Source organism: Botryllus schlosseri, chromosome 3, assembly GCF_051294905.1.
Source record: "Botryllus schlosseri isolate E-star chromosome 3, Bs_hap1, whole genome shotgun sequence".
Lineage (NCBI taxonomy): Eukaryota > Metazoa > Chordata > Ascidiacea > Stolidobranchia > Styelidae > Botryllus > Botryllus schlosseri.
This window is the reverse complement of record NC_137238.1, coordinates 5,612,043-5,756,221: the sequence shown is the minus strand read 5'-3', so window position 1 is coordinate 5,756,221 and position 144,179 is coordinate 5,612,043. Positions and strand designations below refer to the sequence as shown.

Genomic DNA, 144,179 nt, shown 5'->3' with positions numbered 1-144,179 from the left:
GACATACGTCGCCGCAGCAGTCGTGAGTTGTACATATCATGTTCTTTCCGAATAATTTCAATTAAGTGAGCCCAGCAGGTAACTCAATCATATCTATGGCCATGGAAAAGTGAGTGGTGTTCAAACGTACCGACTCCGGCTCCTGAGTTATTAAACCTACCGACTCCGACTCCGACCCCGACTCGAACAGCATTACCAATTTACTTCGGAAATTATATGCCAAAGTGACGGTTAAATAATGACTATCATAGAACCAATAAACATATGCAAACATATGATTAACGATGGCAAGCAAAATTGTTTAATTGCGGCACAACTCGAATTCACAATGCATGAAAGATTGCCTTTATAAATATCCTTTCTTTTTTCATGTTTCATCAGTTTTTACAACATGGACTCTCTAATAACCTAATACGTATGAATCATTCAAACACCTGTATAATTAAAAAAAAAATAAAACAATCGAATTGTTGCTCTTGTGTATGAGTTAGCAACTAATACAGATATGCATCTTACTAATTTTCTCATTACACACTGTACTGATTAAAGGCACACACAAACTCTCACTACTAATAGACATTGGTCATAAACGAAATTTAGGAAGTAGTCAAATAACATATGTCTAATCTACATGCACTGAGCCAAGTATTCAAGGACTAGGACTTGCAGTCTTTCTGAATCATTTGTTCGATCCAAGCAGCTAAGCTACACTATAAATATTTTGTCAAGTGAGAAGGAGCATTTGGTTATATTTACATCAATTTTACAACCAGACGATATTTTTGCTCTGTCATGCATGGTATAATTTCAAAAATTGAATCAATTTGTGACAGCATCGCGAAGATGCATATTGCTTCTTTCTTCACGTAGGCAACTGAAAAAATTTGCAAATAATGTCCAATTTTATCTATGTGAAGCGTGGCCAACCTTTTCGGTCAAAGGGCCACATGAGATTTACGAACCATTGCGCGGGCAACTTGAATGTTGATACCTTTTTTTGGTCGTCCGATAGGAACGAACCGAATTAGGTATAACATTGAAAACAAGACCTATATGACAACGCATTAAAATTGATAAGAATTATGTCATGAAAACTCCGTGTGCAACTGTACAGTGTGCACTGTGCATGTGCAGTCATGCCCTGGTCGCGCGAAGCACGAAATTTATTCAAAGGTAATAAAAGAATTCGATCAATAAATACATTAATTGCATATATTAGGGTAGCCTCTGTATAGCAATGGGCTCATTTGGCAAGGGCAGAATTATTCGGCGTTTTAGACATAACAATATCGACGGTATCGGTCAACATGCCTCTGTCATTTTGTGCAAATGTTTAATCGCCTATGATCTCACTTCGAGCGCTCAAGCGAAGTCGCTTGTCGGACGACAATTTATATCCTAATTGCGAGTATATAGTTGTACTCAATTCTATAAATTACGCGTATTTTTAATTTACAGGAGGGGTTACAATACTAAATGCAAGAAATGTGACAATAGATCATGCGAAGTGCTAAGAAAACTTTCCAATCAAATAAATCTGCTACGGAATATTTTACTTTAGGGTCATGTACGAAGATCTGCGATGAATGTGGCTGGCCCCTGGTTACGTCAAGGCGTCGAAGCTGATGTTTTAGTCATCATCAAATATCGCGGCCAGGCTAATCAAATATTGGTTGGCCTTGCAATTTTACCTGATGTTATATCTAATTTCGAGAATTACCTCGCAGGCCATGCAAAACCTTCTGGCGGGCCACATTTGACCTGAGGCGCACGGTTTGACCGCCCCTGATCTGTATCGTTACTAATACCAACAGTAGGGTTGTTCAGAATTGATCGACTTTCAAAATGTTGTGGTTTTCAGTCCGATTCCCATGCCTTATACCATAAAAACATATTCTAGGTACTTTTTTTCGTAATTCATCCCTTGCATCCGTGTGCACATTGAGCTGGAAGAATATCGGCTAAAAATAGGGGATTCCCCTAAAATTTGAGTGTCGCTATTAGGACTAGGCTAGTAAAACGTCATATATAAGCTGGTTTTATGTAGCTATTGCGGTTGGAGTGCTACATAACCTCACTATAGAAAGTATTGTCAGTTCAGGACACCATTTTCATGTCCCACACTGCCTTAGAACTCCTCAAAACTGCCTAAGACTGATAGTCATTTTGTTGGATCACCTATCCTACACTTCTCAACCCTACCCGAGATTGTTCATCAATTGCCGGGATCACCACGTGCAAGAATACAACTGTAAATGTATCATTCACTCACAGCCACATTATAAACATCACATTGTTCAAAGGAAACGAAACAAAAAGGCAAAGAAACAGATCAACTTGGCAAATACTATTTAAATCAGGTCCGGATGAAATGGTTGCTTTAGAGAAATCGGCATATCTGTTGCCGTTATCTTCCACGGCTTGTAAGAGGCTCGCTCACTGTTCTTTGTCATCTGTTTTGAAAGCATCAAAGTCGGTATTCAATTTCACCAAACGCTCTGCTGCGCCGTTAACTATTTCAACGCTACTCACAAATTCTTGAGCAGTCACGAAATGCGAATCAGTATGCCATTCCGAGACTGGAAGACTAAACCAATCATGTTCGACATGTATAGCATTGAATAGAAACCATGATTCCGGTTCAATTAAAGCAACCATACTCATTGACTCAGAGACAGAGTCAGAGATTAGACTCAGAGGTATAGCCTACCTCTGCGAAATTGTTCAAGGATTGGCATTTACAGCAATTTAGCAGCCATCGCTTCCTTCACTTTGTCAGGAATCTTTGGTTTAGCCGAGAACATTGTTGATACCACCGTTTCCTCGGTGAGATGCCAATGATGTTCTCGCATCTTTTTATATGCCACATCAGCAACTGTGAAATCGCACAATGAAAAGTCTGTCATGCCATGAAGGAATTTGAGATCAATATACTGTGCGTCACATGCATTACCAGTTTTCAACCAAGCTGGGACATAAAACAGGACAACTTTCTGATGAACTCTTCAGAATAGCCCATTTGCTCTCTCCACATGAACATTTTTTACAGTACAGCACTTGACTCATCCATCCAGTGCTATTAGTAGCACCAGGCTTGCGAAAACGATTATCAATATATTGGGCAGCTACAATCGCCAAGGTGCCTGTTGCACATTCTCTGTAGTCATTTATTATCAAGACTTCTTTCTGCTTTCCATTATATGGCTTCATCAGTGGAATTATTTCTTGCTTAGCTTCATCAGCTTTGATCGCCAACCAGCTGCATTCATCAAACTGAAGTGTTTTAGAGCTTCTTAATTGATCAATATCTTTCCACTTCTTGGAAGGTATTAAAATCTGAGTTTTCAGGGCCTGTGGTCGCAGATCTAAACACACTTCACTTCCACACCTCCCCGGATGACTAGTTCATAAATTATGATGGCGACAAGCAGAAGTAGAAAGTAGAAAACTTTCCTGTTTATCAATTCTTCAAGTAACAGAACCGCACCTTTATTTTTTCCATCGTTTGATAGTGTTGTGTCAAACACAAGAGCTCTGACATTATTTGTTAAATTATTAAGTTCCAGGAGTTCAAATGACAGATCAGCCTGTGCTTTTCCTGTAGCACTCTCCAGAGTTCGATTGCCAAGAAGTTTGCCTTTCTCAAATGCGTTGGAATACGCAGACTATGCCAGCACTGCCAAGGCCTCAAATTTCCCTCCGAAACGACTTCTAGTGAGCTTTGCATCCCAGTGCAATGCAATGTGCCAAGTTGATCTGTTTCTTTGCCTTTTTGTTTCGTTTCCTTTGAGCAATGTGATGTTTATAATGTGGCTGTGAGTGAATGATGCATTTACAGTTGTATTCTTGCACGTGGTGATCCCGGCAATTGATGAACAATCTCGGGTAGGGTTGAGAAGTGTAGGATAGGTGATCCAACAAAATGACTATCAGTCTTAGGCAGTTTTGAGGAGTTCTAAGGCAGTGTGGGACATGAAAATGGTGTCCTGAACTGACAATACTTTCTATAGTGAGGTTATGTAGCACTCCAACCGCAATAGCTACATAAAACCAGCTTATATATGACGTTTTACTAGCCTAGTCCTAATAGCGACACTCAAATTTTAGGGGAATCCCCTATTTTTAGCCGATATTCTTCCAGCTCAATGTGCACACGGATGCAAGGGATGAATTACGAAAAAAAGTACCTAGAATATGTTTTTATGGTATAAGGCATGGGAATCGGACTGAAAACCACGACATTTTGAAAGTCGATCAATTCTGAACAACCCTTAACAGTGATTGATGGTACATAAAAATCCTATTATAGTTGTAATTAGTAATTCAAAGATACCTTTGAAAGCAATTGTCGAACTTGAACCCGCAACCCATTGGTGTTGCAGCAGTGGATTATACCGCTACGATATCTCGCCACAATTGGAAACGTATGACGTACCAGTTTGAAGAACAGACCTTGTCATTCCTTATGTAATAATCAATGGCAACAAACAAGATTTGAACTTGAATATGGAAATGGAGACTTGCAACTTGAATCGTTACGGCTATAGGCACCGAGTTACAGGGTAGCGGTGTGACGCAGCCCCAATAAATTGTAATCCGTGATTATTGGTAATCAGATAATCGAAGCAACCTCGTTTACGGCGTCGATTTCGACACGCTGGCGCTGAGAAACACAATCTTCTCTCTCGACCAGACAAGCGAATTATTCAGGTTCTCCTTCCCCTAATTAAATTGTATTTGAGCCCATATTCGTTCACAAAATAATTCTTGAGTTAAGTCCGTGATGGTCTCCTTAATTTGGAGGCTTGGAGCGCGAAATGGGACAGTGTGTTTGTGTATGTCTGCGAATTGAAAGTCTTTCCTGTGCAAACTGAACATATTCATTACTCTGACAAGACTTTGCCAAGTTTTATCTGGAAATGCAACAATGCAGCTTAAACGTCGTTATAATGAGCAAACAATTTTCTTGATGTCAGACTTGGAACCCCATTGTGCTGTACGCAGGTGGATGAATTACTGATTAGATGCGTGCTTTCTCGTTTGCTATCATCTGTATAGGCTACTAATTCCTGTCTGCTTTATACACTCGTATTCCGTCGGTGTCACTTGTCAGTGTCTGATTTGTTATTAATACTGCGCATTGTGCAGTGCACGGCGTTGAATTACGTTGTCAAATATTGATGCAACACGAGGTTCTCGGTGGCGGAACTTCTAAATTTATTCGAGTAGTTTGAACGGGAACCTTCTATGCTCCATTAAAGTTCATTGCTGAACGAACTCTATTGAGCACAATTATACCGCGGATCGAATTTCAAACCTTTGGGATGTGTATTTCTATTGATAAGGTTGCGGCATGCACCCATACTGCACTTGCTGCAATAACACGTGGATAATTAAAAGCGCACCATTCTACCGCATATACCTCAGTGACGTGAGGTCCAATGGTGCAGGTGAGGCAGAGCCTCACCTGTCGTATGGGTGGGAAAGTGAAAATCGTGAAAACCCTCCATGAGTCGATGATTATTATTATTGTACATCGATGTTCCTAAATAACTAAATTTGAACATTTTTTCACCCAACATCATCAATTTGCATAATTATGGTTCAAAAATACAGCGCGAAAGGAAAGGTGAGGCACAGGGCGGGTCGTGCCTCACCTGCGACAATGCAATTCATCGTAAATAGCTCGGAATTCATAATAACTGGCATCAATCAATTGCTATCGTCAGGCTGATTCCGAAAATCCAAATATTAACAGTGCCAGAGCACCAGAACCCCCCCAAATCGCCAATGAAGCTGGCATTCGGCTTAATTACAGACAATGCCATCGCAGAGAAACAATAGCCAGGTGAGGCACAAACGAATCCGCCTAATGCACTATTCGCTAACAAATGGACAATCGAAGCGCAGTGAAACACGCTATCGATTTCGGAATTCAACAGTCTTGTAGGAATTATATAGTAGCGACGGCCAATACGCAATGCGGAGCCAATACATTCCCTTACTTATGTAGCTCTTATGTATTTTCCATCCATAGCTACGTTAAATTGTGGTATGTGATAGCTACTTGCATAGGCTGCATTGTCGTTGTTTATGTCCTTTATGCTGTGTTCGACTGCAATAACTAGAACCCTTAATTGTGGTATTTGATAGCTATACTTACATATAGGCTGCGTTGTCGTTGTTTGTGGTCAGTGGTGACACTCCTACATGTTTTTACACTAGATCTAGTGTATTTTGACTTGACCTGGTCAGACATGGGGTAATCACGATTAGTAATCGTAATCGATTACGACGATTACAGCATTTTCAAGTAATCGTAATCGCAATCGATTACATTCGAAAACATTCCGAAGTAATCGTAATCGTAATCGACTACTTCCCATATCTAATCGATTTTTTTGTGAAAGAACGACTACTTTTTATTTGTACAAGGACTATGAAATGAACTGAATATTCGTGAACAAGGAAGAGATGTTATACCAGTTACGGGATAGCACAAACGTCTTATTTTCAAATGCAATTGCTCATTATTACGTCAGAAGTAGCCTATTAGCTTTGCTAGTCATTGCGTAACAATTAATCACAGTAAATAGATATCCGATGTAGTACATTAGTGTGATTGTAAGAACACCCGCCGTGCTGTTTATCAGCTTATCAACACGTTCCACACGCCATATAGTACACAGCAGCAGGATAATTAATCACCACTTGCCTAGTTTAAAATAGTAACTTGTGTATTGATGTTTGGTTATGCTTAGTTAGACGCAGTCTGACCGTTACTGATTGGCGAGCAGTAGGCCCATGTAGTACGCATGTACGTTAGGGTTGTTCAGAATTGACCGACTTTCAAAAAGTCCAGGTTTCCAGTCCGATTCCCATGCCTTATACCTTAAAAACATATTCTGGCTACTTTTTTTGTAACTCGTCCCCTGCGTCCGTGTGCACATTGAGCTGGAAGAATAGCAGCTGAAAATAGGGGATTCCCCTAAAATATGAGTGTCACGATTTTTCCTAGCCTAGTTAAATTGACATATAACATGGATTTATGCAGCTGTTGCGGTTTGGAGTGCTACAAAACCCCACTATATAAGGCATTCCTAGTTCAGGATATCATTTCCATGTCCCACACTGCCTTAGAACTGCTCAAAACTACCTAAAACTGATAGTCATTTTGTTGGATCACATATCCTACACCCCTCAAACCTACCCGGCACTGTTCATCAATTTCCTGGATCCCCATGTGCAAGAATACAACTGTAAATGTAACATCCACTCACAGCCACATAATAAACATCACAGGAAACGAAAAAATAAGGCAAAGAAAGAGATCAACTTGGCAAAATATTACATAAATCAGGTGGATGAAATGGTTGCTTTCGAGAAATTTGCATATCTGTTCCGGTGATCTTCCACAGCTTGTAGGAGGCTCGCTCGCTGCTTTTTGTCATCCGTTATGAACGCAGCATAGTCGGTATTCAATTTTACCATACGCTCTGCTGCATCATTAACTACTTCAACAGTATTCACAAATTCTTGAGCAGTCACGAAATCCGGATCAGTATGCCATTCCGAAACTGGAAGACTCAACCAATCATGTTCCACATGTATAGCATCAAATAGAAACCACGATTCTGGCCCAATCAAATCGACCATACTCATTGACTCAGAGACAGAGATCAGACTGAGAGGCATACCTCAGCGAAATTTTTCAGGGATTGGCATTTTCATCAATTTAGCAGCCATCGCTTCCTTCAGTTTGTCAGTAATCTTTGAATTAGCCGAGAACATGGTAAATACCACCATTTCCTCAGTTAGATACCAATGATGTTTTCGCAATTTCTTGTATGCCACATCAGCAACAGTGAGATCGCATAATGAAAAGTTTTTCATGTCATGAAGGAATTTGAGATCATTCCAAGGTGCGTCACATGCAATACCAGTTTTCAACCAAGCTGGAACATAAAACAAAGCAATGAATGTATTGATTCGTTCCAACTTTTCAATGAACTCTTCAGAATAGTCCATTTGCTCACTCCACATGAACATTTCTTGACAGTACAGGACTTGACTCATCCATCTAGCGCTATGAGTAGCACCAGGCTTGCGAAAACGATGATCAACATATTTGTCATCCAAAATCGCCAAGGTGCCTGTTGCACATTCTCTGTAGTCATCTCTTATCAAGACTTCTTTCTGCTTTCCATCAGTGGAATTATTTCTTGCTTTGCTTCATCAGCTTTCGTCGCCAACCAGCTGCCTTCAATAAACTTCAGCGTTTTATAGCTTCTTGATTTATCAATATGTTTTCACTTCTTCTTGAAGGTATTAAAATCCGTGTTTTCAGGGCCTGTGGTTGTCGATCCAAACAAACACTTCCAAACCTCTCGAATGACAAGTTCATAAATATGATGGCGACAGGCATTGTAGAAAACTTTCCTGTTAATCAATTCTTCAAGTAACGGAACCGCACCTTTGTTTTTACCAGTGTTTGAGGATGTTGTGTCAAACACAAGAGCTCTAACAGATTTTGTTAAATTCCAAAGTTCCAGCAGTTCAAATGATTCATCAGCCTGTGCTTTTCCTGTAGCACTTTCCAGAGTTTGAATGCCAAGAAGTTTCCCTTTCTTAAATGCGCCGGAATACGCAGACGATGCGAGCACTGCCAAGGCCTCAAATTGATATCCTAGACGACTCATAGTGAGCTTTCCATCCCAGTGCAATGCAATGTGCTCTGGTGGATTGGTGGATATTTTTTCAAAGATAGATTCGGAAATTTTCAAACGATTTGCAATGCGTCGTCGATAGGTCCCAGATCTTGAAAGATGGAAGTCATTAGGGTTGCCATCGCAAGCTTTAATCAGTGCTGCAGTTATCATGGTAGCGACATTATCACTGACTTTCAAGCGATCAAAAACCTGGCATAGGTCTTCGTCGCTGAATAGGTTTACAGGAGCTTTTAGAGTCACAAATTTAGCGGAATGACCAGATGTCGACTGTGCAAGTTCAAAATCAGTGCTGTGAGAAGTGTCAGCTACCTGTGAAGATATAGATGAGCTCTCTGTAAATTCACCTTCGCTACTTGATGCTGGTGCAGACTCTCTTGCACTCATGGTCCGTCTCTTTTGTTGCATGATTTTCGCTTTCAACACTTTATCTTTGCCACCGATCGTTGCTAATCTCGGACCCCTTTGATCCTGATAAAATGCAATGTCTTCACGTTTTTTATCGTCAGAAAGAAGTCTACTTGCTTCAATTGTCGCTATCGCGTCAGGGGCTCCTATATCTTATAGCTTACTCAGTTTGGCTTCAAAGTCGCTTTGTTTTTTTGATACATGTTGCCGGCCTGCAGTTTTCCTTAGTGACAGCCATTGTTTCCATACTGTTTCCAATCTTTTAGTGGCATTGACTTTTGTGATAGTCTTTATGCCAGCAAGTAACCAAAAACCGACCACTTCATCTACTGCGATCTGGATGTGTGACTTGACTGGTTCATTTTTTAAAAATGAATGCTCTCTCAGGTAGCACATATTGCATAACTTGCCTCAGAGTGGGCAACTTCGATCCCGTAATGGCTTCCTCAGATGGCCCAACTAAGAAATGCTGTGTCTGCGATCGTGTTCTTCTAGTTTTCTTCGGTAGGCTACTGCTGCACTAGATGACGATTCTCTTTTTTTTCAGACATTTCGCACTACAGCTAATCCTAGAAAAACAGATATACATAAACTCAGTCAAGCAACAAAGAATAGTGGAAAACATTTCAGTTCTTTTAGAGTTTTAGGTCGAACACATACTACATAACTTGCACAGGAGTAGCCAGATTAGATACAGTTATAGATTATCGAATATAGTTATTCCTAAATTGGAAAAACTCATACCAGTATATTGATATCTTGGGATATAACAAATAATTTAGAGCAACCGACTGGCGGTTTTCCCCAGTCACTGGTATAGACATTTGCAAGCTTTGTTTCTATCCCAGTAGAAAGGAAAAGAGTATCAGGTCTATTACATCAAATAGTTGTATACTGCTCTAATACTATGTTCATTAATCACGCGCTAAACTCGCTAATAGCATGAGTCAAAACGCCGCCTGATAAGTCCTGCACCTAAATCGTAAACACAGTCCATCAACAACAAAGCAGCAAGGCACCTGACTAATCAATGATCCCCGTTTCACAGCCGTGCTCACCGCTAGAACATACGCGTCACGTCAATGAGAACACACGCCATTCCTGTCGAGTCACTGACTACGGGGGAATCCCCTAATTCCGAAGAAATTTTTGGGTGCATGAGAAAACGGCAATGTGCACACGGATGCAGGGGATGAATTACAAAAAAAAGTTGCCAGAATTTGTTTTTAAGGTTTAAGGCATGGAAAACGGACTGAAAACCTAGACTTTTTGAAAGTCGGTCAATTCTGAACAACCCTAATGTACGTACACCGGACAAAGATTTGAAATTTTGTACTCGTCAAATAATACGAAGCAGTAAACATCAACAGCTACTGTTTAATATCATAACCGAGCCGTTTTTGCCGTTTTTCGTAACGGCCGCTTGTAGTACATTATCTGTATTAAGTTGAAAGCAGAGTTTTATGTTCTCTTCATCTTATTCTCATATGACTCTACTTGAAACGGGCGCCAATCGTTATTTTACTATCCTTTACTCAACATAGGGACCTGCCGTCATAGCGATGGGCTTATATATCATGTTAGCGTGGGATATAGCTAGAATCAGAACCAAAACAGCAATTCGTCTCCCAGTCCAAACGTTGGTCTTTGGCCCCATAGGGTGATATTTTCAAGTTGAAGACTGAATGCCGTCAATAACATTGGTAATTGCATTATATTATTATTAATTTTTAATCCTCTCTCTGCACCCGATGGTCAGATTTACGTCTGGTATCTTGTTATAATTAATTTGGTGTATGTTGTTGATTCATGGCATTCGGTATGCTATATAATCAAAAGATATTGTTGTATCCAAAACGTAGCAGACTAAAAGCAGACTTTCGTTAGACGCACACACAAATTGTCATGTCTTTAATGCTCTGTGGGTGCCCAGGAGTGGCATTTGCATTGTGGGCTCAGATTGGAAGGACCAAACTATTAGTCACGCCCACCCAGCGCGGCGATTGACAATGGGCACATACCCTAGGTTTGGGCCAAGGTCTTTCTTTAGTAGCACACTTCGTGAAGTCGCGTGTTGGTTGAAACTGCATATGTCTTTGGTGTGTCGTGTCACGTTATTGATTGGAACCTAAATCCCTATTACTATAAATTAGGGCTGCTTTTAAAACAAAAATCAATTTAAAGCAAACATGTTTAAAAGACGGCCATTGTTTAAAACATGTTTTTTATTGTTTCTTTTTTAGGCAATGACGTCACGAATGTGAATTGACATTGACAATTGAAAATATTGGGTAAATATAGCTTCTTTGACGAAATATCTTTAATATAAGTGTTGAACCGACTATTTTGAGGGGTTCCAACCCACCTATATCGATGTATGTCGGCTAAATCGAGCGGCAATTGTCCGTAGGCTCATACAACATGTTTTTTCGAAAGCATTACACAAATATGGCATAATTTTACAACTTGAAAAAACACAATTTTCAAGTTAATTAAATATCTCGAAAATACTCTATAATTTATGTTGGTTTACGAAATACTTTTCAGTCCCTTTCAAGCTCGCTTCCCACCCTATTGGGAAATATGGGGTACCATAGTCATTGACCTGGCAAGAATGCAAATCGCTGGGTGCGATTAATCGTCCATTATAAAAATGGGCAATATGTACATTATGACGTAACAAGCAAATGACGCATCTTTTTCAAGGAAGTTTGTCATCTCATTAGGCCTTTTCAGCGCAATCCATATATTGTCTTCCAATGTAATCTCTAAGATGCAAAATAAATGTAATCGTGAGTAATCGTGATTACTTTTCCAATGTAATCGTAATCGTAATCGACTACTTGCTGATTTTGCTGTAATCGTAATCGTAGTCGTAATCGCGTCATTCGGAAGTAATCGTAATCGCAATCGATTACATTCATGAAGTAATCACCCCATGTCTGGACCTGGTGTCCTAGTGCATTTTCTTTCGAAATTCGGCAAAACTAGTGTTTTTTACTGAAAAAATTAGTAACAGGACGCTCTTTTCATGTGCTTCGAGTAATTTATACCTGTACTTGAAGAGAAGGTAATTACTATCCATCTAAACTTGCCCATTTAGCACAATAGCGACCAGTCCTACATGTATTGTAGAATATGGAATTGCAACGGCTATCAGTGTGCAAAGAGAGGGTCTCTATACCCGTTGCTATTGTTACGTGCGTGCGTGTTTGTGTGTGTGTTTATGTGGGGGGGGGGCGTGCCTCACCAGCCATGAACCTCACCGCACGTCACTAATATACCTAACTATGTTTTACTTTATTTTGAATATGGAATACGTATACGACGTATGTATAGGTTCTGTACGTTCGTCACAGGCTTAAAAGTACACGCATTTCAGGTTCAGTTTTTAGTTAGGGTTCGGGTTTTTGCCCACTCATTATAACCATTCGAAATTAAATTTAATGTTCAAAATTCCAAGGAGCTTATTACAGGCCGCTCTGAATCCCGTCGCGGACCGTATTTAGCCCTGGTCTGTTCTATATTGAGCATTGATTGACTCCTTAAAACTAGTAGGCCTACGTGAATCAATAGGTTCATGCATTCAAGTCAAAAAATTTCCGTCACCTCTTCGACAACATTTCGCATCCACATCTTATTGTATTATACCGATATTTACTGATACCGATTTTACCGATATTACCGATATTTGAAAACCGGTTTGTTACCGGTACATTGTATGGCACCAGTTATGGCATTTGAATCGATTTGAGTTAAATAGGCTTTCAACCCTTTCAGGCCAAACCTGCAGTCGAAGCTACGTCAATGGACGATGGATCTCTACTGGAAATTGCGAGGTGAATGAAAGATGGTACATGATTCATAAGATACCCATGTCAGTGGTTAATCAAGATTTCCTTAACCGGCAAAAAATGTACCTCTTGGGGTTCGAATCGTTAAACCACGGGTTATGACATGTAGTGTGAAATTATACGCTATTTAGGCTTAACCTATATATGATGAATACGCAGCAAGTAAATTTAGTATTAGTATTGAAAGATGTGGTGATGCGAGATTGTGTAATGGTTATGCGTCCGGCTTCTCGAGCGGTAGGTCGTGGGTTCGATCCCCGGCCGGGTCATACCAAAGACTCGAAAATTGGTATTCGCAGCTATCCTGCTAGGCGCTCAGCAATCACTGATAGCACGGAGGAGAAAAAAACGGGGGGCAGACTAGATGACCTCATGGGGCCGTATCGCAACTCCGTCGTCAGAGCATGTCGATGGTGCAGGCGAAAAAGAATATCATATCTCTCTCGCTCTCTTATATGATCAGAGACGGTCAATGTTGTCAGTGTGACGACTAAGGTAGACTAGATAGCGTAGAAGTACCTATATATATCGAAACTTCTTGAAATAGAAGAAGATAACATAAATGTGACAATTACTCAAGAAAGATTTAACGTAGATTTGTCAATGGATAGCATACTTTGATCCAGTGGTTCTCAACCAGTTCGCTGCAATAAGGCACTGCGCAAGACCGAAACGAAACCCGTCAGGCCCCCAAATTGTGGTCCTGCACGCCTATAACCTTTTACGGCTTAAGAGCCATGTTAGCCCTATATTTTTCATTTGAACTCCCAAAAAGACATACATATCAGTCAATTGCTGTGTCACAATTGAAAATTCGTGACGTCGTGGTAGTACTAATTCGATCTCATTACATGGGATTCGTCGTGGGCACCGTATTTTCTCTGTAAAAACTCGAATCAATATTTTCATAATTTTAAAACACCACAAAACTGCGATACGATATAAAGATAGAAAGGTGTCGAAACGGCTTGGAGTAGTCCTTGAAATCGTATGCTACTAATCATCCTGTGGTAGCGCAATTCATCGTAAATAGCTCAAAATTTATAATAACTGATATAAATCTAATATAAATATAGGAGTGATTCCCAACATAAATACTGATCGACTTCTCAATTCCACGGTAACATAAACGTTGCACGGCACGCGTACATTTTAAAGGCATGCAGTACTAGAAAGCAACTTATCAAATCAATTTGGACGTGGATAGCGATGCGTTGTTTGTAATTTGGATTTGGAATGGGAATGTCACTTCCAAGGCAGTTCATTTCTCGGCGTGTCTGCTCAACCAACGTATGGTGCAACCCAAGACTACGCAGCGCGCGATGCCGGGTACATCGAATTCGCGAGGGATGTTGGTCGCTGGCGCTACAACAATTTAAACTTATTAATAAATTATTCTGGCCGCTAAGAAAATTTACCAACAGATTGCTGCAATATCGATAAGAGTAAATACAAATTAAAATATATGCCAAAGAGCCATATCCCATACCCAAAAGAGTCATGTATGGCTTGCGAGCCATAGGTTTCCGACCATTGGCCTATAAGATGCCCAACACCATTTTAAGCGTTAACCCCCATACCCCATATATCTTACAGGCCAGTGCCCAGTTCGTCACGAATCTTTACACATTCGATTCAGCGAACACCTTCTATCGGCGTATTACACATTTATTTGTGTTCGACTCACGGCCTCTCTGTGAATACGACGACTTTTAAAAGTCATTGAACGATTTGGTCAATAAAATTTAGACGTGTATGCAATAATATTAATTTTGTATCCCTTTTGTCAGCTCACGTGACCATATTTACCGGTGAAACCGATGACTTCAATTATTTAGGGCCCGTGATTGTACACCTTAAGCCATTTTCAAGCCACACGCTCAAAACCAGCCTACTCATACGCTGAAATGCCAATGCATTATAGTCCTGCACTGGGAGGGTTGCTTCAGAATGCACACCCCAATTCCAAACGATCTCAGCGAGATGATGCGAATGTGAGGAATATGCCATTCTCTTGCAATGCAAATTTATGTTGATTTACAAAATAATGTTCGCCCCCACTACCTGCGGGGTTTAGGTGCGAAAGTTACGATCCTAACACTATGATTACCCTGAATGCGATATTTCGGAGGGTCATGACTAAAAAGGCTACTGGAATCTGGTGCAAAATAGTGATTTGACATAGTTCGAAGACTCTTAAAAAAAACAATGACCTTATCTCGCGGCACTTCTGCTCCGTCAAAACGGCACACCACACACCAAACCGAAGGGTGGATCTTCGTGACTGACGCAAAATGACCATGCATAGACACAATCAATAGGTGTAATTACCGAAAATACATCCTGCTACTGCTATACACGGGCTCTTTCATCGAGATGCTTTGACAATTTCACTCATGCAAGTAATGGAAGCATGTTCCAAAACTAGTTTCCGCTTTGCACAATCCTAAAGGTGAAACGCGGCTATCTCAGCTTAAAAACGGTTAAGCGGACGTAGAAGTGGCTCAAACACATTGCCTGAGCGAGTAGTAGTTGGGTACTCGTGAAAGCAGAAGGCATGAAACCGTAACAACACTTCGTCAGGCTCCCCACTAAAAACTTTGGTCTTGAGCCCCCCGTGGGGGATAAACCGAACTTTGGGAGTGGGGTTGGGGGTAGGGGGGCTTTGTCCACCTGACGCCCCGCAGCTTACACGTTTTTGGACGCTACTTGGCAGCTACATGTCATGTACTGCTTAGTGAGTCACCTTACTCCACCTATAAGCTCGAAGCGTGAAAAATTTGTATAGTTCATGATTGAATCCGTCAATATGATCTGGAATTGCATATATACTAGCATCAATTTTTATCCTCTCTCTGCTCACGTTATCAGATTTACCGCAAGAGCTGAGTGAGGTGTGTTGGAAAAGGTAGGACCCCTAAATATTAATTAAACATCATCTAGCGGATGCGTTGGCATTATGATTTTGTTACATGATGCTATTTCGTGAACTCCGCCCGAATTACAGTTATACTTTCACATTATCGGTTCGTTGACTAAAAAAAGGTCCGCTGACCGGCTCAGCTCCACATTTAGCCGCCGGAGCGTTACTTCAGTGCTGATTTAGTATATCACGGACGAGTTTTGCCAATTTTGAACCAAAATTCTCAAAAAAGAGGACATTCGGGCGCACTGGCGTAGCAGCATGTGCTGCCGCCCCTGGCTCTCGCTGAAAATGCCGCCCCCCATAAGTAGACCGCAGCAAATTTCGACATAGATTCATGTTCAAGCAATCTTATCAATAAAAATAATTACAAACAATATGCCGCGTCTCAGCCTCACCGTCTCAACGTTAATAAGGCCAAGAATAATAAAGACAAGAAATAGCGAACGAATGTATTGTGCAAATAGAAAATCAATAGCCGCGCAAAATCAGCGATAATATCCTCAAATTCAAGTTTTTGAACGTGGTCTTTTTCTATAGACAGAATGGATAGAGCTGATAGCCGATCATCATTCATGGTAGAACGTAAATAAGACTTAAGCAGTTTGAGCTTTGAGAAGCTCCTCAAACAGCTCGTAATTGAAACACCAATGGTAAGATAAATTTTCAGACACGAGCATAAATATGGTGTCGAGTCAAGTAGCTTTGCATTAACTAACCACTGTAAAACATCAAACGCTGTTGCACTATACGATCAAACGTGGTTTCACTGCTCGGCATCAGTCTCTTAACCCTTTTAAAATCTCAAGTTGAACAACTTTGCATGATCATATCTTAATTTGTGTTCGTCCTAGAGGCCTCATATTGGTTTGTACGAAAAGCTAGCAATCTTCTGATTTATATGGTCCCTAATTCGAAGGTATATAAGGCATGACAATTTTCGCAGCCAACTCTAAAAAGTCCATCTCGACGTCATAAGTGCTTCTATAAAATCGCAGGTGAATAAATTGTGACTTTCACTTTGCTGTAGCGCGTGGGAATTCAAAAATCAAAACATATCATTTAAGTGGAGCATGTCGGTAAACCTAGTTTCAGCTGCAAGTTTAAATCTGTCCAAAGCTTGAAACATGCATCGTCTAACTTCTTCAACAACACTGAGGCCAGGATCTTCTGATTGTTTGCCAGGCATTCTCCATTTTCTGCGAACTCTCCGAACAATCGGCCTTGACGGCTATTTCGGAGTGGTTCCATCGCTATGTTATCATATTAATTCGTGTTTCAGGAATCAGCGCGACACTAGCTTTCGATTGAGACCTGTTTGATTAAATTTTAGCTCACGGGACGCCAGCTATATGACTACCAATTACGCTTTTCTTATCCGGCTGTGTACACTGTGCCGGACGAGATAGTGTAATGGTGATGCGTCCGGCTTCTTGATGGGTAGGTCGTGGGTTCGATCCCTGGCCGGGTCAGACCAAAGACTCGAAAACTGGTATCCGCGGTTATTCCGCTAGGCGCTCAGACATCACTGAGGAGATAAAAAGGGGGGTGCAGACTAGATGACCTTACTATAAATTCCGTATCGCATCACCGTCGTCAAAGCATCTCCGTGGTGTAGGCGAAAAAGAATACCATAGCTCTCTCTCACTGTGCTGCCTCATTTTGCCGCCCCCTTGGAGCCTGCCGCCCCTGGCGCAGAGCCAGAACCGCCAAGTGGCTGCTACGCCACTGTTTGGGCGTCCCCCGAGGATATTTTCAAAAAAGTAAAAACAGAGGACGAATCCCCTTGAAAGAGGACGCGCGGTAACCCTACTATATCTGCTATGTCAAAAGATATTGAAATCGCCAAAGCGTACTGAAATGAAGGACGCACACTATTTCACAATGGTATTTCTTTACTTGCAAATAATCATTCCCTGCGGGATGGCATTTGTCCTGTGGGGTTCAGATCGCCAGGACGGGAACAATTGGCGTCAGTCATTTAGGCGCCTATGGACATTGGGCAATCAAACATATATGTCAGCACAAGAGCCTTCCTGTTCGGCTAAGGTCTTCTCGCTGCTGATCGTTCGGGCACACTTATCCGAGTCGCATGTTACATGGCCTATAACTGCATTATGTGCTGATCCGTCATGGTGCAGTAATGGCCGACGACGAAGTGCCCATTTCTATAAATTATGCGTATTCTTGTTGGGGAAGGGTACCCAATAATAAATATATTTGGCAATATTAATTCGCGCGCGGCGCGAATTTTTTCTTAATGTTGCATAAATTTCCAAAATATTACTCTATGTTTATTCATGAAATAATTTTGGGCCTACTTCGATCTCGGGCCCCCATTGGGGGTTTGGGGTGCGATAGTTACGGACCTGCATGAAAGTATTGACAACCTCTAACTATGATATCATAGTGCAGCGTATTGATGGATGCGGAAGCTACTAGACATCGATCGCCAAACCTCATATCAACACGATCATGATAAGGGACAAGAAGCAGCTCAAAGTCATAGTAAATTGACTGACGAACTCATTGTTCATATGTTATAGATATTGTTGCAATTACATGACTTTTTCAATGTTTCGCATTCATCGAGTAACTTATCAACACACATATAACTCTATATATTGTTTAAGGACAGCTAAATGGGGTACGGGTTAAGAAACACTGCTCTGATCCTTATTATTCAAGGAATCATATGCGTATAATGAACCTGTACAGTGTACATTCGTGTCCTTTTTGAAATTATTCGACTGTAGCAATTATAGCTGATCTTCCCGTTCCAACTTACGAAAATAGAGTCATCGATTATATCAGTGGGCTACAATGAAAAACTTCCGGTCTCAATTTTGTCAATATTACTTCTATTTATTTTGTCGTATGATGGCCTAGTGCATGGTCTTTGTTCTGAATAGGCTTACCGATAAAATTTTCTAAAGATATGGCCAATTCGGAAAAGCGGATGCTATCGTCGGATTCAGTGACTTACCTCACCTAGAAATTGTTGAAATATCTTTGCAACATGATAAAAACACTCCAATATTATCCGTTCGACTAGTTTAATCTTCCATGTGACCATCACACCGATGTGCTCCAATCTTGTGTCGTACGGTTTTTACGTTCCAAGCGTACTGATAGGCTTCAATAAGGTTCAAATAATTTCTAATGGTATTGAAATGAAGATCCATTGAACTCATACGATAGGACAATGTCCTAGTCGAATATTCGAGACGCGAAGGCAACATGCACCCCTTTTCGTGGATAAGGTGATCTGGAACAATGTGGTCTATCTTTTCAAGGACGAATCATCTCTTGAAAGTATCATGAATGACTTGAAAAAACGTGTGGAACACGAAAATGCTGAAGCAGCGCAGTCAGGTAAATACTAAAAGTCGAACTATTATTATCAATCTGGCCGATTATCGAGTTCAAACTATGGAACTTTTCCGATCATCGATATCGGCCTACGAAGGCTAGTATCGTGGGCGATATCTTAAATCAGGAAAATTTCAAAACAAAATTGAAATTCAATGCTCCGTGTTCTCAATCTCAAGAAATCGATGACGCAAAGGACGATACGTGACATCGGCACTTCTCATTCGTTTTTTTTTCGCAGTAGCCAATCAGTCAACGTCTGATCCAATGAACTGGTCGTGCTTACGATTCACACCACACAGTGACATCCCTGACATCACGCAGGGCAATAGGGATATTGATGACGGAATACACATATACCTCACAGAACCGTTAATAAATAGGCAAAAAAGATGACGCACTTGCACTGTGGAAGAGCAATAGTTCAAAATACAATATGATAGCCAAAGTAGAAAGGAAGTATTTAACCCCGTCAGCCTCATCTGCCCTCAGTGAAATTGCACAGATTTACACTTGCAGGATGACAAGTTCAGTTGGTGAGCATGCAGAGAAAATATGTGGTTCCCGCATTGTAATCTACCCCTACTTGACTGATTTGCAATTCTTTACCACGTTTTGCATTTTGAACAGCCTAAATTTCAACGATTTTTCACAATTCAGCAGGAATTCTATCTGATTTCAGTTTGCTTGTTTGTTCGGCCCGTTTAAGTGTTTCAATGATCGGTGTCGGTATCGGCCTGCAATAATCACTGTCCGTCGACATCTAGTTTCTGATCAACAACGCTAAAAAGCTCCCTAATACCCTGAAGCTGACCTTACTTGGTAACGGCAATTGCTATTGGTCATCATGTCACCCCAGTCTTTGAGCAACTAATACCTACGCAACGGAATCTAGGCTTAAGACGTCGATCAGAGAGCAGCTATAGAAGTGACTACACGTGCTTTATATTGCAAATGGGTAGAATTTCGGATCCATTGAGCCTCCTCTAAACATTAATGAATATCAATAATATTTCACAAAGGGTGTTTTTTATCCCAAAGGAACATTTTGGCAGGCTCAGAGCAACAACTTTCCAAAATTCGTTTTATAAGGACCACCCTAATAAGGGCTTCCGGAAAAGTCCGCAAATAGTCGAAAACGAGATTATGTTCGTATCTTAAAAAAGCTATTTTCGTTATTCCGAAGATCGCGGCAAAATCAGTAACCTTGTTTCATTCATGACTATTAGGGTTGTTCAAAAAAAATTTTTTTTCCAAATCTCACTCGGCTGATGACAAAATCGTCAGGTTGTCCAAGAAAACAATGCACATCAAATTTGACTCAATTCCAACCAGTAAAGGCTGTGCAATCTTGAATTGAAATTTTTAATTTAATAATAAAAATTAAAAAAAAAAATTCTCAAATTTTCCTGTCAACCCCATGGAATTGTTGAGCTGTCTTCAAAGACGATGCAAAACATATTTGAGTCAATTCCGACTAGTAGAAGCGGAACTATTTGAGTTTTTCGTTGATAATCCCCGGATCAAGGATAATCCGACAATTATCAACGAAAAACGTGAATAACTCCGCTTCTACAAGTCGGAATTGACTCAAATTTGTTTTGCATCGTCTTTTAAGACAGCTCAACAATTTCATGGGGTTGACAGAAAAATTTGAGAATTTTTTTTAATTATTATTAATAAATTAAAAATTTCAATTCAAGATTGCACGGCCTTGACTGGTTGGAATTGACTCAAATTTGGTGTGCATCGTTTTCTTGGACAACCTGACGATTTAGTCACTAGGCGAGTGAGATTTGGTAAAAAGGTTTTTTGAACAGCCCTAATGACTATACTTCACATTGATTTGATTTATTGGAGATTGATTTAATGTATCGATATCCTAAGGACTCACAGTTGCCCCATGACGGAAATTGACATTCCAGAGTTATCGACGGTCTACAGTAGCGATTCCAGCTCAATTCATTCAACGGAATTGACGACCTCGACATCCGATGGTAAGTCTAATCATGATTTGTAGGCCTCATACGATAGAGATGGGGATTCGCGTCCTTGTTCGATATGCGAGCAATTCAGAAGTTCGCTTTCTAAGATCGAATTCACTAGGTGATCAATATGATAACATTTGCTGCATCATGGTGTCGTAAACTAAACGAAACGAAACGAAAATTAGCTTGCGACGTCAGAAATGACTTCCAAGCCAGAAACCACCTAACAACTTTCGTCGCGGGCTGGTTTCAAACCTTCAGATCACTCGCGGACCGGTCCAAAATGTTATCTCGAAATCGATGTCCTCGTTTTTCATTGAATACATTATAATCAAACCTATATTAGCATATTGCATTGTATTAAGAACCATAGAGGTTTATTTCTAGCAACAGCTTTATTTGCTAACAGCCGAATTGGCTAAAGATATACGGTGACTGGCTATTTGAGTACCGTTATATACTATTAAATCAAGATTCGGGATTCTCTGGAGGCCGGGGACCTTTTGAGTCAGAAATGATACAGCAGTGCGACCGCATATATTTGATTTGTACTTCTAAGGACATATTATATTCCCTATGTATCCTGCATATACCGGTTTCGCATTGGCGTTTTCGCGTCTATGGTTATCTAGTTTTCAGTCCATTTGTCAATAACAATTTTAACTCAATGGGTGCACGTTTATGCCTTCTCAGAATTGGGTGTCAATGTCATCGACTTGTTCCTAATAGCGCTGTAGAGGGTTGTAATGTGGCCTATGAACAATGAACAAACTTGATAAACTGTCTTGAGGATTTATTCGAAGTATTTTTTACTAAAAATCTAAGCATTTGTTAGAAATATGCTGAGTAGATTCAAAAATGCTTATAGTATTCAGCAAGTGTCTAACAAATGCTTAGATTTTTAGAAAAAATTCTTTCTTCAAATAATCCCTCATTTTTTAATCTACTGAGAATTGTCTCGCTGGCGGGATGAAATCGTCTGGCGGGCTGGCCTGATAAATTGTAAAAATGCGTAAAACCCATTTTCGACAGGATTGTTGTTTTCCATAGTCAATACCAGCGCTGGATTACTCAGTAAATTACAGAACATTATGTATAGCCACGACATCACCAAAGAGTTACGTAAATCAGAACGATGTTAGCGGATTCGATGGATCTTAATTCCGTTAATAGACTTGGTGGCTGAAGAATAAATATTGCTCTACATCTGTATTATGCAGATTTGAAAGGTACAATGTGGTCATGTTCATCCGAGAGATATGAACCTTCTCGGAAGTGACAATTTCATTATATAAATTACTAACATTGCCATTAAAATTCCCAATGCTTGGTTATACTACCGCCGAAAGACTTGATGATTGAGTAGCAAAGTAAATGATATCAGTTTAAAATGTTTTCCGTGTCGGGAGTTATTTGGAGGAACTGATTATACCGTGCGAATTTACTAACTGTCCCTTAGGCCAGCACACAGCAAAATAGCATACTAGGATGAGCACTCCTGACCCACGTGGTCGCAAACTGTAATAAAGCAGTACCCATTCCCATGATTTTCAAATCATCTATGAGTAATTTCCTCTCTTGCATTTCAGTATGTAAATCAACGCATTTCAATTTCCCAAGTACGCAACACACTGATTACGTTCAATACAGTGGTAACGTTCCGGAATTGCAGAATTTCACGGTATGCGTCTGGTTGCGACCAGAAGAAATGGACAATTCAGAAATACGAGCCGTTGTCAGCTACTGTACACGAGAATCAAATGATTGCGAAACTCTTCAAATAGATCTCCGTCAGTACCAAATACATGTTCTCATCACAGAAGAAACAACATCTTCAATGTATTCGTCCACTCCACTCAGAATTCGACAATGGACCTATGTATGCATTGTTATGTCAGGAGAAGCATTGCAGTACTTCATCAACGGCTCGTTAAGCTCTACAGGGACGAGGCAGATCACCAAACCTATTGCAGGCGATGGAACATTGATTTTAGGGAATTTGCAAGAACCTAAAATAAGTGGATCTGCTATTATTGGCGATCATGTATTCGTCGGCGAAATGAAAGATTTTCAACTTTGGAACAAAGCACTTAATGAACAAGAAACTGATGATTTATTTAAATCAGGCGGGTGCAGTTACGAGAGCGATTCTATTATTAATTTTATTGCGCGAAATTCGTTGATCAAAGGAAGTGTGTCAGCTCTTTGGAATATCACATGTCCCACATCGATCAAATGAATCGCAGCACATGTTGAATTTACGGTAAAAACGTTAAGTCCTATTTATGACAACTTAGGACTTTTATTTATATATGTAATACGGCCTGAAGTTGTGTTGAGTAATTTTGTTCTGCTGTTAACGGGAGAAGAAGGGACTCAAAATGGTATGTGATCAGCATTTGTTTCAGCTACGAAGCCTAACTTTCTATAGCTTACGAAATGTTTGTGAAAGCCCAGTTATATTATAATTGGCGTAGCGGATCTCCATGAATCTCGACTTCTATTATGTCAGGGGTAGGGAACCTTCATCAAAAGAGCCATACGAGGATATCCGTTAACTGTTGCGTTACAATGAAAGAGTCGTGACGTCATGGGGCACGAAATCGAAGACAATACACGAGATTCGTCGCGTGTAACATATTTTCTGTGTATACAATAAAGTCATGCAATACCACCTCACCTCAAGCCCGTTGTCCTATGTTTGTGCATGCGGCGCAATGAAAAGCGACGGTTGAGCATGGGACAATTTTGCTAAGCTACCAATGCTAACGATTCAAAAGGGTTTCTGACACATTTGGATCGCAGCCTTCATTACCCAACCAATTGTAACAAATCATGTGTAACTTTAATAACATTAATAATAATCAATATTTATAATATGAAAAATTATCCACCCGGCAAGGAAAAACTAGGAAAGGATTGAACGTATATATGTGTGTATGGTACGTATAGATTTGGAGGCCTTTTGCACCATGTCTGTTCATTGATAAAACTATGTCCCTACTGCAAAACCAGGCACCATCAATAAGTTATTTAACAATGAACATGCACACAGTTTTCAATTGCCAGTTAAATGGGAATGGAATTCAGCAAAATGCACATTGAGGTAAATGCAGTCAGGGCCGCGCCTGGCGGCTACATGATGTAATAAAATGCATGAGCATTGACCACAGCAAAATACTTAATAATCGCGGCTTAAAATCTGCGCCAGCTAGCACCGATTCCAAACATCCTGATTACTACTTTGGCGTGCAGCTATTATCTACTTCCTAATCGCTGGATATCATCTATTTCCTAATTGTTGGATTGCTCAATCCACAGATTGGTCGTCAATCCAGATTTATTCACTAGACTTCTTGGCCTTTTCATTTACCTTCCGTGGACCCCTTTGATAGAATTCTACTTCACACACGTGTTTTGTCGCTTTATACAAATTCCTGCAAATTCTTATTAACATTTTTCTTAAAATCTTTCATAAATATCCATATTTTCAAATGCCCTATTTTATCATTTTTTTTCATTTTTAGCGGTTTTGGCATTTGGCTCCCGAAATGTGGAAAAATAGCGCGGGCTGAAGAATAGGAAAGCCTAGAATTACCCACATCACATAATCGTTGCCAATTCATACACACAAAATTAGAAAATGGGCCGGTCCTATCTATATAATATTATCATGGATAGGATAAGTCATGGATATATATATTATATAACGTAATGTACTTTGATTGCATCTAGGGCAGGGGATCACCAACACGCGGCCCGCGATCTGATTTTAGTTTTAAAATATTGTTGTTGTTCAAAAAGCTATTGCCTTGTGCCGAACATCATTGAACCTCACAGGCTGAAACGGCTTCGGCGATGGCAACAGCATTCCATCGAGAAAGAATCATCTGATATGAATACGCTTATGGCCTTGAAGTGCAATGGCCCAGATACTGCCAAGACCGAAAAACTTTTAAAGCGACTTTGGGCTTCTTCACAAGATTGCATTGCGAGATAGTCTTGCAGCTAGAGCCCTGTCTTGCTAGCCTCGATGACGATTCCTTAATCACGGAAAAGCGTTGTCAGATATCGTATAGGTGGCACACAATTAGGAATAAAATTGATGATCATGTTACTTTTTGTTGTATTTGTATTTCTTTAGTATAATATTATTCCCTTTGCGGTAACTACTAACTATGCCCGTCGCCCAGGTTGAAAAGCACAACGATATTCTAACGTTAAGTTTTAATAACGCGATTGTTGAACGGTGTGGCATATTTAATCTCGATTTTGCATTCTTGCGGCCCGCGGCCTCCGCGAAACTTGAAAAGTTACCCGCGTGCCGTTTTGAGTTGGCGACCCCTGATATGGAATTAGGTCTGTGGGTGAAAACTACGAACTTGAGCCGGATTATTGTTGAAAATTGTATTATTGAAAACGTTCATAAATTTACGCTGATGGGTGTTCGTAAATAGTCACGTGACGATGCCAGTTGCGGGTCGCCCATCGTGCACTTCTGAGCTATTGCAACCACCCGTGTCTACTAAAATCGACTTCGTAAATCAACGTTGTTGTTTGTGGCATTCATGCCTGATGCATTTCAACTACTATGTTCATTTACACCAGGCCGATATATTATTGATCTTGATTCCGGAACAGCCGACTTGTAGCAAGGCCCACTTCTAGGATGTTTCAAAACCTCGCTTACGCAGATCAAATTACTAGGGAAGTCTATATAAACTTCCAATATACTTGAGACGGGATTCAGAAGTTGACATCGGCCGGTCTCCAACCACTAAACTATTGGTGTTGTAGATCGTAGCATCGTACTGCTATACGCTATCTCACTACTTGTGAAGTAGATAAATAATGATTTACATATTGAACGACTAAAATATTCTTACTCATTTCACTAGCTCCTAAGGTTAACCATTGTGCGCAGAATAAATAGATTATTCTGGGATTTACCAACACGGAAGAGGAAGAAATTAACTTTCACATCATAATGCGGCATTTTATAAGCTTGACGAGTTTGTAATGCCAGCATGCTATTTACAACTACCGGTGTAGGGGTACTTTAATATGGCGTACAGAATGAACAGATTCTTCTGGGTTTACCAATACGGAAGAGGAACAAATTAACGTTAACATTATAATGCGGCATTTCATAATGTCAATGAGGCTTGTTTGCAATACACAGCATGCTACTTCCAACTACTGGTGTAAGGGGATACGTCAGTCAGCAAACCCTTCGCTGTGTTGACTCAACGATCAACTTCCTTGATTCCCAGTATTTCGCCGAAAATGAGTTGTAACGAAACAGTAGTGTTGAGCGTACGAGATCATCAGGATGGCCCTGTACCCGCTGCTCTTCGCAACAGTAACAGCGACAGTGATAGTGAATGCCCGTATCATGACTATATCCGGCTCATCTAGTAAGTAGAGCACTGTAAGTATTTCTGTTTTCGTGTCTTTATAATGTTATTCGGAGTCGCCTCGCCACAAAAAGTGGCGCTACAGCATTTACTTGAAGTTGAACTGTGTTCTTTTTACATCATATCGCCTTGATTAAGATTGGAGATGGTGCCAACATGAGGTTGCAGAATGTATTATCTGCAGATATTATCATAAATTAACAGTTAATGAACTCGAAGTTCCACTCACGAACAATCAATTCGCATAATAGACATTGCGTAAATGACATCCTCTGTATACATTACATACACGGCTAGTGGTTGGAGGTGTTCGCAGAAATCATCGCTAATTCATGAGCACAAATAACATTAATTAATTGCTATCTACTCATCAATCAAAAGGTAGGTAAAGTAGCGATCATTAAGACGAGTCAAAACGACTGGAAGTACGCCTATTGAAATGAAAGGTTATCGGTACCGCATTTCAAGAATCCAACATCCCTCATAGCGTCTAACGTAGAGTTGATCCCATAGTTGCAACTAATTAGAGCAATTCTTGAAACGATATTTTCATATATAGAGTATGGGTTTCATTGCCAGGTTAGTATATATGACATTTACACTTGTAGAAATGATGTAATTGTAATCAAGAACTATTTGAAAATAATTTACAATCTGAAAATGTGAATGTAAGCCGTTCGGTTGCGAAAACCGTCGTAGTAGTATTGGGTTGGCTTTTCTAATATATAACCATTTGAATAGAGACGCAGAAGTATTTCGCTGATGATCTATAAGTCTATCCATATGGGTGCCTTTCCTGAAATCGACCATGTGTGATCCATAACCCAAATTATGACACGATAAGTTATATAAGACAAATTATCCGACAGGGTTATCAAACTCGAATATCTTCGAGGAAAAATTATCTAGCATTTTATGACGTCGCAGACCGCAGCATAATGGGATGTTTAATGTATTTCCAAGTCGGCGAGAAAATCTTATTTGACACGAACTTACAGAATGACATTCCACACTCATGGTGTAAATGCGATTTACTATGCAGCAATTGAGGCCCGGCACGAAAAAAACACATTTGTAAATATTTAAATAAAATTGTTGCCGTACTTGCTTTCGAGGCTGGCCGCATAAAATGTCCTCGACCCGCTTGTTTAGGTATCCTGGTCCAAGCGGTATGGATAGAAAAGTCGACTAGCGTGACACGTAGCGAACCAAGTCAGCGAAGCAGTGAACGAATCTGGGTTGCTCCAGATGTTATTTAGGGCTTGTTTTGTGGAAGATGTACGTGTTCCCTGTTCAGAGATCGGCCTGCATATAATTGCATATTGTAGTCGAATCAATGTGCAGTTACTTATCGTGTTATCCAAATTATATACTACAACCTATCACTTCGTTCGAGATTTGACTCGAGCGCGAATGTTGAAAATGTTATTCATATTATTAGAGACGCTATACTTCTTGTACGTTCAGACGGATACTGCAGTCGGAGCTACGTCAATGGCCGTTGGATTACGCTTGGAAAATGCGAGGTGTGTATGGGGGACATGAAGGGATTTGTTAGGAATTCATAGGCATGAAGGAAAACATTACAGATACAAGTATAGCGTTCCTTAAATTAGGGCACTCACGCTTACTCAGTTCAAGTTTACGTATCACACCTCTTTCGATTCGCTGCGTTCCCGACAAACATTGACTATTTTAATCTTAACAGAATGTATTGCCGTTCTAAAATAGTGTCACCGGTAATAGGCGGAAGTAATGACGTTCCCTTGGTATTTATAATTATTGATTTCAAAGTTACAGTCCGGTAGATCTCTTGAAAGCGTTGTGACAAGCTTGCAGAAACTTGTGGAGCGAAAAAGTGGTGAAGCTAAGATATCAGGTAATGTTACACAGAATCACCTACTCTACTGGGTATATTTTCCTACAAAAAACAATTATGCATTATACCTCAGAGAACGGACAACGTTTCACTGCCGCATCAACAATTATTAGCCCATAACCGACGAGTAATGAGGATAGCCATTATGACCACATGGCCAAGGACCACATGTAAAATCGATATATGCGTACCTCACAGTGTCCGAAATATACCATATGATTGCAGACAGCAGACCTCACTATATTCCTTCGCTTACACGCGTGTCGTCTTTTAATTACGGGGCGCCGAACGGTCTATCTTTGCCAAGCATGTTTACCTCAATTTGAATGGCAGGCCAGACTCGTATGTTTTTTATGAAAAACGTAGGCTACATATCTGGTCAAATGTTGGCAAAAGTCGCAGTCAAGTCAATATATTTGATTTTCGCTAGAAAGCTGCATTATGAAGCCTATACACCAGTGGTTCCCAACCTTTTTGTCTTTTTGTTTCAAGGATTGATATATTAGAAATTTGGTCATTGACTTGCTTCTTTTGTCCATTATTATCTTCTTTATCTCTTTTGTGAGCACGCGTACTTCAATCCAACTCAGATGTCTTCGGGGTTAGGTGATTTAATTCGGCCTCATTTTACTCATTCGCATATCGAAGTTTGCTAATTAATTTATCATGAACCAATTTCAGAAATACGGACTTTCATTATATTGCAAAGTAATGCTGCCCTTGTTTTGCTTCATTTATTGATGTTATGTAGGGTTACCATAGTTTGGAATCGGGAAATTTTCAAACTTAGAATACCGGAGGAAAATCCTGAAAAATGGTAAATTTTTTTCACTTCGTGGTCAACTTTCCGGCTCAACTCCATAATTACAGTTTTTCTTGCACACTTTACGGTCGTCACTTTCGTTCGAACCACGAATTTCCAATTTGGCGTCATTTATGTCCATTTTCACTCGAATCTATCCACTATCTTAGCTCTAAAAGCTGTAAAGGAGGACGAATTGCCAAAAAGGAGGACATGTAGGCGTCATCGGAGAACATTTTCAAAAACCTGAAAAAGGAGGACAAATCCTCATAAAAGAGGACGTATGGTAACCCTAATGTTATGGCCTTGTGGTTGAATTGATATGCGCTCAGAAATACATATACAATACACATACCGCATAGGTGATCGGGAAACTATTACAATCGCGAATATGCGCGGAATCCCATTCAAAAGTATTGACGGGTAACAATAAGTGAACTGCGTGTTGAATACACACAATGCAAATTAAGCCCCTTTGTGTAAACATTGTTGTGAGCATGATGGAAGGTGACAGGAAGTGGATGCAGAGTAAAGCTTTTTTTCTAATGGGCTCATATCTCATACATGCAAAATAAAGGTATGCAAACTCAGTTTCGTTACTTTCCATTCAGTGAACAAATCAGCATCAAGGGACGAGATTATTCGTGTTTCGAGATTCCATTTTAACGTTGTATATCGCACAACGGATATAAGTACCAGGTGTCCCACTCCACTGTCGCAATTTGTGTCTCTTGTATATATAGCAGGGCTGTGGAGTCGGTAAATTTTACCACCGACTCCGGCTCCGACTCCGACTCCACACATTTTCAATATACCGACTCCGACTCCGACTCCTGAGTCTTTAAACGTACCGACTCCGACTCCGACTCCGACTCCTGGGTCTTTAAACGTACCGACTCCGACTCCGACTCCCGACTCCGACTCCAGCATTATTACCGATTTACTTCGAAAATTATATGCCACATTGTCGGTTGAATGACTATCATACAACCATTAAACATATGCAAACATATGATTAACGGTGGCATGCTAAATTGTTTCATTGTGGAACAGCTCGAATTATCCACTATGCAATTAACATGAAAGAAAGATTTGCTAAATATCCTTCCTTTTTCAAGTTTTTATAACATGGACTCTCTAATATCCTGAAATATATGAATCATTCAAATATGGCAGATATCCAATCCTGTATAATAAAAATGTAGATAAAAAATCCAAGTGTAGCTCTTGTGTATGAGTCAGCAACTAATAAAGAGATTGAACTTACTAATTTTGTCATTGCACACTATCCTGATTACAAGCACACACACTCTTACTACTAATATACATTGGTCATGAATGGAATTTAGTTAAGTAGTCAAAGACCACAGCCTATGTCTAGTCTACATGTACTTAATCAAGTATTCAAGGATTGGGACTTGCAGTCTTTCTTAATCATTTGTTCGACCCAAACAGCTAAGCTACACTACAAATATTTTAATTTTGTCGAGTGGGAAGCATCGTTTGGTCATATTTACATCAATTTTACAATTTTACAAAACCAGCCGATGCATTTGCTCTGTCACAGTATCATGGTATAATTCCAAAAATTGCATAAATTTTGACCGCATCGCGAAAACGCATCTTGCGATTTTCTTTCCCTCTGCAACTGAGTTGTAATTTGCAAGTAATGTCTAATTTTATCTATATCAGGGGTGGGCAACTTTTTCGGCGAAAGCGACACCTGAGATTTACGAACAATTACGCGGGCAACTGGAATGTTGATAACCTTATTTTAGTCGTCGATAGGAGCGAACCTAATTAGGGAACATTGCAAACAAGACTTATATTAATACGCTCTAAAATTGCTAACAATATGTCATGCAACTGTGCAGTGCGCAATCAGGCCCTGGTCGCGCGAAGCGCGAAATTTTTTTGCAAGATAACGACTGAATAAGGCTATATCAATAAATATGTCGCTAACATACATTGGGGGTCGCATCTGTATACCACTGGGCTCATTTGGCAAGGACAGGATTATTCGACATTTAGACATAGCAAAATCGACGGTATCAGTGAACAATGAACAATGAACATGCCTCTATCATTTTGTGCAAATGTCTTGTCAACGATCTCGCTGCGAGTGCACAAGCGAAGCCGCATGTTGGACGACACGTTATCTCCTAATTGCGAATATAGTTAGACTCAACTCTGTGAATAATATGTATTTAAAATTTTCAGAAGTGGGCTCAGATACTGAATGCAAGAAATCTAGTGACAATGAATCATGCGAAGTACCGAGAAAAATTTCAAGTCAAATAAATCTGCTATGAAATATTCTACTTTATGGTCATATACAAAGATCTGGGATAAATGTGGCTGGCCCCTGGATACGTCAATGCGTCAGAACTGTTGTTTTAGTCATCATCAAATTTCGCGGTCATGCTAATCAAATTTTGGTTGGCCTTGCAATTGTACCTGATGTCAAATATAATTTCGAGAATTACCTCGCAGGCCAAACATAACCTTCTCCTGTGCCAAATTTGGCCTGCGTGCCACGGGCTGGCCGCACCTGATCTGTATGGTTAATTGGTTATTAATACAGTGATTGGTGGTACATAAAAATTCTATGGAAAATTCTTTGATAGCAAATGTTTTCATGATAGAGAAGTTGGAGTCGGAGTCGGAGTCGAAGTCAGGGTCATTCTCACAAACTCCGACTCCGACTCCAGTCAGTATTTTCCCACCGACTCCGACTCCGACTCCGACTCCAGCTATTATAGTTTTCACGACTCCGACTCCGACTCCGACTCCATCAAGCGAAAATTACCCCGACTCCGACTCCACCGACTCCGACTCCGACTCCACAGCCCTGATATATAGGCCCACTTTTACACCATTTTCGTATCATCTCGAACCTATTGTTTATTGTATTTTCAATATCCATGCAATTGAGCTTGCATAGTTTGCAAATATCACGTCGAAGGAAATTAATAAATCAATATGTATGTAACAAATTGGTAAATGCCGATATATCCCAAACTTTTTATCAACAGTAACGTATATTCAAGATTAACATTTCAGATTTATCGACAGAATCATATAGTGATTCCACCACAATTGATTCGATTGACGTTACCACATCTACCAGTGCTGGGGAACCGGATGCTGGTAAGTAGAACACGTAGAATACATTGCATAGTAAAATTGAATATTGTGGCCAACGCAAAATTGGCAATATCTCGCGAGTTTAGTATACTGAACTCGCGAGATTAATGATCAGCAAAGTATTTATTCATTATACAGATTATAAACATATATATTAAATTTAATGCATGATTTACAAGATAGGAATTCTCTTAGTCTTGATACGAATAAAACAACCAAATTGATTTTCAGAGATATCGACGGTAACGCCTAGCGATTCCACCACGTCTGATTCGATAGAAGCTACCACATTCACCACTGCTGGTGAGCTTGATATTCGTAAAGAGCTTGCGTAGACGTTTCTTTCGTTTTCTAAGTTCATCGTAAAAATAAAACCATAATTCATAGTAACCTATTGCTAGAACTGACCATTGCCAACATGCAACCCTACACGCTTACAACCTTGACCACTATGATCCCTGTTCAAATTGATATATATCTTGGACAATTCTAAAATCGAGCTGTAGGCAAAACTTTCATTTTAGCAACTATTACCATTAAATTGATATACAGGTTCTTCCACGGTACTCCATGGGGATACCCTCTCAACCGACTCGGTACAAGTTACGACATTGACAGCTACAGCGGAACCAGATACTGGTAAGTCGATATTGCAGGACTTTACACCAGAGTTGGATCAATTGTAATTTGTAATTGAATGTAATTAATTACATTTTTCAATGTAATTGTAATGTAATTGTAATTGAAGCATTTTTATTTTGTGTAATTGTAATTGTAATTGTAATTTGACAAAAATTTTGATCAATTACAATTTCAATTACATTAAATTGCTATTGAAACCTGATAAGCACAACATAAAATAATTGACTTATAATGCATTCTCTTTAAATGTCGACAAGGAATTTGGTGGATTCATTCGCGGAAGCCCTTGACTGTGCCCTTGCGGGCGAATTTTTTTTAATTTTCACCGCTATGCTGGCCTCGGCTGCCATTGTATACAATTTTTAGATTACTAACCAACGGATGGATTCGCAACACGTGACTCATGATTGAATACGCCGAGAAGCGAACTGCTGAGCCGGCTAAAAGCAGCAGAATTGATAGTCCCATAGCTGGCGATCCAAGCGTCGAAATTTGATATGTATGGTCCTAATCGAAAGCTAGTGTCGCACTGATTCCGCAATAAAAGTATATTTCCAGGCAATGGTGCCATCCCAAAATAGTCGTGAAAGTCTGGGAATCGGCATTGTTCTGAACAATCGCTGGGCGTAATTGGTATTGTTGTGGTCATGCTGCTGCAGCGCTCTCACTTTTCAGAACAGTCGGCCTTAAACGGCTATTTTGGAGCAGTTACATTGCCCTGACGAGATTTTATTTTGTATTTTCGGAATTAGTACATCAATAGCTTACGATTAAGACCAGATGCATCAAATTTGGACGCATGGATCGCCAGCTCTAGGACTACAAAGTTTGCTGCTTTTAGCCGGCTCTGCAGTACGTTTGTCGGTGCATTCATCCGTGACTCACATCTTGCGCATCTATCCGTGGGTTGGCAATCTACAATACGATTTCAGATCACGATGCTGCATCGTTACTTCGTCAGGCTAACTAACCAGACCACTGGATATTATATAACGTCTTATCTGACAGAGCACGGTTTTGTTTTTACTCCTCATCCTAATTCCTACGTCCCTCGATAAAAATAATATTATTTCTTTAATTATATACTATACGCAAATCCAACACGTGCATATATTATAATACTTTTTCAACGACATACTGCACCCTATCCTTAATCCTAACCCATAGGAAATTAGGTAAATAACATTTTACTTTTCCAATTACGTGAGCCATAATTACCGAGCATACAAAACACGCTTATATTACGTCACAATGACATCTTACATATCATACTATGTACGCACATAAACGCATTTATTACTACACAATCTGAACTAGACTTGAATTGTTGTTAAATACGACGCTACGGTTGTCAAGGAGCACGGTTGAATTTATGATTATTCAATTACATGTTCAACAGCAGCAATTGTAATTTGATATTTTTAGCATGGAGTAATTGTAATTGTAATGTAATTGTAACATGCATGAAAGTAATTGTAATTGTAATTGTAATTGAACTGAAATAATGTAATTGATCCAACTCTGCTTTACACACGCATCAAAATTCACTATAGAAGTCAAGACATAATTGACACTACGCCTAAGACGCATTCAACAAAGCACAAGGAGTTTTATATCACTGACTTAATTCTACCTCGTGGACTCCATCATTAGGGTTATATCTCAGGATCGCGTAAACTTGGAGCTCACGCTCGTGTTCTGTGTGTGAAACTCAAACATGTAATGCAGTGGTTCTCAAACTTTTATAGACACGTCCCCCTTCACGAAAGTGAAAAATTTCGCGCCCAACTTATCGTCATATCACAAAATGCAACCAGAATGCTAGCAATCCCGACTGGTAATTTCATGGTATGGAAGCTATTGATAGGTTATGAGATAATTCTAAAATACGAAATCCGGACTATAGACGGAGTAATAACAAATGGACGTAAATCGCGAGAAGCGGGAGAAAAGCTTTCTGTTGACCGCAGCTTCGCACCCCCCCCCCCTTCAGAGGAATGCGAGTCGAGTCAATATGTGTATTGTCCAAGTTATATGAGTCGAGACTAGGTATATCAAGACAGGCAATTCATTATAATTTCGAATAATATTGAAGTTATCACACTGTTTGGCACGCCAGTTCGTAATATTTTGACATACATATATATATTTTAACATGCTTCATACAAACGGCTCCTGATCCATGTAATAAATTATATTAATACTGTCACATTCATTACATAGATTATAGTTAAGTATAATCAACTCAATGAATCATATTCTAACATGGTATATACTCATAGCGTTGATATGAATATAAAAACTAAACTGGCATGCGTGATATCAACTAAATCGAATTCAATAGGCGTAATCACAGTCACCACAGTTGATGAAGATGATCTTCGTAAATATATTACGTACACATTTCCTTCCGCTACAAAAATCACCATACAAGTAAATGCATACTTCGTACAATTTTCAGAACTTACTATGTGTCTAACAAGCCTTACAGTGCCTAACCGTATCTACCATGGTCCCTGTCCATATAGTTCTATATCGTTAATCATTCTGACATTAGGTGCAGAAATAGTTTGGTACTAGCAATCATAGCAATTTAATAATGTTCAGCGCCATCAAAAGGAATCGACAGTGATGCCTCCACAATCGATTCGGTACAAGTTATGACATTGACAAATGCTGCCAAATCTTATATTGGTAAGTAGACCTCAAAGTATTTAGTCCTTGCGACAGTATATACGCCGTAGAATTAGACGCGAAATGGATATTATCGTGAAAATTTACTATATCAAACGCGGAGAACTCATAATTATTACAATTGACCTCAATTATGTGGGCAAATATACGAAGTGGAATGGGTAATTTTGGCATGATGTGTGCGACGCTGATATCCACATATGAAAAATTGTATCAATTCAAGTTCATTAATATTTTACTACCACCAAGGGCCGTTGACGTTATCATACACTGAATCCAGTACAGCTGAGTTTATGAACGTTACGTCTTCGGTCACTGCTGCTCAACATATCATTGGTGAGTATAGGCCTACAGCATAATTTAACATTTGTCTATAGTAGAATTTCCTAAAATTGCTATTTATTTTCTATTTGCCATTACAAATGCGTGTTATGTCCAAGTAAACACCATGCTTCCGAATTACAGTGCCTCTTAGTGATTCTACCAAGTACAGAGATTCGGAATAGGCCTCCTTATTCAAAGTTGCGTATATCATATTATTCAATCATTGGTACACGCATGTAGTAATTCATCTCGTCTCCAGTATCCTGTACAAATATGTCGTTCCAATTCACATGTTTTAAAATATTCATGAGCTCAGATTCGAACTCTCCTGATTTTATCGGCAGTCGTGTCTAATGTCTGGTACTTACTTATTTCATCATATGATATCCGAAATACAGAAAATATGAACTAAACTATAATAAACTATAGGCGTTCAAAACTGCTGCTATCGCTGAAGCTTGTTATACCAAACACGCAAAACTATAGTGTCCAATACAATATTAAACCTTGCGTGCTGTGCAATATATATATATTACCAAATAATTTAGTCATAATTTTGACATGCTATGTAACAACAAAGTTTGATATCAAGAATGATTACAATTAACGTGACTATCAACTTAACGCATTTAATAGAAGCTACAGTGTCAACAGCTACCAGCCATAACAACGATTGTAAGTATTCTATAAAATGATATCTCTCCGGATCAATCTTCAGTCTTCACACTGGACTGGAAACATGGCCATCTAGCACAGTGCTTCCCAGCTTTTTCCCCTTCCGTATTTTCGAATTTAAAAAAGAGGAAATTAATCGAGAAGTTTATTCATCTAACTCTAATCCCTGGAGAATTTACAAAAAAAGTACATTTTCCGAGGTAGTAGGTGCTCAGAAAACCGTTTTCTGCGTCAACTTTACGTCGAGTTAACCTTTTTTCACGTCATATGCAGAACAAGCCGTCTTCATGTACATTTTTTGACCGTGTTCATTACTAATATCTAAAATTTTCTAGGATGTTTGCCCCCTATCACTCCCCAGTCATCTATATCGGTATTTGCGCCCACTTGTTTCCCAAAATCGGCCGCTGGGGGGGCGATATCGACCACGCTTAAACCACTAATATAGCATAATCGCGCAAATCGTGCCAAAAAGTTGCAAACTTAGTAGTTAGGTCATTAAACGATTGTTGGAGAAGATATAGGATAAATTTTGATATTTGGTAATGTTTAACAACATATTCTAGTGACTGCAGCAAAGTCAGATTAATATCCTAAAAGTCCTAAAAGGTTGTTGACAGGTAGCCGCGCTACTGCGAAGGCTCCAACTCAGAAGTGATTAACTTGGGGTAGAATGTAACATACCATAGCATTAGTCAAAACAAGCGATTTAAGTTTACCCAATCAGGACAGAGACTGCTTCCTCAATAAATATCGAATCCACACGCAGGTCATCACTCCACCACATATAAGAATAACGAATAATATTGGATATTTCAATCGTATAATAAAATTGATTTTCCATGGAAGTATATAGAAATAAGGATAAGCTTATAAAAATATTAAATATTGCTGGCTTCTGCGAATCCATGGATCATGACAACACCGCGTAACATATAGGGGCGGGAAACTGGAAAGCAAATACCTTCGAGATAGGAGGCTTAATGCTGGCATTATTTTAGATTCTACGATGAAAACATTCTCAACGGTTTCACACTCTCCACGCAATCAGTCATCAATTGAACAAGGCTGCGGAGTTGATTCAGACGCTAAGCCTGCAGCATGTGAGTAATGCATGTATAGTACCACGTTGTATACTTCTCGTTCATATGAGCGTCGGACTTGTTTTGTGGGTACAATTAAACATCATCGATTTTATAGTGTTTTGGTTGGACTTCGCACAGCGCCAGTATATGTATGCGTTAGTTCAAAACATTTCGATCCAGTCTGAGACAGATTTAGGCATTAGTTACATTTCAACTGCAATAGCTTATCTCTTCGGGCTACTGGGCAATAACTCACGATGCTCAGCATATGATTTCAGCGAACAAGACACCTTATTTGTATGCTTGAAGAAATTTCAATGTCGAAATTCCTTATCATTTGCAGCGATACTTCATGTAAACATTGGCGGGACTGCTACGTATGGCAGTTCCAAGTCTCAATGCGGTAATCAAGGCAAAAGACTTTGTTCAGCCATAGAAGTATGTAACTTAGGCACGCCTGTATATGGAGTGCTAGAAGGTGACCATTGGATAGCTATTCAAGATCACAACAACGAGTGGATACAGATAGGAAACGCATCAGGTAACAGTATGAATCATCGTGAAACTTATGTTTATCATTCAGTGCAATTTGATATGAAGTCACCCTTTCCAACTGGCTATTTCTTCAAAGGCCGTTTTATGCAAATCTATATTAGCCTATGCATCTGCAGTAAGTTGCCTGGGGCCCGTAAACACAATTCGCCGCGCTCCAAATATTACATTTGTATATTTGATCTCGACCAAGTATTTGCACGTAAAAATTGCTAGTTTCTCACTTAAAGTTATGCAAAACCTAGAATGGACTGAATGGTGGTATGATAAACCGTCATTAAACGCTGCGCCACTCCGATCACAATACATAAAAATTATATCGTAACAGCGTTTTTTTGTCAGTGTTATAATTAGGGCCATTTAAAGTCATTAAAGTCATATTTTTTTCTATGCATCAGTAAGTCGTGAAAACAATTTTAACGCAAAAACGGCATCCATATGGGGTATATTAAAAAAGTTATAAAGTCATATAAAGTCATATTCTCCTGGTTAGGTCATATTTGAGTTATAAAGTCATATTGTTGTATACTTTAAATAAAAAGTGCCAATTGAAGCAATTACGCACTAATAAAGTAAGGCAATTTCTGATTGAACGAAGACAAACTGTAAGGTTAGCCTACATAACATTACAGTCGCAGACCTACGAGGTCACAGATTGCATTATGAGGTCACACATTGCATTGTGTTGCTACACAATCTGTTTTACTTCTGTGCACTGAAGTGGGACGTCATTTGAAGTTCAGAGACTTCCACAAGTGAAAGAAATAGTCAACGCATGGGAAGCTGAAGGAGTTATTGTAAAGAGCGTCAAAGATTCAGTGAACGATCCAAAGTTGACGAGTTAACAGAAATATGCCTCCACTAAAACAATATTTCAAACTTGATACTGAAAATGTAACGTACACTATCAAGGAGGCTCATGCTGATCTAAATGCCCTCGAATTCGGAAAAGACCCGCTTGAGCTCAAAAATTACATTAAGAAGCGATTGGACAAAAACGATGTGAAACAAATTATGGAGCTACAAAGACAAGACATTTCACCAGCGCTGTATGCAAAACTGCAAAAGTGTCAACCAACATCAGCGTCTGTGGAGCGCTCATTTTCCTTACTAAAGTCATTTTTACGTCCAAATCGTAACTTTAAAGACTCCAACATTCCACACTACATGAAACTACTACAAAAGTGGTTTAAAATAAAAATGGATGCGTATTACTGTTATGTTGTTCATGTTTTACTCGTCAGTTCCATGAGTGACGTTGGTTACATGTAAAAATACACGATTTTTGCATAAAGTCATATAAAGTCATATTTTCCCAAAAATAAAGTCATATAATTGATTTTTTAAGGTCATATAAAAATGGCCCTAGTTATAATATAGTAGTCATGAAACAATGGAATGTCACGTATGATTTGAAATAATATCATACAAATGCGATAGTAATAAATACCAAATTTTCTAATATAAACAGTACACAGACCACTTAAAACCCATCATTGGAGCTTCACTCAGTATTAGGGAAACGCTGGACAACGTCAAGTTGACATTCAGATATAACGATGTAATTAACTGTCAAGTCAAGCAATTATCGTATGGGCTGCTGCGTTTATTTCGTAGAAAAAAGGGAGGCAGAGCGAGAGAGTGAGAGAAGAGAGAGAGAGAGAGAGAGGGCTAGTGAGAACATAGATAGTCTACGGTGAATAGACATACTTGAATACTAAGTGTCGGAGTTAAATTCGGGGGCATCAGCAGAACCTGATTGATGCCAATAATTTATCAATTATTACAAAATGAAGAGAATGAAGAGAACAAAATAACATCAAACAAATGAAATGTATCAACTACATTTAATTGTCCTCGAATGTATCATCACTTGTATGGATCAGCAAGTTAAATGATAGAAAAACGTCATTACATAACACTTAGAGCAAGGTTGCAAACCTTAATAATAAACCAAATTCGCATGGCCCCCTGAACAAGGCTCATCGCCACCTAGATGCCATGACCCAAAGGTTGGGAACCCCTCACCTAGAGTATACATTTTAGTGCATGTTGATCTAACGAGAAAATACTCTGTCAAAAAGAATATCGCTCGTTATCGTGCAACTGTCATTCCACCTAAGTTCTAAGAAGTCTCAGCGCCGCAAGACCGAAGGAAAATATTCCAGATATTGTTGGAATGATTATTTGATTTTAAATGAGTATATGCTAACCATTTTATTATTTGTGCAGGGAAAACATGCATCGTTTACGGACCTAAGTACGGCCTTCCATGTTGGGGTGAGCGGTCAGACGGAAGTGTAAAAAGCTGGCTGGGACATGTGTATTGTTGTTCTGTTACTGCGCAGTAAAATAGCGATTGCATCACCATAAAGTGTACGCATGTATTTTAATAATTAAATTTTCCAGATGAGTATATCATCAAAGTTCATTAGTCAATTACTAGTTCCCTGAGTAAACGAAGTAATATTTAGGATGTCGTTAAATTTTTCTTACTTTGTGTTAAAACGTATGGAAAAATCGCATCTCGAATGTCTAAACTTCGGAAATAATATCATGCATGAATATTCGAGAATTGTACGTTTCACTTTTCTGTTGCCTACAAATATTTGTACTAGTATGGCAACCATTCCTTCTTCGTATGCGGTAAAGGAAAGATGCGTAGCTTTTGAATGTTCCAATTCCATTTTTTATATTTTTACAAATTTTTCAATTATCGTAGGATATTATAAACTTTCCACGAGATGCTTATAATGCAAGTCTCCATATTATTCTATTTCGTTAGACTGTTACTGACGGATGTGGTAGCTATAAAAGGAACATCGTGACCTACTGCGAACGATAATCTGGTACATGATATCTTGTACATGATACACTGCCCAAATAAATGTATGGAAATTGACCTTATTTACACCTCAAACGTCTGAAGGAAAGAGCGGAGCCTCGAAATCTTTCGGCTCGGTGGTGGGCAAAAGTCAGATGCCAGGGATAATTGTGCAGCCAGCGACGTGTAAATGGGGAATGATATGCCACCCGCAACATGAGTTCTAGTTAGCATGTAGTTCAACGACTTGAACGATCCTCAAGTAGGAGGTTCGGGAAAAGAGGGGGATTGATAGTATATGCATATCGTGCCTTCGCACTTGAATATTTACGCCGAAATCCATTCAACAACAAGAATTTTATTCTCCTCATCGTATGATTATTTGATCGATATCTATTTCTCAAAACTATGGCCATCACTATTGCAATTCCTCATATGATATAATTCGTTTGTGCAACTTTAGCAGTGGTTCTCAACCGGAGGTCCCTGGGGGTCCGAAAAGCATTTTCAGGGGGTCCGCGAGACCTTTAAATTTACAAAATGGTTGATAACCTAAATTGTATTTATTTAAATTAGGAAAATCGCTAGGCAGTTTCGCTTCATTACTGGTAGCCTAAAACTCCTGGACTCACATCAACGAACTGGCCGTCTGAGATGAAATATACTACTGTGCGAACTCATTTTAATTGTTAAATTGCCATTAGCATACTGCTACAAACATACTGCTACTTATAGATGTTTTGTTGGGCAGTGTGGAAACGTGAAAAATAGGAGTAGTAAGGTCATCCACGATGACTTCGAAATGATTGCAGAAATCCATTTTCTCCTGTGATACACATAACCACTATTCCATAATAAATTCATAATAAATTCAGGATGAGCTGCTAGATAAAAATGACCAGGCTGCATGGACGACATAATGTTCATTAAAAAATCAGTTTTTCAATTTTGGTGCAATATTTGTTGTTGGTCGTCGCATCGTTGAAAGCGTTACGTGTTTCACCACTACCTATCTGTGTGGATATGGATTTAAGGCACTCGTCCATATCAAATCAAATCTATAAATACGATTTTACGGTTTTCCTGGAAAAATCAGGTCTATACTTCGCGGGAACAAGTGACTGCCTACATCTACCCATTGACATATCACAATAGTGCCATCTAACGGGCTAACTGACGATTATTATGAATTGGCGAGTAATCTTCATTTTGTGCATGCAAACACCTTACTCGATATCATATTCGGACAATTTCGCACCATCTCCGCCGTACAAAAGTGGCAGTGCACGGGCGTGATAGAAGCTATGGTCGCTATATCTATTTTATTTGAGTAAAGAACAGAGTCATGTAATCAATATATTCGACATTCTAGCCCTTCAAAATGGCGCATTAAGCTTGATGAACTGAATAGTAACGTTAAAGTCCACTAATCAAATACTGGCGCGAACAAGTAAACGCTCTACCTTGTGTGTACCCACTACCCGAGCGCGTCACCATTCACTCCGTATCCCCTAGTTCGTGTTCTTCTATTACTATACTGTGATGTTATGATTATGAGTTCCAGTGCCCACCACGACTAGGGCATAACTCAATGTTGCGACTCGCAACTCGCGAGTTCACGAATCTGGATTGAGTGAGAAAGGTAATGATCCGAGGCGAGTACCGAGAGATTATGTTTTGAGTAATTTTATATATAGGCTACTTATTATAAAGGACATAGCAATTTTATTCCGGTCTGCCCATCAGGACGCATGTTATCGCTCTTGTAGAAATAAATGCTACGGCGGTTGGGTGTTGTCATCGAAAGCGTCAACAACGAGAGATATATTATTTTCATTTGGTCCCCAATCTAGGTACATTGGGGACATTTCATCCTTTTATCATATCGATTTGACATGAATTAAAATTATGCCACACTAATCCGATATCGGTGATTCGAAATTATGTGAGGGAAGTGTCGTAAATTATGCAACTGGTGTCGTGCGAGTCAGACCGTCGAACATGACATGCCTTTTGACATGTTCGGGAAGTGAGGATCATGGGTCATTCGTGGGATATATTATATTGAAGAATGCCGCCACGATATTCTAATAACAAGCAAAGATTAAAACCCGACTTAACTAGCTAAATACTGCCCTTTATATCTCAGTGTTTCGTTATCATAATCATATTCGTTCGAGCCCTATGGGTTTGGTGAGTAAGTTTTGGGGGCTCAACAATATGTTTCACCAAATGGTACATGACTTCTCTCGAACATTAGCCTAAGCAGAACGCTTGTGATCGAAGGCTTGCATTTAATGTAGGAAGCTATAGTTTGGATCTGGAATGACCAGTGATATGAACGGATAAATGCTGAAGTACGACTTAAAGGCGTTGGATTAAAGTCGGTAGGGTGACAATAGTTGACAACTTTTAGAATGAGGGGATGCAATAACTAGTTGTAAGGTGTTACCTCTACCAAAACACATTTTCTCACTCATGGAAAGATCACTACGCAGCGTTCGCGGCAAATTCAGGAAATTACAGCGACATTATTGTAACCCTTCCCAAATTATCTCCAATACCTTTAGGTGAAGATTTGTCTGCTGTCATGACCAGGGGATAAGTTACATTCACCTGCTTCTCTTCCGTAATTATGGACCCGCGCTGATGGAATTGGCCTCTTGTGTTTGGCGGAGTGAACTGCGAGCTAACATTGTCAATTTTTAAATATAGATTTATTACGTTGTACAGTAGCTATTTGTGACTTATCGTATACATTTTAGGGCGGGGCTTTGACTGGAGCCGGATTGGATATCCCGCCGGATTTTGTTAATTCTTGCCGGAGCCGGATTGGAGCCGGATCAGTAGTTTTTAGATACGGCTAGAATCTTTATTGATAAGCCTAAGCATTCATGATGACTAGACGTTGTATTATATCATTGATGACGAATAACTTGATCAAACGACTATACTAAATACCGAATCCCGTGCGGACGACACGAGCGTCATAGCAGAGATCATACTATGTGGCATTCCATTGAAGGCTTAATCACGACGGGAAGCGTTACAGCTGCCTCATGCTACATTGCACCGATTAATGCATCGGTAAAGAAGTTGCTTCCATTGTATACGTTATATAGTTTTATAGTGCGAGAAATCTTCAACGATGAGCCAGAAGGCGACAATTTATGAAATCGTCGCGTTGTTTCTCTATATTGGTGGTGAGTATATATAGATATTTCGAGTTATGCATAGCTAATTTTCTACGAACCACTATAGTGATAATGTTTTAGATTCATACCAATTGCACTGTGGAAAATTTTTTCACGTGTATTGTGCACGACAGCGCATCAGTTCCTCCACATTTCCGTGACGCTAATGGGTACGATTTCATAACCATGTGCTTTATTGGAGGCTGAACGGTCCTCAATTCGTGGCCACGGAACATTAATAAATTAGTGATGTAGAGTTATTAGAATTGCCTCACAACGCCCACAATATCTGCTTCAGAACTTATGACTATTCTCACCAATGCAGTAATTTCTAGGCTATTATATCTGCACTATTGTTTGGTATTACATATTGGTGTAATTCGAAGAGTCGGTTGCAGTCATTGACAACAATCACATAGCAATATAATAGGCCTGCGGTAATGACACGTGCATTCGAGTCATACATTCTCTATAAGGGCTAATATCAAGCATAAGACCCATTCAACTCGTAATACAAACATAGCATACTTCCTCTCGCATCTCTCTATTGTAATTGTGTAAATTCTGCTCTGATTAGCGTCGCCGATTAGCAATACCGATTCTTATTAAATCAAACTTTTCGCATGTTCGTAGTATAACTGACGGTGACATTGAGGAGTGTCCCTACGAAAACCTCTGTTGATAAATATAAATATGAAGAGCTTCTTGGAGGTACAGAACTTCAATATGCAATTGAATAATATTGAAATGAACCCGAATATTTCCAGTGTTTCTCGACGATCCCCCCTGACGAGTGTCAGCCGAAAATATACGGCTATATTTCAATATGAAAATGCTATATAAATATAGATATATGATTCAAATGTATGTAAATATCAAGCCGGTGAGTTATCCAGCTTGAAAGCACATCGAAACGAATTAGACGTTGTGAATTGTACCGTGATGATCCACAATAATCGGAAACGTTCAGTAGGCCTATAATTATAACGCCGCTAATCGCACTCAAGTTTGGCGATAGACTGAATGCCGATTAGATGTACGCATTTATGAAATGAAGATATACACCTTTGATGCGAAGCTAAACTTTAGCAAGTGAGGATACCACCCGATGCAGATGCGGAAAGACATACTGGGAAATTATTATTTTTCTGTCCATTGGGTGAGGGTTTAGACGCTTTACAAAAGTAGCTGCAGTTCATCGTAACGCGTGTATATAATTAGCGAACACACAAGTCGGTACACCCAAGCTGACCCTATTTTAGAATTCTGGAGTCAATCGTATATTTCACCTGGCTTGTTAAGCAACTGAACAGCATTCTCGTATTTGCACGTTTCAATCTAGGGTAAATTTGAGTCAATCTTCATTGTCAATTAGCGCTTTTCTTTCTCCTTATATATTCAATCACGATAGTTTAATTCTATTGGTTACTTCGTGGAAGAGACGGTTGCGATACATGCATGGTTCAAAGCATTCTTTGTTTGTGGTATACATGGTATTAGTCAACTACAATGGTTATTTACACCAGGCCGATATTTCTTATTTTTTTGATTCCATAGCTACATAGACTGGATAAACCTCCAACACTTAGATGGGAAGTCTGGAGTCTGGTTCAAAGCATTGTGATAAATCCTACCTATCTACTGGCATTTATTCCAGAGGCCATCTGTGCCTACCTTCCGTCGTACTCAATTTTTACTTAGACTATAATTTGAAAAGCATCGTTGCAATTCCAATGTTGTGTTTATGGTTTATACCGCAGTATAAATCTGGGGTAAATTCCTTTTCTTGTACTACAGCTTTACGTTGTGAATGAGCACTTACACACTATTTTGGCTAATTGTATACCCGCTTAACTCAGTTTTGAAAGCTCAGTCCCCTGCTTCACTCGTCACAGTACTGATTTAGGCATATTTTGCAGGTCAGACTGGCGCATGGGCAGTATGCAAAGTATATACCATAGTAAGTTGAACGAGGAGTAATGCAACATTTATATATATATATATATGTTACATAGTTGGGTCCTTGTATTTCTTCGCAATAGAATAACAATATTTATGAAAACTCTCACTACCAGGTACGCAAATTTCTGACGTGTAAAAGCTGAATGTTTGTAATGTTTACCTCAACAGAACATCGATGGTGAGTCAATCTATCTGACAATGATAGCGAGTGGGGATGGGATCAGAAGTAACCTACTGTGCACGGGCTACGCAGATGCAGACTTTCATTGAATTGAAAGCTTCAACGCAATAGTAGCGACATGAGCTGTGTATAAACTCGTGTGATCAGGAGTTTGTATATGTCGTATAAAGAATAATTTATTCGTACCTTCAACATTTACACATTATTTAGATATTTCTCATTCATAGCTTGGGATAGACCAAATCTATGCAATTATGTATTTGATAGGGGTTGGAAGTATCTATGTGATATCGATAACAATCTACAATTTCAATCATAATGTGGATGCTTCGGCATAATCTAGCTTAGTTGTCTCAAACCCTTGAACCAAAGGTCGTATGGAAAACTCGAAGTATTTTGGTGTGACCTGCGAAAAGACTCTACCAAACTATCTGCACTGATTTCTTCCATGATGTTCACTTAAATCCGTTTCTTTTTATCAAATTCCTAAACCTACATCTCACAATATGTTTTCGTATATATCCCCGATATTAGTACTGTTGATTCAACAACTGTTTTACCTGGTTAGAATAGTTTCATATTCCGATCGAAAACCATATATTACACTGATAAACACAATTTTTGTTGAATTTGACCAGACAATTGATTTCGACTAACTTTTGAGCTCTGAATTCAAAAATGACTTCCGTTTTCCTCTGTCACGTCAGGTTTTTTGGGTAGGCACCCATCCCATTGTCTCATAGCCCACATAAAAGTACTACTTTTAATATTTTGTGTTTATCGTATAAAACGTTTCAAAAACCACAAGAAATTGAAAAAAAAAATCAATAGACTCCAAATAAACATTTGCACTGCTTTATTTGGTTTAGTCAAACTGATATTGCTTCTGCGGGACAAATAAAGTGCAAATTTCAGGGTCCAACTTTACGTTGATAACTCATGATTCTGTGGAATGTCTCGTTTGATACTCGAGCAATAGTCAGCTCGTAAGCTGTAAGCTCCAATCTACTATGGTATCTCTCCCCATCATCTTCATATATTTGGGGAGCTTTCTCCTTGCTTATAGCTGACTATGCCAAGGTTTTCCGGGAAATTATTTAGATATTTAAGCTTTTTTGAATGTCTGCTGTCCGACATAAAGTTATGGCAATGGCACATGTGTATCAGCGTTACATGTGCATTAGGGCTGTTCAAAAATAACCTTTTTTCCTGAATCTTGCGAGTTACTTGATTAAATCATTAGGTTGCCTTAAAAAATGACGCACACCAAATTTGAATTCATTCCAACCAATATTCGCGGATTTCGTAGAGTTTCAAAATTTTGAATTTGCCTAAAAATGCAAAAAATTTTTTTTTTCAATTCTCCTTCCAACCTTATGAAATTGTTGCACTGTCTTCAAAAACGGTGCAAAACAAATTTGACTCAATTCCAAGCTGCAGAAGCCGAGTTATTCAAGTTTTTTGATGATGATTCTGGGATGATCCACCAATCAAGGATAATCCCAGAATTATCAAAGAAAAACTGAAATAACTCCACTTCTATGGCTTCGAATTGAGTCAAATTTGTTTTGCATCGTTTTTGAAGACAGCGCAACAATTTCATAGGGTTGGCAGAAAAATTTGAAAAATTTTTTTTTGGGCATTTTTAGGCAAATTCAAAATTTTCAAACTCTACGAAATCCGCGAATATTGGTTGGAATGAATTCAAATTTGGTGTGCGTCATTTTTCAAGGCAACCTAACGATTTAATCAAGTAACTCGCAAGATTCAGGAAAAAAGGTTATTTTTGAACAGCCCTAATGTGCATTCTTATTTTCTGACCACTAATAAACTCAATATTTTAAAGCTGACACATATGATCCAATCCCAATCGTGCTTGTGTTATTGCAACGATTCAATGTTTCTGTACAATAGTCACTGCACCTAAGACGTTGCCATTTAGGAGAATGTCACAATTTAGGAACCTTTTTGAGCTACGAATAGACATTTGCCATTCACGCTAGTTGTAAATCGGGATTCCAAGCAATTCATGATAACAACATCACGCCGATACCAGTATCACGGCAATACACAAATCTAATGAAAGTGGCCCTACGATGAAAACGCCGTTTCTCATGATCGAAAGTGAGATATCTTCGCTTTGTCGCCAAGTAATCTTTTCTCAATTCGCAAGGATGCTAAAAGTTTCGCATATTTCTCTTCCAAGTCTCAAAGCCTATGTCAGATCATCCAACTTTCGTTATGGACTACTCTACGTTCTGAATCATCATTAGGCCTGCCACCCCTAAGATCTTAATCTTGATCCAAATTATCGAGCTTGTATGAGTTTCAAGTCATACTAGATAAGCTCAATGGAGCATTGGACCTATAACTGATAGTGAATGTATTATTTATTTTTCTTGCCATGAACTACAGTTTGCATCACGTATGTGTTTGAAATATCCTCGGATGACTGCATCCTCTAACCAAAAATGGGTGAAAGCATCGGCCCAGATCAGTGGTTCCCAACGTGGGCGACATCGCCGCCCAGGGGGCGATTTGGCGGTCTATGGGGCGAAAATGACAAAGGGGGCGATAGGGGGGCGAAAATGGACAAAGGGGGCGATCGGGGGTGAACATAGCAAAGGGGGCGACAGGGGGGCGATGACGCGTTAAAACGGCTATATTGGAGTCAAGTTGGAGAAATGACCTTTTTTTTAGTCAACCCACCAAAATTCAGTTGCAAAAGTGTAAAATCCGACATCGAACGGAAAGTTTGACCTTTTATTTTTTTATAGTCAACCCGCCGGTGATTACAGTTTGTACACCGTTTGTATATTTTTGGTTCACAAAATTTGGGGGGGGGGCGATGATCGGCGTTGAGCATGAAAAGGGGGCGATGAGTCGAAAAGGGTTGGGAACCACTGGCCTAGATCGATACCAGTATCTCTTTTTCTAAATAATTTAATTGATCCATTGGCTATATAATTTATTATATGATAAAAGTGTGGATTTCTATATGCTATGAAAAAGTAATATTCGTGAATATTTGCATGTTCTGGGCATATGTCGTAGATCAAAAACTTGACGTGATGAAAGAAAACCAGCCGCATTTTTGAAATCAGCATACCAAAAGTAGTTTAAACCAAGTGCAAAATCAAAGTCAACAAATTCTTCGTTAAAAATTGTTGCCCAGTGTTATTAGTGCAGTTGAAATATAGTATATATTCAGCCTAATCTAACTTTTCAGTAACGTTCATGGCCATGGCATATTGAAGCGCTCAAATATTTGAAAGTGTCCTGAACGCGAATGCTAATGTCATTTGAGCGATGACATTGTAAACGAAATCGGTTATCTGTCACTTGTAGAGTTGTGATCTAGTGACCAAACGAAATCCACGAATTTGTTGAATGAAGGTGTGTTATATTCATCGGATTTACTATGCATGTCGTTTAAAAAATTACCTTATTTAACAATATTATATGTAGAGACGTATGAATACAATTTCAGCCTTGACAATTCATGTTACCTTCCATCACACATTTAAAGATATTATGACACTAATCACACAAAAAATAATTTGCTTCGAAATATTATTTCTTGAAGTTGACTCATCGAGCGACCGGCATTCAAGTAGCCTCGAGCAAAACGTAACGAATCGGTCATATTAAGGATAATATTTGAATTAACCTCGGTATTGACAACTTGTTTTGGATGAAGAGATCGTACGGCGCTTCCAAGACATCATCATGAGGAATGAAGGCCAGGTCACTTCGATAGACACACAAATCGAAATGGAAGATGGAAACCAAATTACTCAAACAACCCCCATCATCAAGCCTGTTACGACAACAAATGTAAACAATCATACCACATATAAACCCATTGGCAGCGGTGAGTAATTTCAATAACTTTGTGCGAGAATCTAAAGAGAATGTGAACGGTGAAAATTTTGATTTCAATGCTTAGATAATGATATACACTCGCCGCCCTAGGAACAGTAATTACAATGACCTGACAATTATGCAACCCGTAAGCAACAGTGATGACTGTGAACAATACAAATAAATGACTTATTGACCCTTCATAAAAGTTTTACGAAAGTCTACCCAAACATAACTAATCTCCATAACTCCCATAAATGCATCTGCATGAAAGGCATCCTACTAAATTTTTGATAATTTTAATACAGTCGACTCCGCCTACTTCGAACAGTTTTGTTCCGCTCACTGTTTCGGAGTTAAGCGGATAAGCGGCCTTGTTCGGGCTAAACGCAGAATCCATTGTTCGCCACGTGGTCGTACGTAAAGGCAGTAGGCACACGTCGCATTTAAAACTTGGTACTGCCGCGTGATGAATTAATTGCAGTCACGGTATACTGCATAATTGGGACGGATCGCATATAATGTACGTTAGCTACAGAGCATAACTTTAGGTTAGTGCTATAGTACATTATTTTCAATATCAAATTTTTCCACAAATACTGTATACCAGTGATTCTCAAACTGTGGTGGTGAAGAGCTCTTCAGGTGATACGTGAAGATTGCCGTGAGTAATGTCATATCCTAGATCAGGGATGGGCAAACATTTTAGCTCGCGGGCCGCATTCCACATCTTGATCCATTCGCGGGCGGCACTATATAAAATTGGGATTATAAACGAGAAAACAATATCGGTATTTGGGTATATATTGGGGATGTGGAAATAACATCTATGTTTACTTAAAACCAACCAACCATTGATTCGATGATATCCTACACGCGACAGAAACATTGGCGAGATTTCAGATGCTGGCCAACATCAATAACCAATTTTCAAAAAAGTCGGTTCTCCCGAATTTTAGTACCAGGATGGAGATTTGAATCTGTGAGGAGTGATCTGTTTATAGATTTTATGATTCTATTTTTGGTTCAACTCTTGGACACACAATGCTGACAGCGTCATGACAATGTTAGCTTCAAATCTTCTGTCACTAACATACATATATTTTATAAATATAAATACTTCAGCACATACAGAGAATGAATCTACTTAAGACACGCGCGAATCGGATTTTTCAAGTAGCCTACAGCTTGTACTAAAATTAATAAACTTGCTGGATGGTTAATGTACAATTACACTCGTGATCCGTAAGTCATTCCCATTTTGACTTTCTTCGATGTTTACCAGTTGAAACCTTTTAGAATGCCTGGCCTCTAGGTCGGGCTATCGCGCTAGCAATGAAATAAAAATATAATGTATATAGTAAGAATATAACATATCATTATCGTATTGAAATGTAATAAGAAAAAGTTTAATCGAGTCCCTGCAGTAATTAGATACTTAGTACTCATTTTATCAATATTTTTAATACGTTTCTTGAGCCTTTCGAGGGCCGCACAAAACGGTGATGCGGGCCGCATGCGACCCTAGATTTACGAGCTCCTGCATAAGAAACTGTTTAGAATATCTCCCTAAATGGCGCTTCAATGCTGTCCATTCGTATTGTGGTATAGTACTAAACAGGAATAACAAATGAGCACCGTTTTACTCATGTAACATACGTATTTCAGGTGGTATAAGTATAATTCAAGTGGTACGCCATGTGTAGTGAAAAACAAGTTAGTGGTACGCCGTGTGGTAAAAAGCAAATTACTGATACGCGATGGAAGAATGTTTGAGAAACAGAGCTGTATACAGTACTGCTGTCTAACACACGCATATAGGGTTCGAATAATACCAACGCATCTTACTGCCAAACTGTCATGGAGGCGTCTTTACAACTTTTTGTTTTTATTTTGGCGAGGAATTACACATTCTTGCTAAACTTTTCTGTGTCAATCTGTTTCTACAAGATGTACGCAATTATACCATATGAAGCTGGCACGACCTTGTACAAGTTCATTGTCGATTGTTATTGCAGGAGTCGTAATTGTTTCACTATAGTTACTCATCTTGTGGTTAACGGAACTAAGTACTTTTTAATGCGCCATTACCTAATGATATGAATTGCGAGACCGCATCCGAATTAAACGGAGAATTGTCCGAATCAACCGGATTTTTTACGTGCAATTTTTACTTCTGTTCCGGTCCTGGTGTAACAAAGAAGCTGTTATCAAGGTACTCGATATCGTAATTAATCGGAGTTGGCTGTAGTTGACTTATCCATCCTTCATAATGTTGCCATAATTTTTTTGGTAGTAGATTAATTTGGCTTATTGAATCGCGACATCACAAATATAGATCTCTGAAAATAACATTTGGCATCATATTTCATTCAGGATGTAACATTTCTCGCTTTTCATTCCCTGGAACACACCACTCCAGCTACATTCAATATCAAGGTAATATTTCCGAAATGATATCATTCAGTGGATGCGCCTGGATTCGACCGTTGAAGGGACTTTTCAAAGTGTCCGGAACATTGTTCTCTTACTGCGCATCAACGAGTATTTCGATATCAGACCCGTGCTTGACTCTTAAGATATCCTTCAGTGATCCTTTTATGACTTTGACCGTGCATTTCAATGGGAAAAAGTATCGTACCTTCAGTATTTTCCCTATTACGAATCGAACACATTTTTGCATTGTGAGAAGCGAAACTAAGCACATTTATTACATTGACGGCGAAACTCTGGCAACGAGAGCAACAGACGACTCCAACATATTGCCAGGAAATGGCGTTCTGATACTGGGTCATGGTCAATATGGCCCAATCAGTGGATCAAATCCCGGTGAACAATCGTACAGCGATGAAGGTTTCCAGGGTGACATAGAGAGATTTGAAGTATGGGACAGGACTTTGACTGCGTCAGAAATCAGTGATATATACACATCTGGCGTGTGCGGCTGTCAAAGTGACGCGACGATTACGTTCGATCGACACAATTCCAGAATACATGGTCCGGTGAAGCACGATTGGAGTGATGACTGTGATGAAGATGATATTTGACACTTTTTGGATTCTGCGTTGTAGATTGCACGAATCTGCGAATTTATTGAGTGTATCTAGCGTGTCAGTATTTGAAAAATTTCTTTAAAAAATTATGAATGGTACTGTCATTTTATAGCTGTAACGGAGTAGCTGAGATTTTCAGATGTTTAATCACAGTCGTTGGCCTATGTATAATACCCGCCGTCAAAATCAGATCAGTTTTACAATTACAACACATTTCAATATTTCCTATAATCCGCAACTTTCCAAAAGTAGATAGATATGTATGTCGTTTCGATAAGCCTCAGTACAAAGTTATCTCAATGCAACTCTATGTTGATGTCAGTATCTGAATTTCGTGCGTGAATTGTTTGGGTAATAAGCACTAGATCGGGGTTATCAAACCGGAAATCGCGAAAGAACTCCCTTTTTTTTGGCGCTGGGACAACTTTCTGCAACAGCAATTTAAACTTTTATATGACAAACGAGAAAAAACTTAGTCCTACCAAATTCAGCATGTAGGCCCCATGCTTTCATAATGCTGCGTAACGTTACTTGCCTCATGTACATAACTGAACGAACCGAAGTGTAAAAGTTTTTTGTGAAACATATGTTGTTTGTTCATCATGTATTTCGTACCTCAACATATCCTGGATTAATCTTAAACCATCATCCGTCAACCTACCAACGATGCGCTTTCAGAATGCCCGCCGGTAGAAGACTATTTGAACACCCAATCAGCAAGCTGCTGCTATCGTGATAATTGAAGCATAGCCGATTAGCCAATCAAGAGCCGTGGTTATGTGATTACTAGTCTACTCGCCGTCCTATGGTCGGTGGTACGCCCATTCTTAAGAATCTACCTTCAAACGCTTCGATCGAAATCTTAACAGCTTTGTTGTGAGCTTCTTCAGGCTCATTGGATTTTTTTATCAATATTCTATAGCACGAGACACAATCACGGAGTACTTTTAAGATTTTCCAAGTTTTGGACAACCCTAATGGTATATTTTATAACAAAACCAAAGCAGCAAAGATATTAGCAGGAAAGGAAAGGAAAGGACGTAGTTTATTTTTGTCCTTGATGTTTTTGCGGCATATACACCGAGTCATGATACACATACACACGATCTGCGCATATGCATACCATGAGTGCATGATGTGCATATGCCGCTGGACAAGGAAGTGAAGATATAGCCTTTACGGCTTTCTAAGTCATGCACCACCCCTCCATGCTATCCCAGTAATGCATGAGCGCCAAGCAGGGAAGCCATGGATTCCAGTGTTACTAATCATGTCTTTGGTCTGACCCGGCCGGGAATCGAACCCACGACCTACCAATCAAGAAGCCGGACGCTTAACCATTACGCTATCTTGTCGGTCCGAACCAGGACCGAAACAGCACTTGGTCACCTCCTTCTAAAAAACGTTGGTCTCGGACCACCCATAGGGTGATAAAGCAAACCCTAGACCCCCATTAAACTATACCTTTTACCGCTACTTGTAGCAACGAGATTCGTTGTACTTTTTAGTGAGTCAGTTTATTTCGCTTAATCGAGCGAGGCGCGAAAAACGCTATAATTCATGATTAAATCGGTCAAAATATTAGGGAATTGCATATATATTGCAATCAATTTTCTTTAACTCTCTATCTGCTCACGTAATCAGATTTACCGGTGGAGCTGAGTGAGGTGTTGTCATGGAAAATGTACCGGCCGTAAATAATAATTAAACATATTCCGGCAGACCCGTTGGTAAAATGACCTCGTTACATGATGCCAATTTGTGACCTCATGTCTAGGGCGGTTATTTTTTGACATGTCAAAATTTGTCAAATTTTTTTTCAAAATTGAAGCGATAGGTCAAAATTAGTCGAAAGTGTTCATTGAGTCAAAATTCTTTCGGCGTCTGCATTTCGTTTGTATCGTAGATTTTGCACTGTCGAATAACATATCATTTGATATTTCACAGCTTTTATCCTACTTTATAGGCCTGCCGTTGTAAACGGCTAATTGTCTGCTCATTGTGAATCATAAACGGTCAAACATGTGGACATGGTATTATGGTCAACGTACCGCAATATCCTAACTGAAGAAAGACTTCTTGGGCATCGCATCATTCTGATATCAAGAAGCGCATGATGGAAAATTGTGATGTAGACCAGTGGTTCTCAACCTTTTTCACCTCGCGGACCGGTAAAATTTCCAAAAATAGTCGGCGGACCGGCGGGTCTTCGAAAACTGAAATCAACCCAAAATATGATTACGAAAAGATCACTTTTTCCCAAATTGGACAATATATTCTTCTATTTCAGATTTATAGACCTTCCGAAGACTAGAACAAGGTCCCTTGGGCCGTGAAAAAGAGTAATGATGCTGGCTCAGGCCTACATAACCGGTAGCACCATCATGACACCGCAGTCTGGGGTCTCCTATGACCCGATATGCCTAACTTTTTCAGTGAAAATCAATATCTCCCTGATTTTTCAATAGCTGATCCTCAAGAGGGCATCAGAGAGTCAGGATATATCAGTGAGAAGGCGTGGCACACAGCAGGTCGCCAACTTCATTCCTACCAAAAATTCACCAAATATCGAAAACAAATGTATATATGTGTATGGGTAATGACATAATCGCACCCTACCACCCCCTCATAAAGCACAACATAGCACAGAAATAGTGCTTTGGGCTATTCTGTCATCTACCGGCATACTAAACCTCACAATACCTTGCATTCCACGCCTGAGATGTAAAATCACTGAAATATGACGAAACTTCCGACTGAACATTAGGAAGCACAAAGCCTAATTTGATTATGAAATGGCGATAAATCTCCGAAAGTAACACAAGGTGCTTTGCTAACGACACAAGTACAGACGACCTTTCCTACACGTAGGAAATAACTTGAAACTATACGTGCACGGTGTTTTCAAATTATCATGGTAATTTCAGTTACAAACATCAATGCGGTTGTAATTGAATATGGTGCCCAATTCAAATAATCAATGCAAGTCATCAATGACGACAACATGAGGAGGAATCATCATCTTCTCGAGTTTATCTTTTTGCCGTAGCCTGCAGTGCCGTAGCCATCCCTTCCAAATGGAGAATGTAAACTTCAAGTTAATGAGCAATTTGTTCCTGTCTCTTCGATATTATTCGTGTTATACGTGGTTCAATTGAAGTTTCTGCTAGGCGAAGTACAGCAGCGACATCCACACGATTTCTCTGTTTGGTCTTGATGAGGGATAATGATGAAAAGCTTTTTTCGGATAGGTATGTTGTGCAAAAAGTCAGCAGTAATTTCATAGCTTTATCACTGAGCGCGGGATATTCATTTTTCAGTGATATCCAAAACTGTGACAATGGCTCGTCTTTATACTTAGACATCAGGGTGGCATCACAGGAAAGCTCAATTAGCGATTCTTTCTCAATATTGTTAAGATTACACTCATTAATGTCGGTTGTAAAGGGATTAACAATCCAGTAATTTCCCTTTCGCGGGTCTACACTTTCTGGAAAATATTTGTCAAAACTGACCTGTACCTGCTCTAAGTGTTGACGTATGATAGCAAATAACTCCTGTGTGTCTACAGAAGCATTGGAAACGGCGTCTTCCAAAGAGGGAAACATATCAATATCATCTTTTTCAACATTGCTCTTCCAAAACATCAGTTTGCGTTTGAAGGCATCGGTTTTGTTACGCAGCGTAAATATGTTGGTGTGATTTCCTTGCAACGACTTATTCAGGTCATTCATGCGGCTGAATATGTCTGCTAAATACGCAAGCTTTGCGATCCACATCTCATCTGATAGGAGTTCTTTTATTGGAGAATTTCTCTCCAACAGAAACTGCTTGACTTCCTCCCTCAACTCAAATAGTCGAGTGAGAACACGTCCTCTCGAGAGCCGCCTTACTTCTGCATGAAGTAAAAGATGTTGATGTTGCGCTCCCAGGCTATCACACAAAGCCTCAAAAAGCCTTGAATGCAATGCTCGGCCACGTATATAATTTATAATTCTCACTGCGCCGTTCAGAACTTCGGTCAATTCAGGAGACATTTTTTAGGCACATAAATTTTCCCTGTGAAGAATGCAATGTGTAACGAGCAGATCCGTGTTTGCCACTTTTTTAATTTTCGCAGTACCGTCAGTACAAACACCGACGCATCTTTCCCAATACAAACCTTGTTCTTGGACATAAGTATCGAGAGATCGAAATAATTCTGAACTGGTCGTTCGTCCAGGTAGTTGCAGGGAACAAAGAAATTCGTCAATGATACTACCTTCATATTCATATCGAACAAAGCAAGCAAGTATTGCACAATTACTCAAATCCGTAGATTCGTCAAGTTGTATAGCAAAATATTTCGAATTGTTTACTTGCTCAATAACTTGTTGTTCCACATCAACTGCCATATCCAATATTCTCCTTTGAATTGAATCATTTGATAGTGGTATGGCTTTAAGTTTGTTAGCTAGTTCCGGACCCAAAACCTCTTTCGCAGCTGCTAACAGGCATGGTTTTATTAAATCTTCTCCAATAGTAAAAGGCTTTTTCGCTTTGCTAATTAGGAGGGCAATTATATAAGATGATCTGAGAAGATGTTTATCAGTAGCTGTCATCTTTTGTAAATCAATTCTTTCATTTTCAACTTTGTACAGTAGCCTTTTAAAATAAGAAACAGGCTTCCCAACGAGGTCGGCATGCAGTGAGTGAAAATGTCGAGTAAGCTTTGAAGGCTTCATGGCGTCGTTTGAAAGTATTTTGTTACAAACCAAGCACATGGGAAGTGGTGCTTTTTCACTGCTTGGAGCAATAGCAAATCCGAGCTCTAAGTACTTACTATCGTACTGCCTTGTGAAGTCAACTTTTCGCTTCTTGCTTTCTGGGTAAGCCATATAAGCATTGCCCGACCGCTTCACGCTAGGTGGTAAATCTGAAGTACATCCTTCCTCTGTGCTGGTAGACGCTTTAACGTCAATCTGATTGCTGGCCTTCGCTCGAAAGAAATGCTCAATACATTTATGTTTGCTACACTCCATAATAATGTCAATATTCACTAAATTGAACGGTCAAATTTCGTTACATTTTGCTCAAAGTCTTCTTACCCTTCAAATACAACTGGTCTTGGAAGTTCGACACTTACAGCTCAAACAATTGTTTGTACACAACAATTCATATCTGTACCAGCAGCATGTGTTGTGATCATTGACGCCGGACGCAGGTAGGCTACGTATACCGCGCATACCCAGACAAGGTTTTGGGTATGCAGTTACCCTGAATTCCGCTAGGCATGTAAACGCCTAAACTAGCTGGTGACTTGCGCAAATTAGAAATAAGCAATTTATTTCTTTTCTATACTGCTGCTCAGGTGAGAAATTAGCACCAAGACATTGCTCGAACGCAAGTAATGATGGAAATGCGAAACGCTATGCGAAGCGACCAAGACCTCGATATTAAAGATTTGTTGTGATTGCTATGTGCTGTGTAGTAATATGACATCTGACCGGAACTATCGCTTCTGTGGCAATTGTGTTGTCATACTGACTCCCAAGACGGAATTGACAATAGGCCTTTTGCAGGACTTCGATCACGTGACTAGATACGCATAGCAACAACAAATTGGTTAGCAAGCTACTTTCTCGCGCACCTGCTTCAGTGCTAAATATCGCATAGTGTACTGTTGATTTCTGGTTGTAAACGTTTCGGAAATTTGTTGTAGAAGTCATCAGAGATTCACCTATGCTAGATGTCAATCATGTACAAAGCATTTCGAATGATATCGTCTGAATTACGCAGAAATCCATCGGTAACGTAGTCGTATTACGGTACTCAACTCTGATTATATGTACTTAAATTTATGCATTTGAAGTAAAGCGATTGGCTTATATTCTGGTAAGAGTATTTGTTAGTTCAAGCAGTACTATTTGTCTGTTGTGGAGCCTGATTTTGGATGGAAGATATGGCCGAAGCAGCCGGGACCCGCCAGGATCAGGATATACTGTCTGCTGGTTTGGGTGCTGGGGTGCTGCTATAAAACAAATGTCGCTGAACACATCGGAAGTATCTTTTGGGAGAACCTGCCGTCAAGACTAAGCAAATCAGTGCACTTTATTGTTGCCTTATACAATGCCAATTTTATTACCACTACTTCGCAACTGCGATTGAAGTGGATTTGGCAAATCACACTCGATTTTGATAAATATTTGATGTCACATATGTGCGATATTTAGCGAACTAATGGAAGTAACTATCATATAACTCTTAGAGCAGCTCAAACGCAGTGACAAGATCGGTCATCCTATACCCAGACGTGGTCAACGTGGTCATTGTTGGGAACCGAGTAGAAGCAATGCCTTATAATTTATACTCCAGTACAAGTAGCACTAATTACTTCCAGGACAGTACTTCAAGTGGAAGTAGAAATGAATTTCTGAAAAGCGGTCAAGAAATTCGTTACATGAAGTAGATTTGGTTGAGGGTCACTTAGTTTTAGAAATTGATGCCATGTGACAACTGTAAACATTGCATGTTGCATCTTCTTGATCAACGCAAAAGGGTGATGACACCACAAATGAGTGCAATTTTCAAAAATTAATTTAGTTACCGTGGTACTGGGGCTATTTTGCCCAGTTGTTATGACAACCTCACGCTTGAAGGGGATGCGATCATGCGCCAAAGCTACTTTCTAGTTGACAAAATCCCAAACCTGACAAAAAAGTACTACCTAAAAAGTGTCAAGTAGAAGTGGAAGTAGCCTAAACTCATAATGACGCTAGTACTCAGGTAAAATAGTACTTCGTTGCTGACCCCCTCTGTGTATTGGCTCATCCAACTCAGAAACATCCTCTAAAGACGACTAACATTGTTTCTTTCGCATTGACTCCGTAATATTCTGAACTTATGATATTCTTTGATTCATTGAATTTACAAATAAACTTGCAAAGAAGATCGATTTATTAATTTTTGTGCATTCGATACTCAGAGCATAAGAAATAGTTGAAGAAAAATGGATGTTAACCTTATCAAGTTCAATAACTGCCGAGACTGTTATGCCTATGTATTTTCCTCTACCTCCATAGCCACTTGTCTAGACATATTCATAGCATCCACGGAAGAGCGCTTGTCTTGCTGTACACAAATGAAATATCATTTTCAAAGCAGACATCAACATCGGGAAAGAAGTTCAGGACAGTTAGTCAGTGGTCAGATCATCTGCTGACATTTTCTGTTGGCATGAAACCACGCTGCCTTCCACCGCATAACCAAATTTTATGTGGTGATAATAATTGGCTCCAGGTTGAATTCTTGACGAGGGCATCATCAATTTCTTAGTTGCCTATGTTCGGCTCTCTTGGGATAATCCATCAGATCATTATTCCGTATGCATGTGGTATAGCCATATGTCTTGAAACTCAAGATATTTGCACTGTGCCATAGAGTGAAGTAATCCAATCCAGGCAATCAATCAAGTAATCCAGGCCCCGGGACAGTTTGTTTCACCCTCAATTGGAGCTGATGATCATTTTCCTTCGGGTAGTGGCACTTGGCAGCATGACAGAATGATCAATAACTTGTAATATAGGTGTAGAGGTCTAAACATTTTGAATTGTTTAACTGAGAAGTCATACAATAGCTTAGGATATTTAATATATATATGGTATGTAGCACATTGCATGAATTCATAACACATCAACGTACTGGCACTGGCAGTCATTGTCTCTTAGGCTTAAAAATAGCAGTATCCTATATTGCAATCGATATCAATCATCAAAATGCTGCAATGATTACCAACTACCGCTACAATACAACTATAGTATACTATCCACACCTAACTTAATGCTGGAATAAATATCACGCAGTCAATGTCCTGCAATGTCGAATTTTGTGTCATAAAATCATAGTTGACTACCAAATAACGGCTACAATGTCGATCATTTTGACGCAAGGAGTTTACATAGTTCATGAATCAAAGACATCCAATATATTTGAATCCTTGCGCATCTCCATGACACTTGCGGACGTTTACAGCCCGAAAACAATAATATACTGTATCCGAAATACGGCTACGTTAACGACGGATTTCTGCGTAATTCTGACGATATCATTCTATGTGCTTTGTACAGGATTGACATCTAGCATAGGTAAATCTCTGATGACTTCTACAACAAATTTCCGAAACGTTTACAACCAGAAATCAACAGTACACTATGCGATATTTAGCACTGAAGCAGGTGCGCGAGAAAGTAGCTTGCTAACCAATTTGTTGTTGCTATGCGTATCTAGTCACGTGATCGAAGTCCTGCAAAAGGCCTATTACCACACCTCGCTGTTTTGCAGTTGTATTTTCATCACTACGTTACACAGGATATACTACAAGCCTATCGAAATTGATTCCCCGTATTCGAGACGTTGGCTACTGATGTGAGTCAGTTGAAAGGCATTTGCTAAATAAGTTAATGCTATGAAGTTATTGTTTCATCACCTTGCATCTTGCGATTAGGATATAAAATTGAAATATGTCTCGCGGACCGGCAAGAATGTCGCCGCGGACCGGTGCCGGTCCGCGGACCGGCGGTTGAGAACCACTGATGTAGACAACATTGTCAGAATGAAGCAAGTTTGACAAGTTTCTTAGTAAGGACTTGCACTTTCAATCCAAGAATGTAGGAAAGTATCTCTCGTTGTACTACTAATTTTTTCAAATATTTCTTGCTTTTTTTCGTGTAAAAAGTTGCCTGTTTCTCAGCCAAAAACGCTTTTCCAGGCCAAACTACTTCCTTAAGACAGCCAGTTCGAACCAGAAATGAAGATAAGTGGTACAATTTTATCATTATGTGGGAAAATACCTAATATGCATACGTTAAGTCAAAATTTGGTCAAAATCGAGTTGGTTTGGATCAGGGGTTCTCAACCTGGGGATCGCGCCCCCCTTGGCGGGCGCGGGTAGTTCTCAGGGCTGGCGCGAGAAGTTGACCACGTCTGTATGAATTCTGACTAAAAATGTGCTTCACAATCATTCTGAGAAGACGATTGTTAAAGATCAAACTTATTTCGTATTCAAGAAATCTCGCCAAATTCTAACTCCAGCATTCGCGCCCAACGGAGGATAGGCTGATTTTAACTTCATTTGAGCAAATGTTTGACATTATTTGAAAATTTGGATCAATTCCCACAAGTTTGGGGAAATTTGTCATAAATGTTAAAGACTCAACAACTGGAAGGCGGATTCAAACTGGGCGTAAGACATACCATATATATACTATTAGATCGGGGAAGGGCAACCTGTTGCTGTAGATGGGAAATTGTACGATCGGCGACACCTAATTCAATAAGTATGTGTTGGCATCCGTGGACATGCAAATTGAAATTACCAATTCACTCTCGAATTTTTGAGATATTTTAATTAATCTTGAAATTTTCTTCACACTCCGCGCAATTCAACATAACTTAATTTTTCGATTTTAATATAGTAGCGTCCTTCTCACTCTGAGCCGGAATCGTGTGCTCCTCACGAAAAAAATTTCTTTATGGTACATTTGGACGATTTTAATATATTTAATAACAGCATGCAATCAAGTGACTAATAACAATTGGCTCACCCGAAGATGCATTATCATTTATAACTTGCCCTAAATTTTCAAAAGCACTCCCTCAATGAACTCTACCGGTGTATCTGATCACATATGGGCTAAAAGAGGATAAATATTTGAAAATAATATGTGATACCGCTACTATTAATTACGGAATTCATTCGTGAATCTGAAAAATTTTCGCGCACGGCGCGACAATAAACAACCCCAGCATCTATTCATAACATTGCGACTCGCGATTTCGGTACGGACTTTTGTTAAAAGTATAATAGTCCGGAGTTCACCGGCAATGGATATGGACAGATTAGGTATTTCGCGTCCAGTTAGTTCATAACGGCTATGCCCTGGAATGCGGCCTTGGGCTACATTAGTAATCGAAATGAGCCGTGATTAGCAAAAAGGTTGCCTACCTCTGTATTAGATGATGTGCTCATTTAGACATGACGAAAAGTATGGGGGGGTCAGGGGGCGCAATATTTTCGACCATCGCCAAGGGGTGCGCATGTCCAAAAAGGTTGGGAACAGCTGGTTTAGATAAAAAAAAATCAAATTTGGATTTCTAAGGTCAAAATTTTCCTTTTTTTAGGTAAAAAAACCCGCCCTACTAATATCTGCTACGTCAAAAAATATTGAAATCGCCCAAATGTACTAAACTAAAAGACCCACACGATTTCAAATTAGTATTTCTTCACTGATGGCAAATAATTTTTCTATGCGGGAAGGAAGTTGTCTTTTGGGTTCAGATTGCCAGCACAAGAACATTCGGCGCCAGCCATTTAGGCGCCTACTGACGATTATACATACATGTATATTTATCGAAGTTTTCGGTCGGCATGAGGGCAGTTCTTTTCGGCCAAGGTTTTCTTGCTGCTGATAGTTCTGGCACTCTTCTCGGAGTCGCATGTTACATAGCCTAAAACTTCATACGCCGATATGGTGAAATATGCAGTTCGAGGAATATCGCGAGATCGCAATATCAAACTCCTAACTGAGGAGGTTTGTGTTTTGTCAGCAAGAACCAATAATGGGGATGTGATGGGGCTGAAGCGGATCTGGAACCTACCCAAATATTTCAAAGAACGTGCTCAAATACCAAATGCGCACGTGAACGACACTCATATATCACACCAACAAAACGGTGATTTGTAATAAGTGTTGCACAAAAGTGTGTCTAAAATATTGCACGTACCGGTGAATGCAATAAGCAATGATATCTGCTACAGTTTGTAGATCTTTGTATTGAATTTTAGCCTTCTAGGCTGACATGAATCGGAAAAATGAAAACATGCGTCAAAGAAAGTCACTTGGTAATTCGAAGTGCATTTACTTATAATGTTAAGTAGCATGTGTTTGTCTGCGTGACTATATTTTAAATATCTATACAGTTCTTCTGTAAAATTCCTGAAATACTCGCGGCACACCTGAGAATTTCTGGCAGCACACAGTTTGGGAATCACTGCACCACATACTCATTATGACCTCTATCAACAAACTACTACTCCCACATGGGAATATAGCGTAGTGGTGAACATCGGCCACACTTACGCAGCCGGCCCCGTTCCAAGTCATTCTGGGCTCCTCGTCGCTGTTCGGTGGTCGCTGTTCTTATGGCGACAAAAACGCCCAGAAAAAAGACCCGATGAAAAATGACAGAGAAACAAAAACCAGAAAGGGTAACGAAAGGGACTGTCAAATGAAGATTAACATCGCAAAGACTGTGACATCGGGCACTCAATGCCAGATCAAGAGACCTCAAATGGTCGTATCGACATCCTCCTGTCTATTCATTACATCGCGTTGTTTCTTGTGTATCACATCTTGCATTTTGTGAGTGTCTTTAGCAGATAAAAATATATTGTTACTATCATTTATTTATTTATTTATTTATTGATTGATTGATTGATTGACACTAAAGGATGGTCAGAGTTGTCAAGAAAGCTACCATGCAAAAAACACACTCAAGTACAAGTAGAATAAGTGCTTATAAAATTACAAAAATCTACTTCAAGTAGGCGTAGAATGGACTGACTTTGAATATACTCAATCAAATAAGTAGTTGTTAAAAGCAGTCATAAAAACACTCTAGTGGACTATCAAATGCCGGAAACTGAGCTGTATGCGGACGGTGTAGAGATCTGGAGTGGTGCTGGTACATTCCATGAAGTATGGAATTTACACATCGTAAGAATTTGACCGCATCATGGGATGCGAATAATAGTTTGCTATGGAGCTGCCACGCACGACGAAATATATGGAATTTACTTGACTTTTGTGAAAATAAAATAATCGCTGGTAATCCATGAAAATCTAAAGACTTTAAATTTTTCCGTTCCAGTCTCTCTCTTTCTTCCTCTCTCTCTCTCTCTTACTGCAGGAACATAATACTTCTGCTTGACAAACTGTAAATAGCAAAAAGTAAGCGAGTAGATCACAATATATTGCGAAGTATATATATTGTTACATATATTACGAAATAGAAGCAGCGTATACTAGATATACTGGATTATGTACCGCCAGTAGACCAAAACTACTTGGAGATTTCGAAAAAGTAGAAGTATACTTCGTTACTCACTACCGCTGATTGCTATGAATTTCCAATGTGAACATCACGCAATTGGGACATTTTGAAGATTCAAGTCATTTGTTAGACGTTGTGATGTATGGTCTCGTTATCATTTTATTTCATTTTACAAACAATCTGTTTCAAAGCGGTAAATATATTTCATGACTTTTTTCAGAAAACGCCAATGGTGGTCTGCTAATACAATCAAAAGTAAAGGACCTCTTTTTCTAGATTGAGACACACCATGTTCTGCAAGATGACGATACATTTCGTATTACTTCTAATTGACAACCGAAAGCCTAGTAAATAAATCACGAATTGTTACGAGGTTGAAGCAGAAGTAGCGAAAACTTAGATTGAATTGAGTAAGTACTGTATGTAGAGAAAAACTACTCGAGTACTTCGAAAAAGTATAAGTACTTCGTTACTGTCCGGTTCTGATTACTATGAATTTCAGAAGTAAACATGACGCAATTGGAACATTTTGAAGCTTCAAGTCATTTATTTGACGTTGTGACGCATACACTCCGAATTATGTTACTTTACGCATTGAGACCGCATTATTAATAAAACAGTATGTACATATTTCGATCAACTTTCCCCGTTCGACGTTTTCTCGGCGGCGTTTCTTCTGTAGTGGCGAAGCATGATCAGGTTTCTTTCTCGCAGATCACTCCTTGCCGTGCGATGGATTTTAGTTGATTATATAGTCCGACGTCGCCTGAACTACCGACATTTCTTACAAGCATGACCATGTACTTGTACGACGACAAAGGATATCTTGGATACCAGTGCAATTGATTAGAATGTATCTCCATGTCTGATCGGTACCGCAGAGTTGAAGTCTGTAAAAACATAAATACTCAGTACGATTTTTTCTGAAATGGCGATCGTACTTTGATGTCATTTCCAAGTGCTACAATCGGAGTCAGCATCACTAATTATTGCTGCATGTTTTGCCGAGCAGAGTACAGACCCTCTATGCAGCAGACACTTGCAACTTGATCAAGTCTAAAATCACATTGGAGTTGGTACGTTAACGTTGCTCCAACAAATAAAAAAAATGGTTAGTTTCACCATCAAATAATAATCAACAACAACAACCATTAGGACAGAGTCAGAGAAGCGTAGCTTGCTAAATAGTCGACCATATCGTTTTACGCAATCAATAACATGACACCGCCCTTCAGATGCTGTAAGTTACTTTTGTGAACGCGGTGCTCTGATTACTGAGCATTGTCTAATTATGACGCCAAGCTCAAGATATAAACATCCCAACCACTTACGAAGAGTGCGCTGTTACCAGCATTGACCTTACTTCAAATAAATGGAGGGACGTGTGTATGGACGCATGTCGCATTGACACCAACGACGATTAATATCGCAACCATAATTTCTGCTGATTTGAAATAGACTCAAAATCGGAACATTTGAGATGACCTGATTCGACTTGACTTAAAAATGGAACGGATCTGAAATGTCTCGAACGTAGCGGCTTGGTCTGAACACTGCATGACTGTATATAGTTCGAAATTTATGCAACTACCGCGTTTTTGTATTCCATTCCCAATCATACGCAGATGTACGAACTAGGAACATCATCGTTAGGGCAATTTATACCACTGAACTCTGATCGCTGGTGAATCGACTGAAAAAGGGTAATTTTCTCGACATGACTCGCAAACGACCCGTCTCCACCTATATTCGGGGGAGTTTACCTTTTTTAGTAAACTTTCGACGCAGATCCAGAACACGTTAGACGTGCATTTCGTGCAGATTAGCTGAACAAAGGCGTTCTAAAATTTTCGCCCCCGTCGGTATTTTTACCCCCTCTTCCTCAAAATCGTCCACTGGGGGGCAGTATCGCAAACGTTAGGAACTACTGTCGTAATCGATAACGATCACAAATATCCCACCAATCACCCCATACCTGCCTAAAATTGTCTAAATCGTACCTTGATGTCGATATTAAGTGCTGCAATACGAGGGTAAAACACCTACCGCAATATTATTGGTATGTGCTTCTACTAAAAAGAGTACCAACCACTTACGGAGGAGACACGTTCAACGAAACCAAGTCTTCGATTATTTTGACCGCCACATTTTGATACGTTACCAATTCTACAACGAATGAATAAAATGATAATTTTACCATAAGTACAGAACCTGAGAACAGTAGTTTTTTAACCAGTCGGTCATGCATATAGTATATTTACTACAATGGCCCTGATATCGCAATTCGAGGACAATTGAACAATTCTAGAGCTGGTATTAGGAAGAACTGTTATATATAGTCTCAATTATTAGACGGGGAGAGAGCCCATCGAACTTCAATCACGTCTGGATTTGATGGCGTTATTCGAAAAGATTGCTGTCAAATTCCATAATTGATACAAATATGGATTTTGACCACTCGGCAAATCGACGCTCATGGAGATGTAGGTCTTTAAAGTAATCCAATAGCATATTGTTACTTGCAATTTAGAAAATGATTATGTTATCAAATGCAGGATGATGTGCTAAAAGCGCCCCAATATATCTTATGGACAGTGGTGGTCAGTACTATTACTACTTTTTTGAAGTTCTGAAGTAGTTGTACTCTACTTCTACTACTTAATCAAGCAGAACTAATTTTTCGCTACTTCTACTTCTACTTCATAATATTTTATGATTCGCCCACTTACTTTCGAATTTTCGTCGTGCTTCGATCCAACTAGATATTGAGTGACAATTATGTTTTCACAGAACAGTTTGTCGGCATCATTCACGTAATAGGTTCCTTTCATACCGTATTATCGCCCATATGACACGTTTCGTCACAGTCAATATGGCTCAATAAATATTCGCAACTATATAATCGTAATCTAGCATTCAAGCCGCACGGCGAGTGTTTTAATAGGGAAAAGTGGTAGGCTACTTGACTATTTAGCATTGGACTGTTGAGCGTCAACCGTCGTTGAAACTGTATGGACAAAATGAATGTGGCATATTTCCCCTTTTAATTATTGTAGTTGTATTTCTTTTTTATGCAGGGTATCGTTACATAGAGATCATCGAATTAATTTGTAAATGGCATTTTGCGAGCTACCATGTTGCTGTTTCACGCAACAATCATCGCGCAAATCGATATTGAAGTTTCTGATGCAACTCCGTAGTGTTTTTCTCCTCCACTATTGGCCTTTTAATACGACGGAGGACACAATTCCGTGACATTATCTGAAATCGAGCTCTGGGGTAAACAAAAGTTAAGTGTCGCTTCTCCGGATCAAAACTGTTATTTGCATCCCACGATGCGGTCCGATTCTTATGTGTGGAGACTTTGTACGGAGCAGATCCGAACCCAAATTTTTATACCGTTCCAAGGTCTCAGTTTCCGGCTTTCGACAGCCCCCAAGAACGTTTTTACGACTGCTTCTCACAACTACTTACTTGAGTAGATTTATCTCCTTGAAATAGTTTTAGGGTGCTTCTACTTCTACTCGTACTTGGGTAGATTTCACCTTCGTCCGTCTGAGTAGCTTTTGTGACTGCTTTGACCAGCTCTGGTTATAGATGCCAACGAATGACGTTAACTACGCGATATCGACTTTGTAGGCAAATGCTTTGCAAATGCTATGCCAGTGGTCGGGAACCTATGGCTCGTGAGCCATGTATGACTCTTTCGGGTCTAAGATATCGCTCTTCGACCAATCTCTAATTTTGTGCCTAATTTATCAATCGCATCATTTTGTCAGTAAATCTTCATGGCGGCCCGGATAATTTTTCTCGTGGCAACGTAAACATTTCTTTGATATGATCATACAGTGGAGTAACCAGTGTTAGGGCTTCTTACCCCCCCTTTCAAAATCCTCAAATTCAAGTTGCTGTCGCACCAGCGACCAATACGCATATTCGATCTACCCGCCATCGCGCGCCTCGAAATTTTGGATTGCACGATTCCTTGATTGATACCTTGACATGGCGACGCTTGTAGGACAATGCAGTTTTTAAATGCATATAATCTTCCTGATTTACGCCGATAAATAAATTTCCTTGGAAGTGTCATTAACAATTATAAATACAAATCAAAAACAACGCCATAGCTAGCCAAGTTCTTGATTGGCAACGTAAGTGGCTTTCTAGAATCGCCGTAAAATGTATGTGTGTAGCTTTATGTTGAGCCGAATAATTCAGAAGTCGATCAATATTTATAATTTCGGTATCGACGAGACAATTTCATTTGAATAATATCAGTGATGATAAATTCTAAGGTATTTACGATGAGTTGCGCTATCACACGTGAGGCCCGGCCCGTCTATGCCTCATCTGTGCCTTGACATCCTTTCGCGCTTTATTTTCGAACACTAAATGTGAAAATTTCGTAATGTTGGGAATAGAAATGTTTAAATTCAAATCATTCATAAACATCGATAAAAATACCAATAATCATTGAATGTTTCACAATTTTCCCTCACTCATCCCTGACGAGATGTGAGGCACTGTTGCATTTGTCTTCCCTAACCCCATGTCACTGACGTATCACACCCTGCAATGGGAATATACTGTTGTGGTGACCATGTTTGGCTCATCAAACGAATACCATGGATTAGTGCTACAAATACGCCACGAAGTTTCAATTGTGACGTAGCAGTTGATTGGGAGTTACAATGGAAAAGATTGAGTCATTATGGCTGTTCGGTCGAAAAAGGTTCCAGACCACTGGGCTATGCGATTGCGTTTACCGGTTCTTATCGCGGTATGCACAATCGTGCCTTTTCCGAAATATTCTATGCAGAAAATTTGAATTTAGAAAGGTGAACAGTGTGAACTGGTGGAATCGGGCTAGCTATTGCAGTAAATTGATTTTTATGCTACCGGCATAATCCAATAAGCCACGTCATCTTCATAGAAATTTGTTTACTCCATAAACGGTTCACAGTACTTGCTAATAATTTACTTTTGTGAATGTGGAGCCCCGGTAACTATGAAACGCACAACTTAGACATCAAGCTCAGTTAATAAACATCTCCTAATCACGGCGTGTTCGCTGTTACCAGCGTTGAATTCACTTCAAATAAAAGTGGAAATTTATGCATGGACGGATCGACGCAATCGACAATTCAGATCGGAACGAAAATTTTTGCCGACTTAAAATCGACTTGAAATCGCACGATTGGAGATGACTTGATTTGGCTCGAGTTTAAAGTTGTAGATACTCCCGGCACAACCGTAGCAACTTGGTCCGAAAACTGCATGGCTTAGTAAGAAGTTTATACACGTACCGAGTGCTCATATTCCATTCCCAACCATACGTCGACGCGTGATCTACGGGCTGGCATCTTCGTGACAGCGAACTCGTACAACGTGCTTTGTTGAACTCGATCATGAATTTCAGCCAATAGAGCTCCGTGTTTTGCGCATTCCGCGACTGCTTGTTCATAATTCATGTCATTTTGTGATGATATAGAAGGAATAGTGAAACAGTGTCCGGAATGAAGCAGTCCTCCTCTTCTCCTGCAGTCCTCTTCTGCGATGAAGAGTAGGATCAAGCTATTGAATGACGACATCGTCACAAAGATCATTGGTACAATCGAGGGGATTGCATTTAGTAGCACAAATAACATATGTTACGTCACACTGAACCAAGCTCATTTTCTCGGAGACGATCCTTTCTATCCATTGAAATAATGTATATGAGTTTGTGCAGTCGTCAATCACAGTCACAGTCATGATAAGGAAACTTCCGAGAGTCGGGAGTAGCTGCTCGTCATACCGACAAACCTTTGCATTCCTTCCCGATATTATTAGTTACAAAGCGGATTGTATCAGGTTTTTTCATTGAACTGAGGTACGAAATATATTTGTCATTTTTCTGGTCAGTCGGTTCTCTTCGAAGCGCCCTATTTTCCTAAACATTATCTGATAAAACGAAAATTACGATGAATAAAAGAATGCTGAATGGTATTCAGAAGGCCGACTGTAGTATTGGGGAATGCGTTCTTTTTGGCGACGTCGGCATTTCTAGGGTCATAACGAAGTCGATTTCTCTCGTTCACCCAGTTCATGGTCATATAACCAATTGACTCCTAAAAGTCTAACTAATGACTAAAAAGAGGTCATAAATACCCGAGTGAACCCCACAATCATTGGTAAACCGTATGTGGATCAGAGTTGGATCAATTTCATTATTTCAGTTCAATTACAATTAAAATTACAATAACTTGCATGCATGTTTCAATTACATTACAATTATAATTACTCCTTGCATGTTTCAATTACATTACAATTACAATTACAATTGCTGCTGTTGAACATGTAATTGAATAATCATAAATTCAACCGTGCTCCCTGACAACCGTGGCGTCGTATTTAACAACAATTCAAGTCTAGTTCAGATTGTGTAGTAATAAATGCGTTTATGTGCGTACATATGCTATGTAAGATGTCATTGTGATGTAATATAAGCGTTTTTTGTATGCTCGGTAATTATGGCTCACGTAATTGGAAATGTAATATGTTATTTACCTAATTTCCTATGGGTTAGGATTAAGGATAGGGTGCAGTATGTCGTTGAACAAAGTATTATAATATATGCACGTGTTGGATTTGCGTATATAGTAGCCTATATAATTAAAGAAATAATATTATTTTTATGAGGGACATAGGAATTGGTATGAGGAGTAAAAACAAAACCGTGCTTTGTCAGATAAGACGTTATATAATATCCAGTGGTCTGGTTAGTTAGCTAGACGAAGTAACGATGCAGCATCGTGATCTGAAATCGTATTGTAGATTGCAAACCCACGGATAGATGCGCAAGATGTGAGTCACGGATGAATGCACCGACAAACGTACTGCAGAGACGACTAAAAGCAGCAAACTTTGTAGTCCTAGAGCTGGCGATCCAAGCGTCCAAATTTGATGCATCTGGTCTTTATCGTAAGCTATTGATGCACTAATTCCAAAAATACAAATTAAAATCTCGTCAGGGCAATGTAACTGCTCCAAAATAGCCGTTGAAGGCCGACTGTTCTGAAAAGTAAGAGCGCCACAGCAGCATGACCACACCAATGACCAATTACGCCCAGCAATTGTTCAGAACGATGCCGATTCTCAGACTTTCACGACTATTTTGGGATGGTACCATTGCCTGGAAATATACTTTTATTGCGGAATCAGTGCGACACTAGCTTTCGATTAGGACCATACATATCAAATTTCGACGCTTGGATCGCCAGCTACAGGACTATCACTTCTGCTGCTTTTAGCCGGCTCAGCAGCTCGCTTCTCGGCGTATTCAATCGTGAGTCACATGTTGCGAATCCACCCGTTGGTTAGTAATCTAAAAATTGTATACAATGGAAGACGAGGCCAGCACAACGGTAAAAAAAAAAATTCGCCCGCAAGGGCGCAGTCAAGGGCTTCCGCGAATGGATCCACCAAATTCCTTGTCGACATTTAAAGAGAATGCATTGTAAGTCAATTATTTCATGTTGTGCTTGTCAGGTCTCAATATAAATTTAATGTAATTGAAATTGTAATTGAGCAAAATTTTTGTCAAATTACAATTACAATTACACAAAATAAAAATGCTTCAATTACAATTACATTACAATTACATTGAAAAATGTAATAATTACATTCAGCTCAATTACAAATTACAATTGATCCAACTCTGATGTGGATGTGATCCTTTGATCCATTAAAGGTTGGATGCCCTCGTTTTAGAATTTCTACACGATCAATCCAACGACACGTCACATTGCAAATTCTCAAATTCTCATATCTAGGATCGTAACTGCCGCACCGAAGATGGGGTAGGGTAGGCTTACCATACGTCCTCTTTTAATAGGATTTGTCCTCTTTTTTTACTTTTTTGAAAGTGTCCTCGGAGGACGCCCTTTTGTCCTCTTTGTGAGATTTTGTCCTCTTTTTTGAAAATCTAAGTAAGATTTAGAGCAAATTGCAAGTGGTATGCCGCAAAGAGGCACAGAAGAGAAGCTCCGGCGGGTATTTCGGAGTGAAAAACGCTGATTTTAGCTCTGAGCGGAAAGATGACTTTTTTTTTCTATTCATCCACCTGGCAACGTGGAGAAATAAACGGTATTTTGAGCTCTGAGCGGAAGTGATGACTTTTTTTTTGTCAACCGACCACAAAGTGGGAAAAATTCACCAGTTTTTGAGAATTCTACTCCGGTTTTGCATCTTGCAAATTTCTGAAAAAGTGTCCTCTTTTTACATTTCCAATACATGGTAAGCCTAGGATAGGGATTATCGGAGATTTAAACTTGTTTTGTTTATTCGGATAAATTTTGCCTGATTGATTCTGGCTGCATTTATTATTTTGTTGCAACATATTATTCGCGCTTCCTGTGATCCCTCCCACGAAAACTATGGTAATTTTTGGTATGAGTTGTAACTATAGCAGGGTGTGAAAATAGAACGTGTTCCAACCCTTGTATTACGCAATTCTGTTCGCTGTCGCAGAATTGTTTGCAGGACTTCGTTTTTACCAAAGCTTTAGGTTGGACAAAGGGCGACAATGAGAGAGAGTGAGTTGGTGAGGTTAGGCCGCTTAAGATTGAAACTAGATCACAGAGACTAGCAATGTTATCGACAACTGTATGGTCACTTCAAATGATTGTTTTCGAAATCTGGTTGAAGAGCAACATAAGACTTTAAATTGCCCTGACTTAAGTCATAGCACCCTTTCGGGTGTGCAGGATGTACATTGTACAATGCTTGGTTTGCAACATTAATGATTTTTGATGAAGTCAAGAATTAACTGGTCTGTGATATGGCGAGAAGTGGCGAGCAGTTTCCTGCTTGGTTCTTTTCGGTAGCATCGGTAAAGGTTTTTTTGTGTGTTTTTTGGGGTATTCATGGTGTTTGTCGACTACTATGGTTATTTACACCAGGCCGATATTATCATTATTTTTCCGTAAGTGCCGACTTATAGCACGGCCCACCTTTAGGCTTTTGTAAGACACCACTGTCGCGGATGAGGTGGCGAGGAGGAGCCTAGGTAAACCTCCAACACTTAGGTGTCGCAATTCGGAAGTCGACCTCGGTCGGACTAGAACCCGCACCCATTGGTGTTGCAGCCGCGGATTATACCACTGCGCTATCTCGCCACATCGGTAAAGGTCGCAACCCCATTCCGCGATTGGAGAGTGATCTCGACGTTGCAAAACTTATTTCGGAAATTAAGATGAAGTAATTGAAGTTGCGGCGAATTTCAAATAATCCGACAATTTTACGTGTGGCATAGCTCCGTTTACAGAACTGTACAATCACGATTATCATGATATCGACATGTTTGTATTCACTGTTTAATTTTGATCGATTGGAAGTGGTTAATTTTCGATTCTATGATGTGATGTCACAGCAAATCTTCTGCAGCAACAAAAAATGAACCCTGTTGGACATATGGTTGCATGTCTTCGTGACATAATTGTTTTGTAAAGTGACTAGATGTGTAGTAGGCCTACACGCGACATCGACATATTTATCTGCCATTAATGCTGACACATTTTGCCAAAAGAATTTGGCATAATTACCGTGAGAGGTCGATTCCAATTATTATTCAGAATGGTTGATAAATATGGATACGGAAGCCAAAAGCGAAAGTTTGGTTCAGATTTTAACCTGCTGCTGCCGCCGCTGCTGCCTCTTCGTGTTTCCTTTTCATTTCGGTAAACATTGACTTCAATTCTTGCCATTCTAAATTCAAATTCATACTTTGGATATAAGTTGGAGGAAATGTGTGTCCACACCAGACATGGGGTGATTACTTCATGAATGTAATCGATTGCGATTACGATTACTCATGAATCACGCGATTACGATTACGATTACGATTACAGCAAAATCCGCGAGTAGTCGATTACGATTACGATTACTTTGGAAAAGTAATCATGATTACTCACGATTACATTCATTTTGCTTCTGAGAAGTTATCTTTGGAAGACAACAATGTGATGAAAAGGCCTCATGAGAGAAGGTCTTTATTTTTAAATGAGATATAATGACGTCATTTCCTGTGTATGACATAATATACCATGGCATGATTCACACAGAAATAGGCATTTCGGTGCCAGCCAATACCGCGCCGCAACACAACAAGACATGCTACATTGGCCGAAACATTGTGTATTTGTCCATTGTCCATAGCCGCGCTGGATGGTCGCGAAGAATATTCTTTTCAATCTCAGCCCCACAATACAAATGCCACCGGGGGCACTCACTGAGGAAAATGATGAACCACGTGCATAAATGACAATTTTTGGTGCGTCTCACAAAAGTTTTTCGTTTAGTTTTCTTTTCGTCCGCTACGTTTGGGCGACTCCAATATCTGATGACTATATAGCAGACAGGAGGTCACGAGTTAACACCATACAATAAAGTTATAGTCGTAAATTATGTGCCTAAATATTCGCGCCTGGCGCGACTTGACAGCAAATTCACAGCGGATCCATCGCATCAAATCGTGTTTTCCAGTTCTTGTGAAAAGCCTGGCCTTTAAGGGGGTTCTGGGGGACTTCGCCCGCCACAAGCTTTATTGATCGCCTTATGGGGAGCACAAGATCACCATTTGTGAGAATGGCGGTGGCGAAGTGCTGTTTCGGTACTGATTCTAGCTGAAATCCACGCTAACATGGTGCGTAAGGTGATGGCTAGTGGCATATCCGAATGATGAGTATAAAATTGCGAAGGAACAATTGTTGCCCGTTTTAAGTATAGGGCCGTATGAGAATATGATAAGGTAAACATCAACTTCTGACTGCAATCCACTTAATACATATAGGCTATTTCGATCTGCCGTTATACGAGTAACGGAAAATAACGGCTCGGTTATGATTTTTTTATCAGCAGCCTGGTTTTTAATGCTTCGATGTAGAAATTGTCATGTTTAATTTGACGGGTACAAAATTTCAAATCGTTGTCCATTGTATACGTAAATAGGCCTACCGCTCGCCAATCAGCTACGGTCAGATTGCGTTTACCTAAGCATAACAAAACATCTATACATTGTACAATGTAGCCTACAATTTGTACATATACGTTGCTATTCGAAACTAAACCAGGCCGTGTGGTGATTATTATCCTGCTGCGAGGTAGTGGCGTGTGCAGTGTAATGATCAGTGCAGTGACATAATCCACAGCGGGTGTTCTTACAATCACAGTACTACATTATTTACATCGAATATCTATTTACTACGTGCGGATAATTCGTTACGCAATCAAAAACCAAGCTAATACTTGTGACGTAATAATGATTATAGAGGCGTTTGAAAACCAGACATTTCTGCTATCTAAATCCTGTTTTCACACTCTTCCTTGCTCAATGCTCAATGCTCATGAATAGTTCAGTTCATGTCATGGGCATTGCACAAATGAAAAGTAATCGTTCTTTCACAAAGAAATCGATTAGATATGTGAAGTAGTCGATTACGATTACGATTACTTCGGATTTTTTTCGAATGTAATCGATTGCGATTACGATTACTTGGAAATGCTGTAATCGTCGTAATCGATTACGATTACTAATCACGATTACCCCATGTCTGGTCCACACATTAGGTAAGCAATGATTTCATTGAGTCAACAAGTTAGTAACTAAGGCAACGTAGTTTTATGAGACATCGGTTTTTATAATAAGGACAAATCTGATAACCCTGTCTTTATTTTCCTCATTTGTTTCAAGTAAACTAAATCATATCATTGCAAGTGCAAAATATCAAACCCAGCAAGGTCCACTTGTAGTCTTAGAAGAGCTGAACGGATGCCATGCAGCCAGGGCTTTGGAGCAGCCGTAAATTTAAACTGCTCTAGCTCCGGCTCCGGTGCTTTCTTCTATCATACATTAGCTCCGGCTCCAGCTCCGGAGCCGCATTATTACCACTGCTCCGGCTCCAGCTCCGGCTCTAAAATTATCGAATGGGCCTGTCTATATCAGGGGTGGCCAGCCCGCGGGCCAAATGTGGCCCGCAAGAGGGTTTTGCGTGGCCCGCGAGGTAATTTCCTATTATATTATCGAAAATGAATCGCTCAGATTGTGAACTTGCAATGCCAACCGAAAATTACAAGTCTGGCTGCGACACTTGGGATGTTGATGACTGAAATCAGTTCCGACGCATTGGCAGATCCCGGGCCCAGTCACATTTTCACTAAATCGTCGTATATTAAAATAAACTAAAAGGGTAGCGAAATTTTTCTTCACGCTTCGCGTGTTTAATTGTCACACGATTTCTTGCTTGGTAGCCTAGCCCCTACTGAAAATGAAAAAAAAAACGCCTAATTCACCCGATTGAGTCTAACTGTATTCGCAATTACGGGAGAAAGTCTTTTCGCGCTTGCGCTCGCATAAATATCGTCGACGGTGAAATGTAGGCAGAAAATGATTGTCGCATATTATCGGAGATCTTTGATATCGATGTGGCCTGACGCCGAATTGTCCTGTCCTTGCAAACCGAGCCTAGCGGGCGGTATACAGTAAACCCGCAATATACTCAAGTAATAATATTATTGACCTAGTTTATTTATAAACTTTGAAAATTTTACCCGCTTGGCGCGGCTAGTGGACCGCGCACTCGTTCGTCAATTGAATGTGCCCCTTTAGCCGAAAAGGTTGGCCATTCGTAGTCTATATAGATCACTAATCTACCCATAGGTTAGTTATGTACAGTAATCTAGAGCAGTGCTCTTCAACCTTTTTCGGCGTGGTACACTCTTTTAACGTTTGCTCAAAACTCGTACACCCCTGTTCATTAGGGGTCTTCAAAAATGACTTTTTTTCTCAAATCGTACTGGCTACTTGATAAAACTGTTAGGTTACCTAGCTTAAGCCCACACACCAAAATTGGTTCAATTCCAACCAGTAGCCGCATTGCTACGGGAGAAGAAAGTTTCTATTTATTATATAAAAATAAATAACGAAAAATTTGAAATTTTTCTGTTCACCCCATGAAAGTATTAGGTTGTCTATAAAACGATGTTCTTCAAATTTGGTTCAATTCCAACCAGTAGAAGCAGATTTATTGCCGTAAAAAAAAAAATTGGATTTGAATAAATTAATATTTGGTCAGAGTCTATTCGCAGCCAGTTAGGCCGCCCGCCACGCAAATTGGAATTTATTCCGTGTCAGCCGAAAAACAGCATGACATTACGAACGATAATCAACGTAAATGTAACAGTATTGGGGAGAGAGTAGGTAAAGCTACTGCTGCAGAAGCGGTAATTCAGAGCAGCGATGATAGCAGGCGCACCAGCCTACTGCGTAACAGGCCTGCCCCACACCACACACAGTCGATAGTAGCACATGGGTTGCAAGAGATGTCAGTAACTTCAGATCGTATGCCGCTATACTAGGTCTATTGTCGCGAATTTGCATCACTAATAACAAAATACTAAATTATAATTGTATGGCGAAATATCAGACATAAAATTGGCATTTTAAAACAAAAGGGTTTCGATTTCAACATGGAAGCTGTTTCGACCCTGGCTTGGCTACGTCACTTCATTTATGTGCATTGCGGTATTTGTTAACGTCGGGACCGATCCAAGAAGTCTGAGCTACCGCGGCGGTTTCCTCAAAAATCACTAAAAGACAAAGACTAGCTGAAGACATGTTTGTTCACAGCATACTTTCCAACACCAAACAGAAACATTGATCTATTGCCGACGGCTAAATGAATAGGAGAAATATTTGCCTATGACAGGGGTCTCCAACACGCGGCCCGCGGGCCGCATGCGGCCCGCGAGGTCCTATTTTGCGGCCCGCGACCTGATTTGAAAAAAATTCAGAAAAACGCTTAGTAAATCATATTGAAACGCTAAAATTGATTTCAGTTGAAACATAATGTTGTTGTTTTTCAAAGTGAGCCATTCTATGTGCCCACTATCACTATTACTCACTAGTTGATACGGCTTCGGCATGGTAATATCATTCCATGGATGAAGAATTTGCTGGTACGAATGGGCATATTGCCTTGACGTGCAATGGCCCACCACTGCCAAGACCGAGACGCCTGCAAAACGACTTCGGGCGCTCCAAAAGACCATGCTTTACGAGGAGATAGTTGTCTAGCAAGTAGGCCTACCGTGTATAGCTAACCCCAATATTGATTCTTCAATCCATGGCTGGCCAAACTGCAGCAGTAGAAGGAAAATTATGCGGCTGTCGACACTTGTAATAACAACCCTAAGTTTTCGCAGATACCCCCTGCATCAGCTGTATCTGGGAATCTGATCACATTGGCCGAGAAAGGATGAGTATTTTATAGTAATATGTGAAACTATACTAATATTTATTGACGAAATTCACTCATGAACATGAAAAATTTTTCGCGCTTTGCGCGACTACAGATTGGTTCTCTGTGACTCTTTACAACATAACTACTAACGATTTGGTGCGCATAGTAAGCCGATATGTGCATATAGATTAGTTCGGAGTGTACCGGCAATGGACATGGACATGATAACGTGGGTATTTGGCCCCAGCTAGTTTATCACGACTAACCACCGGTATGCGGCCGCAGGCTACATGAGTACGCGAAATGCGGCCGTGAATTACAAAAATGTTGGCCACCCCTGTTTTAGCGGCTAAAGACTGTTGTCATTGTCAGGTATCGTGTACAGCTCATAGTCCAAAATATAATGACATTGATGATCATGATACTTTTTGTTGTATTTGTGTTTGTTCAATAAAATATTAGTTATTTTGTGGTGACTATAACCGTCGCCTATGTTAGAAAGCACAGCGTTGTAATAACGTAGAGTTATCAGACGTGGTTGTTGAACTGCGTTGCCTACTTTTATATCGATATTGATGTCATGCGGCCCGCGGCCTCCAGGAATTTGGAAAAGTGGCCCGCGACCTATTTTGAGTTGGCGACCCCTGGCCTATGACATCACAATCATGTGGTGTACAGTATTACACTTGAGATAACATCGTACCATATTGCTCATTAACCTGTGCATCAACCTGAACTGACCCATAAATCTGCCTTTGTGATAGCTAGCCATCGGCTCATTGTAATACGGATCTGGTACACCCCTGTACACCCCATCCCAGTGGTACACCCTTTGCAAATTCTGGTACACCCTAGAGTGTACAATCCCGCTTGAAGAGCACTGATCTAGAGTCTGTCAGCCGTCAGTAACATCCTATGTAGCAACAAACACATAGGTGCCGCCGTGTTGGCTTGTGACGTCATAATGAATACTTGTCAATTGTCGATAACATAATAGTTGCACTAGAACGCACTTTACTCTATACCAGGGGTGTCAAACTCAAATTGCGTCGCGGGACGGATTCATGTCTTCAAATCGCTCGCGGGCCGGACGAGTCAACTGTTTACAAAATTTTACCTTGTGCTCTTGCTTTTGAATACCTCGAAAGCATATATAGATAATACACGGATCATAGGGTTTTTAAAGTAAGAAGTCGCAACATCATTGTTCGCGAACAATGCAATTGACAGAAATGCTATGACTGTCCGCTAGAACAATGGTGTTAACAACGATGTAACTTGCCATATTCTATGCTCCCTTTGATTTAGTCGTAATCTGGCGTTAGCCCTGCATATACGTTGTGAGGAATACAAGATATTTGATTGGAAACGCGAACGTTGAAATTTGGTTTATTATTATGAAACCGCGAGTCGCGTTTCTCTCATGTCTGGGGATGTAGTGGGTTGAAAGTAGAGCCCGACCGATATTGCATTTCTGAGCCGATACCGATAAGACCGATATCCAGTACCTCCACCGATAACCCCGATATATTCAGCCGATATTCAAAAGATATGGAATCTAGCTCAAGGCCCATATTTAACACCTCAGAGCATTTCTTTCAACAACTTTACAGCCATTGATATGCTTGAACATTAAATAAATGATCAAGGAGCTAAAAAAATGTATCGATAGCACCAATCCAGCAGTTGCGGATTACAGTTCACGAAGCACAATTTCTCGGCCCTTTCTCCAAGGAGTGAACTTCTGTGGTCTTCCATAGATGATGTATATAGTACTAAACACAGTGAGCAGTCTTTCACTTGGTAGCATAGTTAGTGGCACAGCAGGAAATCTTTCTTCATTTCGGTTCCACCGCTCCCTTGCAGGGGATCTTTCCTTCAATGGTTTAACCAAATATTGATATTGATATTCTTCTGACAATGCACCTGGATCCTTCAGCACATCATTAACAAATAGCTGATGAGAATGTGCAAAACAACTCAAATTGTCCACGCCTGCAACTGCTTCACCCATCCCCCATGGGCCTTTGACCAGCATTTCAACAATCAAATGATCAATATTTTACACTCTTTTGTCAGAATTGGCCAATGTCATCATGGAATCAAAAATTTTCGTATCAATTACTGGCTTTATTCCACGTTTGCTTGATTTTCTTGCCCTCTACGCTCGCATATTTCCTATCATGGTGGCCCCGCGGCCGCAGGCCTCAGTCAGACGACTTCACACATTACTTGTATAATTAGCTCTGTTGGTACCCAACCGGGAAATGTTTCGACGCGACGCTTTTCTCTATCATTACGAGGGTCAGTCCAGCATGATTGAAGTTCTCATTTCTCTTACTGATTGAAATCTTCTGCAGACAACTATCCATCCAGCTGCTCTCTGTCTTTGGTGATCGATTACTGCAGGGGGATTCACACGAAGTCAATGGGGCGTAACGGTGGTTAGTTATCTATAATATTCGGAAAGACACGCCGACTGCCCTGTATGCAGTATGCACTATATGCAGCTTGGCCATTTATTTTTATAATTGACCATCCTCACGTCTTTCACCGACTTCTCTTGACTCCCTGCCACCATGTTGTGACGTCACCAAAATGGCCGATATTTTTTACCTTCAATGGCCGATACCGATATTTCTCTCCAAGCATGATATCGACTCGATATTATCGGCGAGCCGATAATCGGCCGGGCTCTTTTTGAAAGTGACACAGCAGTGCGATCATAGATATTCTAATTATATATTTGTGGTCTAACATATTTTCCATGTAAACTGCCTATGACAGTTCCGCATTGGCGTTTTTCCTTCTGTGAATAACTACTTTTAGGTCTATATTTGTATAAAACTCTTAACTTAGTGTGCACTTTTTCCCTTTTTGAAATTGGATATTTATTTCACCGACTTGTTACTAGCCTATAGAGATAACTAAACTGAAACCACAGCGTCGTAGTCGAGTAGTTATTATGGGACCTACGAACTTGGTAGTATTTCCTGCAAAAATCTCAACATTTTTTACCAATGTGCTGGAAAATATAAGAATTTTTCACTCTACTCAGAATTGCTTCGCGGGCCGGATGAAATCGTCTGGCGGGCCGGATGCGGCTCGCGGGCCGTATGTTTGACACCCCTGCGCTATACCATTGCTGCGCACAGGCCTGCTGTTCAATTATGATAAATCAGCAGATGTGGTGCTGCATATATAATAGCATCTTATGAAATACGTCGGATCCGGAGCTACTCCTCAAATAAAGGACTCCAGCTCCGGCTCCGGCCGAATTTTATGTAGATCTCCGGCTCCGGCGAAAATGCCCGATTCCGGGGCTCCGGCTCCGGCTCCAAAGCCCTGCATGAAGGAAAATAATCAAAGTCTCGAAATTATGTTCGGAATCAGCATGCCATAGTGCTAGAAGATGTTTAAATAACGACAAATAAGGAGCAAGCAATCCATGAATCTTGATTTTCCATATGATCCCAGTGTTGGGATCAAGTCACTACTTTCGAGTCACGAGTCATCTCGAGTCATTGCAGATTTTGACTCGAGTCAAGTCAAGTCAATCGATTTTCAAAGGTGACTCGAGTCAAGTCAAGTCACTAGTTTTTTGGAGGTGACTCGAGTCAAGTTGCGTCAAGTCAAGTCAAGTCACGAGTCAAGTCACAATTCAAGTATGAGTGATGATTCGAAGTCATTCATTTTGCTAACTGTGTGAAAGACGGATTAATTAATGATTTATCCTGATCAAATAACAAATATCTAGTTAAATATACATGCAAAAAGACTCTGTATCCGTCAGGCACAAGTAGAACTTCTAATAAAATATGTGAGTAACTGTACACTGTACACTGTACAGCTACATACTACAGTCAGTTCTTATCAGCCAAAATATAGGACCTAATACGAATCTTCGAGAAGTTGAAACAAATTGATACGGTACAATAGCCTACACTACCCATCTACACGTCCGTGAAAATATAAACGCACACAATACATTCGTTCGATTTAAATCATACAAGAGGATTGGTAAATCTGAGCAATGGGCAACGTAAGCATTGAGCAGTCTAAGAAACAGAGACACATTGCTATTTAGATTAATTTTCTACTTTGCCGTCAATTTATTTGTGATGTAACAATGGAGGAATCTTGTCATGTACAATCAGTGAATGACTGGTTGTTCTCACAAGTGACACCGGCGTATCTCGAACAATCCGAACAGACACAAGATATAGTGATTTATTCGACACCGATTACTTAATGACTTGAAATTGACTCGTAAATTTTGCTCCGAGTCACGAGTCAATGCACATTTTTGAAGCTCCGAGTCAAGTCAAGTCAAGTCATTTTTCCAGAGTGACTCGAGTCAAGTCAAGTCATACGAAAAAGTTGACTCGAGTCTGACTCGAGTCAAGTCATGACTTGAGTCATCCCAACACTGTATGATCCACGAGAAGGCAGATCACGAATTGGACGAATATTGACATCAACACAGAATAGTCGAATATCTACTACTTTACCAAATTGATTGCAGTCATCGTCCTGAGATTAAAGTAGTACCCAGTGGCGTATCCAGCCGAGATCAAAGAAGGGGTTTCACCTTGAGTAATATATTTTGTGTTCGTGACGTCACAGATACGTCGTGATGAGTGTTACAACTATTTCTCATGGTTTGTTGTATCACGACGCAGTATACATTAACACATCGGAGATGTAGTTAACCATGGCATAACAGCGGGTGATCGCGATCGCCACAGATGGGCATGAATGTGTGCTTTTCAAAAGCCTTACTTGCCGTACGGCAGATCGTGTAGTACGCGAGAAGATAATCAGACCTTAATCGCTAGCACACAAGTCAGTAAATCACTACGGAGTACACACTGGGATAATAACTTCAGCGACTGAGAAACTTGTCAGCTGATATCATTAGTAGGAGGGCCAGAGAAAAATCGAGGGAAGAACGTGGAGAACGTCAGCAACTGCAACAGCTGAAATGTTGCTGAACAAGCGAGGAATGCGTAGGGAATTAGCGAAATATAATGACTTATTTTTTACGGAAATCGTATACAAACAAAATAAACTCCGGGGGTTGGAAGAGGTGATAACCTCCTTCGTTATATTATTTCCATGATATTGAAACTATTTTAAATATTTCATATTCGTCCATATATCTTCCTGAAATATGAATTGCAATACAAAGTAAATGCACACCTGGTAACAGAGTTGATAGATTTCTTTTTAGTTCGGAAATGGCTGAATTCATTACACTCCAGGCTGTGAAGTAAATAAGGAACTATAGTGGTCATGTTTTAGTTTGAAATACTTTCATGACAGACTTACAATTCGTTATTTTCTCTTCTATGACGGCATCAACTCGATCGTAGTCCACCCTACCTGGACTACCTTGAGTCCCGGGTAATCCCCGAATTCCGCGTTCGCCTTTTGAACCCATTTTGCCTGGAGGGCCTTGGATTCCTCTGTGACGTGGTCGGGTTTCAGCTAGTGCATCATCAGTAAAAACATCCTCGATGTTTTTGCAAACCAAATGTTGTTGGCCACTCGACGACACGCACCAGAACAATGCGAGAACAAGAATCAACATCGAGTTGGATTTCGACCTCATGCAACAATGACTCAAAATGATCTGGAAAACAAAAATGGTTCAAATCACGGATCTGCAATGCATGCCATGCGAAACAGTTATTACCAGGGAGTGTAGTTAGCCTATACCAGGAGGGGCAAACTGCAGCTCGCGAGCCGCAAGTTGGTCTTTCAACCTTTTAATTGCGGCTCTTTGATTGTACATACTTTTCGGCTCTTTGATTGCACATACGTTTCGCGATTTTGCAAGGGAGGTTTAGCCTGATTTTACAGTGATGCATTTTATCGCGTATTAACAATATGCGTATTGATTTGGTGTTGTTTCTTTCCTTATATTTTACGCAAGACTTACAAAATTTAAGGGAAGGTTGCATTACCAGGGTAATAATTTGCAATTGAACTGGCGAATCGAGTTCACATAAACGTTTCACCCGCAACAATGGATGTCTGATCATCAATCAATAATAAATAATTGTGTTCAACAACGAACTTGATAATTAATTACTCCAGCGCAGGTCACAATCATTTCCGGACGAGCAATGGTGAATACGGCGCTTCCATTTGTATTGTAAACGCTCGCAATAACTGCAGAGTTTGGCCAAACAAATGTCGTCTTCTCTAAATTCTCATCAGTACTTGAAGGAATTGCTCCGCACTGCTTAGACGTCATATCAGTCTGATTTCAACACCTTGCTGCCCAGGTGGAGACGCGCCGTATCACCACACAATAACAAACTTCAATATCATGAATCGGTATATATGCCGCAAAAACATCAAGTACAAAAATATACAACGTCGTAGGTCCTATATTGCTGTCCTATCCTACAAACTTCATTCGATAGCCTGCATTTCATTGTGACGTAATGACTTTGCATTTTTGATTTTTTGTGTTATGGCTCTTTTAAAGTTAAGATTTTTTATACGCGGCTCGCGCATGAAGCAGGTCCGCTCAACCCTGGCGTATACGTTAAGTATTAAAACAGAGTTCGAGTCAACAAAAGGAGTTCTTGTACCACATAAAAATTGTAGATTGAACGATCTGTTTTTCATGCTGGTGACGTCATATTTGTGATACGATTGTGGATATACAATGTTCTTTCCAATTCTCTACTAGTTGCTGACGATTACCCTTGACGAGTGTCAGCCGAAAATATTCGGACTTATTTCAATATGAATATTGATATTGAAATCTGAATTCGAATTGTATATTGAAGTTCTGTACCTCCAAGAAGCTCTTCAAGTAACTAAGTATTATTTAGGAGCAGTTATAGAAACGCTGTCGTGGGCCGTCAACACCTGGAAATTGACATATGCGGTCGGCGCAGAGGGCTGGGTGTGTGTTGCTATAAATTCCGTTTTCAACAGCATGATAATTGGACAGCATCATGTAACAGAAATGATAGCTTAGGTATAAAACAGTATGTCTTAACCTTTTTACCCCAATACCTCTTTCAGGAAATATGACGGTATGGTGCCCTCTGTATCACAAGACCAGTAATTATATTAGGACAGTGTGCGACAAATTGTATCGGATACTCCAATACTGCTTGATACGACTAGAAGGCAAATGAAGATAGGGTGGGTCGTTTTGTTAGCCTGCATCTACTGTGATGAAACTGCCACATGGGCGACTGACTATATATGCGGCCTGAAAGTGCTTGCATGGACCACGCAGATGATGGATATATGATATTTAGCGATACTTTTGTGCAAATATATTGGTCTCTCTCTCTTTCCTTTATTTGAAGCAGGGTTGGGATCGAGTCACTACCTTCGAGTCACGAGTCATCTCGAGTAATGGCACATTTTGACTCGAGTCGAGTCGAGTCGAGTCGAGTCGAGTCGAGTCGAGTCCCCCAGGGGGCCCTGATATTTTTAAGGGGTCGGAAACGCTCAGGGGGAGATATGGGGGGATGCTGAGAACAGGGGCGATATGGGGGGGGGGGGGGCGCTGAAGAAAATAGCTTCGCAGTAGATGATGTAGTAGTAGGATATATCCTTAATGAGTATTCAGAGCAAATGAACATTCCACAAAACATTTTAAATCCCGGAATTTTTGGTCGCGCTACGCGTAGACGTTTGCAGCATATGTTTTCATAAATATAGTGGGTTAATATAATTCATGTAAACTGAATTGCGCGTACTTTTATATCGCCAATTTCCCGTTAAGACACTGTCGTCACGCTTGCTAGGGTTATTTTCAACAAAATATTTCGAACTAGATATTATATCCTACAGCGCACAGCGTGTGGAAATCGAAGAAGGATGTTCTGTATATCACTTTTGAGAGTAGTATAGGCAGGCGCGTATCCAGAGCGTGAAAAAAGGGTTAATGGGTAAGCGTAGGCTATATTTCCTGGTAAGTCCTCGTCGAAATTGTGGCCAAAGGGACGGAAGATATTGATTTCATGGGAGTATTATATCCTTTGATCGCCCCAGTTGATACATTTAGCGACGTATAACGTCAATATGTACTTCAGAATTGTTGCATTATGTGGCCCGAGTCGTCGCTAGGTATCATGTACATTAATATAGGATATCACTTCATTGAAAGATGGGGTTGAAATTAGCAATATGACGTCACGTGACGTCATGAGGTTCACGTTCGCATTCACACAGAACCTTTCAAAAAGAATCGTGTTCACACGAACCTGAACCTTTCAGAGCTTCACACCATCCCTAAGTGAGAACACCTTGTATAGGCCTACATAAAATATGTTTTGAAGCTTTGTGCACGAAATGAATAACTAAATATACTTGTATTTGAGAGCTATTTCTTCATCGTATCATAAAGGATGGTGCGATCTAGTGTTGCGGTCCACAACCTCACATGAACGTTAAATAATAAATGTTGCTTTGTTCGGAATATCTTCATGTTAAAACTGATAACTGGGTACAGTACTCAATTCAATGTGAGCAGATATATGCATCTCATTCTCATTTGACTTACTTAGTTACACGAAACACTAAAACAACATCCAATACCATTAATTTTCCCGTATTGCCAATCGCAGATGTGAATTCGGGTAGCAAACTATTTTCTGTTTGGAACATTGCTACGATTATGTCCTATAATTTAAAAATGCTAAAGAGAAATAAAGACACTGGCTTTGTCGATCAAATTAGTCCTCGACTTCTTGACATCTGTTATTTTAAAGACTTTAACACATCACAGAGTAAATATTTGCTGAAATTTGCTCAGGATGGTGACAACGCGACAAATTGAGGCGGAGATATTACGTCAAGAATGTCTTGCAATGCTTATAACTGCACGACGACTTCTGTATGATTTAAACATGTATGTTTTGAATTGAGTTTTATATCAAATGTAACCCTAATCATACGTTACAAGTAGGGCCGGAGAAAATTGAGTACCTAAGTGATTCAATTCTGAATCACGTATTACGCATCGAGTCGAGTATTCGAGTATCACTCATTATGACGTCACAACAGAATGCACTATGTCAATGTTCAAATATGTACCTTTCATGCCACCACAAAGAACATAATGCCTGTTATCCGTCACAATAAAGTTACTTTGGTTTTTTTTTCGAGCATACCGATTTCATTGCACTTCTTGACAATGCTGTTGGATGATCATGACTTCGGAAATATGTTCTTTCCAGTAACGTTCGTAGCTTTGGACTATGTCTCGAATGCTGCGACACAGCCAATCAAGGTTTTATAAAACTTCCTCTGTGGAATATAGTATCAAAACTATAATTGTCGTTAGTAAATTACCTTTTAGTTGCGAGGAGCGTATAACTTCAGTACTCGAAAAAATGGTATTTCACTACTCGACTCGAATTATTAAAATTAATACTCGATTCAGATTCGAGTACTCGAATCATTGTGTCAGCCCTAGTTACAAGGATAGTTTTCAGCTGATAAGACAAGGACGATAGTTGCCTAGGCTTACCATACGTCCTCTTTTAAGAGGATTTGTCCTCTTTTTTGACTTTTTTGAAAGTGTCCTCGGAGGACGCCCTTTTGTCCTCTTTTTTGAGTTTTTGTCCTCTTTTTTGAAAATTTAGGTCAGATATAGAGCAAATTGCAGGTGATATGCCGCAAATTAGCACAGAAGTGACGCTGCGGCGGATATTTCGTAGTGAAAAACGGTGAATTTAGCTCTGAGCGAAAAGATGACTTTTTTTTTTTTTTTATTCATCCACCTGGCAATGTGGAGTGAAAAACGGTATTTTGAGCTCTGAGCGGAAGTGAATACCATTTTTTTTTAGTCAACCGATCACAAAGTGGGAAAATTGACCGGTTTTTGAGAATTCTACTCCGGTTTTGCATCTTGCAAATTTCTGAAAAAGTGTCCTCTTTTTACATGTTCAAAATATGGTAAGCCTATAGTTGCCTATATCTTGCTTCGAAAATGCGCAATGGCGTAGGCGGAAGATAAGCAGCAACATTTCAACTATCACTTGAATACCTCAGTCCTTTCAAGAATTGGCACGCATTATAGCCGCAAGATCGCAGCTCTGTTATGTGAAAATGTAATCCAACTGCGGCGCCTAATATAGCTAGACAGCAAGGGTATCGCGTGACGATCATGTGTGTCGGCTCAGTGAGTAGGGATGTTTTAAGTAAAAATATATTTGCCGGAATATAAGGGGAATAAATAGAACTACCGGTGTTCCATCAATCATACTCAGAAACTTTATCGCGAATGTCAGGTTGGCTCATTGATCTTTGAATTAGCATCACAGCTTCACAGGAATGTTATCATAAGCTAGGTGCAGAAAACAATGAGTCTTATTCATCTCGCGGTTGAAACACCTGCATGAAAGAAAATATGCGACCACATTGAGTTTCAAGGGTGTTGTTGTGCGTGAATTCTCACGATATCGTTGTTGTGATGGTTCATAAACCATACCCAAATGGCCCTATGGAACTGATCTTTGTCAAACACGTAACAAAGAACAAGCAATAAAACCGACGTAATGCCTTGCAGATGCTTTATATATTATTACGGTTACCATATTTTGAGATCCGAGACACTTTTCACAGGCTGCAAAACTTACCATAGCGGACGAGAAAATGGGCTATTTTAATTTTCATAAAGCTAGTTACGTTCGGTTGACTAAAAAAAGGCCCGACTTGACTCCTGAAATACCCGATTTTACATTATTCGCGGCGTTGACTGATCTAGTAATTTTTCCAATTCGACTCATGAAAAAATAATATGTGGTCTTTGGGGCATTTTAGGATGAAAAGGGGGATAAATTGCCAAAAAGAAGAACACTTGGCCAAAGTGAGGACATTTCTTGAAAAAGGAGGTCGAATCCCACTAAAGGGGGAAGTATGGTAACCCTATATCAGGGGTGTGCAAAATTTTTGCTATAGTCACTGCCGCATTTCGATTACTTATGTAGCCTACGGCTGCATTCCAGTGCATAAGCCGTATTGAACCCACTAGGCGCCAAATACCGTTGTTAAACTGCCCATGTCAATTTCCGGTGATGTACGGACTAATCTACTTTCTCACATCGGATTACTATACGCACCGAAATCGCGAGTGGCCATGTCTTGAATAATTACTGGGATACGTGATGGTCCCACGAATCGCGTATAATTAATTAATAAATTATATAATTAATAAATAATATAATGGTATAATATTACCATCAAATATTTATTCTTTATCAGCCCATTTGGTAAGATTCAACGGTGGAGATGATGGAGGCAGCGTCTTCAAAAATTTTGGGCAAGTTACACATGAGGATGCATCTTCGGGTGGACCAATTGTTATTGATCACTTTTTGCATGCTGGTATTTCTTGATCTCCCACCAGTACTGTCGGTAGGCTATGGTGCAGTGGTTCCCAACCGAGGTTACACAGAGCAATTTCAGGATTTCCGCGAAACCTCAAAATTTGAAAAATGTGCGATAACCTAATTTCTGTTATTTTGATTAGAGAATTCGCGAAGCAGTTTCGCTTCATAATTGCTAAAACTCAAGGACTCACATAAACAGAATGGCAGTCTGAGATGAAATTGCCTACTGTGTAAACTCATTTTAATTGTCAAATTTCCAATAGCCTACTGATACAAACAAATTGTTGTTAAGAGATGTTTTTCTTTCAGTTGTAAAATCTGAAGAGCTTCGTGGAGGTACACAGCTTCAGTATACAATTGAGTAGTATATTCATATTGAAATGAACCCCGAATATTTTCGGCTGACACTCGTCAGGGGTAAAAAATGTTTGTTTTGAATTGATTTTTGTTTTAAATGCAACGGTAAGTATGATGGTAATTTCAAGAAAGGTCATTTGGATTCTGTTTATCACTAGTCTACAGTTAATATTTGCATAGGACAGATGATGGTTGCACGATAACACTGGTCTACAAATTTGAAAAAAAAATTAGCGCATAAAACTTGACTATAGTAACACCACGCATGGGTAGAATCTTCGAACAAATATACTCAGTTATCGTGATTCAGAGGCTATTTTACGTGTTTCTCATGACAATTTAACTAATGATGGTGGTGCAATATATTATCCCTGAACTACTTTCCACTTTATAAAAACCAAATTGCATGAGTAATTAGTTCCTCCCGAATACTGTTCAGGTAGATGCTGAAGTAGTTGTAAAACATTTCCACTTCAGTAAGTAGGCTACTGCAAGTAGCCAAAATTTACTTGAATACCCCGAAAAAGTAGAAATATTCAACATATATGATATTTCAAAAACGTGACGTGATGGAACAAAAATAACGTCAGATCCGTATTCAGTGCCACTAAATTATGTACAATTGACCAAAAGAAGTCCTGGCGCGAAAATCGTGTAGACCTGTGTAATAGAGTTAAATTTCAACTAAAACTTGGGGGGTCCGCGCAGCTAAAAAGTGTGAGAACCACTGCCTTAGTGGAAACATATTGGAATTGCGTAACGCACCAGAAACAAATTTCTTTTGTGAGAAGCACACGATTTCAAGTTGGTATTTCTATATGAGACGCATCATTGTCCTCTGCTCTGCGCATCTGTACTGTGGGGTTCGGATTGCAAAGGGATTGCAGTATATAGCATTTAATTGCGCAAAGCAAGAAGAAAATTTCAAGATCAGATAAAATATTTCAGAAATTCAGGAGTCAATTCGTAAATCGAATTTGTCTGTCGACGGCAACCAACACATACTAATTAAATTACGTGTCACGGCCGCAGGTTGCCCACCCCTGCCCTATGTGATATACTTGTATGTTGCGGTCGCTGAACTGCCTTTATGATTCTATGTAAGGTGTCTTCCCTTCAATAGACAACGCCGCAAAGTCCCATAATTTTCCCGATGTAAATATACGCGACCTTGAAGTACGGTAGTACCAGTATATTGCTTGAAGTTCCAATTGATCGAATTTCTTTATATCCAAATATAATGCGACAAAGCAGTAGCACGACAAGATATTGTCCCAACAAGATCGGTAGATACAGGGGGGGGGGGAACGTTCGTTGGGCCGATTAATATCGACAAACGGTACCCTTATCACAGCTATATCAAGAATATTCTGTTTAGACCATACCAGGAATGAAGTAGGCCGATCATGTGTCCACGCACACCATCCATTTCCCGAAACATTTCTATTCTTAAAATGGTTGCACAATATTCATTCGGCATATGACTGTATGTAATTTTACACGAAGCTTCACTTCCTTGTTACTGCCTTGTTACTGTATACCAAGAATAAAATGAAAATTTATATTCAAAAGTAGTCCACGCGTTGGAGTTTCAGCTGCGTTGGCAGGGCATGAAATATAGACTGCGCAGTGCTCATCATCTGGACTTATCCTGTCAGTTACTAAGAAGGCTGCGAGGTTTAGTATGTCTTTTCCAATAAATCTATATTGGAAGTCTGCGTTTGTCAGTAAGACAACAATGTAACATAGAGTATACATAGGCAGACGGACAGTAGGTCTGAAGCAGGGGCGGGGAACTTCTTTATTCGGCGGGCCGGATATAGGAAAATTAGGAACTTCGCGGGCCGGATTGCTGAATCGAAACTTTATTCGCCCATTTATCCACATATACAAGGAATAAATTGTATTTAATGAATGTATTTTGACGACAGCAATGTAACTTCACAGCCATTTCTCGCCAATAATGACGAAGAAAATGTGGCTTTGAGGACAGCAGTGTCGTACAGGCTCCACCATGTATACTTCTCTCAGATCAATCAACACACGGTGCAATTCTTAATTACGATTTCAAGGCGTTCTATAAGCCCGATACCCCAAGTTTACCAAGATATCAATTCATCATGGTTTAGTTGGTGACGAGATAGCGGTTGTTCAACTATGTGGCCTATTTTATCTCGATATTGAATTCATGCGACCCGAGGCCTCCACGAAATTTAAAAGTGGCCCCCGACCCGTTTTGAGTTGGCGACCCCTGGCATAAGTAGTGTCTTACAGAATCCTAGAAGTGTGCCGTGCTATTAGTCGACTGTTACGGAATCAAAAATAAGAAATATTGGTTTGGTGTAAATGACCATTGTAGTCGACAAACACCATCATGATTACCACGAAGGGCATTCCGGTTGAGTACATCGTAAATGCCGATAATGCAATAAGTCTTCTCGCTTCGACGAATTTGCGCGTAAGCTAGGGTTAGGGACGTGCAGTCACTAACATTTGACGTATGTCATGAGCAAGATGTGGGGAATCTCGGAAGACTGGAGTGTACTATTTAGGCTTCGCGCCCTGATTGACCTCGTGTGATTTTTCGAACAGCGCAATATGGTAATAAGATTCTTCAATGAACCTATATCTGCCCAATTGCGAATAGCAGCAGCCATTCTCCATTATGTAAAGGTTAAACTCGAATTCCCTGGCATCCAAACCATATACACACTAAAATCGGCAAGTCATCATTCAATTATTTATTTTTATCCGTTCACCACCACAATCTTATAGTAAATTTGCTCTATTACTTGTGAAAACTGTACGGGTTTCCTCATAGATATATCATATTTCTATAAGCAACTCTATCAGCTAATGTCGAAGTGAACGAACGACAATGGTCCTGTTTTCTATGCTACGGCTATACATGATGGTCACGACATTAACCGCAGGAGGTTTTTGCGTCGCCGAAGGTCAGTATTGGTTAAATAACGTACATCATTTCCCCCTGGTAACAAAAATCACTCATATATGCCTAACAAGCCAAGCGGTATATATTATTATTGATTACAAAACATGACCGACAGCACAGTTTCATATGATACTTTGCAAGCAATCCAACGGTAGTGTAGATTATTGCTTCAATTTTACCGTTCGGCAACATTGATTTTATCTGTGATATAGTGAGGAAGTAGCAGTATCTTCATTGCCATATGATGTCATTCTACGACTACGTGCTATTCCATTGAAACTTTTTCCGCGTCACATGCACAATTGTGCTCCAGATCATGATTTTTAGCCCGTGTATAGTTCGAATTTCATATTCGAAAAGTATCTTTATCAGTTAAAATCTTTCATGCAACCAAACTATGCGTTGGGATTGCAAACATTCTGGTTGCTCCTGTAACTGTTTTGATTCATAAGGCGATATGGGGGGCGGGGGGGGGGGGGGGGGATATGAGCACATATGACAACGCCAAACGAAATGGACGAAGTCCACATGCCGGGATGTAGTAATTTTTGTGACTCCAGACCCCTAGTACGGTCTGTCTTTCCTCAAAGTAGAAAACATTGGCCATTATCTCGTTTTCACGCAAGACGAGTCGCCGGAAAAGCAGTAATTTATCTACGTTGTATTTACACCAGTGGTTCCCAACATTTTTCGACTCATCGCTCCCTTGTCAAGCTCATCACAAATTTTCGCCACCGAATGTTTACAGATTCGAAATAGAGGACATATATATACGGGAAATTTATTCAATTAACTCTGGTCGTTGGTGAATTGACTGAAAAGGGTCATTTATCCGAGTAGGGGAGACCGGGGACAAATGTAACTAGGGGCAAATGTAACAATCGACCTCACCGCTAGTAGGATGGAGAAATCAGCTTGATATTTTAAGTGCGCATGCAGTAGTTATCTCTTCTATTATACATGGAGTTACGTTGAGCTACGATGCGAAACCCGGGAATAATTTGCAAAAAACGGAATTTTTGACCCTCGAGTAAAGTTTTTCTGGTCTGGAATAATTTGTCTAGACGAAGAGTACCTCAAGTAGTTACAACATAATATGTGTAGCTGGAACAATGTTACTATAGTCTACCGTGGTGATAGAAAGAATAGGACTTGCATCGCCGGGAAGGTACCATACTGAGACACTAATCATGGTCGAGCGTGTCAGGGGCAATCGTAACACTCTGTTACTTTTGCCCCGTTACAATATGTTATCAATTCTAAATGTCTTTGTTCATATGTTGGTATTACCATTCATCTATACTGCAGAATAATCTTGCAACAGCCAGAAGTTCACCAGAACAGATACTGCCTTGCGATACCAATTCTAACATGATCATCTGTCGAAACGGCCATGCAATAGTGGTGATGTGAATCTGACGGTTTGGTTATTTTCGTGATTCAACCACCCTTTCACACGTTGATCGACTTTTGGTGTGTCGAACTTCAATAGTCATGGCTTAATTCTCGTCCTCTGACTTTGATCATGGCCCACTTACATTTTGATATTTGATGTGAACAATTTATGTTAATTTTCTACAGCACAGATAAATGTCATTATAGCTTTGACGCCACACAATGTTGCGTCCTCGTTTTACTATACTATCATCGGTCCATTCAACCAAGATATGTTAGCCAGGTCGGTTTCGCACCTTCGCAGGTGACCGAATGACCAAGCCATTATGCCCGCTAAACAACAGAACCTTGGTAGAAGAGGCCGAATATGTGTAGGGAGATGATGGAATGAATTTGTCTCTTGTACACTTTAAGCTTGAACAAGACACGAACGGTGATATTGCATTCAGGTGCCATAAATGCGATGGGGCGTAGCCTGGAAGCGTTTAAAAGTCTCTTCCTTTAGTTTCATGCAATAATACAATTTGTGCTTCCGTTTTCGTTGTTCATTTAGTTTGTGTTTAGTTATAAATAACACTGTTACAATTGCCCCGCAAGGGTGTTACAATTGCCCCTGGGTACGGGGCGATTGTAACATTTGAGCAGCGATTTTTGCGACCCAAAATTTCCATGATTGATTGTTGATTGAGTTCCAATTTAGTTTTCATATCAACTATCGAGTTGTTGGCTTCTTTATATAAAACTTTGAAAGTGAAATTTCCACGAGAAAAACACGTAATGTTGGAAAATACGAAAAGTGTTACAATTGTCCCCGGTCTCCCCTAGGTGCTCGTAAAACCGGTTTCCGCGTCCACTATCTGTTGAGTTCACCTTTATTAGTTAGTCAACTTTTGCAGCATATGCAAAATAAGCAGTCTTCACGTGCATTTCTGTCGTGGTAATTAAATAGGGGGACATGTGATACCGATGAGACACTGTAGGACCGAAAATATTTGAAAAATTCTCTATGATAATCCCATGACTGCACTCCTTGAATTTGTCTACAACTGCATGGTGGCAGAATCTTTCCTCACATGCAAAAGGAAATCGACCTGCTGACCGATCTTTGTTTTGTTTTCGGGGTGTAAAATAAATTCCGAACGACGCATACATTTTTCTTTGCAACATTCAACACGGACAAACCTTCAATAATTTTCGATATGAAGGGCTAGTACCAGCCTATGTAACGGTACATATTTTTTATTCAATACCATCCTTGGGTGGACTTTTTTTCTATTCAAATGCATAATTTATACAGTTGAGGCCAATGATACCAAAGCCAAATCAGGCAAACGAGTTAGACTAACTAGTCATGCAACAACAGAAACATGCCTATACACATATACTCTATATTTAATAAATATGTGTAGTGTTTTATCGTTGTATTGAGCTATTTTAAAGTCAATATCTCGATTTACGGGTAATGTGTATGTAAACTCAAATTTGTGCCTAAATCGCAACGGATTATTTGTTCTATTTTCTATATGTTTGTGACCAAACATTCTTTATTGGCTTGCTGAAGCTTAGACTATTTTACACAGCAAGATAAGCTGGAACATTCAAGTTTTTGAGCATGTGTCTCATAAGTTCCCAGGTCGTGTTCCTTCCGACACACCGGGTCGGGACCGATAAAACGTTTTCAATGGGTGGATCTTGATGTCTATCCGGTAGGTAGAGCTTGTATCAAAGTGTTGAGCCAGCAAAAGATCTGCTCTAATCGGCTGAAGATTTGGGGGGCAGAGATCATTCTGCAGTTCTTGATCCATCGGTGCCACACCTCCCCTATATATCACAGGACGTTCTAACATTTCGTCCCCATCGCCTCCAAGTCGCCCCTTTGATGTTTACGCCCCCTTGTATCTCTACATCACCCCCTCGGGCTATATCGACTACATTGGGAACAACTGACTTACACGGAATAATCTCACTCTGATCCTATTCTACAGGTCCGGATGATGGGTCGGAAAGATGCTCAAACACGTTCACGGTGGTATGTTCAGTTTATTGCAAGACTTCAGCAGTTAATATTGAATAATTAGAAGCCGGGAACGTCACCTTGTAGTCAGCGAAAGAAATGAACGAGATAAAATTTACGTGGAAGGATTCCTGAATCATGACAGTCAATTGAGCATATGTGCAGTGAAGTATATCAACAATTGTGTGTTCAAATCTAGTTGCATGCATGTTTTATCACATCTATCACATGAGGGGGGAAATTCCGTGGTGTCAATATTAAAGCGTAGCCCGAACCGATATCCGTGCCCCAAACCAGCAAAAACTTCAATTTTCACAAACTCACTTTGCTAAAGCTGACCTACTTACTTAAATAATAGCTGCAAATTGCAGTTTGTCATCGACAAATTCGGGACCAGTGCGTGGTGAACATCAGTGGCATTTCAGAAGAAATTCGTTCTGTCAATGAAATTCTTCAACTTCGAATGTGTAAGGCTCGTCGGGATCATTTAGATTCATTGCCATTTTGCCGAGGAAGATAAGCTTTGAATGAGCATCTAGTTTCGCATTGACCTAGCCAATAATCTCATATGAATATTTCTCATAATTGATTTCTGGGTGGTTAAGTGGACCCTTATTTACTGCGATAAATTATTTGAACCAATCAGGATTGCCGTCGAGGTTGATAAAAAATTAAAGTCGTCAATTCACATCCCCCCATTCCTGATCATGACCACCACATTGCCACCTGGTGAGATTGACAATTACGCTGATTACTAACAAGGTCACCCGTATCGCCCAGCTTTTCACGTGGCTATTATGACCTTCTGAGCACTGAAAATAAGGTAAAAATAACGACACGAGTCAGAACAGATCTTTAGGACAATATACACTGTAAGCTAAAACGCGTGCATTTATGCACAAAAAAAACACACAATAATCGATTTTTTTTTTAGATGCCACATTGCGTGGTAGCGATGTATGTCATAATATTGTGTGGTCTGAAGTGGCATGTCTGTACCTATCGCTGCAGAGCTCGAAATTATGTACCTGAAATACCTCCACACTGTGGATCCACAGGCTCTTCTCGAAACAATATTTTATTTTGAAAGAATCGGTTGTGGAATGTACAATAAAAGAAACAGTGTAAGTTGCCGTTAAATATGACAATACAAATTGAAAACATAACAATTTTTTGACACAGTAAGACAGGATTTTATACAGTAATAACAGAGATTCTTGCAGGTACAGAACTGCAATACACAACTGAATAGTATGTGCTGTGCATGTTGAAATGAACCCAATCATTTTCGGATGACACTCGTCAGAGGTAATCGTCAGCAACTAGTGGAGAATTGGAAATAACATTGTATATCAACAATCGTATCACAAAATAGGCCTTCACCAGCATGAAATTTCGCGAGAGTGAGCGTTTAATGCACTATTCCCATGCAGGTGGTGCACAAACTTCTGTTGACAGAGTTTCGAATGGTGTATTTTGATAAGATATAAAATACACCAACCGAAACTCTGTCAACAGGAGTTCGTGTACCACCTGGGAATATTGGATTGAATGCTCTCTCGAAATTTCATGCTGCTGACATCATATTTTGTGATACGATTGTTGATATACAACGTTCTTTCCAATTCTCTACTAGATTTGCTGACGAGTGTCGACCGAAAATATTCGGGTTCATTCCGATAAGAATATACTATTTAACAGTAATAACAGTATAAAAGAACTGGATTCGGAACTAAAGCAAGGTGTATGTACACTGTACAGCAATGTTGTCAATAAATATTGTTTCTCAAAAATTGTCTGGTTTCATGATCAAATGATTGATTGAATTGCCAAAATGCCATAGTAAACCAATTTTGGCTAAACAGTATGTTATTTTGGAACAGCCCTAATAAACAGTGCCACTAGAAACGAAAAATTTACTAATGAAGGCATAGCAAAAGTCTAGCCACTAAAAAAAAACGAATTATTGTGCAAATGCAAAAAATAACGAAATCCACTATGTACAGGTACAGTCCATACCAAAAGAAAGCACTACTCACAGTCCAAGTACTTGGAGCAAGGGAGATTAATTAGCCTACATTTTTTCAATCGATTGCTGGGCATTCTGATATTTTTTCCAAAAATTAACGAACTTGTTCGACTGGAATCCTGAATTTTTATCACCAACAAGGACACGTTGAATGAATGGCAATATTTAAAAGACCTTGGGATAACTAAGATCCCATGCGGAATAGCATGCTACGAGATCAATAATCATCTCAAACGGTCTTCTTTCGTTTTCGGATCTGCGCTTGATGGTGATGCGATTGGCCGCAATCCACGACTGTTCATCTCCATTCTCATGACGTGCAATCAAAAGATGTGGAGGTGTCAACTTTAAAGTCGTTAAATCGACTGTATGTGCCTGGAATTAAAACAATATGTTAGCTTTAAATGATATTGCTAAATGTTCATGTGCGAATCCAGAGCACATGACCAACTTCAGCTAGAAATGCTTATTTGAGACTTCTTATAATGTAATGACTTTCTCTTGACTCGAGTCATTAATTTCTCAAAACACAAAAACGACTCGAAACAATCTGTGTATTGACTCGACTGAGTCATTGCGCATGACTCGAGACTCAGATGGCCAAGAAAGACATTTCCACCGTAATTTTGAATAATACTAAAATAACCACGCTATTGGCATTTCTTCTATTCGTACTGGCACTAAAAAATGCTCCAGAAACTACTAAAAGGAAAATCAGTGTATTATAAATGCGAATAATTCGGTATCACCAAACAGTCATAAAAAATGGGTTCAACAGAACTGGAACTGGAAACTGAGCAGTCATCACAATGACTTGGACTCGGACTTGAGTCATAACACCATGAATCGGACTCGAACCTCTACTTGTTGACTTAGAATCGGACTCGACTCGGCGGTGAATTGAAAATGACTCGACTTGATTCGAGTCAATCCTATAAAAGTGACATTGAGTTGTGACTCGGAGCCTTGTGACTTGGTTACGACCCTGTTTCTCATACTTAAGATATAAATGTAGTTGAATCGGCGAATAGTTTAAAGGGGCACTGTTCTCTAAAAATCATGTCGTCTCAAATTGAAGGGCGAAACGAGAGAAAGTTTTAGGCCACAGCCATATTCTTCACAATGCCACCGTAAAGGAGCTGCAATTTATTGAATTTTTTACAGGGGAATCATGCTCCAGCAGTCACACAGAAATCGAACTTTATATCGTTGTCAGCCGATGTTATGAAGGAAATATGTCATACAAGCAAAGGTCGTTTAAACACCGCGTGCAACGGAAGATGTTCAATCAACTACAGAAGACAACTATATGAAGTTCGATTTCTGCGTGACTGCTGGAGCATGATTCCCCTGTGGAAAATTCAATAAATTGGAGCTCCATTACGGTGGCGTTCTGAAGAAAATGGCTGTGGCCTAAATAATTTTCTCGTTTCGCCCTTCACTTTGAGACCACATAGTTTTTAGAGTGCAGTGCACCGTTAACAAGCTTAGCTCCAAAGGGCAAATTTATAATAAGTTATTATATTATTCGATTATTAATTGAAGCATTAATTTATGCACCAATTGTGTTCAGATGCATAAATTTCTCTACATCATCAGAATCTTCAGGGGTACCAATGAACCTCGGACCTCGTTCGATCATAACTTGTTAGCTGCTTATTCTTAAAGGGGCTTTGCGCTATAAAAATTATGAGGTCCCAAATTAACTCGCAGGTTGAAAAAAAATTTGCCATGGACATCGTGTTCAGAAAGCCACCGTAATGGTGCTGCAATTCAATTATGGTTAACATACGAACTGCTTTAGGAGGATTTGTCCTCCTTTTTCAGGTTTTTCAAATTGTCGTCCTAGGACGCCTAAATGTCTTCCTTTTTGGCAACTCCAGTACTGTTAGTGTGAAAATCCTCTCCCGATTCCAAAATATGACAAACATATAAATTGAAAGAACTTTGCATAAGACCCGTTACGCTCGAGCTTCCGCGTTTCTTAACCCATTGCGACATTTATGGTGCGTTAACTTCACCATCGCTTTACTCGTTGTGACTTCTATATTTTCGCAAAGGGTTAAGAATTGATGACTCGCAGCCACGTCAGTTGGTCTTAGTACGAAATTCTGCAGCTCCATTACGTCGAGCGCAGTGTTTAGCATAGCATAATATACCTTCGTTTTAGGACGGCTCAAGAATTTCGATCATATTGAAAGATTTTATTAATAGAACTTTTATGTATATCTAAAACAGAGGTCTCAAACTCAAATATGCTAGCAGGCCAATTTCCTACTTTTTGATGGCGCCGCGGGCCGCAGGCACCAATAATAGGGGAATTCAATGTATTTCCGAGTAGGCTTTATTTGACGGGACCTTGCAGACTGACATTCCTCACACATCTTGGAAATGTGATTTACTATTGTGAATTCATGCCTGCTAAGAAAAAAATCACATTTTAAAATATATTCGAACACAATTGTTGCTGCACTTGGCATAGTTGCTGTATATTTAGTTGTAGTCACCATGCGACTGTACAAATGCATCGGGACATCGTAAAACTATCGTGTTATAGTTTTGCAGCTAGCGGACATTTGAACTGGCACAATTATAGGTAGAATACTTTAGAATTTTAAAAAGATTGATCTGATATCAGAGCATTGGAGCAGTGCCGCCTAATCCGGGTTTCGATCATACTCCTGATAACAACGCTATTGATGATGTCATTACCCAAGTCAAATTGAATCAGCATTAGATTTACGCTCAAATGTTGGAACAGATCTATTATAACTTGAATATAATGATTACTGTGCCATAGCGTTAGAAATTTCCAATCGCCGAAGTATTCATTGACCTTCCATTGCGTGGTAACTTTTGAAATTACTGTAATAGTGAAGTTTGATGAGTAGTTTCAGGTTTCTGGAGTAGTTTTGGGGCAAATTTCCAGTTTTCAAAGTAAAAAGGGATATTTGGCAGTTAAAGATTGTCGAATACTGCGAAATCCTAAATACCGTCACGGGCTGCATAAAATGGCCGCGTGTTTGAGACCTCTGATCTAAACTGAAGCAGATCCATACTAGACAGGTAGCAAATCTTACCTGACAAAGACATATTGCACTCAAACCATGGTTCGACTCTATTTTCTTGTCTGTGAGAGCCTTCTGGAGTTCGAGCAGGATATGAATTTCATCGTCTTCATTTCCCTGCAAACAATTAGAGTCATAATAGGCACAGGTGAGGGACATTCCTGCAATTCAAAAGTTTCCATTCCATCCATCACATTCCATTTTAGATAAAGGCAAGTTTGGGCATTAGCACTGTACGCAAGTTGTGGAATTATTGGTTAAATGCGCGCTATCTCGTTTGCTATCATCTGAAGACTACTAATTCTTGTCTGCTTTATACACTCGTATTCCGTCCGTGTCACTTGTCAGTGTTTGATTTGTTATTAGTACTGCGCATTGTGCAGTACACGGCGTTGAATTACGTTGTCAAAAATTGATGCAACACAAGATTCTCGATGGCGCAAATTCTGAATTTATTCGATTAGTTTGAGCAGCAACATTCTATGCTGATTTCACCAAACTTACGATCCTTATTTGATGTACAAATTCGACTTCGTCGTTAGAAACGTAGATTTCATCGCGCGCTCCGAGAAAACCATCTCTTATTGCGATTTGACGAGCAAATATACCTTCTACAAATTAAAGTGCATTATTTGCATCGGTGAGGAACGCAAGCCGCGTATAAAATATTTCAGCGGGAAATCGCATTGCGTAGCATTGTGCGATGCGATAGGCGTGACCAGACGAATCTCGCTAAATGGTCGCGGCCCCGCGTAACACTGATAATACGACTTCTTGAATTACAACTGAATATTAGAGTCAGAATGGCCATTTTAAAAGATCGTGGTTTTGCGTTTCAAAAAGAGGGATTTCGACACCACCTGGTTACGCGCCTGCCGCCACCCCATGCAAAAATAAAAGTCAGTGCCTATGACTGTAGCACTGTTAATTATCAAGCATGATACCAACCTCTTGATCAGTCTGATTTCCAAAAACTTTATCAAGAGTGAGAAGCATTTCCATGCACTTCTCATGCATTTCTTCAACACTTCTATCAACAAGCAGTTGAAACTCATGTCTGATCTATTGAAAATAACAATGCGTTACTCAGAGCTGTTAGTCATGAATATGCACATCACTTAAACAGGTTACCTAGAGTAAGTAAATTCATCCATATTATTCATTTTAAAACACATAGCCTAGTTATTCAGAATAACGCGAAACAATAACTTCATATTGTTTATTTATTCGCTAAAAGCTTTTCGACTGACCCTCATCAGTAGCGAACGTCAGTGATAGGGTGGATCAAATTCGAAATGTAAGAATTATTTTGTGTCTAAAATGTAATAATGACAAAAACAAACAACTAGTAGACGGGCAACATACGGTAGTAACGATACAATACAAACGTTAACGAGTACATATTCGGTTATAAATAACCGAGAACACAGCACACATTAATGAAATATTCCAAGGGTTTAGAGGCGTTCATTCTGCCTAATTGACCATGTTGTTTCGTAGTGAGCTAACAAAAATATCCGCCTCGTGCAACAGCACGACCAACTTTTCAGCTATGGCGCTGCAATTTGGAAGAGCTAAAATTTTTTTAGTTGTCCAAGCCTGGTATAGTGTACACTGTAAGCATGTCATGTAATGGGAAAATAGTGTATGCTAATGCAATAGGAAGATAAATATGCAATATAATTGCTTATTTTGCCGAGGCACACAAACAATTTCAATTTACTGATTTTCGAAGTTATGACTGCAAATTGAAGTCATCTGTAAAGAATGAAAGACCTCACCAGTCTAATATCTTGCAGCATTGGAAAGCTCTTCAAAATTTCAGCAACGCCACCAAATTCTAGCACCTTCAACTGATTGCGTCTGTCGTGATGAGTGAACTTCATGAGAGTGATGACATTCGGCCAATTGGCACCAGGTCTATTGAACTCTGTTTCCAACTGCACCCTGGCGTCTTCAATCGTTATATTAGGGTGACCTTTTGAATAAAATGAAACTTATAAATAATAAAAAAACGAATAACAATCATCCAATCACCTGATGAGCCTAGACACAAAGCATGCGCTCTCCATGAAGACGTACCAGATGCCTTTGTCTTTTGTCTGAGATTCCTCAACTTTTGCGACAGCTTTTTCGAGAAGTAATACTGAAAAGCATTTGATCATGAATGCACTTTAATATATTGAATTCGGATAGGATTCGGGCAGTAGGTCATAGTCAAGAGAAGACGGTGCTTCATAGCAAAACAAGTCCAGTGTCTTCATATTTTTGTGTCTCTTTTTACAATGGCTACAGAGATCTTCATATTTTGAATACACTATGCCACAGATCCTGCATGATATGATAACACTCGGATATTGTCTGTGACAATAAATGTGTAGACAGCAAATCGGTAGTTCCGATAAAAGGGCACAACCAACACTTTCCATTAGACATTCTACCAAACCATATTAAGTAATTGAAACAGGTCAAGTGCAAAGAAAGATGTACATAACTTCATCTGCAAATGAGGTTTCGTCACTAGGTCTATTATGATATCTTCAGATGAAATTATTAAACAGCATTAGCTCCCATTTTCATGGTCTGCTCTTAAGGCGCATCAAGCTGCTAGATCGAAAATAGGTAATCTATATCTACTCATACCGCTGGTGCTGTATTTGAAACTCGATAACATGAACATAACATTATTTACAGATGATGTTGAAAATTTACATAAACGAATTACCTTGCAGTAAATCAATGTGCTCCCTCTCCATTCCGTTTTGAACTAAAAACATCTCCATTCCCTCGCTATATGCTATTTAGATTCACGTAACAAAGACCGACAGATTCACGGTATATCTCACTCACTCTGGTCCGGTAACGATCGATTATCTCAGGATTGCGTCATACAGTCACGTGACTCAGTAAGTCATGCGTAAAGAAGAGACAGTTCATCAATGATAAAATACAAAGGGTACTACTAATAACTGAATGATTGCTATACTGTTGGCAATGATAGCGGTACCCGATACGAGTAAAATGTTCAACGTCGGGGTGTTTCATACATATTTGTATGACAAATTTCTTCAGTAAGTTCGGCAGGGAAATAATATGATCAACCTTTTATTTTATCGCAATCTCTTAGTATGTTGATCTGATAATTTGTTTATAATAAACTGAAATGAGTAACAAGCGATTAACTATAAGGATTACCGTGACTATCGTAGGTATGTAAAGTCAGATCAGAGCAAACCTCAAGACAGCGAGTCGTCAGTCAGGTATTGGTACAGCATGACCATAATATCTGATCACCAACCTATTTGCTTGAAGCCCGGTACCACTGTCGGTTACAATCTTGGTTATTTATAACTGTAATAATATTGTTAATTAAACACTGCAGCCTGAAGTAAAATCTATAACTTAGGACATACCGATCAAATCACATTTTGCGAGGCTTTTCGGCGTGTATCAATATTACCGCGCTTTAGGCTGCCTGGGATGATATATCACATCAATAGTAACCTCGTGAAGTTTCAGAGTGGAGATTAGCAAGCGACCTCTCAAACTCCCTCTCAATTGATATCCGGTATGAATGCTTGACACCACAGGAAATTTGTCCGGAATGACTATACTGATATGCATGTGAGCTCATAGACACATCATATGAGCATTAACCCACATCTTATGACATTCACTGATGATGTGTGGACGTGCACACAACATGGCGGAGTCTCGATGTCAGATCTCAGCCGATAATATGTGTCAGCCAAATATTGTATATACCTATGCACAATGTTGTGTCTCATTCAACGCTGTGAATTTACAGTGTATTTAAATTGTATCTAGCCGTACGTTTATGGTCGTTCTGTCATTATCTCCCGAATACTAGCCCATGCACATCATCTTAACAATTGTTATATATCTGATGATCAATATTTTAGTGGAAGCAAAATGTCTCTTATAAATCACACTAAAATTTCAGCAAAACAAATTATTATCTAATATCTGCGTCATTTTATTCTAGGAGGATGCCAAGGGTGAGTAAATCTATCCAATTATACTAGTGAAAAAATCGTGTTCCTTGAGTTCTTTTGCACGGGGCTTCTGAACGTTTTGAAATCTTTTGAGTGACTTGGTGGACCCCTATCAGCGAAATTTGAAAAACCGACCTGGTGACGGCATGATTACCAGTTATAGTGAAATCTTGTGTTCATATCTGTATCTGTATCTGTATCTGTATCTGTATCTGTATCTGTATCTGTATCTGTATCTGTATCTGTCTGTATGGTTATTATGACCTGGATAGATAGGCTATGTCCGCGCTACGTTACATTTTCAGGATCTAATTTTAGGTCAACGGCAAGATTAATTAATTTCCCAATCCACCCAATCATACGAGTTTGATGAAGATTTTCCACTATATGTTATAGCTAGGGATGGTGTGAACGTGAGGTTCACGTTGGCGTTCTGTGTGTGATCCTCGGAAATTTAGATGTTCACGTTCACAAACGAACCTTGGTAGGTTCTTCACTATGGCCGTTTTTCATATATTACAATTTTACCGTCATCATAACATCTTTGGTTTCTATTTGTAGCATTTCAACTGCGAAACACTATGAATGATACTGGCAGCATAGAAAAATCAACACTAAACGAGCATGCACCTTAACAATCACAAAAAATTAACTTGCTTTGTTACAAAAGTTTGCTCGAAATAGCCAACTTTCTGTTTGTGAATATTTAGTTACTCTCTGGTGTGAGCTTGACCCGCAATCGCACAACATCAAGATCGAATTACGCTACATGCAGCGAGTCAGCGAATGATACTTATTCAACCAATCAATGAAATTGATATCGTTGTCTGATGTAAAAAAATCTAGCAAGCGTACGGGGTCTATCTCGATTTTATGTGTTTATTGTATCATAAAAACCAAATTCGTGCGATTGGGGCGTTAGCTACTGCTGTATAACTTGTTAATTTGGAAAACCCCGTTTTACACTATATACTCAACAGCAACGTAGCAACACTCAGACGCCGAACAAATATGTACGGTCTGACCTAGCGTAAGCTTAGTCTGGCGTAAGCTTATATACCCGGGCAAGTATTAGTCGCAATTGTTGGCAAAGCGACGGCAAATATTGATTTTATGGGATTATTGTATCATTTGACTGCTCCAGTTTATACATTTGGCGACGTTTTAAAACTGAGTACGTGTACTTCGGCACTGTGGCATCATGTGGCCCGCGTCGTCGCTAGGTATCCTGTACAGCAGTGGTTCTCAACCTTTTTTGACACGCGCCCCCCTTGGAGATGGTCAAAAAACTCGCGCCCCCCCTGACCCCCCCCTGCATTTATCGTCATGTCAAAAAGAGCACATCATCTAATACAGAGGTGGGCAACGTTTTTGATAATCATCACCGCATTTCGATTGCTTATGTAGCGTAAGGTCGCATTCCAGGGCATAGCCGCAATGAACGATCTGGACGCAAAATTACTACGGTAAACTGTCCATATCCATTCCCGGTAAACTCCGGACTATTCTACTTTTCACAATGGCCTATTGTACGCACCGAAATCGCGAGTGGCACTGTTATGAATAGTTGCCGGGAGGTGCATATTGTCGCGCGGAGCGCGAAAATTTTTCAGGGCCGCGAACGAATTGATATTTCTTGCCAATTCCCATTCCGGCTCAGATTAAGAAGAGCGCTACTGCATTAAAATAGAAAAATGAAGTCTTGTTGAATTATGCGGAGGGCGAAGAAAATTTCAAGATCAATTAATATCTCTCGAAAATGCGGGAGTGAATTCGTAATTGCAATTTGCATGTCTACGACCGCCAACACATACTAATTGAATTAGGCGTCGACGGCCGCTCAAATTCCCTTCTACGGCTGCAGGCTGCCCACCCCTGATCTAATAGTATACATAAGGTATATCTTACGCCAATTTTGAATCTGCATTCTAGTTGTTGAGTCTTTTACATTGCTGACAAATTTCTTCAAATTTGTTTGAAAATAACAAAAAACATTGAACAAGACATCCATTAATTAATTTCAATGTAGGTCACCCTGAGACTAATCCTGATGCTGGTAGTGAGTACAGAGAGCAAGGCGTCGTTCCGTCCTGCCAGGCTAAATTTGATCAGTTTTCGAAATGAATTAATTGTGTTGATTTATAGCCTAATTGAGGGCGAAACCGGGCAACCTATGTTGCATCTAAGTCTGTCTTAGGCAGTGCAGTTAGCAAGCTACTAACAAGAGCTGCCCAGCGCGACAAGCTTTAAGCAATGAATGACTTACACGTGGGAATTGCTCTTTATATCTCCAAAGAATTTCAAAAATTTGCTCAAATGAAGTTGAAATCAGACTATACTCAGTTGAGCGCTGTTGCTAGAGTTTGTATTTCGCAAGCTTTCTTGAATATGTAATAAATTTCATCTTCATTAATCGTCTTCTCATAATGGATGTGAAACACATGTTCAGACACGTATAATTTATACTGACTTTGTCAATTTCTCGCGCCCCCCTGAGAGCCTCCCGCGCCCCCAAGGGGGGCGCGCCTCCCAGGTTGAGAACCCCTGCTGTACAGGTACATTAATATATATCACTTCACTGATATGTGGGGTTGGAATTAGCAGTATGACGTCACGAGGTTCACGTTCGCGTTCACACAGAACCTTCAAAAAGGTTCGGGTTCACACGAACCTGAGCCTTTCATAGGTTCACACCATCTCTAGATAGCCCATGCCATGTGATCGGTAAAACCTTTTTAGGACGATTTGAATTCTAGTCCGCCCCATGTCCATGCAGCGAGTCCAAAGCGTATCAGCGTCACCTATAGTGCTCCCGGATTATTCGTACCACATTTAAAATCGAAATCGTCCTCTGATGGACAGAAGCCTCGAGGGTAACAAATACCGATATACAGAAACGTCTAAAAAGATGTATTCTCATATTCATTGACCTGGTCGTCAGTTAATGAGTATTGTTCATGGGATGGGAATGTTCGATTCAATTTAAATGCATGTTATCAAGTAAATTCGTGCAATCTCTTATATTAAATAGGTGACACCGCAATATTTCTTTCCCTATACGTAGGTTGTTGAATTCAAAGTGCGTATCACCCGAATTTAACGTCCTGTAATTCGATTTTGCGTTTCCGGAAAAGATCTCATAAAGCAAATGAAAACAAATCTCAGGAAACATAATAAGGGCCGTGTCATTGATATTGATACAAGCACACCAGGTCTGGAGGGCGATCAAAGTAGAGCGACACCGACCATTGAACTGTCCACGAGCCCAAAGGGAAATGACTGGACAACGTTTACTCCTACGGCTACTGGTACGTTCTGCATAATAGGAGTATATTAGGGAAAGCAACGAAGTGTAGCCCTACCTTTTATATTGGACAGTGTGGTTTGCAATTGAATCATCATCGGAATAAATGATGTCACTAACTCTAATTTCGTTGATTATAGCGGTGCGATTAAAATTAATTCGAAATTTACACTAAGAGGAAACAGACACCGAATCAAAGTTGTTAAACAAAGTAATAAGATTAATGTTTCATTTAAAACTTTACATTATCCGATCTACTGAATTTACCGCGATTATTTACACCAGCAGTCGTCGAGTTATTTATTTCAAGTTGCAGTCCCTTATTTTGCTTTTAAATAAGTATCCTCACTAAACCATAGTGTAGAAGGCACATATTAGACATTCCGCCAACATAAATATATAATATATTCGATACCAGAGTCTATCTGAAAAAAAACTGATATCATATTCGTAATCAGCAAACTTAAAAACACAGTTGTTCGGTCAAGAATGTGCCAGTGCAATCGTTTCTGATCTAAGAATATTAATATTATTATTGCAGATCGGCGCACATATCATAGCTCATATCAGGAGTACTTAAACTTTCTGAAGCGCAAACCAAATCTGCGTTATATTCCATGTCACGACTGAAGCCTCACGCATCGACAATAATGCATTTATAATGTCAGTATGCTACCTAGTTACGGTCATGTATGAAATAGAGAAAGCGCAGTCCGCGCATATAATCAGTTGTACGCAATGCAGCAGTTATGTGAAACATATTTGACGCATGCGATTTCCAATCGTGGAGCATTATTTTCCTTAGTGGGCGACATTTGTACTGCGGGGCTCAGATTCCAAGGACGAGACTATTTGATGCCGACCATTTCTGAGAGCGGGCATGTCCATATTGAACGTTTTGGCCAACCAGACACGGTCATTCTGGGCCAAGGTTATTCTGGGTCAAGGTTTATTCGCATTTATCCGTCGTTTTTCGCACCGTATTTTGGGCGCAACCGCATGTAGGCCATAAAGTTATGTCTCCATGTGTCCCAGCATGGACAGAAAGGGCGGCCTCGAAAACCCGTTGCCACTACCCTAGTTTGAAGCTGTCCAACGGTCTCCGGCGACGTTTACGATATTAGGAATATTCTGCGCTTTCACAATTACGAATAAAGGTGATTAATTTCTGTAAATTAAAAATATATTGGGTGCGGCAGTACGGCCGTGCTCTTTTCCTTTCTCAGCCTGTTCGGGATTTACCAGCGCAAGTAAGACCTTTCCAGAGAAACCAATGTCAGTCAAATCGTATCATGACATCAAACCATTTTCCGTAATACAAAGGTCGGCGCATTTTCATGAATACACCATGGAGTAACGACGTTTCTGCGTGCCTCGTTTATTGGCTATAGTACTCAACACAATGACCTTGTACATGCACAAACTAAACACAGAATATCGCGCAAAGCGCGAACAAATTTGGTGGCTACAAGAAATTTAGCAATCGCTTTGGGCAGTCGCGACCAAAATTTATACCCTTCGCGGCTAATGTTCGGGTCGCGACCCATACTTTAAGAACCCATGTTATAGATGATTCGCAACAGTCAAACACCAAGGCAACATCCTACATGCAGCATCTAACACTGGGGTTGTTCATAATTTACCGTCTTTTAAAAAGTCATGCTTTTCAGCTCGTTACCCATGCCTTATACCCTAAAACGCATTTTAGCTACTTATTTCTGTAACTTGTCCCACACAACTGTGCACATTTGAGGTAGAAGATTATCGACTGCTGAGTGCTGCGATTTTACCTAGCCTACCCTGATATTGGCTTTTCGGAATTAAAAACAGGTTTCTGTGAGTGACGCATACAGCTCCGAGCAATGAACAACTGGTAACCGTCATCCCAGTAATGCGCCTCCGTACATACGTATATACTGCCTGTTAAAATTATTGTGCGTCTGTTCCATACCAGAAAGTCCTGAATTCCACACCTCCATTTGGGAACCACAGCTATAAAAGTCCAATTAGTGGACGGAACATAAAAAATTACGGGCAAATGGATAACGAAACTATAAACAACATACCAAAAGAATGGAACCATTTGACAAAAATCCAACACAGTAAAATTTTGTAACAGCAATCGGAACCGCACCCCGTATGATGGCAAGCAAAGATGAGGTCACGACGTCGGAGCCCTACGATGGCGGTGAGTTCTAAGTTAATCTGAGATTATATAATGAGAGAATTCATGATCCCGCCGTTTCAATCAACACACTCATCAAAGATGCAATGAACGAACCAGGCTCAAGTACGACGCGCGACACCAAGCCCTCTACGACCACAAGTGAGGACAGTGTCAGCACTTCGGAGCCGGAAGATGATAGAGGTGCGTTTATTCAGAATGTGTATTGTGTAATGGTATGACTAATTCGATATCGTAAAAGTGCTAACGTTTATTAGTAGACTACATGGTGTATGTAAGCAGGGCGAGGAGGAGTCTTAATAAACCTTCAACACTTTATAGGTTTGAATTCTGGAGTCGACCTCGGTCCGACTGCAGCTGTGGATTATACCACTACGCTATCTAGCCACCTTAGCAGGAGTGAAACTGTTCTGTTAAGAACTTTCTTAAATCTGTTCTTTCCATCATATAGGTCTATTGACTTCAATTATAACTTAGAAAATAGTAATGTCAGAGTTAGCAATGTGAGGTCACGTGGTGACAAATTTTCGTACTAATGTTTGTATTCACAGCGACGATTTTTTTTAAGTAGCTGGTCACGCGAAGCTCAAGCATACAAGGTATAGAACCCGCATACTCAAGATATATCAAATCTGGAGAATTTCCTTATTTATTGAGTCTCCCAAATCGGGGGTCGTAAACTTTTGTTAGCGTGTAACCGCTAAGTTCCTGCGTGAGTGCGGGTCTTCCATCCGTGAAATTTGGGATACTGATCACTAAAAAAAGGTCATTACTCCCTCGTTTCCAATTTTTAGTTAAAGCCTACCATGATACGTGTTGACTAAAGAGTCGTCGACATAGTGTGATTACTATTGGAGTGCGATTATTAGTCTTAAAATCAAAAACTTTTCCAAACCACCTAATTGAGTTGAAATCGCATTTGTTTATGGTGGTATAAATCAAAATTTTCAGATGTTTCCCTCTGACATTGACACCTTTTCATTTATTGTTTACTCAATGGTTTCAGCGCACAACACTTCGTACTTCATATTTCCGAGGGAAGATCACAAGTATTATGTTAAGTATGAAGGCATCGTTCCACAGATGACGTCACTCACAGCATGCGCTTGGGTTCGGCCTGTTAAGGAACAGGATCCTGTGGCAGGAACGTTGTTTAATTACTGTGCATCGTTGAATATTTCAGAGTCAAATGTGTGCAAAACCGTTCACATGAAAATTGATACAGAAACGCCGTCAATTAAGGTATATTTCGAAAGTAGAGGACACTCCATCAATACGAGCGAGCCCATAACAACTCGGACACATTTGTGCATAGTGAAGTCAGCATCATCGACGGCTACTTACGTTAACGGCTCGTCTGTTCCATCCCATACAACTCAAAATCCCAATCCGGTCCCAGCCAATGGAGTGCTCATCTTGGGCCATTCTCAACACGGTTCAATCAACGGAACACGTCCAGGTAAACAAAGCTTTGCAGACGAAGGATTTCATGGAGAAATAGAAGGTTTTACACTATGGGAGGGGGCTTTGAATACGTCGGATATACTCGAGATGTACGAATCTGATGATTGCTACTCTCCAAGCGTTGCTGTCGTGATTTTCGATAGCGACAATTCAATCGTCCCCAATCAAGGAGTAACTTATAATTGGACTGATGCATGTAACAAGAATTAATGATTTCTTGTTGATAGTCACGATTTATATATTGGGAATTATCTGAATGCTGGGAAAACTAATTCACTAACGGGTCATTCACATACATCGACACGGAGATTCCACATGAATATTTTGACATTTGTTCAGTGCTTCATCCACCATGTTTTGTTTTCTGGGCGTTGGTGAATCAAGGCATCATGTCCAACAAGGCATCATGATCAATGTTGGCTATTTCAGAATGTTGACGGGCTTTTATATGTGATAGCAAATACATCCTAAATAAATGCTGATTCGTAATTAATCTTATCTGTCATTTAGTTTAATCGATATTATACGATGTTAGTCTTGAATTCAGACGCTGAAAAAGCAGCGAAGTGATACTCATAAATAGTTTCACCAATCGATGATATTATATTCATTGAATTGCGAATTCGGCATTTACTAAATCGATTCAATTCACACCACTGAACCATTTATAGCGATTCCACGACGATGACTGATGGTGACAAATGACGGTATGTATATGGTAAGTCAATTCGTCTGGCAAATAATCATAGTTTGAAATCAATACAAAACTCACTATACTATAACAAACCATGGAGCAATTCGATTATTCGATGTCTGTGTATTAACAGATGCCATATTTCTAGGCTTACCATATTTTTGAAATCTAAAAGAGGACACTTTTTCAGAAATTTGAGACTTGCAAAACCGGAGAATAATTCTCAAAAACCGGTGAATTTTTCCCACTTTGTGATCGGTTGACTAAAACAAAAGGTCATCTTTCCGCTCAGAGCTCAAAATACCATTTTTTCTCTCCGCATTGCTAGGTGAATGACTAAAAAAAATAGTTATCTTTCCGCTCGGAGCTAAAATCACCTTTTTTCACTCCGAAATACCCGCCGGGGCGTCACTTCTGTGCTAATTTACGGCATATCACTCGCAGTTTGCTCTAAATCTGACCTAAATTTTCAAAAAGGAGGACAAAATCTCACAAAAGAGGACAAAAGGCCGTCCTCCGAGGACACTTTCAAAAAAGTCAAAAAAGATGACAAATCCTCTTAAAAGAGGACGTATGGTAACCCTATATATATAGCCGTCATTCGAGTTTTGACGCCCTTGCTATAGAACAGTGTTTCTCAAATTGGGGTCCGCGATTCAATTTTTTAAAGCCGCGGAGTATGCTCTAAAAATCGTAACGACCCAGAAATTTATTTTTTGGAACCTAAAAAAATTCAGACCACTTATTTTTAAACAGATCTCGATGGCGGCCCGACATTATATCGCTAATCGACATGAGGTGGCGTATTTGGGTATAGAATTATTCAATTTTCAATTGGAGTCGCGCTTCGAGCGCCTATGTTCATTTCTTGATCTCTCGTATTCGAAATTTCGTGCTGGTGACGTCATATTTTGTGCTACGATTGTTGATATACGATGCTCTTTTGAATTCTGTACTAGTTTCTGGCGATTACTCCTGACGAGCCTCATCCGAAAGTATTCGGATTCATTCCAATAGGAATAGAGTATTCAATTGTATATTGAAGTTCTGTACCTCCAAGAAGCTGTTCTTCAATTCCGTGTGCGTATACCGAGTCCCGAACACCGAACACAATACGCATAATTTTACAGAAAAAATTCATCAGTATTCGCAGTTACAAGAACATCGCTTGAGGCTGTTATAATACTTTGGTCTAGTGGTGCGCAACCTGCGGGTGCGGGTGCATCATCCGTATCACGTCACGGACCATTACCGCGCTAAGACACACCAATACATACGAAGGTTTGGACAGCATGCGATTTCACGAGATGTGCAATGCCAAAAAGATCACTGACGATGAGGCCGTGGCCCAAAATTATCACCAATATTGACCGGAATCTTCGGTGTTGATATGATCAAGCACCGCATAGTCCTTATCTAATTCCGGCGCGGTATAAATGTGACCCGTGGAAGACAATAATGCTCCATGTGTTCAAATGCGAATTGAAATAGATTTTTTCCTTTAGCTAAGTTAGGTAGGCCTATGCCTCGTGTGACCAATTCCAATGTCTTTATGTGACAGCCCACCCATTAGGGGTGTATGTGATGATTGTTATAGTTACTATTGTGATGGTACTGTTATTTCTAGGTCGGCCAAGTGTCTAGCTCCGACTAGGTGAAATGGACACTTGGTGGACCCACGACAATGCATAGGCCCTTCTGATCTGAACTTGCTGCCGTGAGGACGCGGAAATAAAGCTGTCTAAAAACTATCGTGAATCTCTTTACATCGACTATATTAGGAGGTCTTCCACAATGGCGAGCACGCCGAAAAACAAAGTCGATACTATATCCTCGTCAAAGGAGAGTTATCTGGAGGCACGCAACAGATTTCTAGTGCTTGACACGATTTCGGATTCGGATGATGACTCTGCTGTTATCAGTACCGGTATGGACGGAAAAGTCAAAGAAAGCTTGGTGAGATTGAACACAATTATTGAAGGTATTCCGCAGAATATGGCATACGAAGCGAAGCGTCAGGCTGTGGAATTGATGACTTCGGTGACTGGGGATGTAGCTATGCTCTCCACTCGCAAGTTAGAGGAATTGAAGAGAAGTTTGAGCTGATGAACAGTGGGTTTGAAGAGAAGTTTCAGCTGATGAACAGAGGATTTGACGATAAGTTTCAGTTGATGAGCAGTAGCATGGGTGACATGAAAGGTATGTTGGCTACTGTGGTGAACTCGCTCAAGGTTGACGCCGACAGCAATGGGGAATTAGATTGTGATCCTGTGAGTAGGCCCAAGGTTGGATTTGTGATAGATTCTTGTGGAGATGAGACATCATTTGTCCCTCCTTGTAATGGTGCTCAAAGTAGTCCTAAAATGATAAATGTTGGACCGTTTCCTTACGGTGCGCCTGATTATGTTAAAATGGCCCCTGACACATTTGATGGTGCTAGCGGTACTTCTCTGGAGGAATACCTCTGTCATTTTGAATTTACTGCTTCGTGTAACCAGTGGAACAATGAACGTAAAGGTTGCTATTTGGGTGCTAGTTTGCGTGGCCGAGCTTTGTCTGTTGCGTGTGAGTTATCTGCTGAGGTTCGTGTGCAGTATGGGCGCCTCGTTGAACATTTGAGAAAGAGGTGTAAAGCTAGTTCTCATGGCTCACTGGTTTATCGTAATTCCTTCACCACTAGGAAGAACTTGCCAGGGGAGTCACCCACAGCTTTTACTGCGGCCCTGCGAAGTCTAGCCCATAAGGCATATCCTCAAATGTCTGACCAAGTTTGTGAGCAGATGGTAATTCAGCAGTTTTGCCATGGTTTCTCAGACCCCCATGTGTGTGCTTTACTTAGCTTGCAGGATTCGAGCAATTTGGACGACCTGATTAAAGTCGCAGAGGTTTACGAAGGCGCTTTTTCGAGTAAAGTAGACCAGGGCAAGGTGGCCAAGTCTTTGATTAAAACTGGTGATGGTTATGTGTTCTGGTGTTTCTGATCTTCGCAAAGACTTGGAAACTTTGTCTTTGGAGGTTAGGAAACTGGTGAAATCGATGGAATCTGCCCCAGTTAGGTATTCAAAACCAGAACGTCGTGTAATGCCGAAATGCTATCGGTGCGGTGATCCGTCCCATTTGATACGTAATTGCCCGGTTCCTGTTTGCGCGAGGTGCCGTGGAGCTGGTCACGTCGCTGAGCAATGTCAATTCCAGTATCCTTCTCCGAACCAGATGTATGGCCCTGTGTTTAATCAAAATGTGCCTGCTCAACCGACCCATCAAGCTTTAAACCAATAGTAGCGGATCATTGGTCCAGTGATACCGCGAATGAGACCAGTGCTATGGACCAATCATTGGATAGGATGTTAGAACATGATTCTTTGGTTTTTTCGCTAGCTTTATCAACTAATTGGTTTGCGATGGTGAGTGTGAATGGTTTTGCGATCAAGTTTCTTATTGACACGGGCAGTGCGATTACAGTTATCGATATTTCTGTGTGGGGTGATATGCCTAACAAAGGCGAGCTGTTTCCGTATGAGAAGTCGTATAAAGTTGCCAATGGTGGATGGCTGAACGTGTTAGGTAGGAGTAAGGTGCAAATGTGCATTGAATCTGTGTGTGTTGTCAAGGAAGTGGTTGTTGCGGAGCTCGGCGCCGCTGTTGGGATTTTGGGTTATGATTATTTTAAAGAGTATGATTGTGTGTTGTATGCAAAAGACGAATGCATGGAAGTGTTGGGCCAAAGGGTCAATCTTAAACCGTCCACTCCATCAGTGCCCTGCTGTAGAATCTTTTTGGATAGTGATGTATCTATATCTGGGTACAGTGAGACGATAATATTTGGTAAACTTAATGAGACTTGGCCCCAGTTGGATGGAATTGCAGTTATTTTCGAACCTTCAGGCAATTTCGTGAGTGAATATGAGTCGAGTGGTCTGTATTTGGTCCCTGGATTGGTAGACCCAGAATTGGATAGGATACCCTTGCTGTTGGTTAATTCTGGCGGCGAGGACATTATTTTGCCAGCTGCCTTGTTACTGGGAGTTTTGTGTCCGCAAGAGTGTCAGCCTGTGGAATTTTGCTGTCCCACGCTTGTTCAGGATGTCCCTCATCCTGGATCCTTACCTGAGCATCTGGAGTGTCTGGTAGACGATGTGGAAGGTCTCTCTGATTTCCACCTCGAATCATTGCGGAACCTCCTGATTGAATCTCAGGATGTTTTCTGTGGCCCAGATGGTCGCTTGGGTCGTACTTCTGTGATCAAGCACAAAATTGTGACTTCCTCGTCTAAACCAATCAAAGTGCCTCCGCGACGATTGGGCTGGGCCAAGCGAAAGATATTGGATGCTGAGATTGATAAGATGCTGGATCAAGATGTTATTGAGCAATCGGACTCCCCGTATAATACACCGTTGTTGTTGGTACCTAAGAAAGATGGGTCATCTCGTGTTGTTTTGGATTTTCGAAAACTGTACGAAGTTACAGTGAAAGACGCGTATAGTCTGCCAAGGATTGATGACATTTTAGACTCGCTCGGTAATTCCACTTGGTTTTCTGTTTTTGATTTAGCCAGTGGTTTCTGGCAGGTGGAGATTGATGAGAAGGATCGCCACAAAACTGCTTTCAGCCTTCCTGGGAGAGACCATTACCAGTTCAAGGTCATGGCTTTTGGATTGGCCAACTCGCCACCTCTGTTTCAAAGATTGATGGAAAAAGTTCTTGCTGGTATTTTATACAAGAAAGCTCTGGTGTTCAATGATGATGTCATGGTATATGCCAGGAGTTTCGAAGAGGAAATTGCAAATTTGAGGGATGTTTTCCTCAGGATTCGTTCTGCAGGACTGAAGTTTAAACCGTCCAAGTGCAAATTGTTCAGAAAGTCGGTGGAGTATTTGGGTCATGTTATCACGTCAAACGGGGTTTTGTGCTGTGAAGAGAAAGTGAATGCGATCAAGGAGTGGCCTGTGCCTTGTAAATTGAAGGATTTGCAGGCATTCTTGGGCACTGCAAATTATTACCGACAGTTTGTGCCATTCTTTGCATCGGTGGCCAAACCTTTGCTGCGGCTCACTAAGAAAGGTGTGAACTTCAAATGGGATGAACAGTGTCAGATGGCATTTGAACAATTGAAAACGAAACTGACCTCGGCTCCTATGTTGGCGTTCCCTTTGAAGGACGGTGGTGCTTTTATATTGGATTCTGATTGTTCTGGTTTTGGTGCAGGAGCAGTGTTGTCACAGCTTCAAGATGGCGAAGAAAAGGTGATTGCATATGCAAGTAAATCTCTTTCAAAGGAACAGTCCAATTGGTGCGCTACTTTCCGAGAGCTGTATGCTTGTAGATGGGCAGTTGAACATTTCAAGACTTATCTTTGGGGTCGAAAATTCATTCTGAGGGTTGATCATGCGGCGCTTAAATGGCTGATGAATTTTCGCGAACCGGAAGGCTTGATAGCCCGTTGGATATCTTACTTGAATACGTATGATTTCACAGTCGAACATAGGCCTGGGAAGCTTCATGGCAATGCGGACGGCTTAAGTCGCAGACCTCGGCGACGTTGCAATCGTGAAGAGTGTGGCTCATGTGCCCCGTTTTTGCCTTCCGAAGGTGGGAAAATTGTATCTGCAATTGTTGCCGGTATTTCTGACGATAGGACTACCAATTGGTTGGGATCTTATACGTTATCTGACATCCGTCAAGGGCAAGCAGAAGACCCGGAACTTAATGCGGTCATACAGTATAAAGAGAATCGTACGGACCGTCCCACATCGGAAGAATTGTTGTTTCAGCCGCATGTAGTGCGTCAGCTATGTATGCAGTGGTCTGTGTTGTCGCTGTGTAATGGAGTGCTGTATAGGAAGTATTCGAAGACAAAGCCTGGATGTCCCATAACGTATCAACTGGTAGTGCCAAGATCATGGCGCAGGGAACTCTTCAATCACCTTCATACTCTTCGGACTGCAGGTCACCTTGGACGTGACAAGACTTACTGGAAGATGAGAGAACGCTACTACTGGCCCGGTATGAAACGCATGGTGGAGCACTGGGTGAAATTTTGCAAGACTTGTACGGCTACAAAGTCACCTCATGGTATTCACCAAGCTGCTTTGTGCAAGATGCTTTGTGCTGAACCTTTAGATAGAGTGTCGCTTGATTTTGTTGGGCCATTGCCTGAGACTGACGAGGGGTATTTGCACATGTTGGTGCTTACTGATTATTTTTCGAAATGGGTTGAAGTGTATCCGATGCGTGTTAAATCTGCTCAAAATACTGCAGAAATTCTGGTGTCGCAATTTTTCACAAAATATGGGTGCCCACGAATAATTCATACTGACCAAGGGGGACAATTCGAAGGGGAACTTTTTCAACACATGTGTTTGCTCTTTGATATTAGGAAGACTCGTACCACCCCCTATCATCCCCGTTCGGATGGACTCTGTGAGCGTATGAACAGAACGCTGCAGCAAATGCTCACTAGTTTTGTTGATGATTCTCGGTCTGATTGGGCTGACCATTTGCCGTATATTTTGATGGCTTATCGCTCAACAGTTCATCATTCCACTGGTTATACCCCGAATCGCCTGTTTCTGGGTCGTGAAATATCACTTCCTAGTGATATCATGTATGGTCGGCCCCCCAGTAATGACAGTGCGAAATGCTATGTGGATTATGTGAATTGGTTTCGTGATGCTTGTTCAGATGCTTTTACTTTTGCTCGGGAACGTCTATCTAAGTCTGCAGTGAGGCAGAAACGTGATTTTGATGGTGCGGTGAGACCGCTGGCTTTTGCTGTGGGTGACTATTGTTGGTATTTCTATCCTCCTAGAAAGAGAAAATTGTCCTCTGGATGGTCAGGACCCTGTGTAATTGTTGAGCAAATTTCAGAGTGTGTTTACCGCATACAGAAAGTTGGAACTCAAAGTTTTCGCAAGTCTCATGTTGATTACCTGATGCCTTATGATCGTGACGATGGGGAAAGTAGTGATGTTTTTGAACCGGTAATAGCTGATGTTTCTGATCATGGTGATGAGATTTTTGATATTGTGAATGACCAGGACGTGCCTGAAACTGTATATACTTCAAGGTCAAAACGTTTTGTCAGGCGTCCTAGGTATTTGTTGGATTATGAGTCATGATTATTGTTTATTTTGATTATTGTTGTTAGTTTTTGGTTAGATGTGAGAGTGAATTTTTTATTATGTAATTCCCTCTACTTTTGGGGGGGAGCAGTGTGACAGCCCACCCATTAGGGGTGTATGTGATGATTGTTATATTTACTATTGTGATGGTACTGTTATTTCTAGGGCGGCCAAGTGTCTAGCTCCGACTAGGTGAAATGGACACTTGGTGGACCCACGACAATGCATAGGCCCTTCTGATCTGAATTTGCTGCCGTGAGGACGCGGAAATTAAGCTGTCTAAAAACTATCGTGAATCTCTTTACATCGACTATATTAGGAGGTCTTCCACATTTAGACTAGCGACAATGATTACCCGAGTTCACGAAATAATATGCTTCAACAAAGTAATTATGTTTGTGTAGAATGTAGATTGTTCAGTGTAAACCGTACACGTACAATTGTACAGCATGGAGTCTTATTGATCATAGTTGCTCTCCACGGCACTGCAATCGACCGAAAAATGATCCTTATGTAAAGCATGAAGAGTTCGTAAACAAAGCTATTTTGATGGTGATTTTCGAAGTTATGAAGTTTTTGCGCCTTTTACATATAGATGTTCTCAAACACGATTGCAGAAAATGCTATTTCTTGTTTCACATGTACATTTTGCGCATATTTCGGAGAGCTGCACCGCAATAAAACACACCAAGACTATTGGTACTTCTACATACCGAATATGCATTATGGACTCTACGAGATGCAACATTCAGTACCTATGAATCCGGTTTTACAAAGAGAGTCCGATGCGATCAAACTGTACAAACGTTTGTATGGTTTAGTTCAGTGGTTCCCAAACTTTTTAGACTCATCGCCTCCTTAACAATCTCGACACAAATTTTCGCCCTCCATATTCACGGATCCGAAGAAAGGGATATATCATCTGGAAATTATTCACCTAACTCTGATCGCTGGTGAATTTACTAAAAAATTTCCATTTTGCTGGTGGTACGTGCTCGGAAATTCAGTTTTCGCATCTACTTTCTATTGAGTTGACCTTTTTTCACGTCCTATACAGAATAAAACGTCTTTACGTGCATTTTTTGATCGTGTTAATCAAATATCTCTCAGTGGACATTTTAAGATTTTCTACCCCTATCGCCCGCCAGTCGACAACTTTGCTTTTCCACCCCTTGTTCCTCAAATCGCGCACTGGCGGGCAATACCGCCCACGTTTCGTGTTGTACCCTTTGTTAGAACTCTACTATCGGCTACTAGGATTTTATTACCATAAAAGTAAGCTACTGTATCTGAATACAACACGACAATAATGCAGAATTAACTGAGGTACAACGAACAGAAACAATACAGCACCCAACTAGTACAGAATGAACTTAATCGTCACGACGTAAAGGTAATCAGAAAGCAATGGGCATAAACACTGGTGGTCAAAAGGTACTGAATCACCAGAGGACACTCTTGTATTGAAAACGAAAAATCCAAGTCACCCTCAACCGCGCGAAGCGCGATGAAAATTGTATTACAATCTATCCGAAGATTTGGAAACCAATTCTTAAATTCAAATTGCATATTCACAGCCGCCAACACACGTTACTTTAATTATGTGTAGACGGCAGCATAAGGTCGGAATAAGGATGAGCAAGGCTGCCACGTATTGGAAATGCTAAATACTAGTGAGGGTTCGAGGTTACAGGAACACCATCCAACACAGCGGCGGGCAACTTCTCCGGTCGGCGGGCCGGATATGAGAAAATGAAGAACTTGGCGGGCCGGATTCAATAATATATTTATTAATCGCGTCTTTATCCACGTTACACGGAATAAATCTCTGTAATTATAAATACTCTGCAATTTATGTTATAGTTTTGCCCCCCCCCCCAATTATGGGGTTTTGGGGCGCGGCAGTTACGGTCCTGCATACGTGTGTATGAATAGCTGTTCTGGGGATTTATACCTAGCATATGCGATATGTGTAATGAGGAGTGAATACTCAGCATTAAATTCCGAGTCCATTCGTACTAAATTCAAGTCAATCCGACCAAAATTGTAGAGTTTATGGCCATGATAGAGTTGCCTATGACAATTTTAACAATAGGCTACCTCGGACATAAATGTAGGGCATTTTGAAAAAATCCAGTTGGCGATAATAGGGGTTTATACCTGGCATGTTTGGTATCAAACCAGGAAGATGCTACAGATGTGCGAAGCATACCCGTTTTGCCTGTGATACTTGCAACCAACTGGTTTGCCCAAGACAAAGAAGATCTCAGAAGAACGAATATTGCTTGCAATGCTGATCAATTTGTTGTAGTGCTGTTTCGTTGTTATTGCGTTTGAAATATACGTGGCGAACATCGCTTATTGATTTATCTCTAATATTGCTTTCAAAACTATAGTCACTGCAGTATAATATAAGAACTTGAAGGCATTTGGTATGCCCCTTATCAACAAGAGTTAACGGCACAATAAGAAGCATATAGAAAAAGATTCAAACGAAATCGAAATTGGCAAAATTTGACGTAACAATGCAATAATTAAAAGGAACGGTATCTGGTCAAAGTCAGCTGTACCGGTACTCCGGTAGTCATAATAAAGGGGTAAGAGAGAATCAAATTTTACAATACACAGAAGACGTTACACAGACAATTAGCGGTATATATTATTGGAATATTTAGTGATTGTATACAGACTCTTTCTCCTTCTTATAGCGCCGTTAATTCTTGACAAGGGAAACCCGAAAAGCCACCGAGGTGATAAATTCTACTGCATGAATGTAGTTCTGAAAGCACTATTCAAGTTGAGTACCGCCAGTCACATATTTGAGATATCTATGCATTTTTATGACAGCTATTAAGGTTACTTACATTTCAAAATAGGTATTTTGCGAATCCCGCAGCCTAATTCTAAAATCGGAATTTGACGAAACCGGACCAGGACGGGGCTCATTCACTTTCGAACCAAAAAGCTATTTCTCCGTAAGGCTGCAATGACTTTGGTCCGAAAGTGAACGAGCCCCGTAGGTCTGTCAATTACATGTTCCGAAATCATATCGGAGGTGGAAGAAAAAATTGAAAATTTTGACATTTCCGTGGATTTTCGACTTCTCAATCTAAAACTAAGTCCGTAGACCCCTAAATTAGGTTTTATCGATATAAAGTTATCTAAAATAATAAATTCACAATGAGACTGGCGTCTTTTCCATTGAAAAACACGTGGAAATACCAGGTTGATAATCTGTCAACGTGTGTGCCGATTAAGTTACTTAAAATTTCTGTGTTCGCGGACTCACCCATGACCTTACGCGGACTCAAATGAGTCCGCGGACTCGGGGTTGAGAAACACTGGTCTACGCCCATGCAATTATCTACACTGCGCTGTTTATAATTTTGCCGCAGGAAGTACCAATTCGAAACGTCAAAGCTATTGCAGTGGTTTCCTCGACAATCTTTAGAGACAGATATCGCAAGCTGAACACCTGATAATCCCACCCTGTTCTACTCCAAAAGGTACCAACAAGTTCATTGCCAAAGGTGATGGGGAGAAACATTTGCTTATGACATCACACAAAGGAACCTAATTTACAAGCTGTATAATGTACACAGCTGATATGAACATTGCACGCTATTGCAAATCCTGTCAACCTGTTCTGAAGCATAAACTTGCGTATTCATTGTAATAGCCAGTATTCGGTTCACTAATTCAGCTTTAACCTCATGTTGTCCAAGGCCAACCATTTTCGATCCTGCAAAAACTTGATCACTTCAAACCCACAGTCTGGTGATTTACACTAGTGAGATCCAAACTGTCGCCTGTCTCAGGAATACAGCGTTCGCCAGCATTCGCTGATCTCTTTTATCGATAAAATCTCTTTACTGTATAGCTATCTTCCAGGATCGAGCCATTTGTTGAACCTTTCTTTAATAGCCATAATTAAAAAAGTCTGTTACATCTTACGTGTGTTTTATATCATATGGTACATGTATATGTATATTGTATGTGGTGAGAGCGAGTAATGGTATAATCCACAGCTGCGACACCAATTGGTTGCAGGTTCGAGTCAGACCGAGGTCGACTCCAGAATTCCTACCTATAAGTACTGGAGGATTATGTAGGCACCTCATCCGTATAAGCTTTATCTTATAAAAGCCTAGAAGTGGGCCGTGCTACAAGTCGGCATCTACGCAATAAAAATGATGAAACTCCCCCTCGTGCAAATGACCATAGCAGTCGACAAACACCATGAATACCACACGCAACAACAGCAACATGTATATTTTTTGAAGAATTGTCTCTTATTTATATAAAGAGATAACTCAACTGACAATAGTGTGCTGGTACTGAGGACAACGACAGTGTTTACCAATAGATATAACATTCGTAATCTTCAAGACGACTAAAGCAATCCCAGGTCTCTTTGCAAGGAAGCAAAGCGGATGTAGTGATGGTTTTGAAGTGTGTTCTAGAAATACGATTGCAGAGTTCCTTTTCTTCTTACGTCACACGTCCAACAATGAAAGCCACCTCCCAATGGGTATGCGGAGCTAATATCGACTTTGATGGTTTTGATTCCTGAATGAATATATCAGCATGTGAAGGGTCAACTCTCGGGAAAGTTTACTGGTTGTAGAAAGAAGTTTTAACGTTTGCCTGCATCATATCTCTTAGCAAAATTGTCATGACAACCGTGCCCCTGAATCACGGTATCTGAATGTACAGATTCTAAAATTGCGCATGCCATTAGTCCTTCACCTTCGGTTAACTGCTAAAAATACGTGACGCCTCGGCCAAACCTACATTTTGAAACGACGTTACTACTAGTAGCAACGCTGACACTTTGACCGTCTCCGGTAATAATCTTCGGATCACGTTTTTGTCGGACTCGATGGGACGAATTTTTCCATGAGGACATTTTGAAATAACCTCGATGACGTATTACAGTGGGTCTCAAGTTATAGTTCAAATTTAGTTCAACCATAGTGCGACCGTCATCTGCGTTTTGCAAATATTAACTGTAGTGACAAAGAGTAACAAAATAAATTTACTCGAAACTAACATCATGCTATTTCTGTATAAATTGGGCAGACGGTAGCGAATTTCGCAACTGCATTTCTTGAAGTACGAGGTCGCGTCGTGAAAATTTGCCCCTTCGATTTTATATGAACGAGTGCCGAAGATATAGTTCCATGAAGATATGTGGTCGCGAATGTAACAATAACGGGCAACGATTCTGGCGACACCTTTGGGTATGATCGCAACATACACCTCAGCAAAATTGAGAAACCGAATTTTTAAGGAACATATAATGTACTGCCAAGTCATTTTGATCTGGCGGCTCATTTTGAAGTTGTTCTAGAATAGTTCTTATGCATATCACAGGTTATGTTGATAGCAGGAGAAAATGAATTTTTGGAAATAAGTCAAGCTGATTGACCTTACTATTTCAACTTTTTTTCACAAATCCCATTACCATTTCAAACATCTTCAAACAGTAGGATGTTTCATTTCATCGATCATTCTGTTGATGTGAGTCATTAAGTACAGTAATTGCCTCGTAATTTCCCTAATTTCAAAATTAGGTTATCATATCAGATTGTAAATTTAGAGGTTTCGCGGACCTCCTCAAAATGCTTCGCAGACTCCCGGTTGAGAACCACTGACGTATTAAAATGCTAAAATAACTACAAGAAGATTTTACAGCACTTTTCGAAGCATGTCTAGGTTTCAACATACCTAGACTCTCAAACATCTTGATGATCGGCGGCTCGTTCGCGTCACAAACGACGCGCTTTTCATCCAACATCAGCGTGTTCATTGAGAGCCACTTGGACGAGCGCCACTTGAAGTAAGCTGGAAATAAATAACGCAGTTTCATCTTGGCGTTAAAGCATTCCACGCTGTCTATCCAAGTGGTTACCAAACTTTTTCAGCTAATGAAACAATGAAATTTTTAAAACGTCGGAAGCACACTTACATAGGCCTACCGCATGCCCTCTTCTAGGAGGATTTGTCCAATTTTCTTGAGAAAATTGAATGGTTTTTCATGTACGCTAAACGTGCCGAAACGTGCTTTTTCGGATTTCGAGTTAGTTGCTTTAATTTCCAACAATGCTTTCAAGCGAGGCGTTGTATATATTTTCAAAAATTACTGTGATCATGTCACATTCTTTATTGCTTGTTTCAAGAATGTTACAAACAATAGGTCCTACCTTCTTGATTTGCAAGCATTGTTCGACGTTCGCTCTACCATCTGGGCATTTTTACATGAAAGGATCTGGAGCTATTTTCCGAATTAAGTTTGTTTTTGTTTTTTGTTCCTGTAACTTTTGTTCTGCTTTGATTTTGTAAGTTTTTCCTACAACTAAAACTTCATCAAACTCAAACGTAACAATTATAATTTCGTGTTACTTGACCGCTAAACAGTGTGAACAAATGTATTTTCTTTTGTTGTAGAAAACACGGTAGGCTAATATGGTACGCTAACAACATCCTGCATATGTGCTCATGCACACCTCGACGGGCCCCCGTTTTAGAAACACCGGTTAGATCAGGGGTATCAGACACGCAGCCGGCGTTGTCATTTTGGAATTGGACGTATTCGACAACAATTAACTGCTACATATATATTTTTGTAGTTTTGAGAACTTAACATTTGCTTCAAAACTACTCCAAAACCCGAAAACTACTCATTAATTTCACTATCACATAACTTCCAAAAGTTACCATGCGGAGGAAGATCAGCTTTTACGTCATGATACCTGTTTATGATGGTAAAATATGACCCGTTGATGATTCGTGACTGAAAATTATGATTTGGACTGCTGGGGCGCGACCTTCTATAGAATTACTCAAACTCGGACTGAATGGGGGATAAAATATAAATGACCCAACTTTGGTCTGGTCAAACTTTACAATAAGAGAATGACTTGTGACTCGAAACGCCGAGACTTGGTACGGCCACGAACGCAACAAACTATCAGACTGTTATGGGAAATAATGATAGATCAAAAGCTCGTAGCTAACGTTGCGTAGCTTAGCGTATTCAGCTATCTACGCAGGTCGAAATGACAATGGCAATCGTTGGCATTCTGTTGCCCCTCGACGTGTAATTAGTTACATCCTGCGCCATCTTGAGTCTGTATATCCATGTTAATATCGCCAATTCAAGGTGGCGAGTGAGGTAGAGGTATGCTTCTCCGCTATAAAAATAATGGATTCCTCGGCGATTGGACTGTTTTATTACTATGACACATTGATCATCATATTCATGTTTTTATTGATCAGTTACGATATTCGAAGGTAAATCTAGCTCTGATGCATGCACGTCATGATGCATTTGTACACTAGCAAGGTCTCTATAACTAATTATTTTTACAAACTATGCCAAATACCACAGAAAATTTATTTAAATATTTAAAAATATGATTTTTTTCATGCCAGGCGTGACTTCGCAATAAGTAAATCACATTTCCACGATGTTTGTTTAATACCAATCTGCAAGGTCCCTTCCAATAAGGACTAGTTTGAGATACTATAAATATCCCTGTTATTGGTGCTGCGGCCCGCGAAGCCATCAAAAACCAAGAAATTGGCCCGCGAGCATATTTGAGTTTGATACCTCTGGTTTAGATTACGGGAAGATAGAGCAAGAACAAGTAACTTCTATTTCGTCGTCTATGCTTACAACATGGTGACTCATTGAGTGCAATAGCAACCGATGTATTGATACTCACAGTCTGGGAAGGCTGAATAAGGAGCTTTCACTATTTTCCAGCCAGCTTTCTTGAACATGTCCATTATGTCCGACTATAAGAAAAAATGAGTCAGCAACGTACACATCGGCGGACTGTTGACGGTAAATCTAAATCGGATTCATGAACAGAAGAAGTTGATGATCTCACAAGTTTGAATCGAAAATTTACTGCCTCATGGCCGAAATAGTGCGTCGCAACAAGATCATGGGATGAATATATTTAGTGACTCCACGCGGTCTAACGATCTCTCGGATGCGAATCTTCCAGCAGTTAGTAAAATATTATTGGGCGCGCCGATTGGTATTTAGGAGGCGCTCCGGCGCATAGTAAGACAACCACAAATAAAATCAGGCTCAATATATATCAAATCAGAGATCATTATCATAAGAATAGGAATGACAAATGTCTGTACAACAAGTTTGACTCGTTTCGCACTATGCATTTCTCAGCATTCTCAAGAAAACCAGAAATTACATTAGAATTAAACTAGGAGCATAGAAACATCAAAAATTACAATCAGATTACCTTCATTTCGCTCTAATTAGTGTCATGAAGCCATTATAATTATCTAGTTGTCCAGATCCGCTCCGTTGGCGCTATTACGGAGGTCCAATGGCTGGTAATCGTACGCCGCACACGCATTCCAAATGCGGCCATGACTAGCAAAAAATTTAAACACCCTTGCTCTAAGTCAGGGGTTCTCAAAGGAGGAGCCACAGGATCATTTGAGGTGGGCCACCAAGCTATTTTGAAAATCGTAGAATTAGTGTAAGTTCAGTTATAATATTTGGTATGTTGTTCGCTCAAAAATATGCTATTATTATCGAATAATACGTTGGCTACATAAAGCTTTTCAACCGTCTCTGATGTAACGTAGTGGCACTTATGGGGTCACAATGTAAAAGTCGAAAACGGGAGGGGCAACGGCGGATTTTCCCGCAGCGATGACATCCTACGGCTAACAGCAACTACAATGATTACGAGTGTATAATAACAGAAGGTAATGCTGAGGCAACCAAGTATTTTGGCAGGGGCATATGTCGTATGCCCTTGAAAAGAGTGTGCAATAAATTCGGACTGAAGTGTAATTGATGTAGATTCAAATTACTTCGGCAGATCGTATTATTGTAAGATAAAAATAGCCATGATTGCAAATTATTGTCAATTAATATTATAGGGTTCCGGTGAAGGTATACGGCACCGCAGCAATGGATTGAAGATTTAGCGGAGCGCATTTATCTTTGGAATTGGTTTAAAATTTTCATACTTGAAATCATTGTACATAATGTAAGAGTGTCATGAATTGATTGTATCATTGGATTTAATGTCCTGACATCGCAACTTCAGTATGTGCAACACATAGCCAACAATGTTCATTGTACAGGTACAGCTTGCATACGAAAAAGTTATTTCTCGACTACTCTGTAGTACCCCATTCACAAAAGAATTTTTTGAAGTTGCCAAAGGATGATTATAATATTCCCCACAACCCCAATCACACAGTGGATGCGGGGATTAGATGATTGTGTTTCGCGACGCTAGTGGGCAGTGGACGATCATAATCTACACAAGAGCTAAAGACTACGATCTACCAGGGCGGTAACTTCCGCACCCAAACCGTCAATTGGGGGAGCTCGAAGGTGCCCAAATGTATTTCGTTGGTCACTTGTTGGAGGATATTTATTCAACTTGAACAAAACTAGATTTATATATCATCAGTAAAAGAAAACTGTGCAATATTTGGAGAAATAGTCCTATCGGCGCCGTCGATTACCATGCATTGAACAGTTCTATGACTCTAAGTAAAGAGGTGGGCAGCAGAACATTTTCAAACCGGAAAAATGGGCCACTGCCAATAAAAGGTTGAGAATACTTGCACTACGTTAAAATACCGAAAATGAAATGATTACACTCAATAACGGCCACTCCGGGTTAGATATTGCAAGTCCTGGTGCGATCATGTTGAATGTCGCGTCGATATGAAGTGGATTGGGGTCTTCGAATGCAACCTGATGGACGCGGTAATTGGGTTCCAGATGTCTCCTCATCCACTCGATGCCGGCTTTGTTAGTAACCTGCATTCAACAAGAAATGAATAGTCTCTAAAATTGGAGAAATGGGTTTTGCAAACGTTCTGTTCGACCGATGCTGAAATGCCTATTTCTGTACATCCGATTAATATCAAGACATTCAGCGACAGTAAATCACGCAAAGACTGAAGAAATCTTGGAAAAAGGTGCGTGAATCTCCGTAAAATATTCCATAATTTATGTACTATCATGAAATAATTTTAACCTTCCTTCGATAACGTGGGGTGGCGGAGGGAGGGGGGCTGGAGGGCAGTTACGGCCCTTGGTCCGGCCTTCATACCATACCTACTTTTGTTTAATTCTGTATTGATGATGTTATCTCGACTAGTCGTTCCCAACCTTTTCGTCTTCATTCCTCGCATCAGATTTATTCCGAGTATTCATTGCCCACTAGACAAAACTCCTATATACTCTTTAAAAGTGCCCCTACATAACATTTAGCAGGACATTTAGCAGGGACTTGCAATTGGAAAAGGGTAAAAAAGCAGTGTAAAGAAAGCAGATGATATTCAACAAATGAAACATTTCAACAAAACATAATACAGAAAACACCACAGTTTGCCTTACTATTTATGCGAATTCTGCTGCTGTATTGCGAAGATGAGTTTTTGTGAACAGCACCCAATAAAATTTTCGATACATAAATTCCAGAGCAGTCAACTTGTAACGGTAATCCCTCATGAGTTTCCGTAAATATGTAGACTATCCTGTATATAATATTTACCAAATGCCTCTATTCCGCACTTGAAACCATCGAATTTCCCACAAGTGGGGAATTCCCCACCGGTTGGGAACCACTGATCTAGACTCTAGAGAGGCAAATCGACGAAATTCAGGCTATCAAAATTAGATTAGAATTAAAGTGACTGAATTTACGAAAAATTGGTAAGGTAAATAAGTACTCAATTTGAATAAAATACAATAAATCCCATGCACAGTTTGTTATGTTCGTGCATTTTACGTCGGTATCGTTTGTCTCTCGTTTGTCTAGGATTAGTAATTACCGCCAATCATTATTTCCTCGTGTTTCGTACTTCTTATTTATACCCTGTGTTCTGTTGTCTGCTGGTCTTTCGTTTAAATGCACTCTGGATCGTGTCGCCTGTATAAAATTTATTCTACTGATAATATACTGATTTCATATTGCAACATCGTCGTGTGAGTTATTGTTCAAACAAGATCAAGAACATAACACAGTTCATATCAAATTGCACTCCATCCTCATAAGCATGCGAATCGAAATAGTATATACTCCAAGATTAACTCGTTTCGCACTAAGAGGTAGTCAGTAACGAAGTACTACTTTTTCGAAGTAGTCCAGTAGTTTTCCACTACTTGGGGTACTTACTCCAGTAAATCTAATTTCTACTAGTTCTGCTTCTACGTCGTACTATCTTGTGATCAACTTACTTACTTTTCGCTATTTCCATTCTGTCAAGTAGAATTGGTTTAATCCCTCAGTTACAAAGATAGTCAGATAAATTTCGAGGCTGTTTTCATGGAGCACCAACATTTGATTTTCTTAAAAGTTAAGTAGCCTAAAGCCCATAATTTTCGTCGCGCTTCGCGCACATAGGTTATGGACTGACAAATATGTTTTTACGAAAGTATCAGTGAATTCACTTCAGGTAGCGGGTTGTGTTATTCCGTTCTCACCAGATTGTTGCCTATACGAAACATTTCATCACAGTAAATATGGCCCATCATAACGTTTGAAACTACTCTTTCGCAATCTAGCAAATAATTATCATATAGTAATCTGGCAGCCCGTAGCATGATCAGGAAAAGTGGACTCTGTTATTTCGAGTGTTAGACCTGTATTAGCAGACCAACGTTGAAACCGTCCGGACAGAAGACATGAAATATATTTTCTGATTTTAGGAAGTATAGTATTTGTATCTTCCTTTCGATTCCCAGTAACATACTTTCATTACTTTGAGGTCTAATTAGTTTCAGTTTTTTTTGTCTGCAGAACAACTCTGTTGAAGTATAAAAGCAAGTGTAGTGATGCCTCTATCTTCCGAAAATGAAGCTACACTATATGTCATTTTTCGCTCCGACGTATTTTTCTTAATCGCGCAAAGTGCTAACATCGTATTCGATGCAACTTCTCAGTATTGGTCTTCGCCTGCCCTACTGGCCTCATAATATGGGAGAGCGCGCCATGCAACGAAATTTTCTAAACCAGGGTGTTCCAGTAAACGAAGAATTAATACATTTACGTATCAATTCATTTATTTGCATCGCATGATGAGGACAAATGCTTATTCTGTCGAAAATTGACACCTCCTGAAATGCATCAATATGAATCAAGGTCCATATACCTTCCGCCTACCTCGATTTGCAGCTTATGACAGTCCTTCCGAACGAATTACGACCGTTCTCACAACTATTTACTTACTTGAGTAGATTGAAAGTCTGTCAATTCTACTTCTACTTCAAGTAGTTTTAGGCTACTTTTAAAGTACTACTTCTACTCGTACTTGAGTCGATTTTTGCGTCGCTACTTTTACTTCTCCTTGAGTAGCTTTCTGGTCTACTTTGACCACATTTGTTCGCACTATACATATCTCCTGTAGCATTTAAAAAAAATAGATTAGAATTAAAATTGAAGCATTGAAACCATTAGAATTATCTAGTTGTGGGAATATGCTTGGAACAAATTGTTTGATGCGTACCTACCTACCTACAGGCACTTTATTGTTCTTTCAACCTATACATACGGTTACAGTGTCACTTCAATTTGTAAATTATATTGCCGATTGCTATGATGCAGGAAGGAAGGTTTTGCTCTTGCAGGAAGTAATTGTGTGGTGGTGAACATGGCATTGTTATTTTGCGATTGCCGTAATATCGATTTACCACTGCAGCAATTGTGTCTCAAAGCGAGAAGATTATTTGAATTTGTATGCCTGCGAATTCGTATATAGTGATACCACTGTTGATAAAGAGGGTTCTTTTGATTTCTGTACTAGTTGCCAACGATAATCCCTGACGAGTGACAGCTGAAAATATTCGAGTGTAATACAATTCAATTGCACTTCCGTACCTCCAAGAATCTGTTTTAATGCGGCTAGGAGAAACTCACTTGACTTCTCTGAGCAAAAATATCTCTTCCAGCTCTAGCGAAATCGGCAGCATCGAAGGCAGGTTCCGCTTCGGTTATCACGAACCTCCCAGAATAAACCGAATCACTTATCTTTTTGGGGTCGTCGACTGGGTAGTCCTAAATGAATGACACGCTCAGATTATTCGGGTTTGCAAAACTAAGTCAGAAGCACTGTACACCCAAGGGGCCGGGAAAGGTGTCACACGAAAACAGAGCCAAACTAAGAATTATATCGCGGTCATAAATCTTACGTACTTACGTACATATCTTCCTACTTTGGATTAAAATGTTGTACTCGAAGTCTGAGGTATGTTATGGTTTCGTGTACCATGGGTGTATTATCACACCCGTATATCAGGGATGGTACGCGGGTGAAAATACACGCTCTGTTCGCTATAACTGTAGGTGGCCTAAAGCTGGTCTACAAAAACAGCATTTAGCTCAGAATTATGCCGTGGTATATATCAATAAAAACATATTAGTCCTAATGGTGTTTGTTCAACTAAAACAGTGTTTCGTAACCTTGTCCCCCACTCCCCCTAAGGTGCGATTTGGATTTAGAGGGAGCCGGAAACGCTCAGGGGTAAGGGGTCAGGGGTCAGGGGCGCTGGGCTCAGGAAGAGGTCTGGGGGCGCTGAAGAACTTTTAAGAGTGAGAGCCCTTTGTTCATTAAAGATGCTCTGAAGCTTTTTGGTCAAAATGATTTACCAAATATGTTGTATTTGAGAACAAGAAAATTTAATCTTCAGAATACTTCTTCATCGTATCACAAGGGATGATACGGTTTAGTTTTGTGACCCGCGACCTTGCATGAATGTTAGCCTATATAACATGGGTTGCTTTGTTTGGAATATATTCAAGTTAAAGTTTATCGACCAGATGGTATGAGTATGTAGGCCCATGTATATCGGAGGTTATGGTGCTTAGCAGCTGAGGCATTGTGCACCATACCAAAGTGCTGTAGGCATGTGCACTTATTTCTCCTACTACATTATAGTTGCCTTTCGGTATGAGTCCGGGCCCCATGGTTGTTGTAACAACCTTGATTTGATTCCGAATATAGCACATACAATTATCATGGCGTTAATTAGTCTAATGGTCCTCGGGATCGATTCAAGCTATTTCCAATAGTGATGCTCAACAAAAAAACGGCCGGACTTCGAACTCTAACCCCTTTTTGTACTACCGTCCTTAAAATATGGGAGGACGCCTGACGGAAAAGGTGTGCTGCAGGAAAAAAAGGTCGAGAACCACTGAACTAGAATAAGCGGTGACGTAAAGTTTTCATATTATTTCGGCCTTATCTTGACCATGGATGATTTTGAAACGATGTGACAAAACAGAAACCTGGCCAAGATATGTCCGAAAATATAAAAATATTAAAGAAATATGATTTTCAATCAATCTGAGAAATCGATATCAAATTTTGAAAAAATGGCATGAGCTTCTCTTATTCCATCGCTACGAAACATGGTTTTGCGCATGTTGTATGTTTGGTGTCAAATTGGTACCGACTTCAGTTTTGTTGTGATTACCTTTCTGTGTTAAAGATCATTCGTCGTAATGTACTGGCGTGGACTGTAATGATTACAGACTGTCTACCTGTTTCGCGTACTGAGAACCGTTCTTCATTTATGTTGCTGTTGTCTTAACTGTTGGTATTGCGAGTATCGTAGTCAAGGTATGAGTTCATTTAAGCCAGTGGTTCCCAACCGGGGAGGAATTCCCCCCTTGGGGGGAATTTTGCAATTTTTAGGGAGGAATTCCACTTTAGAATTGTAACGGATTTCCCAAAATGTTCATGTCCGAACTGTCATGTTGGCAACCAGTTAAATCAGAGCGTATGCTCCTTATAGCTGTTTTTTTTTGCTGAAAGTATGTTCAGAGGCTATTTGAAATCTCTTTCTCCCATACAAGTTCGCCCTTGTTTTTTTTCAACTAGTTCAGATGTGCTGCAGTTCGCAAGACAATTTTGTAGGTCAGCGACGGCCTCTTAATCAAATATATTCTAAGCGAGCAAATGTCGTGCCGAATCTATCACAACAAGGCCTCCAACGTCATCGATTCAAGTCAAAGAGATCGCTAGCCTTGCTTTATTTTTAGTGAACAGCTACTCGATCGAAAAAATGCATGTTAAACTTGGTGCAATGTTGCCGAAACCGAATGAGTGTCCTAAATTTCAATGAGCTCAAGCAGGAAATCTGATCACGTGTATGTGATGTATCAGGGTATATATCAGGGCTATAACCAAGTCACGAGGCTCCGAGTCACAAGTCAATTTCACTTTCATAGTTTTGACTCGAGTCAAGTCGAGTCATTTTCAATTCACCATTGAGTCAAGTCCGACGGTCCAAGTCACCGAGTATAGGGTCGAGTCCGAGTTATGGTATTATGACTCGAGTCCGAGTCCAATTCCTTGTGTTGCTCGCTCAGTTTCCAGTTAAAGTCTTGTTAAACTCACTTTTTATAACTCTGTTTGGTGATATTGAATTATTTTGATTTATAACATAGGCCTACTAATTTTCCTCACTTTGAGCAGTTTATTGTCGCATTCTCAAGTACCAGGACCAATAGACGAAATTCCAATAGGAAGGCGACTTTACTGTTCTTCGAAATTACAATGAAATGTCGGTCTTGGCCGTCTTATAGTCACGAGTCATATGGCTTGGTTCGAGTCATGTACAATGACTCCAAGTCGAGGCAATACACAGATTGTCTCTCGTCGAGTCGAGTCGTTTCCCTATTTTGAGAAAATGACTCGAGTCATCAGAAAATGCTGACTCGAGTGTGGTCAATCCTACTATATATGAAAAAACCAATATTATTGGCCCAATGCATACGCACACTTGAGAAAAAAATCGCGAGACCAGCAAATTTATGCATACTGATTTTTCACAGCAGTTATATTAGCGATTGGTGCATGATAAGCCGAAAACACAAATGGAAGTATGGGGGTCTGTTGAGTCAAGCCTTCCAGAATTTGTTTGATTGGGACCAAGACCATTGTTTTTGGAGGTCTACAAAGTATTGTTACAGCCCTGCTAGAAACAGACACTGCATACTTCCGGTCTTATTCTTCGGTCTACAGGTGATTGCGCGGTAAAAAATGACCTTTTTTAATCATCGGGCAGATTTCTCCTAGGGGGGAATTTTGGCTCAAATTTCGGCCAAGGGAGGCACGAGATGGAAAAGGTTGGGAACCACTGATTTAAGCCGAAGTAATAAACTGCTTACGAATATTGTTTCGTGCTCACAACAGCGCACTAAATTGCAGTCAACTTTTTGCTCGTCGGGCAGGATAGTGGTGCGGCCGGATTTGATCCATGGGCCGGAAAATGCCCAGCTATGCTTTAAATCATTAATCGATCACAACGTAACAAAAATAACCAAACCTACGATTGACTATATACAGAGAAAGAAAAACGCCGATTGATAATGATGATTGACTCGAATCTGGTCTAAGTTGTTCAATTGCAAACAAGTCAGGTTAAATATTCTATCGTCATCCCGAATATAGTGTTTCTCAATTCTGAAGTAAGATATGTTTTCTTTGGGGTGTAAATATACACAATCAAGTACCGCACCCGAAGATTTAATCACCTGATCATATAGCGCATCCGTCATTAGCGGTTTGGGTGCCGCGGTCCATTTCGCTCCGCCCTCGAAATATTCCTGAATGAGGCTGCGATAGGCCCGGTACTCGAAGAATCTCGACCGCCATGACATGGGGGCTTCGATTATCTCGTCGCCGACCACGAGCAGAAGATCCCGAGGCATCGACCCGCAGGGGCCCCCTGTCACCAATAAAATCCCAACACTGTCAACGATGAACATAGTACATCAGGTATAGAGTGCTGGGCAGACTTGGACAACTGGATAATTGTAGTGTTCTGATTTTACTCATTTGAGCGAAATGCCAGTAAAGTAATCTAATTCAAATCTAATTTTCAAAATGTTTCTACATGCTCTCATTACACTTATACATTAATTCACAGTTTTCTTGAAAACACGGCAGAATATTTGTATAGTTCGAAGCGAATCAGTATTGCTTCACAGACATTTCTTATTTCTCGCACTTATGAGAGAGAATTCTCATTTAATATATGAACTCAACTTTATTTTACTGCATTTCTTTGTAATTCGGAATTTTATTCAATTTCAAAGTTGTTCCGAATTGGGCAATTCTATTTCTACTCTAATTTGAAATAAAAACTATGTAGCTATAATTATAATTGTAGGCCTAGTCTACTTTATGTAAGCTAACATTACTTAGTACTCAGGCATCACTTCCCTTCGCTATGTCGGAGGTCGCGAAGGATTTCTAAATGCTACAGTTTTCTATTCAGTATGCCAACTACATCAAGCACCTTGTCTTTTGACGATTGGATGGTAAAATAAACCCGTTGTGCCTTTCAATAATTTTTTTGCTCCCATGAGTGCCGTAACCACGCATTCGTGCTCGCAATAATTCGTGAGCCTGATTTTCATAACAGTCTGTTTGATCGGAGCTCGAAATTAGATAGTGTGTTTTTGTGTGTGCGTCAAAATTCGAATTTTTGTATTCCTTCATCCAAATGGTTTGTGAAAGTTGAATGGAAAATGTAACGCTGCGCGGTTGTGATCAGCATTCAATTGCATCGAGGCTTGGTATACTCGGAACTCCTTCGTGTTTAACGTAAAGTAATGGAATTATTGCTGGAATACGCGATTTCTCATTTCTTATCACCTATTACGTGTATTCTTCTCTTCTTGATACACTCGTATTCTAGAATTTACGCGGAATTTTACTTGTGGGCGTCGAATTTGACTCGTTACTCATATGACTCATGTTACGTCGACTTTCGTTCTCATTCGCTCGGTCATATCTCTTCGTGGGTCGCACAATAAAATATTGCATTAAAAATGGGCCACGAACCGAAAAAGGTTGTGAAGCATTGGTCTACTCTATTTGTTCGGCTCTGGGGCTTGGCCCAATGATTCGATTATTGAAATCGATTCGAAATTGAATGACTCGGCTACACGATTTTGGCCAGCCGTGACAGATACCGACCTCTCGATTTAAAGTCTGGCGTTTCATATTCTTTCGACCAGTCGACGTGATCGGGGCGGCGTACGGTGACGCCCTCCTGCCGCAAAACGTTGCAAAATTCCTCGATCTGCTCGGTCGCTTTTTCGAGTAATTCACGAGGATAAGCTTTTCCTCCGTGTTGCCGGAATAGTTCCCATTGATCTTTACGTGTGGTGGCCTGTCGAAGAGTAAAGCTAAGATCCAGGATTGTAATGTCTCGACTCGGTTTTACGTTGACTCGACTTGACTGCACTCTCAGCTAAAAGGGTATGTATTCACACCGAAAGTGCCGAAAAGGGTGTTATACGAAAACAGATCATGACTCGGAATTATATCGCGGTCATAAATCCTACATGTCCACGTGCATACCTTCTTCTTTAAATAAAAACGTTAAAAGTGAGAAAATGAGGACATGTTGAATACGAGGCCCTCGATACGAGGCCCTGGTACGTGTGGCGAGATAGCGCAATGGTGTAATCCACGGCTGCAACGCCAATGGGTTGCGGGCTCAAGTCTGACCGAGTTCCACTCCAGAATTCCTACCTATGTGGTGGAGGTTTATCTAGGCTCCTCCTCGCCATCTAATCCGTGTAAGCTGTGTCTTATAAAAGCCTGAAAGTGGGCAGTGCTACAAGTCGGTGGCTACGGAATCAAAATGAAGAAATTGGCTTGGTGTAAGTGACCGTAGCAGTCGACTAACACCATGAATACATCAAAAACAAACAATTAGGCAATGGCCCTCGATACCGACGAAGAGTTTCAAAAAAGTAAGTTGAAACTGACTTGAGCTCGATGACGAACAACGAACACTATGACTTGGACCCGCACTCGAGTGTCAACACTATGACTCGCACTCGACCCTTTGCCCAACGACCTTGACTGCGGCCAGACTCGATGGTGCGTTGAAAATTACTCGACTGGACTCGAGTCAAATCTACAAAAGTAATATTGACTTGTGACTCGGAATCTTGTGACGTAACTACAATCCCGCTAAGGTCAGAGACCGAGAGCTATACTTGCTTATTTGAAGTGCAAACAACTCACTTTAACCTCGATGTCCAGCTGGGGCACGCATGAATTTTCCGGTCGCCCTACAATCACTTCCTCCAACGGATCCCAACCGTTGTATGAGGAGACTACCGGGCTTTCTCCCGATGTTTTCTGTATCAAAGTAAGAAACAAGGCAGTAGTCAAAAAAATGAGGGGGGTTTTGTACGAATTGGAGGGAATTCCTCTAAGGAGGGTGCTGGAGACAAGGTTAAGAACCACTGCTCTACACGATTATTCCTAAAATACACAGCCAGCACTATTCTCCTTTCAACATACGAATGGTAGTTTGTACTAGTCTTACCCGGACGCTTGATGTTTGAAATCCTCGCCTGAACAATCCAACTCCGGTCAGCAACCGATTCTGTGACATCTATTGCAAAAGATCGAGAAAAATCACTGTAATGCGATCATTTCTTCAGAGACCCGCTCGTTACGCACCATGTTTCTCCCGATGGTATGCAGCATTTTTAACTTGAGCTTTTCGAAAAAGAACTATTTTACGCCTATGCAAGTAACCCAATATCTCATAAACGGCTTTAGCCTGGAATAAGCTAATGCCTGCATATAATGTAAGACAAGGAATTATACTCTCGGATAGCACAAACGTAACTGTCAGCCTCCGGGAACCTAGAGCAAACTATGATTAAAGACTTGTAGTGTAGCAAAAATTCAGCATTTCGGCAAAAATCTCCTAAATGTCTTTAGACAGGAATAAATTAGTGCGTGCATATGATGTACCTCTTGGAGTTATACAATCTTATACCAGATATACTTATATATATATAACTTTGCTTTCAACCCACGGGAACCTAGAGAAAACTCTGTTATAAACCATCCATATATATAAACAGGTGTCTAACAGACGAACTGATACTGCAGCCGCAGCTGCGGTCGTAGTGTGGATAGTGTCATGTCACATTAATAAAACGGCACAGATCCATCCACTGGAAATTGCTTTCTCGAGTTAAAGCTACATACTTAATTCTGCCATACAAAGTAAAGTGGACTGTTTTCAGGAATTGTGCGGTAATTCCGGTTCATTTTTCATCAACAGGTATGTTCACAATATAGGTCAATTAAATGATTTTACACTGGCGCATTGGCTCTTGCGGTGGCCGGATTATTCATCGTTTGTACTCCACCAGATGTGGAAGTAACGTCCTACATTTCTTCCTACTTCTAGAAAGTCGATATTTCCAAGACATGTCTAAAGTCTAAACTTCTTTATATGGATGTAAATAAGATTAAAATAGAAAAATTACTTGAGTAGATAGTTTTAAAAATTGGACTTGTTAGAGATACTTTTAATAGTCAAACGGAAATGGATACTTCCGAGATTGGAGGTTGTATCTTTGCGAGTAGGCAAAATGTATAAGGGGCTTGGCTACCCCTCGAATTGGGAAATCAGTCATATAACCATAACTTTGATACTAATGAAGCAATCTTTCTGAAATTTTGACACAAGGTGCTGTGTTGGACATTCGAACTTTGGTGAAAATTTGGTGAAAAATGGTCAACGTTTTCTTTGACTTTCATCCGATTTTATGATTTTTAAAACTATTTTTTTGTGAATTTTTTTCTGGCAAAATTTTTGAGTGAAATTTTTTCTTGGTGCTTATAATAGATTTAAATTACCCCAAATTTCCGGATGTAACTCCTTTTTTTTCAACAAGGGTTATTCTCTGGAAAAAAAATTTGAAAATTAAAAAAAAAAAATGTTGGTCAAATTTTTGAGTTAGTTCAACCTGAAGGGAGCGACCCTTAACTTATAACATAAAATAAACAGTTTCATCCGGAGGAGCATCCCAAGATACATATACCAGCAAATTTTCACGTTGATTGGACGATTTTTTCTGCCTCAAAAAGGATTCATAACTTTCAAGGTACGAAAAATAGAAAATTTTGAGAAAAAGCCACTTTAATTTCGTAACATGTAAAAGTCACATTATCACTCTGAAAATCCAAAATTTCACACAGTTAATAGTCTAAAAAGCGCCAGGATTCTATATTTTCCTTCTGTATTGCCATGTTTTCTGCTTTTGACAGCCCTGTCCATTCGTTCACAGTTCTGAATGAGTAGATTTCCATTCTTTGACTTCCCATTCCCCCCCTTGATTTCCCACGTTTTGCAATAGTCGCCCAATAGTCGACCATAAAACGGTGAATGGCTCGAACAAAATCTGATTCTGTGGTCAATTGCATGTCTTGACAAATGCCATGACACATCAAATGACACTGTGATAGATGTGTCACTCCAATCCAGCCTCTAACAGTGATTAATATCAGCTTTGATTGACAAAAAACAGTCACCAAACCCAGTTCCTGAGAACCTACGAACCACCAGCTGCAAAGTGCTGAGACCGGCATACCGTTTGTTTTGATCTGTTGTAACGCATCGTTGATTACACCATAGATATCCTCGAAAGCACTAGATCGACAGCGACGTGCGTAGGGTAATAGGGCAGGCCGTGTTATTTTTTGCATTTCAGGAGCCAGATGCCAAAACTGCCAAAAATAAAAATTTGAAAATGCCAAAAATAAGCAATTTTTGGCATATGCCAAAAATAACACGGCCTGCCAAATACTGTATTTCGTTTGTGGTGTTGTGTTAACAGGACCGCGTTACAAGCGAGAAGAGCGTTTGTGAAAGGCAGGTTTCTAAATCTGGGTCCAGCCCACCCAATAGGGGGGAAAGCATGGTGTCCTAAATGGTGTGGGCACAGCGTGATCGAACGGCTGACTGCATTTGGTTTACGTCACACTTTCCATTTGTCCAAAGGCAATTTTACGACCAATTTTGACCGGCTTGTCGAGCACTAAATTTGATAAAACGGGTATCAATGAGAAGCTGCCGCAGTACTGATTATTAAAATATAAATTATATTCTGCTCATGGAGCTGGAACCCACAAAATCAATTTTTGCATTGTGATCGAGTTGAACATTGTGACGCAACAAACTGTCTGGCTATTTCTGAGCCGCATAGTCTCGTTTTGCCAGACAGTCTTGTTGCGTCAATGTTCTTAAACAAGCTAACCTTCCCAGGACTCTTCCATGCGAGTTGGTAATATTAAAGCCACCTGAAGTGACAAAAGTCCTTCGAAAATATATCGGTAGACTGAAGGAGAAATGATAGTCGAGCTACTAAATAGAATGTGTTCAGAGACAACACAGGAAACTCCTGGAAAAGGATCGGGAAAAAA

The 144,179-nt window shown here is 40.0% G+C and overlaps 6 protein-coding genes and 1 long non-coding RNA gene across 9 annotated transcripts; 4 read left to right on the top strand and 3 right to left on the bottom strand.

The window, feature by feature from the left end:
• The first annotated feature begins 26,408 nt into the window (after positions 1 to 26,408).
• LOC145435665 (uncharacterized) lies at positions 26,409 to 40,924 on the top strand. Of its 2 annotated transcripts, none has more exons than XM_080312955.1 (11): positions 26,409 to 26,688; positions 28,156 to 28,214; positions 28,483 to 28,567; positions 32,433 to 32,519; positions 32,748 to 32,819; positions 33,069 to 33,155; positions 35,766 to 35,852; positions 36,102 to 36,188; positions 37,853 to 37,954; positions 38,280 to 38,477; positions 40,721 to 40,924. In XM_080312955.1, the coding sequence occupies exons 1-11, from the start codon at positions 26,604 to 26,606 to the stop codon at positions 40,837 to 40,839; spliced, it is 1,068 nt and encodes a 355-aa protein (XP_080169081.1). In that variant the 5' UTR covers positions 26,409 to 26,603; the 3' UTR covers positions 40,840 to 40,924. The 2 variants fall into 2 exon arrangements, with proteins under 2 accessions (XP_080169081.1, XP_080169082.1); XM_080312956.1 differs by having other exon boundaries at positions 26,422 to 26,688; positions 28,489 to 28,567; positions 40,721 to 40,923.
• A 2,972-nt stretch (positions 40,925 to 43,896) lies between these two features.
• LOC145435266 (uncharacterized) lies at positions 43,897 to 47,808 on the top strand. Its single transcript, XR_013913775.1, has 3 exons — positions 43,897 to 44,515; positions 46,426 to 46,466; positions 46,637 to 47,808. It is a non-coding gene; the product is annotated as an uncharacterized LOC145435266 (long non-coding RNA).
• Positions 47,809 to 49,676: 1,868 nt separating this feature from the next.
• On the top strand, positions 49,677 to 53,675 carry LOC145435664 (uncharacterized). Its single transcript, XM_080312953.1, has 2 exons — positions 49,677 to 50,523; positions 52,890 to 53,675. The coding sequence occupies exons 1-2, from the start codon at positions 50,379 to 50,381 to the stop codon at positions 53,558 to 53,560; spliced, it is 816 nt and encodes a 271-aa protein (XP_080169079.1). The 5' UTR covers positions 49,677 to 50,378; the 3' UTR covers positions 53,561 to 53,675.
• Positions 53,676 to 65,583: 11,908 nt separating this feature from the next.
• LOC145436594 (uncharacterized) lies at positions 65,584 to 87,365 on the bottom strand. 2 transcript variants are annotated; one of them, XM_080313975.1, is made up of 5 exons: positions 85,267 to 87,365; positions 85,138 to 85,200; positions 75,329 to 75,403; positions 70,963 to 71,207; positions 65,584 to 66,546 (listed from the first exon to the last, which is right to left on the bottom strand). In XM_080313975.1, the coding sequence occupies exons 1-5, from the start codon at positions 85,547 to 85,549 to the stop codon at positions 66,352 to 66,354; spliced, it is 861 nt and encodes a 286-aa protein (XP_080170101.1). In that variant the 5' UTR covers positions 85,550 to 87,365; the 3' UTR covers positions 65,584 to 66,351. The 2 variants fall into 2 exon arrangements, with proteins under 2 accessions (XP_080170101.1, XP_080170102.1); XM_080313976.1 differs by lacking the exon at positions 75,329 to 75,403 and having other exon boundaries at positions 85,267 to 87,364.
• Positions 87,366 to 94,487: 7,122 nt separating this feature from the next.
• Positions 94,488 to 114,588, top strand: LOC145436587 (uncharacterized). The gene is made up of 7 exons (XM_080313967.1): positions 94,488 to 94,621; positions 98,001 to 98,044; positions 107,133 to 107,145; positions 110,277 to 110,450; positions 112,566 to 112,634; positions 112,713 to 112,814; positions 113,638 to 114,588. Exons 1-7 carry the CDS (start codon positions 94,546 to 94,548, stop codon positions 114,303 to 114,305), a joined length of 1,146 nt encoding a protein of 381 aa, XP_080170093.1. The 5' UTR covers positions 94,488 to 94,545; the 3' UTR covers positions 114,306 to 114,588.
• On the bottom strand, positions 99,090 to 107,028 carry LOC145436603 (uncharacterized). The gene is made up of 7 exons (XM_080313992.1): positions 106,540 to 107,028; positions 105,852 to 106,477; positions 105,164 to 105,272; positions 104,908 to 105,104; positions 104,075 to 104,188; positions 103,139 to 103,243; positions 99,090 to 100,433 (listed from the first exon to the last, which is right to left on the bottom strand). Exons 4-7 carry the CDS (start codon positions 105,010 to 105,012, stop codon positions 100,224 to 100,226), a joined length of 534 nt encoding a protein of 177 aa, XP_080170118.1. The 5' UTR covers positions 105,013 to 105,104; positions 105,164 to 105,272; positions 105,852 to 106,477; positions 106,540 to 107,028; the 3' UTR covers positions 99,090 to 100,223.
• Positions 114,589 to 126,163: 11,575 nt separating the features above from the next.
• On the bottom strand, positions 126,164 to 141,511 carry LOC145436586 (glycine amidinotransferase, mitochondrial-like). The gene is made up of 10 exons (XM_080313966.1): positions 141,417 to 141,511; positions 141,280 to 141,348; positions 140,973 to 141,089; positions 139,911 to 140,106; positions 138,461 to 138,654; positions 134,840 to 134,977; positions 131,572 to 131,736; positions 129,641 to 129,713; positions 127,641 to 127,757; positions 126,164 to 126,479 (listed from the first exon to the last, which is right to left on the bottom strand). The coding sequence occupies exons 1-10, from the start codon at positions 141,441 to 141,443 to the stop codon at positions 126,370 to 126,372; spliced, it is 1,206 nt and encodes a 401-aa protein (XP_080170092.1). The 5' UTR covers positions 141,444 to 141,511; the 3' UTR covers positions 126,164 to 126,369.
• Positions 141,512 to 144,179: the final 2,668 nt, after the last annotated feature.

What these genes read in the sequence shown, in the direction of transcription:
- LOC145435665 (XM_080312955.1), top strand. Translation starts at nt 26,604, where the DNA reads ATGGCCCTGTACCCGCTGCTCTTCGCAACAGTAACAGCGACAGTGATA. An exon ending in GACTATATCCGGCTCATCTA is followed by an intron (nt 26,689 to 28,155) that starts GTAAGTAGAGCA and finishes TTGTACGTTCAG; the next exon opens with ACGGATACTGCAGTCGGAGC. An exon ending in TTACGCTTGGAAAATGCGAG is followed by an intron (nt 28,215 to 28,482) that starts GTGTGTATGGGG and finishes TTGATTTCAAAG; the next exon opens with TTACAGTCCGGTAGATCTCT.
- LOC145435664 (XM_080312953.1), top strand. Translation starts at nt 50,379, where the DNA reads ATGAGGAATGAAGGCCAGGTCACTTCGATAGACACACAAATCGAAATG. An exon ending in ATATAAACCCATTGGCAGCG is followed by an intron (nt 50,524 to 52,889) that starts GTGAGTAATTTC and finishes TATTTCATTCAG; the next exon opens with GATGTAACATTTCTCGCTTT.
- LOC145436594 (XM_080313975.1), bottom strand. Translation starts at nt 85,549, where the DNA reads ATGAGGTCGAAATCCAACTCGATGTTGATTCTTGTTCTCGCATTGTTC. An exon ending in AGAAGAGAAAATAACGAATT is followed by an intron (nt 85,201 to 85,266) that starts GTAAGTCTGTCA and finishes TTTACTTCACAG; the next exon opens with CCTGGAGTGTAATGAATTCA. An exon ending in TCTATCAACTCTGTTACCAG is followed by an intron (nt 75,404 to 85,137) that starts GTGTGCATTTAC and finishes ATTTGAATTTAG; the next exon opens with AATGGCAAGAATTGAAGTCA.
- LOC145436587 (XM_080313967.1), top strand. Translation starts at nt 94,546, where the DNA reads ATGGTCCTGTTTTCTATGCTACGGCTATACATGATGGTCACGACATTA. An exon ending in GTCGGAGCCCTACGATGGCG is followed by an intron (nt 112,635 to 112,712) that starts GTGAGTTCTAAG and finishes CACTCATCAAAG; the next exon opens with ATGCAATGAACGAACCAGGC. An exon ending in GGAGCCGGAAGATGATAGAG is followed by an intron (nt 112,815 to 113,637) that starts GTGCGTTTATTC and finishes CAATGGTTTCAG; the next exon opens with CGCACAACACTTCGTACTTC.
- LOC145436603 (XM_080313992.1), bottom strand. Translation starts at nt 105,012, where the DNA reads ATGAAGTTCACTCATCACGACAGACGCAATCAGTTGAAGGTGCTAGAA. An exon ending in GAAATCAGACTGATCAAGAG is followed by an intron (nt 103,244 to 104,074) that starts GTTGGTATCATG and finishes AATTGTTTGCAG; the next exon opens with GGAAATGAAGACGATGAAAT. An exon ending in GTGCAATATGTCTTTGTCAG is followed by an intron (nt 100,434 to 103,138) that starts GTAAGATTTGCT and finishes TTTTAATTCCAG; the next exon opens with GCACATACAGTCGATTTAAC.
- LOC145436586 (XM_080313966.1), bottom strand. Translation starts at nt 141,443, where the DNA reads ATGCTGCATACCATCGGGAGAAACATG. An exon ending in AGCTGGACATCGAGGTTAAA is followed by an intron (nt 140,107 to 140,972) that starts GTGAGTTGTTTG and finishes ACTCTTCGACAG; the next exon opens with GCCACCACACGTAAAGATCA. An exon ending in TTTTTGCTCAGAGAAGTCAA is followed by an intron (nt 131,737 to 134,839) that starts GTGAGTTTCTCC and finishes TGTTGAATGCAG; the next exon opens with GTTACTAACAAAGCCGGCAT.